Raw genomic sequence first — 119,956 nt, 5'->3', positions numbered from 1 at the left:
CATCGAGGAGGTATTCGCTGAAATTGAAAAATTTGAAATTTTCAAAAAGTATCAGGGGAGCATGAAAATCGAGGAGATATTCGCTGAAATTGAAAAATTCGAAATTTTTCAAAAAGTATGAGAATGTATCAGGGGAGGGGAAAATAATATTCACCACGTCGACTGGTCCCAGTGACAGTGGGACTACTACTGAGGCAGTTACCGAGTCGGCTGACGAGCAAACACCCCCGCGTCGCGTCTGGCGCCCCTTGCCACTTGGAGTGATTTCTCTGAAATGTGAAAATTCGAAATTTTTGAAAAATTATCAGGGGAACATGAAAATTGAGGAGGTATTCACTGAAATTTGAAAATGCTCAATTTTCAAAAAAGTAGCAGGGGAGCATGAAAATTGAGGAGGTATTCGCTGAAATTCAAAAATTCAAAAATTTTCAAAAAGTATAAGGGGAGCATGAAAATCGAGGTAGGGTTCACTGAAATTCGAAAAGTCGAAATTTTTGAAAAAGTATAAGAGGAACATGAAAATCGAAGAGGTATTCACTGAAAGTTGAAAATTCAAAATTTTTATAAACGTATCAGGGGAGCATGAAAATCGAGAAGGTATTCACTAAAATCGAAAAATTGAAAATTCTCAAAAAAGTATCAGGGGAGCATGAAAAACGAGGAGGTATTCACGGAAATTGAAAAATTTTAAATTTTCAGAAAATAAAATTCAGCCCGTCGATAGGTCCCTCCGAGAGCGGGACTGCTACTGAGGCAGTTACCGAGTCGGCTGACGGACAGACACCCCACCATTGAGTGCGGCCCCCTCTTTCTTTTGGGGTGGGGGTTTGGGTACTCCCCCAGAACTGAGCTGCTCAGTGGGGGTTTGAGTGACCCCACCGGCATTGTAGTACCTCACAAGGGTTAAGAGTTAATTGAACTTGGTTAAAGGTTACATGGCGGCAAAAAATTTTCCAGTGACTCCATAAAATTTTGAATTTCAGTGAATACCAATTTCGTAACGCAGAAAATAATACTCACCCTGTCGATTAGTCCCTGTGACAGCGGGACTGCTATACTTAATATTACCAAAGAAGTAACTTCGGTTTTGTTCGGCTCGACTGGTGGGGAACACGGCCACAAGTGGGGATTTCGGAGAGTGGGGGTTGCGGCCGAGGTTACTCCTCTGAGAATATTCAGTATACTGAGGCAGTTACCGAGTCCGCTGACGGGCAGACACCCCCATTGCGTATGGCGCCCTCTCTCTCTTGGGGTGCACTACGACGATGCCGCTGGGGTCACTCCAACCTCCAGAACTGAGCCTCTACTTTAGTCAACCCTCTTCCGCAGTAACTATAATCCTTGTGATACGAGAGAGCTTGCGAGGTGGCGCCATCATGGCCGAACAAACCCGCAAAAATTCACATGACATAGACAGCGTACTCGCGAATATCGTGTGTCATACGCAATGGGTGATGTTATTTTTGCTCTGTAAAAATCACCGGCGACATTAAACAATCGAGACACGTAAAATTAGCGACAAAGTTGGCATGATTCAGTCGGTTATCATCTGCCTCTAGCCAGAAAATTCCAAGTTCGTACCAGTGCCTGTAAGTCATCATATTCAGACGTGACATTTTACTAGAATAATTGGCGAAATAATCTAGACCTCCAGCTGCTAGCCGGTGAAATAGTGCCGGCTGAATTGCAACACGTGTAATAGTTACATTGAGTTAAACGTTCTCCTCCTCGTGGCAGCCATATTTTATCGCTATAGATATTTCAACCTGTTGTTTTGTGATCGCAGAGACAGCATCATGGGGGAAAATTAGATAATATCTCCATGTGTTAATGACGTCTATTTATCGGTTGAGAGGATTCTATGTTGAGTAAAAAATACTGTGTACCAAGTTGACAGTTGACAGGTCCATCAGTTCGCAGAATGAAAGGGTGAGATTCTACCCGACGAGTAATTTATCAACACTTTGTTATGAAAAATCAAGCCCTATGAGGGTACTGTTACGAATAATTAAAATGAAATGTCATTTTCAATAACAGCAGCCAAAATGTCAAGTGCAACTCGATCATTCATGTGAGTTTTGCATAACAGTACGATTGAGTAATTTTGTTAGTTGAAAAGAAGAGAAAATCATGGGTACTGTAATAATTGAGTAATTGTAGCATTGCATATCGTCACTCGGAGAGAGTTTGGTAATTGCAGATTGTCTGCAGTATTATTATTGGCAGGATGTGTTGGAAAATAAATCAATAGGTTGCCCAGTGGATAACACATCATCCCGTTTTCCAGAACTCGATGTTTGTTATCGGCATGTGATTACTCACACATTACACCCATTTGTTGGCATTGACCGAGGTGAACGCATAGATCCGTCATTGGTAGAAATATATATGAATAAATGAATAGGAAGTGCACTTAGGTGTGGTGCAAATGAAAATGGAAGAAAAAAATAAAATGGTGAAAATAAAAGGTGGGAAAAGGGGAAAAAGTTTTGAGTGAAAACAGAATAAGGGAGAGTTGTAATTGACATTCTCGCTTTTTCATGTAAATCCTCTGGGCCCGGATATGGTAGTCATTTGGCAATGCAACTCAATGGAGAAATTCACGTTGTACTTTCAATTGTTGGAGTACTTTTTTTCAATAACTAGGTGAAAGCTTTTTACTCAGGGTGTTCTCGATCAGCGACACTTTCCCAACATTTTCATCTCTATTGTGGGTGAATTAACGATTGCAATTGTCATTAGTAATCATTGCGAACGGAGGGACTAGTTGTCAACGCTTAATTTGCGAAAAATAAAGTCATAATAGAGGAATAGAGGAGGAAATAAAACGAGAGAGGAGAATTGGGGGTTCATCGTGAAACTGGTGCCGGCCCCTACGGCAGCAATTATACCCGGCATTCATGCATTGCGGACACGATGTCGTTCTATTCACTGTTTTCTCCCTCTCTTTTCACTCTTCCCATTTTACAGACAAACGTTCAAAAATCATAATTGCGTCGCCACGTGCCCCCAGCACACCATAAAGAAATATTCCATTATTATAGCTTGTTTTTCAGCACTATAAAACACAACAAAATACCGTAATATCGTAACAAATTTCACTTTTTTTACGTCTTATCTCCCCCCAAGTTTCCTTCTCCATTCGGAGTAAATTGATTCAATTACCAAGTGCGACAATTTCAAGATTGAAACTGTAGTTTCAACGTATAATTGACAACAACTTTTTCAACATCACTATGAAGAATGAGAAAAATAATATTAGAAAAGAAAAAAGAAATAAAACGTGAAACAAAGTTGAAGAGGAGGAAAGCGTATAAAAGTCTGAGAGAATAACGAGATCGTTTAGCTGTACTGTAATAAAAATCGCATTTCCATTTGTCCGTGCGCTCAGTATTTCCGTATCTTGTCGTCAGTTTTTTTTCTTCTCCATCCTCATTTTTTTTTTTTTGCAAGAGCTCATACAGAAAATTTGCCTCAGGTTCTTTCTGTGAGTCCTTGAATTCATGATGATAATATACAAAACGAGACTGAAAGAGAAGCTGATGCTGTACAGACGACGGGAGAAAAATATCTAAAAACTAAGGACCCAGTTTCCACATGCCGTTTCGGCATTCGACCACCGGCGAATGTATTTTCAAAGACGTGAATTATTACGGAACAATGTTGTCATTTCATTTGCGGTGATGAATTAAAAGTTATGGCGGTTTTCTGGGAAGCGAAAGAGAGACAGAGGGTGCAGTAGGGAGAAAAGAAAACTGTAATCCAACGAATGAGAAATTCCCTGGAAAATTGCACCCCTGAGCATTGAAATACTCTTTATATCACTTTTATCGTAATGTCACGTTGATGATTCATTCGCTTCACCTACAATTATTGAGAAATCAACCCGTGTTATTTCCTTTTGCACTGCAACCGGACTAGGTGTCGGAATCCAGAATCAGATTTTTTGGGTGTTAAAAAAAAAACACATGCAGGGTTTTGCGGTTTCACAAACCGAGGAGATAGCTAATACCACTGCTTTCAGTACAGACCATTCCCTCTTCACCTCTTTCTCCACCTGATGAATCCGCCGTTCGTTCAACAGAGCGGCTTAAGCGCTCGAGTTTACCTCAAATGTTTTCACCTAGTCTCTTTTTAACCGATGCTCCTACAACTCCCAATCGATTCTATAACTATTATCGATCGACATAATTCCACACCGACTCGTTGATCCTCACTGTACCATTAATTTCACGCAAGCCCGTATACCCAACGCACCAGAGCTTCCTGCGGTTTTTTTTTCATCCCCCAATTCTCTTTTTGCCTTCATTCATTCACATTTTCTGAGCTTTCCAAGATTTTAAGTAACACGAGCATATATATTTCTATCGTTGTTTTTCCATCACTTATTCGCAATCCTCCTGGACAGAAAAACAACTCCCACGTGTATTTTCCAACGAGGAAAGACCGGACGGGGGAAATCGAACGAAAAAAAAAATGGGGCATTAGCATTTTTATCGATAGTTCTCGTATCGCCTGAGTGAGTGTCTTAATTTGCACTGGGTACTAACACTCTCGTGTATTTAAGTATACAGCTTCAGTCTGGAAGTGTCCAGCACGTAATCCCGATGTCGTTTCCGGTTGGATAGGGCACCCTCTATATTATACGATAATCCGATTTTGCTCCTGCCAGTTTCTCGATTCCCATAATATAATAACTTGGCAATTCAATCGTCCTCCCTATATTTTCAGCAGTCGGCCATTCCTCATCTCAACCCTATGAAATGAAAGGGAGTATGTATACTATCGCCACTAATTATTGAAAGAGTACAACAACATACCCCATTTCTACACTGAGAATTGTTGAATGCAGTATCAAGGGCCATTTGCCGTCACGCACCACTCGCACACGACAACTTTATCTCGAGGTTCTCTCAATTTCCTTAATAAATACCTGTACACATTTCATAACTCATATGGAATTATTCAAACCACTGCATAATAAACTACGAGTCTTATTCGTATTTTTCATCTAAAGAATTGAATAACGGAGGGCTAAAGAGTTACAAGTCAACTTTTTCCATAATTGAGTTCTAGAGGGATATGCCTGAATCCACAGGAGATAGCGATATTTTTATAAGAACATCTTTTGTAGAGTGCATTGAGATCTACAAATGAAACTTTAACCAAAATTTCGTTATCGCTTTCAGATTCAGAGATATTCGACTTGTTACCTTTTACCGCTTCACTGCTGAATTGTGGCACTTCACTCTACTCCAATTCGCGGGGAAAAAATCCACGGACTTTTATTTTTTTTTCAATATTCAATGAAAATTCTGCTTGTTAGCAGTTTCACTGCCAATTCCCGTTGTTGATTCTCCGGAAAATCTGGAAAAATCGTATGAGTATTTAAAATTAATCAAACAGGTAAATAATTTTTATTGCGCACGCTGTAACTTGGGAAGTTGCGATGAAGTTGCCCCTGGTGGTAAATCGATGGTCGAGGTGCATCGGAAATCTCCCGCATATATCCGCCAAAACCGGAAAATCAAATATTTAACTGCAATTCAGTAATGTGGCTGCGGAAGCTAGATGTGCGCGATAAAGCAGGGATATTGGAGAGTAGAGAATGAGCAGAAAGGCAAACACATGATATGACGCCCGGGAACCCATCGGATTTTTATTTTTCATCCACAAGTCAAATCCATCCACTTGTTTCGTACGAAAAATGAAAACTTCAAACATGGGACATTTAAAAATGAATTCGCAGTGCCGAGTGGATGAACGTTGAAATGAGTGAAGGGGAGCGAGAGAGCACCATATCACGAGCATCGTTAGTAGAATGAATTCTGAAGAATCTATGTAGATAGAAAATATAGGTAAATCCGAAACATCCGCAGCGAATGCCTCGGGCTAGTCTGCATCTGACGTTCTTACGGCATACACTTGCGTGTATTTCCAGTGATGTACCTCTTCGCCTCCAGCATCGTTCTCATCCTTCACCAGGATTCCACCAGCACTGTTCACTTTTACTTGACTAAATTAAACAATGTTGATTCGATACGATATTTTTTTCCCCGGTATTATCCTCCCAATCCTTCAAATATCCCCGTATACGTGATCTTTGTTGGAAATTAATTGCAACTCATCCGGAACCCCTCATCCGAATTACTTCACCTGCCCAAATCCATTTTAATTGAGGGAAAAACTCACTCCACTGGTCATAGGATATGTTGCCTCTAACAAGAGCGCCGACAACTATTTTTCCGAACTCTATCCGTTCATTAAAGATCCATCATATTGGAGTTTTGGAATAATTGAAGACCACATGTTCGATTTTTCTCTTGATTTTCATTTATTTTACATTGAAGCCCCTTCATTTTATCCGGCAAACTTGTTTTTTACCCGCCATATCGAAAATACCAGTCTGCCAATAGTTGCGAATCGTCAGGGAATTTAATTTACATGGTGGAGTAGGAAAGTTGGCGCCCGACTTATTAACGAGATAACCCCCCTAGCTGGTAGTGAATGCACCCGATGCAATGGGTCTCGATTTAATTTCAAAACTCGAGTATATATTGACAGATTGAATTGTAGCCGGTGAAAAGTTGTAAGCAGTTCTTTATTATAGGTATTAATTTCACTGGATCTCAGTTCAGCTCATGAACTCATGAGCTGCTGAAAGCAACTAGCTTGGTAACAACTTTGGTGGTGAACATGTACTAAATATCGTGTTATTGGTTACAACTCTCTGTACCGTCTGCCGTCTGCCGCCATATTCCAATACCTATTGGTGTTTATTTTGTATGAGTTACGAGGGGTAAAATGAGAATAATTGGTAATGTCCGGTAGACAACACAGATTTACAAGTCATCCCACTGTACTAAACCTAACTTCGATGATAATCCCGTATTCATCATATCAAATCAGGAGCTTTGAGATGTCAGTGGCTCCATTAGAATTAGTTATTGTTATTGATTAATAGCCTAGTGGGTCGTGTCATTTTCTAATGACAATTTAATGCCTCCATTATACCTCGCAGTTGTATCAAACACTTTGATGCGGTCACTGCCACATATCTACATTGAAATGGAATGACGTGAGATCAATATTGAATGGTACCTCAATTCAATTGATTTGTTCTCAGTGACAGTAAAATTACTGTGTATAATACCCAATGTTTTTTTCTTCAATCCTGAAGAAACAACAAAAACTTAAAAAACTGCGAATTATTCTAGGGGAGTGGAGGTTGATTAATTTCTTCTGCGTTTGAACACCATTTTCTGCAAATCAGTTTGTTTCACACCCGACGAAAGACCCGAAGAAAAACCAATGAATCCTTTCAGCTCCCGGGGGGTTCTCTAAATGCGCCACAACGAAACGAATTTGCTGATTCCGTTTTCATTCGCATTTCCATGAGGGTGGAACGGGAATAGGTTCCATGGACAAAGAGAAAACTTCTCTAATAAATGATGGTGTGCGATTGAAATTGACGGATTTTATACGAGTATTTTGACCCGCGGATTAAAGAACTTTCGCGCAATTTTTATTGAATTTTTCTCCCCGGCTGCACAAGTTTCTGAATTCTCGGTGTCTTTAATGCGGACGGGTGTTCGTATCGGTGTGCCGCTGGGAAATATCGAGGGGATATTAATATTCACGATAAAATGCGCGGATGAACATGTCTCATGCGATTCCACACTAGAACTATCCTTGCAGCATCGAAAACAACACGCTTCGATACACCTCCCACCTTTTTTCCCATTGACCTTTTTATCCTCCTGTCCTCTCCGATTCTATTTATTCCCGTCTGTCTTCATTCGCGAAATGTATTCCGTCATTAGATCGCTATCAAAAATCTCTGGCTATTTTCTCGTGAACTCAGTTTATTTTTGGGAAATTTAATTGACTACTCTAACTGATCACTTCCCTTCTCCTGTCGCTCTCGGTTAATAAAAACGAGTAACGACTGTCTGTTAGTTTTCTACAATTATCCCATTGTATGCCCGACATTTTGGTTAATTTTTCTGTTTTTATACTTCACTTTGATCAGCTGCAGTTCCGCTTCCCTTTTGAAATTTATGTTGAGTTTTTCGTGTAACTTGCCATCCATTTTTTATGTGGAATAATTAAAAAGAGAACTCGAATATCCCGGGGACACAATTGGAGGGCTAAAATAAAATAAGCTCTTTCAGCTTTGATGAACAATTTGCGAATATTATTGTCATGGTATTGGGTATGGTATTGAATAATAACAATTGGTCCGTTGATCCGCTATAAAACAAGTAATGCTCGCTCCGATCATTACAGTGCCACCAGTGCAGTAACATCGCTTTCATGAGCAAGTAAAGTTTTGCGGGTTTTGCAGGTTTTGAAGCGAATTTTTGTTGCTCAGTGTTTAATTCAGGAAACACTGGCATATTACATGCACTCAACTAATTTCATCAGGAACGGGTAGGATACTAAAATAATTGTTGATGTGTTCCCCTTGTCTTTGTGTAATAACCCAGACGGTGAGAGTTTTATTATTATTTACAGCATGGAAAAATTAGATTTTGGAAAAAAATCATTTTCCATCCCTTCCATCCTCAAATTATTAGATCAGCCACTGGAACTTCAGTGAAGTATTGCGGATAGTTTCATCTCCTTTTTATTAATAATTAATTTAATCAAAACTTCGTGAGGGACAAGAATGAAGCGACATTGGTCTCGATTTTTCCCTCGGAGAACATTCGAGAAGTTCCGCGTTTAATACAGAAGAAATTGATATTGTGTTTTGTGACGCAAAAAAACAATCATTTTCCGAATTCTTTCCGTATTTGAAGGTTTTATCAGCTTTCAGGAGTGTAATGCATTTGAAAACAGCCTTTTTTTCGAGGAAAAAATTAAATTTTAGGAAAAAGGAACTTTCTTCCCCCAAAAGATGGTTGATCTCCTGCAGGCCTTATACTGACCAACTACTTATAAGTAATGGTGACTTAATGTTGTGGATAGCTAACCTTCAACCATCAATGGTTAGGTTGGTAATCCCAAGCGTTTTTCGAAACATCAAGACCGCCGGATATCCGGATATCCGCTTGCGGGCGTCGGGATAAGTTAGAATCTGAAATTCAAATGACGTACCGTCTGCGTCGTGGCATTTTATATACAACGAAGGTGCACTCGCAGAGGGTGTGTTGGTAGGTTAGCCAGTGCAGTGGCTAGCCAGAGGGTGTATAGATATAGCGAAATATAGGGAGTAAAGGTGCTTTAAATATGCAGAGTAAAATACTCAAAGGGGCGCACACGAGAAAAGCTATGGAGCGACGGTACACGAGCGCGAGAAGTCGGTGAACATTTCGAGGCTCCTAGATAATCCGTCGAGCTTGATCCCTTCACGCTTTGCACAAGGAATATCAGAACAAACGCTGGTCCAGCCTTCAGAAATGGACATGACTGGCCATGGCTTTATCCAAAGCCTTGTGACCGATTTTTATTCCGTTGGGCTAGAAAATTACTTTGACGATTACTTGATCTAGGTCAATAGTTTGGAGAGATTGTTACGTTGTGGTTACCAGTACCGAGTAAATTCCATCCACTCTTCAATGATCATGAAATGATGCTCGGCAGAGCCTTAGAGCTTACCAGGAACTAGCAAGGTGCCTAGACCGAGTGATACACCTAGATCAGTGAATCGACGACTGGACGTCAGACTATTTGGGTCAGGCTCTTGTTGGTTCCCGGATGAGGTCAGCACTAGGGGATAATCCCCAATAGACAACAATAGTCATTAGTGTATCGAACACATACGTGTGGCCGTATGATGATCGGTTCATCAGACAAACTCGGTGCTTATCCCGTCTGGTTTCCATTCTCGAACCTGTCATAAAGGTGAATGGATTATTCAAGTTATATGCACCTCAGTGCACCCAGTCAAGCTTTTACCATAGCTGAAGAACTGCTGAAGTAATTATGGTGTTATGAGTTTTAGGTGAAGGGAATGCCATATCTCAAATCTTCAGATAGGGCCTCTCTTAAGCAACCCAAGCGAGAACCAAGACTCTCAAGTACAAACAATCTCGTCGCAAAATTACCCTCATCTCACGGAATAGTGCTCACTCATCCTGCCATACGTATTTCTACTGACATCGCATAGCGGATGCCGCGAAAAGTCTTGTGGTTCTTCCACCAGGTGTACGAAAACCCAAGATCAGACTTGTGCGACACGAAGATGGGGCTTCACTCTTGCAGAAAATGAATGCCTCGGGTGAAATAATAAGGGAGAAGGCAGCCAGCAACGATGAAGCTTTAATAAGCTGCGAGGCTCAATTTTGTTAACCTTTAACTACGAATTAAATAGCTGTCCTGTTTTTTTTCGCCCTCTTTTTTATTTTTTCATTAAAACAGGAACAATGGAGACACCACCAAAAAGGTGGTGTCACGGTACGCCAATATTGGAATTCCTAGCAGAATATCATAGATTGCACGTTTGTATATGTGATGCTCATACTCCACATGACTAAATCACCACGAGAATAATCAAGCCACTTTGACGCACAGAATAACACAGAATTCCATGGACTCTGGTGCACCTTTACCAGCTCTATACATTTCCAAATATCTCTATGTGAAAATTGTCAACGTGGACTGGATACCAATGATGAGTTAGGAAAAGGGCCCCAGTGTATGGTTATTCTGCAATGTTATTCATACGGAATAGGTTACTTACTTGGCTTTGATGTACACTTGGGCAACGCGTCATTATTCAAAACTGCTGCATTAACTTGTGCGGACATATGAGAGCTGCTACAGCACCACATCACTATGAGCTGCAGAATGAAAAATTAAAGTGGATAACAGGGATGCGCTCGTGCGAAAAAATAACACTTGAATCCACGTGTTTTCCGCAATTAAATTCTGACGAACCAACGAGTATCATTACAAACAAATATGCCCACGCATATCTCGTGTGACAGTCATAATCGGAGATAAACGATCGAGTGGAAAGTCATGCATAGAACAAAGCGAATTTGATGAACGGGCAATCAGGTAGGAGAGGATTGACTGACCGCATCATCTCCCTATGAATTCAAGCGAGGCAAATCAAAGTGCGACTCTGTACCAAACAAAGGGATTCCCCCGTAAGTACATTACCAATCATCCGCGTCTCTTTGACCATTGTACCACGATAAAGTATAAATTGTATAACTTAATCAGTGGAGAATGCACCCTTTGAAATTCCCTTATGCAAGATCCTAATGCATTTGAATGTTTTATGTGCTGTCGCATAGTTTTTGTCCGAATCCACACCGAAAAAAAACTAAGCAGCCTAGAAGTACCTCGAAAACAAAGCCCGAACATACGAATGTCAAAGTCACCGTGCGGTTTTGCGGATATGCGGTTTCTCAGCGTACTCACCAACATTCTGGACTTGAACAGAGTGCCTTGGTCATTGTGGTCAGCATCCCTGTCGATCTAACTCTCACCAAAATAAAACTTCATTAATTAAGAAAAGTCTTCTGACGGACATGCACACAAAGAAAAACACTTTTTACTCCTGGAACAAATCCCTTAATTCCACGAACTCTCCTATCATTTTCTGCGAGGGTCAAATTTCACGGAAATTTTTTAGTAAAAATATCTTGGAGCTGAAGGGAGACAGAGAAATTTTCAGAGATCCATCAGCTCTCCCCCTTCTCTTTGATAAATGTTATATTAAAATATCACTGTCTTTCCACGATTAGATTAAAATTATCAGAATTAATCATAATTAGAATTTCTCTCTCGATGGAAGTGAAAAATATCACTTTCCTGTGCGCATTATGGATAACGTAGGAAAATGTGAAATGTGTGTAACAAAACCGTAGGAAAAATTTGATAATGCATTGGTCAGGAAGATAAATCCGCATAAACTGGTATTTGTCGGGCAGGAGATGAGGCTTTAGTTCTATAATTCAGTGCGTTCAAGTCCATGGAGAAAACCCAGGGCTGTTAGCAACACGGTAGCCGCGAGGGTTTCTATGATATTGTTGACGTACACCTATCCAAATGCGATGTAACCTCGTCACACTGGCCCTTCCGCATCCCCTGTTAAAACTGGCGTACGTCAAAACGCGGAAATACGCTCTATTTCTAACAAAGTTGCGAGCAAGCTTCAACGTCTCGCGGCTATCATTTCAGTTGGCACTGATGCATTACCCGTTCTTAAGCTTCAAACATTTTACTACTCACCATATGTTAAATCATTACCACAGTTAAACTACGCAGCCTCGAAAATTCATTTGGAAAATCGATAGATAGTGGCCGCCATGAAATATAAAGCAAAGGTCTATGTCCAATACACGACCGCAGGATATTAGGTCAAGTAGAGGGGAAAAATACCAACGGGGGAGCGACAATTAACCTCCCTTCCGCATCGAATATACCCGTGAACTCACTGATGCATGAAATATACATCATGTGTGTATTGCGATATTATGCAGGAATGACGCGCTACTTTTTTTCAGATAAAATCCGTGAGTTGCTGACGAATAAAAATTACTGCTGTCTCGAGTGAAAATAATGGAGATAACTGAAATGCCTAAGAAATTAATTTGACGTAAATAAATTTGATTGTCAGAACTAATTGATTAATCCACTGTACACCGCGGATAATTACACCTCAAGTGGAAAAACTTGAAATTTTTTAAATTCTCCATTGATGAATCATTTAATTTTATTTAATTCCTGGAATATTGTGGTGATTATCAATTTTCAGGTGAACGCGGCACTGGAAAACCGTGAAAATGTTGAAAATCCAAGTAATACTATCCCGGAATTTTGAATCCCTTATTAAAAAATCACTAATTATTCAATAAAATAAAAATATAAAATAAAAAATGAAAAATAAAAAATTTGAACATTGTACCATGAGACATGCACTTGCTGGTGGCACCGCAGCTCCATGTAAATATGAAAACTGGTGATTTCTCACGTCCTTGGAAGATTATCAAGATCATCCAACAGAAAAGAGGAGTAAATTGTGGGGTGGTGTGCATGTGAACGAATTCTCGTCTAACGTTAGTGCTCTAGTGGCATGAGACAGGCATAACGAGAGGCAATTTTTGCTGCGGCGAACAATATGTCGCATTAGTGCATTGTGTGAGACTCCGGTAGCTGCTATCATGCGAAGCTCGTGGGCTTGTATCGCCTGCCGTAATCGATGCTTGATTTGCATCGACAGAGGCCAGAGGACGATAAATTCGTCGTGCACAACGTTCAAGTCGATTCAATGCGTATCTTCATTTGAATATTTAGCTCGGTATTTAAAAGCACAGATAATTGATATGATGAAAAATAAAAATATTGGTAAAAAGTGTGCTGTGATCCCCTCGGGTTAGCTCCATCGCCGGGGAAAAACAATTATTGAATTACAAGGTAAACATAGTCTCGGCCATCATCAAAATTATTTACCTATGCAAATCGTCAATCAATGGGCACAACCTCGTGTACATCGTCCAATGTAGAACAGGACACGCGAGAAATGTACGCATGAACGCCAACGGTTGACCTCCCTGGGGCCATTTAACGGGCATTCGTCCTTTCCGTACGACCGTATCCATTTTTTTCCACCCCACCTCTTCCCTTTGTACTCTCTGGCATTTTTTTTAAAACCCCCCGTCGTTCAGTTCTGAACTACTAGCCTCGGGTCGTAGCAATTCTATTGGTCTTTTTTGCACAACCCATACCTGCAAATTGCCTGGTCATTTTCGGGGCGAACTCAAATAGGGATGGCACATGCCTAGACCAGAGCTTCGATCGGTGTTGCCATCATTCGTCAATCAGTATTCAGTCTATAGGTAGTGAATTGAACTTTTTCCACCTGTTTTGTGTTCTTGTTTTTTTCTATTTCTTTTTGTTCCTTTTGAAAACAGACTATGGACTAAGTAAATAAAAGTCGGTGTGCCATTCATGCATAAATTCCACCTGATTCGAGCTGCAGTACTCGGTAAAATTGCCTAGACCACTCGTATATTTTTCCCACTCGGTACAGTGACGCAGTAAAGTCCGTGGTAACTGTAAAGTTTTTAATGCGATTACAAAGCGCGGTTATTAGTTTGAGTTTTGCCGAGTTTTGGTTGAAACGTTGGCTTCAACGGGGCTCTGTCATGTGCGTTAAAATGAATGCGCATTTATTCTGCTTTTGTAGGAGTGGGGAATTTTCAATTTCACATTTTTCAAATGGATTTGTATGTCGATCATGGCAATATCCTTTATTGCGAATTCTTCTAGTCAATAAATAATTCCATTCTATCTGTCTCTTAAATTATCACTATGTGAGAACAATTTTTTATGAAAAAGGAAGAGGATCTAGAAGAGGAGGCAAATAGCGTATAGGAGTATGATATACTGGAAAGAAATGCATTCGGAGTGTCCGGAAATTGCATTGGTGGAGTCCTCCTTGGTGACATCCTCAGCAGTATCGTCCTCGTACAGCTCAAAGAATAGTTGTTCCCTCGGCACGGAAACGTTGCCCATGAGACGATACCAGAAGTCCATTCTGATCGGCAGGAAGTAGCTTTCCATCGAAATATCCGGCGATCTCTCCATTCCTAGTCTCATGAATCGGAAATCCTCTTGATATGGCCTCCAATCCGGTGTTAGCTGTGCGGATGGTACTCTGTAAATAAATGAAGTACATCACCGGATAGCATTCGACAGATTGCCGGGAGGCTAACGAAATTAATCATTTTTTTCATAATTCCGAAAAATTCGATGAAACTGCAAGTCAAAGGACTCACCCCGTTTTTACAAATGTGCCTATCATCTCAGTCATTATGTGAATCATGGTGTCGTCTTCTATTGTATTAAACAGTTGCAGATCAGCCAACTGAGAGTTTAAAAAGGGAAACAAGTAGTTTATATCGTCCCCATGAGATACCCCTGAAAAATGTAGATATCAATGTTTCGGTTCCAAAAACGTAAAAATACGTTATTTCAAATGTTACCTAATTTTCGTGGACCGCCATTTTGCAAAGTCGCGGAGAAAGTGCCCTCGTAGGCAAACACATAGGAATAGATATTCGACTCCATTTCTTCGGCCTGAGTCTGCAAGGCTTCATGCGACCAATAGTAGATTAGCCCATCACCGACCAGCTTCAACAGAAGTTAGAGAATCCATCAAAGTACTCGATTGAAAGTTGGGAAAAAATAAAATATTCACCGCTGTTAAATTTTCAAAAAACTCGCTCGTGTCCGCATCGAATCCGTCAGGAAAGTAGAAATTCAGTAGCTCTTCGATAAATAGAGAAGTATTTGCCACGACTTCCTCCACTTCGAGAACTACTAGGATTGCATCATCGAAATTTTCGAGTAGAGACTCCCGCAAGGATTCATTGGAATGCAACACTTTTACAAGGAGAAATAAAAAGTTTGAATGAGTCAGGGAATAAAAGCTGGGGAATATCAATGGATCATACTTAATGTTTTGGATAGACCTTCTTCGGTGACAACCCCAGTCATCCAAGGAATGTCTCGAAATTCCTGATTTTCTATAATCGATTTCGGATTTCTAGTTATCAAAGCTTCATTACTTTCCGGTTCGAGTGTGGGACCAAAGGTTCCGTAGGGACTGCCGAACCATTCGTCCTAGACAATTCGTTTCATTCAATAAAAAAAAAGATAAAATAAAATTCAAATCCGAACGATAAAATGAAAATAAAGAAAAAACTTACGAAAAGACTCAGTTGCTTAGTGAGTTCATGCGTATTGGAATACCTCAAGCACTCGAGGATTTGAATATCGTCTTGAATTTCCTGAATCTCGTCAAACAACGTGTGCGTCATAGGGACGTAGGCTATATCCAGAATTTTTTCTCTGGTGGTGCAGTTCATCCCAACAGCAACCGCCAAGTACCTGATTCTTGCAATTCGAGCTGGATGCATAGCCCAGGGTGCGAGTGCTGATCCTGAATGAGTTATGAGCCGATGGAAGAGATCCTTAGTACGATTTGATAAAGCTAAATGATGAGCCAACGCTGCTCCAGCACTCGCCCCACTCAGAGTTACCGAATTCTTATCTCCACCAAAATCCTGAATATTCGCTTGGACCCATTTGAGTGCCTGGACAACATCCTTGACACCGTAATTGCCCGGTCCAGCCTCATTACCAGTACTCAAAAATCCTAGAAATATTCAACTAGTGATGGACAAATTTCATTGTTTTTCAAGACATCAGTTCTTGAATCTTGAAAAACGTATGAACTATTCTACTCTTAAGCTCAAAAGACTATTGGATTTAGTGCTTGAAAATTGTCAAGTAGAAAATTTAAAGAATTGAGAAAATACATTATTTAAAAAATGTAAAAAGTCAACAGTCACAAATAGACTCAGGAGCGCCGATTACTGCCTTAAATCACAAACGAACGTCCTTAAACCGAATCAGAAAAATGGAAAAAATCACCCAAAATTCCAAGTCGATAATTGACTGTTACGACTATGATGTCCTGATCCATGAGATAATCTGGCGCCAATTCAGTACTATTGTTGCTGCCAGTGATAAAACCCTCACCATGAATGAACACCAAAACGGAGAGTTTGGATTCATACGGAATCTGTGAATATCGCTAGTTGAATAAAACTTATTAAATTCACCCGACGTCGCCTACCATCTGCCTTTCTCAGGCTATTCCAAAATAGCCGTGTGTGAATGAATATCACGTTCACAACACAGACTTTATTTCACTACAGATTAATCCAACAAATTGTCCGACACATGATCATGACATTTTTGCATCAATTGCTCGATGACCTCGCTACATCGTTTAAGAGATCTAATTATTTTTTCCCCTTTTTATGTGTTAATTATTATTTTCAAGGCTTGAAATTTCTCGTGGACCTAAACTCTGATAGAATAAAATACGTACGGCAGGAACAAAAATATTTAAATAAAGACAATCCTCTTTTCCAATAATGTGGCCATCATCCGTCGGCTGAACACAAGGAGGTCCATCATCAACGGCATTGTGAATTTGCTTCCAATGGCCATTCCACTCTCGAGGATTCTTCATGAAATCGAGGCTTGCAATTAATTATGCAAATTACTTGATTAATCAATGGATCTGTACCTCAAAACGTAGCGATCCAATCGGTGGCTCTGCGTAGGGCACCCCCAGGTAGGCAGCAACAGCAACATTCCTAGCACTCCTCAACCATTTACCACGAATTGTACCGAATTGCGTATGAACGATTGGTTCAGTCACTGCTGCCTCTAGAGAAGATATCGCGAATAAAATAGACAGCAAATAAATACTCCACATACTTGGATAAATTAGAGTGCATTCAGAGCTACACTACTTCAATCACTCGCGACTGCTGATGGGCAACTGTTGCCTGGTCTAGTTATTCAGCTATTCCATACTCTAATTGACGTGGACGAATGAGATAATACTGCACTAAAAAATACTGACAACACGCCATTGAATACCCCGCATAATTATCCAATAGATATATGCACCGCATTTTATTTGGCTTTGGGAACCAAGTGGCAAATGCATATTTTTTTCAATTGAAACCATAATTTCCTAGCAGAATCATTGGTAATTACCCAGAAAATAAATGTAGGTCATGGTATGAAGTATTTATAGCACCATGTAATGCCGTTCTCCCCTGGTTCGTCTTACTCAGATTCCAGTTAGTAGTAGTCAACGATTAATGGTCAGCCAGATATGAACGCATTGGTTAAGTCGAACTCATCGGTCGTATCAGAAAAAGAAATCGGTATCGATCATCACTTGATTACAATCTTTGTCAATGTCAATGATAAATAATCGAAACTTTACTCATTTCCATTGAGATACGCACATTAATTCGGTATTGAGTAATTTGTCAATTGTAAATATTCTCAGCAATGGAAACCTTCTCCGTCGATTAATCATTGAAAATACAATATTTACAGTCGTCCAAAATTTTACTGATTGCAACCTCGTTAAAATAATTGGGAGACCGGTTGGTTACTCTGAGAATGGATTAATCTACTCGTAATTGAATATTCCTATTTTACAGAGAATCGGTCAGAATAATTAATCCCACGGAAATATAAGGATCAATGAATGATTTATGGGATTCCTGTTAAATGGATGATTGACTGTCCTCCGTCGACCAGGGAATATCGGATATCATGATTCTTATTGCAACTCAACTCCTTAAACTTTTGGAGATGTTCACTGTCTAGTCGGAAGCCTTTATTCCTTCAAGCATTTGTAACTCGACTGCTCCATTGAATTCTCGAGTTTCCACCGAGATATTTGAACATGTCGGTAAATTCTCCCCAGTTATTGGACTTGCACGATTTTCTGGAAACATTAGCTTCTGGAATTTTCTCCATTTTACTTATGAAATTCTCCGAGTTATGAATGTGTTATTCGGATTTATTCATATGAGACGGGACAGTTGAGGATATTCCAGGAATATTTTTCATTGATGAAATAAATTACCGTCGGGTAATTTCGGGTCCTCGGCTGCTCCGCCAAATATCCAGATGAGTTTTCCACCGATGTCATTGGTTGATCAAAGAATGAAGACATATAAATGTATATGTATACTAAGACGGGAAAAAAGGTCAACGAGGTAGCAAAATATCAATCAATGTAATTTTCAATTGCAATTTCAGGAGCAATTACCGGAAAGAGCTTAACCGAGTTTGTTGACTCGACTCGTCATCGGGTATCGTAACTATTCGGGGATTTAATTTACTTCCAGAGAGTCGAGGTGAATGATGCCTCTCGTGAACGATTGGATCGTGTGCACTGCAAACGGCACAAATTAATTCCATTTTCAGCAGCCACGTGTCCAGAGACTGTGGATTTACAACTCAATGGCAAAAGACTTGGCCGCTCGGTTTTATTTGGTATCAGTTTGCAAATTAATGCCGAGAGAGACTAGCCCTGAGTTCCAGATAACTCCCTGGGAGTAATATAATAATTAATTCGTTAATTCTGTTCTTTCGCAATTGGAGACCGGTTGAATGCGATAATGCATTATCATACAGATCGTAGATGGGGAAAAGAGGAATAAAATGGCTTGCAGCGGCTGCGATTTAATGAAAAATTCCATGCATCCGCGAGCGTTAACCGTACGTTCATCTCCAGAAGACCCGAGGGGGTAGTTGCGATGCCCCTACGCGCACATGCAACGTGATGCTACGAGCGTTAGACCGAAATTAAAATGGATGAGACGTGCAGTTCTCCCTGTAAATTAATGACCCCGGGCCTCCTCCGAGTTTTGTTTACTATTCCCTAAAGAATCAAAATGCTTTTGTACGCCCCTTCCGATCCAATTAGCTTTTTTTTTTCCACCCCACTTATCGATGAATCGGAAAATTCTCTCTCCCATCAACATTCAAAGGCCTTCATCTTTGTGTAACGCCTGCACCAGTGCCTTCGCACGTGCCGAGCATTGACCCGGTGCCATCCTCTATTTTCCATATTGAATGCAAATTTTCCGATGCAACATTCGATCAACCGAAAATCCCTATTCGGAATCACCCAACGTTCGTATCAACTTATCATGCAGAGTTGAAACGTCAAACTCTTGTGTTTTAGAGAATGATTTTTTTTTATCAATTTCTATTCATCACAGTGATATAGCACGGTATTCTACCGAGGAATTATGCAAACAGCAGTCACCAGGATAATCGCTTTCCTCAACAGTGCTTTCATTATTTGATGGATCGTCGTGCATACGGGAAATAATGCCGGTTTGAGGTTAAACATCAGGCCGAAGTAGGACAATCGATTCCGGTTACAGACGATGACGACCACATAATAATTATTTTACGTCTCTCGTGGATAAAAAAAATAGACATGGTAATTGTCAACCTCGAATCGCATAAACAACGCCGCAGATTGATAAGTTCTAATTTTCACTACTTGACAATTCCATTAAAATTGAAAACTTTTTAAATAATTTTCAGAGCATATTGCATTTGGCTTTTAATCATCATTATTGTATTACGATATATAATTGTATTATGAAAGCTAAAGGAAGCGGATTGTCAATATTATATTTTAATTAGTTAAACACGTTATGTCCCAATTTTTCCAAGTAATGGAAATCAGTAATTAGGGATTAATTCTTGGGAATTGAAATTTTTTTCTGTAAAGGGATAGTTCCAGTTTAATACGCATGCATAACTGTACGTGACGACGTGAAGGCGCCGCCCCTATAATTCCATATTGTGGAAGGTGAAATAATCTTCCCACACGAGAGAGAAATAACAAACCGGTAATAACAGAGACAGAGAGAGAATCGCGGAAAGGGAGTGGAAGTCAGTGCGCAGAAAATCACTTTTCACAGTCATAAACGCGTAGTGTTTATCTTTCATTCGTCGAGATAGATGCCAACGTTGGTGGTTATCCGATATCTCTGTCTCCCGTCCAATCGATTCAAAATGTGAGCCTGCGAGTTGAAAGAGCTTCTTGAGTTATCGCTAGACACCTGCCGATAACATCTTCGAATACAGGAGCTGGTGGTGGTGGGCAATAGCAAATGTACAAGTCTATAGTTCCACCAGGCAGGAAGTTGAGAGGAAATGCACTAGAATCTCGAGCGGAATAACTGGAAGATGTTGCGATTATTTTTCTAAACAGATAAAGGGAGTGAAATACCAGTAGATCCATATCTACTGTTACACTTCATACCGATAATTATGCCAAGTCATTGAATAATGATGTCCGTAATTAGTTGGGGCATTTGTAATGAACCCGGCGCACTTACCACAAATCCAGAAAATGGGGGGAAAAGACGGAGAATAAAACCTGGAGGGAGAAACTCAAGTCGTATGTGTGAGTCTCTCATGAACATGCCTTTTCTTTTACGTCTCTCCACCCTTGTACAGCAACAGCCATTGCTGAACAACAATATGACGCATGAGAACTCTCCCTCCTGTTGCTCCCACAGGGATCCTCACGCTTCTTTCTCCTATTATTATGCCTGTGGGTTCTCAACTCATTTCCTTTCCACCGCACATTAACGCCAAATTTGATTTGTGTAAAATACGTGCTTTCATCAATATCCTGAGATGGCAATTCTTCCAAATAATTTATTTTCAATATCGAATTAAAAATTCCCCTCAATTTATTTCATACGATCTAAAGATATATCGCCCCACTACTTGTCATATCTTCCATTTTTTTTTCGGGCAAACTTCAAATTTTATCCCCCTGTCATTGAATAATGATTTTGATAATTTTTCCGATTCGATATGCGATATGCTAAATAGAAGGACCCTCTGTTCATTTTATATATGAAATGATTGTTCATATTTATTCGCTTTTATAGCCGTTATTTAACACGATTTAACAAATTTGCCTCAATAACCGAAACCTCTAAATCACCAATATCCAGCTCAAATATTTGACAAACCTGCTAAACCGTTAAATCACACTTATCTCCTTCTCCCACTCTACCATTGAATTTAATTACCACGGTGCCACAGTATCGAATACGCAACAAAGAGAAAAGTGGCTAGCAAACCGCGTAAAAACTTCCGAATCCCCTGAATTCTTATCCTCTCACGATCGTAAAATTCTCCATTTGAATTTCGCCACAGAGCACACCCCACGTCGTGGCAATTTCGTTTCTAGTATTTCATTTCTGCAGTGACGATCATTATCGCAAAATACTCAGCCCCATTGCAAGTGATTATTCACACGATATCCAGCGAATTGCAAGTTGGAGGAGGAGCACGTGTATGTGGGTATGACGGGAGACAGAGAGGAGAAGAGGATAAAAGACTTGAACGGCGGGAATCATACCGATGGAACGTGGGAAAACGAGTCATCCCGAGGATAACCGACGCTTACGCTCGAGGATTCACGAGAAGGGACGAGGAGCGACGAGGAGCAACGAGGAGCGACGAGGAGTAACGAGTAAGAACGAGTCAGTAGTATTCAGCCGTTGCCCGCCGTTGCCGTGTAACCCTCCCTTCCCTTTTAATCGAGTGAGACAGTACCGCAGTGTTTAGTATTTTCATCTCCCTCTTGTTCATCAGTGTATTCCCTCGGCACAAAACCCAACGGCTCTTCCGCCATTTCCCTGCCCTCCCCTTCTGAACCCCGCCAACCACCAACCGACAGCCTGCCGCTCTTTTCTACTCCCCACCATAAAATCGTGCTCCTCTGTTCGTCTCCCCCACCTGCCACGACTCGTGGCAAACTTTTAGCGTCGTTCTACTCGTGGCGTGCCTACAACTTAGCCGCATCTATTACGCGCACTTTTCATCGTCACGACAATATTCTTTTTAACAATTTTTTCCTCCAACTCTCCCTCACTCATTATTACTCTCTGTGCTGCGTTACATCCGATTGCCAAGTGAATATCATCACTGTATTTTTGTTAAAACAACGGAATATCAGTCAAGTTATATTTTTGAAATTACTACGTGATTGCATTGTTCGTTCAATTCGCCGGAAGGAGAACGGGTGAAGTACGTGTGAATTGTATGAATACCAGATTTTTTTTTTTGCAATTGTCTTGATAAAGGAGTGAATAAACGGTTTATGCAGGCGTGTCATAACCTCGAAAAGTTGAGTTGAGTGTAAGTTGACAGACGCGAATCGCGCTTTCCGCCCTGACGTCTCACTTTCTTGATTGTGTGGCTGTGTGAGTTATTCCATCGTGTCGTCATCAGCTCGTGTCTTTCTGTTCAGTCAGTTGAGGCGTCGCTCCGACGAGTCTCGCACGCTTACCAGTATACACGTTCCTCCCCCCCAGTGTACATCATCGAGTACTCTTTGTTTTGTTTGAAATAACATTTTGTGGAGAAATTTTAACACGAGTTGAGCGAATAGACGTCCCCTTGGCGTACGTATTTAGTTGTGCTGTGGAACAATAAAGTTTGAATATTTTTGGTTCGGTGATAGTTGAGTGACTTGTGGAAGAGGACGAGTGGAATTCTAGCATTTGGTGGAATATCTTGCTGTGTTTTGGTACGTATCATTTACTTTGAGATTCTTAATGGTTTGACATTTGATATACTTGAAAGTAAAATTGAAAACCGAAAAAGCCGGTACGCATTATATCCAGCATGGCCACAAAGGCGCATGTCTAGTTTACCAAGCCGATTCTACACGATGTTACGTTTATACATGCGCAACCGCACACATGCTTGGACGCGACTCAAAACGGCTACAACAATGAACGTAATTTTTTTCTTCAACCACTGAGCACGTTCACCTCACAGACAATATTTTTCACCTCCAACAATCTCTCGTTACATTCGATCATCATTCCTTTATTTAGAGGCTTATCTACTGATGAAAACGACTCGAGCATGATAAAAGGTGGAAATTTGGAGTGGCAAGGTCATGATCTAGTGTAAATGTTTGTCGTGTGTCTGTCAATGAATATCTCTCAATGCCGTGAAGAATATTTTCTCATCGCGATTATACTCCGATTGTTCCCCGTGGTTTTTCCCTGTTCGCTTGTTGTATCGGAATTTTTTTTCTCCCAGTTTTTTTCGGCTGAGAGCTATTTTGATGAGGCCACCAGACGTTGAGACCCTCTTATAATGTCGTTGCTCTTGTGCGGGGGCGACTAGGTGTGACTCCACGTAAATTTGCACAGCAGAAGCAACATACACATAATGTCGATAACAAACACGCTAGAAAAGGCGATTTCCAGCCTAGATTGACCGGTCGCGAGTTCCATAGAATCGATATTTCCACTCACACGCAAGCCTGTCAATTGTTCAGAATAGCCATGAACATCCGACTAAAGTTGACGTGTCATGACACGCAACTGATTCTCAGCAATTCCACAACTCCAAAATATCGACCAAAATTATGAAGTGGCGTGACGTATATTATTGTCACGCCACTGCTCAAACCACTTGCATTATTCTTCACGAAATTCTCCCCGTTGTATACTAGAATTTTCTACACCTGGACACGAAAAATTGTCGCCAGAGCCGTGATCCTTTGTGACAAGATTACCTAAGGCTGCGAAGAACAAGCCCTCGCAATTCTACCTTCAACCGGTTTTACCATTCTTTATTTCATCTTTGCTATACCCCAATCCCAACTCATTCCCCTAACCCTTTGTTCTTCCACGTACGTAGTTTGTTTTTATCCCTTCTAGATTTTTCTTTGCGTTACTGCGTAGTTCTTTCTTTATCCTCGAGCCAGAATGTTCCCCTGGAATACTTTCAAATAGGCCTCATCGATGTGTTTGTCTCGTCTCGCTCTCAATTTCTTTCGATTTTTTTTCCTTTATGAGAGAACCCACCGTCGAAGATGAGCTTAGGATCTAAAAATAATCCCTAATTTCACCACCCCCAGACGTGATTAAGGTGATTCAGATCGTTTATAGTCTCCCCAGCTAAATATCTCATCATCGTGTACCGGGAAAGAACACAAATTGGATGTGAAATTTATTGATTGCATTGGAATAACATTCAATTATATCTCCCACGTGGCGTCGATATCGGGAATTGTCACAGAGACCTTGCACAGAGTGCATTCTTCCCAGTATAGAATATCCAACTCGAGTTGTACACGAGATGAAGACGAAAGTACGCGAAATGAAAAGGTGAGAGGAGCAAAAAGTATACGAAGGTGAGGAGGAACGAAGGTTAGACATTAGGTTAGCCTTCGTTCGATAGCCGTCTGGTGTATGTGCGGGATATACCTGGTATCCCCACTATCCTCCTGAAACCTGCTCAAAGATGGGTTGTTAGGTCTTGGAAACCTTCCTTCGTAAAGTTGCCTGCAATTTCTCCCCTCCCAGCTCGTCTGCCCCTGGTTCCCTTCCCTTTCTGTTCGTTTCCCCTTGCCGCCCATCTGGCTGCCAATACAAGGCGAAAGTACGTGCCAACCACGTGGAGAGTCACTAGTTGCGCATTCTCAAGGTTAAACGTTTTGTACGTGTTGCTTTTTTGTGAAAACTTTTATTGATCCCTCACATCCGATAACATTTTTCAATGATACTTGCGCTAAGAGGATTGTCGATTTTTAGCACAAAGCATTACCACTGGTCAAGCAATTTCATCATTGTCACTATCAATTGTTAGGCAATTGAATAACTATTCTCCTCGAAAATACGTGCACGTTGTGGGATTACGATCTTCTGTCAGTAAAAATGAGGAATTCTCATTAGATTTTCCGGGGTGATGAAAATTCCCTGAAATTTTCCCCTGAAATGGAATTAAAGGTGTTGTTTGAATAAGGGCAGAGTGAGGATCAGGTGATTTGCCAAAATACAAACAATCGCATTTATGGGTCTTTAGAAAGTTGGCTGAATTTTTTTTCTTACGCGGTCATGGTCTGTCGACAGTGTCCCTCGTGTAGCCTTGAACGACTGAAACTTGTTTTCGTGAAGAACTCCACGGAACAGTCTATGTCGGAGGTTTGCCATCCGTGAATTTTTATTCTCCCGTGAATACAGAGGTTCGGATTATTCCCCTGTTAAGATCCACGTGCTATCCAGGCAATTTGAAGTGAATTTTCAACGGAAATGTCAGTCTCTGTTTACAGAGGATATAAAACTTAATTGTGACTCTTTATAACTGAAATAAATGATACTACTGAGAATAGGGGAAAATATATAACATGCAAGTATGACCGTTTGACGAGAAACATATTTCGCATTGGAGTGTTCAAAGAAAATGGTATTGCCTTTTCTTGGCTTCACTCTGGAGAACAAGGTCCCCTTTGTCATGGGATTTGCAGATACCTCAGGATTTTCTGAGACAAGCGCATCATCAATCCTCCGCAGGTGCTCTGGTCTCGGACAGCTGTCGGCACATCGAAGGTTCTCATCGACTATGTACACAGTAAAAGTTGAATTTTTCATTCTGAAAGATATTTTTCATTTCATTGGGAGGTCTGATTACTTGCCTCGACGCCATGTGCCTCCAGAACTACGAGAGATGAGATTTTCATTGCTTCCATTCTCTTCAAGTCTCTCAGATGTCATAAAAATGCGCGTATGCAAACAGAAGCAACCGGAAACGAGGAGGAACTCAAATAAACTCAGCAGTCACATCCATGCACCAATTTTTTTTCAAAACCGCTCGAATGCTTTGACTAAAAATTGCAAATTCCTCATCGATATCCCGATAAATGGGGTCTCATCGATTGATGGAATGAGAAAAGTATTTGGTAACCAGAAGGGAGTGTCACTTTATGGGGACCTCATGATGTCGCTTAATGGCTCTCACGTGAGGTTGATCGATCGATAATAATTATAGCCATGGGGAGGACAACTCTTTCATCCGCACCACTCACTCTCTCCCTCTCTTCCTCCGATGTTTTTTATATCCACGATATTTACGGAATTTTTGGGCTCGGACTACGATAATTTTTTATTCTATTTTTTTTGTTTTCATCGCCAATCGCACTCCACCCTTCTCCATAATATTACAAACTGTTTTATTTTTGGCAGCATGGTCGCAGTGTTCCTCAATCGGATCGAAGGTATATTTATATGGCCCCGGGACACACTAACACTCCTGGTCATAGAGTTCGGTTCGTTTTACGTCACACGCTCGAATATTTGTCGGAAATTTCATTCGAGTGATTGAATTTCAATCTTTCGCTCTCGTTTCTGTATCTACGCTTCACAAAGGCGTTTTTTTTTTATTTCCATTCTTCACTCATTCTCTTTTTTTCGCTTTTACATTCATGCACTCAAACGAATTGTTGAGAATACTTAGGGAGGCTACAGCGCATGCGTAGTGCAGAACAAAGAAGTTAGAGTAGGGGCGAAACACAAAACGAGAATAAGGGCCGGATTTGCACATTCCCACCTGCTCGAGAACAATGTGAGCTAAATTTTAGGACACCGTTTGAGAAAAAAAAAGTGAGAGTTGAGGAAGATGGAAAATTCGTACGAGAGTCAATCGGCAATGGAGTGTAATTGATCAGGAATCTCTCACTTTTTCCCCAGTGACCGAAGGCTAGCCGATTCAAGTTTCTGTCCTTCTTCGGGCAGACCTTGAAGCGTACAGTGACATGGTGGGAGATATGTCCATGTGTATGTTTACGTGTGTGTTTATGTGTTGGATAGCGCATGCGTGTCTCTGGAATCGCGTTTGCCTTTAATTTTCTTATTCAACTGCTTTAGAATGCTCCAACCAAATGGTATCTAAAAATTTACAGAATACAGCAACTGATCAACATTCATTGCTTGCCGGAAATTCTCATCAACAAACGGGTGAGGATTATTCACTCGACTACAGATAGTTTCGTCTTCATCAATAAATTCATGTTGTAAAACTAGTTGAGTCATTCGATTGATTCATTCACATATTTTGAAAAAGTTCTATACGACCATTTTCGACACTCACGATTGATGGAACTATTTTTACTATTGAATTTCACTATTCGGTGCGACAAGTAGGTCTACATTGTCTGTAGACTCTGCGTTTAATTACTCGTATCCGTCTTTTTTCATTGAGTTTAACAGCGGGAAAGTCAATCACTACTGGGGACTTGAGAATCACAGTGGTCAAGACATATGCCGAAGTAGATTTGAATTTGTTTATGATGATTTATTGTGTTCGGTGGCCGTTTGAATTGTCAGTGGGCTGATAACACAATTTTCCTGTTGTGCTGTGTTATCCTCAAAGAACGTGAATCATTCGATTGCGAATCAACCGGGAATGGCTCCACTGGGGGGTACTCCTGTTCAGTTTTGCGATTCCTTGCGCTTCAACGAATTCCTTATCCCTCGGACTTGCTCGGTACATAGTACGTATTTCATCCGTTGGGAATTCGGATGAGTACGAGGGCAAATGACTCCCATGGGTTTCATTCGGCCCGAGCCGTCGATATATTCGCGATCTCGCGAGAAGCCGAGATACGTTTTTACCATCACGTACATGTTTATTATACTGATTGACGTAAATACCAAACAATACATTCTCGGGAAAAAAAGACTTGAGGAAATGACATTGTCCGGGTTTTATTCAGTGATGAGCTCATATCTCTGTCTTTGATGGCTGACGTCTAGAGTAGAATGTATTCACTAAAATCAAATTACATAAATACACAGACGTCGTCATTAAGGACATACGAGTCTTTTGAATTTTTTAGTGTTGATGACATTTAAATTTTGTAAAAATAATGTTTTTCATTGAGATATTTGATGATTCAATGTTGGGTGATGCGAGTTGGATTATATTGGCCTCTGAGATATTTGGACTCTTTTAGGGGAGGCAAGATGAGGGGAAAATGGGAAGAAGGGCTTTGGTACTGGGTACGTCCTTTGTACCTAATACATATTACGTCCCAGCAGTATGCCAGTTGACATGGCAACATCGCTCGTCAATTGACAATTAGGTGATCATTCCCGACGGGGGCAATTGGACCCACGCTCTACTACTCAGGCGATTTCGTAGTTTCCTCACGTTTTCTACGAAATTACCCCGGTCACAGTGACACGCACGAAAATGACGAAGCAATTATCACCTGTGAATTCGTGAAACATGTTGTGTATTTGCTATTACTGTCGAAATTCACAATGAGCGGAAGAATTACTCTGATATTCATTGGTATCGATTTTTCTGTCTGAAGCTCCAGTGATGTCCTCCAAATCCTAAAAATTCGAAAATTCTAAAAAGAATTCTAGAATTCGTGGACTTTCGTGGAATTATTGAATTGAATTAGAAGTCGCTTTGCGGAAAAATTCACGGAGAATCCCGTAATAGTGCCGCAGTTTTTTACAATGTCACGTTAAAATTACACGAAACTCTCATAAAACTTCCAGTTAGTAATTTTTCTCCGCGCACAATTCGTTGGCAACATATTTTTCAGGTTCTTAAATATTGGTATTACTTTACTTTTCCTTCAGCTAACGACTTGTTTACTGAAGTTCTGAAACAACCTGCACTTGCTTCTTCTGTATTTTCCTTTCGAACTTTACTCCAAGTGATTTGGAACTTGAGAATGACACGGGGATAAATTTTTGTCGTGGGCTGTACTGAGATACGGATGTTGGGTGAGCCGCGTGTATAGTCTATAGTGGCAAAGCAACACGCACAGGCTCCAAACCCGCAATGGGTATACACGTTTCGCTCTTCAACAAGTGGTGGTTGGTTGGCGACTAAAGAGTAGAGAAAATGTATGAGAAGCGTGTAGAGAAAATGTATGAGTAGAATTTTCAAAACGTTCGGAGGAATCTAATGATCTCCTAATTACCGACCCGTAAGAACTCAGATTTCAAACCCGCGAAATAACCGCGAAATCACGGTGATTTCTCGTCTCACATCCAAGGTCAGGGTTTGGCTGACACGTGTATTATTATCGTTTGGTGATATTCACGCTTGCCTCGTGGCCATAACACGAGAACGAGATCCATTATCAATTGATCTTTTTACGATCGCTGAACACGAAACGTTACTCTCAATGGCAGATTCAATTTTCCTAATAAATCAATTGACTCGCTTGATTGTGTGAATTCGCTCGGTTAGCGGTGGTTGAGTAGATCAATGTTGATTAATTATTCTGGGGAGCGTCGCTGGGAAACTGGGGTATAAAATTCCTCTTTGGGGAATGGTGTTAGTGAAGAAGTGAAAAAAAAATATCGTTGCAACTCGGGGGAACCGGGGCTAGAACAAAGTTACCTGAGAATGGCGAATGGTTAACGAGACGCGAACTCATCGGACGGGACGCCAGGATGCGCCGATTGTAATTCAAATCGCGGCTCGGTATGTGGCCGCCGCCATGTACAGTCACTCTCGAGAATATTGTCTGCTTTTTTCATCCCAGTGGATCTCAAATGCGCTAGTCACTTCGACTCAATGTCATTCAAATTTCACCAGCTCTGAGTTTGCTATCAAATTTTTATTCATTTTTTTCGAAAAAAAAAGTTGTCTTCTCTAATAAATTTTGACGTCTGCCCTTTCTCGATTTTTCAAGCCGCTCGGACCTGATCGCATCCGATCATTGGAAAAAAATCTCACAATTTTGTCGGCAATCGCTTGACAGAATCCAGAATTCCTCTCGATCTATTTGAGGCTCACTTTACGTTTTCATTCGACAGCTATAAACTCCATGATGACGTCTGAGTTTTGAGAAATATCGTTGGACGTAAGGGAGATATTGAAATTTTAGTACTAATCTTTTTTGCATACCTTGATCAGCTGTTAAAAAAAGGTGGAGATAAGAATTTCGATATCGGCCCTCAATTGCAAGATAATTACTAAAGACTTGCGACCTGTGATAATCTACTTTTGTCTTGACGATTCGTTGCTGAATTTGATTTTCTAAATGCGTTTCAAAACTACGAGGTTCCCCGGAATGATATCAAATGTCCGAACGACACAAATATATACTCGCTGTGGATTATTTAATGGTGCAAATAACTTGAGGAACATGTATGATGCACCTAGAAAACTACAAAGTGGTTATCGTTCATGCTCTCTGTGATTCTCGTCTTCCGACAAACGTCGACATTACTATTTTTAGTATACCAGGGACACATTAAGTGCTGACAAAGTTATACAGCTGCCCCATTGATGTGAATTGATTTTATATTCGAGACACTCTTTTTTATATCAATTGCTCCTCTTTTTTATATGAGCTCTCTTCATTTTCTCCTGTACAGTGTACAATAAAAACGCCCTGGTGAGGTAATTTTTACTCAATTGAATCTAAAGACAAGCAGCTCTTTCAGACAAGCATCTCGTAAATTTATCGAGTGATAGAGTCACACCGACCAAGTGTCGAAGGTGTCGACGGGTCTCCAAATCCTAAATAACTGATCGTACCCACGGGAATGTCCCGTCTATAATGCAACTCACCTAAACTCTGTCTCTGTATTTTGTTCATCGCGCAGTCCCCGTTGTCTTCTGGGAAAACCATGAGAAATCTAGTTGGGATATATTCATGTATATACCACATATATATCTATATATATTATATATATGTATATATATATATAGGTAAGCCGTCCATGGCATTACGCATTTACAAAATGAAATTGAGTTCCTCAATCTGCAGCCCACGCCTTGCCAATGTTTTCTTTATAAGGTACCGCGTTTTACCCTCTCAAGTAATTCTTGGCCAGAAGTAATAAAAAAATCAGGCCTTGATGAATGTAGCCTCGTACATATTTAAACTTAACGTATCTCGGGCCATCAAGGGGTTGATAAGAACGAGAAATCATTATCTTTGTCTTTCTAAATGATTGATATCCTTGCTGGATTCCTGGAGAAATAAAAGGTTATGCTTTATAAGTAGTGAATCCTTACAAATGAGTCTGTCTGGAATGGGGCACTCCATTGACCTTGCTATGGGTTTTTTTCCAGTGGATGGGTGAAGCATCACCTCAGCATTGAAACACGAGGTTTTAATTAGACGAGCGCGTCTCTTTATCATCCAGACTCAGCTGCAAACCGTCGCAGCAGGGGTTGCAATATAACCCACCGTGGTTAGGGGGACACCCGTGGTATCATACATCCCCCTTCTATCTTTACCAAACATTGTTCATCCCCTGGGCGAGGTTAAATCCTCTATTCCCATGGTTTTCTTCATTCTCTACCAATTTCACCATTGCTCCCAACGCTTTTCGATATTTATACCCATCAATATTTTTTCAAATATCCGCCGATTCCCTGCGGTGAGTTTTTCGAAAGCTTTTGCAAAAAATTTTCAATCCAGCGTAATCTGCGTCTGCTATTTGATTATTTATAATTGTTAACGGTTTTTTTTCAGTTGGGATTTAGGTGAAAATTCATGCCGTGTAGAAAAGCGTAATCAGAGAAAATCGTAGTAGCAGAAACCGTAAAGACACTCAAGTTCCTATTTGAAAGTTGAATCTTAGGGTATTCGATCTAAGTGTTATAAAATTTGAGATTTCCCCGGAAAGTCGAAACTCTTCTTCAGGAAAATGTTTCTCAAAAGCTTCTCCAAAGCTTGTTTTACAAGCAACCCGTCTGTGATCCATTTATCCATTCTCTCTCACTCTTCCTTTTCCCACTCGCTACTCACAATTATTTCAATCACAATTTGCCACCGAGTGATGGAGAAATTTGACGCTCAGCGACAAGTTTGGGGCACTAAGTGATTGCAACCCCAGGCGATATTATTATCCGTTGATTTTAACGAACATCGTGCAAGCTCCCACTCAATTACTTTTAATTAAAATTCCAAATAGATTTTTCCCAGTGGTAAAAAAAACCACGAGAAAAAAAAACTGGAAGGGAGTTATGTACATATGTATGTGTTTCTTTTCGATTAGTGTAAAGAGCTGTACTCAGCGCTGTGGTTATGGGTCGTTAACGCTTTCTTGGTTGTACCAGGTGGAAATTCAACCTCGATTTTTGCCACTTTCAGACAGAGAATACAGTTGAGACGGTTTTTCCTTTTCTCGCCTTGTCCTAACGATTCACAAGTACCCACTGGTCCTTGTTCAATGACTTGTTGGTACCCCCAAAGTGTCGATCGTATTTTCTCGTAATGCCCAGACCAATTCACTCTACTGCCTCTGAATTATTTCCTTCAGCTCGCGAAATAACTGATTTATAAAATTTATTGGATGGAGAAAAACTTGACTGTTGACATTGCTGGCTCTTTCCACCAACATTTGCCTATTAAAAAGTGACGTTGCACACTTCGGGGCACAAAGAAAAACCACAAAGTTGTTTAACTTGCTCCAGGTTATTGCAACAGCTAATTAGATCGAAATCAAAGCAGAAACTCTTTTCCGGAGAGAATAGCCACGTTAACACACAGCGGCTACATCTCTACCCCTACTTGGAAAAAACAGGAAAAAAAAACATTTTTAGTGAAAACTTTTTTTCTTCCTTTTTCTCAGCTCGTACAATTTTCCCCACTTTTGCAACGTGCTCAGATTTTCAGAGCTCGTGAATTCATGGATAAACTTTTTTTTTTCCCTACTTCTCCCTCCTTTAACCCAGTAATTTTGTATCTTCGGTCCTCGAGTAATTGTGCATGCGAGGCACAGTGCCAGCTAGAAGGGCTAGTATAAACGGAGGAGGGCTCTTGAACCAATGCAGGTGCTCTCGAAAATACCGGAAAGTAATCCAAGTAATGGCACTCAATCGCCAATGGACCTTGAATTAAGAGCACTTCGGAGTTATCGACTTGTAATATTATCGTTTTGAGGCTCCAGTGTCATACAAATATTTTCCCCAAGCCTTTCCTACTTGTTTTCCCTAGTGATCATTGTGCAACCAAATCCCTATCAAATGCATTTCAACCCCATCCCCTATTTTTCCCCATAATCCAGTGGATTTACCCAATAATGGCCGACCAACCCGACTTACTCTTCACTTAAAAGCCCCAGTGATCCGTGTGAAAACTACTTCAAATTCAATACCAATATCCCAAAAATCTGGATGTCAAAGTTTTCCAAAACTTCCAAAGTTTTCCAAAACCGTAACAGGAAAAGAGAGAAAGCAGTAATTTAGCCAAAAGATTTTTTTTTTCTCCTTGTGCAGAGCCTCCTTGAAAAAGGAAGAATAATTTGCCACACAGTCGACAATGGAAATCCACATACGTGAGTTGTATCGACAGTTGGCTCGAGAACGGTTGACGTAATGGCTAATTGTTCGATTAACACCGGACCTAGCTCTCTTCCCCTCGATCGGTAATTATTCAACAAGCTTGCCAGTATGGTACTTCCCTCATCTCCCCTCTCCATTCCTGTACACCAAACCACCTGCTAATTCACACAGCGTCGTCCACACTGTTTTCAAAGGGAATTAACGATGAGTCGACACGCAAAGGGTAAACGCGAACGCAGCTCTGACATACAAGCCGCTTGATCAATGCAAGCTTCTGATGGTACTCTCACTGATCCCCTCACCACCCATCCACCCCCTACCTGCCCTTTTCGCCCCTTGCCAACCCTATTCACGCCCTTTCGCACCCCCCCATCTCCCCCTCCTCGCCCTCCTCGCCCTCCTCGCCCTCCTCTTTCCATTTCGCTGAAACGTCAACTGTAATTTGATACGCAACTGAATTCAATATTGAATCCATCCATTGCTTGGTATCCCAGTGAATTTTCACAGGAATATGCTGTCTCAGATTAAAAATTCAATTGAGCAAACAAATAATTGATGGAAAATTCGTTTGATCTCAGTGGCACTGAGTCAAACAAATACACAATAAAATTGGAGCATGAGGTGCACAATAAATGGTTGACCCTGTTTTTCATGTATGGCAACGTAACGTTTTTGTTTTTGTTTTTCGACTTTTTTTTTATCTTTGTTTTGTTTTGTTTCCTTTTCTTTTTCCTCCTATTTCACTTCACTTTGGTAGTGAAAGAGGAAAAGAGGAAGAGGGAAAACATAGCTGGCAGTCTGAATGAGAACGGTGGATGAAGTGATTCAAAGATAGGTAACTGAGAGAGTGAGGGATAGTGAAATGAGAGGGAGCGAGTGGGTGAAGTGAGGGGGAGTCCTCACAGGCGTTTTCCATTCCCAAACCCTGAGAGCGTTGAATACGCGGCAGAGGAAACAATGGCTGTCGTGGCCCGACTTTTGTAACGCTATCGTCGTTGGCCCGACGATTGAAAAGATGGCGGAGATAACGAGCGAGCCTCTCGTACAGGGGGGACTGGGGGGGAGGGAAACCCGCACAGAGAGGCACTATATCAATGTGAAAAACTTTTTCATTCCCTTTGCCCGCTTCCCTTATTCCACCGCTCGGTTATTATGATTATCATCATTAGAGTACCCGTATAAATAGAATGATTCTCACTGACAAGATACTCATTTTTCTTCTTTCTTTTTTCTTTCTTGTGTCCAACGTAAACGCCAGTCTTGGAAATTCCGCTTTACCTCCGACATCTCCGAGGGGAGTTCTCTATCGTCCGTCTGTGTTGGCAGGAAACAAGAATATTGTCAGCAGCAGGGATTTTTATTTTATTTTCTTCCTTTTTGTTTTCATTATTTTTTCTCTCACAGTTTTTCGTTGGTATCAATCACTGCGAACTCCTCGCTGAGGAAATGCAACCAGTTGATATATTTCCTACTTGACTCACAACGAACGAGATTTTTCCTTTTTCATCGTGCGTATTTTTCCTGTTTTCCTCGTTCTTTTTGCCCCCTTCACCTGGGATATAAATTGCGAGGGGAAAAAAATCTTCTCTCGAGTCATTGAAACGAATGAATGCGGTCTAGAGTATAATTTCCACAAGAATGAAGAAGAATTTCCGATGAAAGGGTCTCTCTTGTAGTGCCCCTGCGGTGGCAATAAGGTATTGCACACTCGGGTGTATTTCTGCCCTTTAAAGCAATCCCCCGTAAATGATATCATCTATATGGTTGCTGATACTAGCATCAGGTCAAAATCCATGATGTCCCCATGTATGTGCATGACACACGGATGAGACACTTGAGGATAGTTTTTTTTTTGTTGATTTTCTTTTATCAGCCCCGATGAGGCTCAATGGGCTCAGTTTTCATTCAATAGTGGTTACTCTCAAAGCGGAGGAACGATAAAAGCTTGGCGAGAATTGAAGTCGCGCTCGGAATTTTAAATGCGAATCCATATAATGGGCGGGGTGAATTGAAGAAAAAGAGGTGATCGAATTGCACTGGGGAAAATTGATGGATTTTAATCAATGACCGATCGGACGCATGAGTGCAATGAAGCTCCATGCCATGAATTTAATCCATTTCCATTTAATCTTGGCTCACGTTTTCTCAGACAAAACAATGAAGAAGGCTCACCACACTTTAAAGTATAAGATGATAATAAAGTTGAAAAATAGGAGAGGGATTGAAAAACGCCGTGTACAGTGTGAGACTTGAAAAATCGTTAATTTAATAATAACTCAGGGGGTGGGGATTAATCTTGAGTCGTCTTTCTCCTGTTATTCCACTTTAGCCTTATGCCGATACCTTTTCTTTACTATTGTCGCCTTCCCCCAGCCCTTTATAAACAATACCACCTCATAAAGAGTCAAGCTCTTTGCCTTATCGAAATTCTTAATTAGGAAAATTTTAATTATGTTTTGAGGCTGGTCGGAGCGGTGGGGTATTATGCGTGGTATTGCTGATTGTTCTCGGTGAGACGGGCATTTTACCTGAATGTACTGAGCGAGATAGAATGTGCATAGAAAAGCTGCACACCTTGGAAACACTTGGGTAGTATAAAGAGGGGGATAAAAAAAATGACAGGAGGGGGTATACTTTGTTCCTTGAGGTACAGTGGGGAATCAAACTACCACTTGACTTATCTCCGTAAGTGTCAATAGATGATATTCCTCGATATTTGAGATCAGTGAAGGAGCAGGCGTGGAAGGGTTGGTAATTCCATCGGTGGCTTTGCCACTGGGACCCCATAAACTAACTCCATTAGCTGTTTAGCCAAGCGCTATTTATTAGGTTATAAAGTCAAGCCCTTCATAAAAGAAAATTGACCGGTCTGTTGTCTGATGCGAGAGGACGTATCCTCTTCGGTATTTAAACAGTTTTTCATGGTGAATTGGCTTTCTAATTGTTCACACAGTCAGTGGTACTCAATTTTGATATTGATGATGTGTATTTATGGGGTGTAGAGACGTAAAATAACGATAAGTGACGGAGTTGGGAATCGGGGCAACAGGTCTCCATGGTCTAGCATCGCTGTCGCGTCACACCAGAATGGGATGCGAGTGGAATCGCAACGTTGTGGTAACGGAAAAGCTTCTTGAAAGTATTCGAAGCACGCGCGGAATTACCTTGGGGATGCCAGGACTCACGGTGCGTGACAGAGGCCATCCCCATCGGTACGGAGAATAATGCCTCGTTGACGATTAGCGAAATGACGGGATCCTCTTCTAACGTCAATGCCTTGCTAATTGTCATCGTCTTTATTCCATAAATTCCTCGACTTCCTGTACGTGAAGTTCCACCTATTGATTTGACCAACAGCAACAGGTTAGTCATCGGTGAGCAACGATGATGAAATTTGATGTTGGCGTCACACGCTCGGTGAACTCTCTATGTCTCTCAATATTGGTTAAAAATGTAAATTGCCCGGACACATACTCTATACTTTGAACCATCATCTCTCGTTTTCGTTTTTCATTGGTGCTCGGGGCATCGCTTTGAGCAACGGCTGTGAAGTATAGGTAATTGAAAACACGCGTTATTCTCCTTCAGTATTCGCTTTAATCCAATATTTCTCGGTCCTCTGTACACAAATCCCGTCACGGCTCTGTCCAACTTTATACAAGCGAAATTTTTGGTAGTTTATCTCATTCAAAAGTTATTTCTGTCATTCACTCGTGTAGTCGTTTATTTATTTGTTTTGGCAAAATTGGGGAGACGGTTCCCAAGAATTGTCGGCACTGCTAAGAGTTCTGAATTTTCCGGAAAAACAGCTTTAATAGAAATATTTATTGAGAATTTTCAACGGTGAAGAGATAAACTAATTCAACATTGATTTAATAGCTGACCATGGAGGAAGGGCTCGTATAAAAGTCGTATAAATTTCTATGTATTCAGGTCATACGTAATTCAGTACTTCTGGCATTGTGTAATTTAATTGACAAAATGGAATTTCAAATGGGGAAATAAAAATTCATACAATCAGCGGTGTGTAATAGTTGAAATGATACCCGTACAGTTGCATTGGGGATTAGGTAGACGTCTCTCGACGCGTGATGACTGCTATGTGGTGGGTCGTGAGCGCGAGTTCGAAACTTAGATTGCCGTCACGTGGAAAACGAGGAATGAAAGGAAGAGAGTGAGAGGTGTTCTCATCTTGCTCCTCTCTCAGCCAATCTCGTTGGATTTCTGCGTGCAAGTGTTGACGATGCCTGGCACCACATACACCAGAGGTAGCTGTCGAGGTGGGGACGAGGGCAAGACATGACCGGCTTTTCCCTCCCTCTCCTGCAGCAAATCCGACGTAAGACCGCCGTGAAATCTCTATATTTCCCTCTCATGTCGTCAGGTCCTCTCGTCCTACCAGCACAAGGGCTCAAGTGCACCGTATCTTCCACTTACACTCGTGTAAATCGAGTAATGGATTAATTCTATAATTGGCTGCTTTGTAATCGGGAAAGCGGTGGGTAAGCACACCAGAAAAGGATATTGTGGGTAACCTATATAGTATTATGTGACGGTATGAGTATGAGAGTTAGGTAAAGGGGTGCACGAGTCCCTAGACGCGGCTCAACTGAGATTCTTCCTACTATGGTACATAGCCCCGGGGTAGTTAGCGGTGCAGCCTGGGCAAATAGACCTCTAGATCCGTTGAGAATAAGTTCTAGATTATAATGCTTCTATAAACGTATACCTTACGAGCCCAACGTGGGTAGCCAGTGTAATTTGAAAAATTCTTTCCAATGGCTGTTTCAACTTTTTTACATGCCTCCATAACCTTTCATTAATCCCTCCCACTTTTTTCATTGTTAGACAATTTTTTGAGCGATTTTTTTATATCTCTGACATGATTATAGCAATTGAATTATTCTCTTTTCAGGGTGGTGTTGTACAGCGCTAATTATTAACAGTGGCTTGGCAATACTGTACCAGAGTTACTGACAGAATGATGATGGCTAATCTACCCCCCGTTATGCTGCCGGCCCTCCATGAATATGGCATGCTGGCACCAACCCTCGGAATAAAGGTATGTTTCAATTCAATTTCAATTTAATTCTTTATTTTTGGAAATATCTCAAAGCTTTATTGGCGTTTGCAAAATCGAAATTTTACTTTTCGGGAAAAGATCGCTGAACCGGCATTTCATCTCTAATTTAATTCCCTCTCGTCCACGTTTATTTCGGGAGCGCCACATCACTTTTTAAGAGGTTTTAAATACTCTATAACCGCTATATATTCAGAGAGGAATTTAAATAAGGAAATTCAAACATTATCAACCTTCCGCACATTGTGCTCTCTGTTTCATATTTTTCCGTCAATTACAAGTAATCGAGTCATAAGCCCCGAACGGGAAGGATTAATTCTTTACCCGAATAAACTGTTTAACTTCAATCATAATTTTATGATAAATTGCACGAAAGGGCACAATCAACGCCGCATGCGATACTTCGTTGCTACTCTGCAAATATCAAAAAATTAATTATAATAATGGTATTATGGGAATACTTGATTAATCGGTGAGGAATTTTGGTGACGAAATTTTTTCCCAATGGTGCAGTAACCGATTGGGTTATTTTTCTTCTCGACAAAGGGGATTATCTTGAGTGTTAATTGAAAACACTGTGGCGTTGTATTTTCGTTGAATTAATGAAAACGAAGTGGTGAAATTTTACCCTGTACTCATCACCGTGGAGGGCATTTCCTAGTGGCACGTTTTACGGTATAACAAAACCATCGTATGTTGGCGGTTTGTACGTGCGTCGTCGATCTCCCAGTGGAATGGTACGCGTGTGTGTTGCCACCATCCCCTCAGGTCTGTGCGGTCCTCCTCGGACCCTCGTTTGCATAGACAAACAGAGGAGGTTTGAGAGAACACACGACGTGCCCGCAACACCGTTGTGGGACCTGTGCTCTGGTACTGGCACTGCCACTGCCACTGGCAGTGTGCCCACCACTGGCAACGTTTATTGTCGTTGGTATACATGTAAATTCACATCCCCATCGGTGTTAATTGTTTTCATTCATTGGTCATTTCGTCGATCGTTAATCATTACCCAATACCATTGGAATTTCAATCATTACCTCCTGTCTCTTCTATTTTACGCTCCATATCACTCTAACTATATCCCAATCATTAATCATCACCAATTAATATATATATATATAATAATATATATATATAAATCATACCATAATAAGGATCTAATAAGATTCCATTACTTCGAGAATGCATGAACTTTCAACTACAACAGTTCGCAAAATTCTCGGGCAATTACCAACATAAATTAATTGTTTTTCAAGTGAAAAGAGTATTGAAAGTGCGGGACAAGAAATTTTATTATGGATTATTCGTTGCGTTTTGTACGAAAAGATTGAAAGACGAAAACATTGGAGAAGCTTCTAGGTTCTTTATATATCGAATCTTTAGAAAAGTGCTGACCACTGAGATGGGTTATTATGGGATGGAGGGCCAGTGGGCAACGGGAAAATACAAGCAGTCCCAAAGAGAGAAAAAAAATAAATGAAAATGGGTTGAGATTCATCGATGAACGATCCATCCAAGTCACAGCGTCAAGAGAGCTTCGCAGACGTACTACCCGTTGGGGCTCAGTGAAAAATTATCTGCACCATCTGAATTTGTGCACATTATGTACCCTTTTTAAAAAAAAAAAGGAGAGCGTGATACGAAAGAGCTGATCATTACCCATTGGAGGCTATTTCAACCTAGAAATTCAGCCTTTTTTTTTATCATGACGCAGAATAAGACACGGAATGGGTCCAGCCATTGTCCGAAATTCCTAGAACTTTTTACAACGCCAGAGTATTTTCAGTGAGAGTTGCCCAAGCGCGTTCACGTCGTTCAATTGGCAGTTAACCTCCCCCCCATGAACGTGAAAACGCATTTGCTCGGTTGTTCAGAGTATAGGCCAAATGGAAAATTGAGTCCTCGTCCAATTTTATTATGGCACGTGCCGGGATCTGTAGGGCGGATATTGTATTGTTGTTTGAAAATAGGGCGGCTGAAAAACAACCAGTGTCCTCCTAATGTGCATTTGAATTCACATTACGATAAAATGGAATATTTTTAATACATCAACATATTCTACCGCAGTATCCACTAATGTCACATTATTGAATTTTAATGACCAAATGATTATAATGAAATAGTCGACGTAAATTGATATGGAGCTGCCAACAATGGCCCCATAGAATAGTGTTTAATTGTATTAGATGAAATTCAAGAGCCGTTTGAACTGTCGAAGCGCAAAATTATCTGAGCTTTAGTAGTCTCTTTGTGAATGTATACCTATCTGGTGTATTTGTATGTACCAGTGCTAGGACACGCACGATTGGTATACGCACAGGCCTTGCTACGCCTGACTGAGTCCACTTCTACTCCTCTAATTCTGTTAGCATCAAACAAACAATTCGGTTACAGCCGTATAATTGTTGGTAATCTCATCCACTAACGCAGTTTAACGGAAAAACTAACGTACCTCTGTAACTCGGCGCATATCCCACCGTCGAGTCACTAAACTCTATTTCTCTGTGTACACCCGCTCGGATGTACACTTGATTGTCTGCTAATTAAGAGTGCGATTGAAAAGCTCCCTCTCTCGTACGTGTATTAAATTCAATATTCCGCTGAATCCCGTATCAACTTTAATCTCACTATTTATTTACTCTTTCTCTCGTTTTTCTTCTCTTTTTTTATTATCATTGAAGGTCTTTTGGAGTGCACTAATCGATAGAGGACACATGGTTTCGTCTTTTCTCCCTCCATCGATAACTCCCACGGCTTTTCATATATCTTTTTCACTTCATAAATTTAATCGGCTTCGGCTTTATTGGATTTCGGGGTATATGGTCTTGTACAGGCAAGTTCACGTTCGAATAACGTCTCCATGTGGGCTCAAGGAACATCCTATGTATACATGGCTCTTTTTTCCTACATCAGTGGAGTGTCTTAAATTTCACTCGGGTCATCTTGTAGTTGCGAATAAAAAACAACCGATGATTAGGGATCACGTGGCAATTCATTTTTTGGATTCTGCGGAATTTGAATTTTTCGATATCGAATTTTCTGACTGCATCAATTTTTCACGATTAGTTTCCATAAATTTTGGAGAAAACTAATCGATGAGAAATTCTGTGCGAATAGTGGATTGTAACTGGTAGGTTGGTGCGATATTCTCGAACAAACCCTAGAACGGAATTCTCTGTGCATTGACCAAAGGGCGAGCGAAACCGTAACTTACCACTTGGTGGATGTAAGTGGTATACATCTGTATACGTATACGAGGAGTGTAGTAAAAGCGATCTCGGATCCAAGAGGGACACAGGGTGATTGTTAGCTTGCAATCTCTGACCCTCTCTCATTGTGTATTCGAATACTCCCATCACAATCCCTTTGGCAGTCCCAATGCCTCTTGTAGAACCCTCGGAGTTAGCCTCCACCCAACCACTCAAGATCTTTCATAAATAACCATTCTTATAGTCTCACGACACGCGTAAAAAATACAGGAGAATTGATGTGCTCCAACTATTGCTCATGGATCAACTTCTGTGCTATACAATATCTAGCCTGCAATGAATTTCAACCTGCTCCTCCGTAATTTATGACAATATTATGTTCAACTTTCTTACCGGGGGCGTTTTTTTTTTCCAACGCTTTTCACTTGATAATTGGATTTTGGTGATGGTTTAATTGAATGTCACGGGAATGCACCGCTCGTGTGCTTTAGGAGGGCAAACTTAATCCTCCGGAATAGTGTAATTTCATGATCTGCATAGTGCATACGCCGGGTAATTTGCCGAAGATGTATGTAATTTGCCCCGAGGTAGAACTCACTCATATCAGATGATATAATTTCAGATATTCGTACTGAATGATGGTAAATATGATTAGCGCGTTTAACCGCTTTATTTTTCATTCGAATGATTAGAGTTGTCGAGTTGTGATACGATGATTTACCAAGTTCTAATTCGGTCCAGTGATTCACAATTGCCGTTAGACTCCTCTCCACATGACGAAATGCCTCCAACAAACCATACCTTTACCCTTTCTGTAACGGGTAAATTAACGAGCTCAAAAGTTTGAAGACACGCATGGTTTGCTCGTGCAAGAAAATTTTACCAAGACAAGTTTCACGGAGGGAGAATGGCAGAGAAGTAAGAAGAAAGCAGAGAGGGAGATGAACGGAGGCTCGAGGGTGAAACTACTGTGAGATATCTACTTTCCCACATCGGCATCCCCAGGGAGCATCTTTAGGCTCTCGTAAGCCATGGCATGGATTAACCACGTTACTTGCGGTATGAACTTGCTGTGGTATACATATAGGTATTGTGACTACGGCAAATCAAGTCTTCGATTCAAATCAGCGGTGAAACCATAAAATTCTTCAAGTAAAGCCTTCCATCTACACTATTGGTCAGTTTCCACCAAATATCCAACATTTTCGTCATGACCATTTTTATATAACTAATCGAGAGCTACAAAGAAGGTTTTTAACAAAATTACGCTATCGTCCTTCAATCCGTAGATATTTCTTTAAATAAGAGAGATGGCGAAATTATTGTAGATATCGTGATTGTAGAACTAATTAGATTTGAGAAAAGAGTTGATTACAAAAATTTGACTATCTCCTTTAGTTTCAGAGATATTTCCGAAAAACTAAGCGAAGCGTTAATTCCTTCTCGTTTTATTCCTTCACTGGAAATTTTCTTTCCGCTGTGCGCTGGGTCAATATAGAAAATATCAAGTACAAGGAAAAATGAGAAAATTGAACATTTTTCCGGTCTGTGATATCTACTCTCTCCTCTGAATGTAAAAAGATGGTTGAAAATAATAGTCTCTGGTCGCGTGTGATCTTGACTAGTACCACTGTACAGTAGATCAGACGGACTCAGTAGTCACAGACTGGCCATAGTTCAACAGAGGAGTGCAATCTCGCCTTCTATTCTGCCTATTTCGTCATTCCTGTTTTCTCCTCCCCTTTTCCATCTCTTCTCTGCGTTGTAGTTGGAAAGATGAAAGGAACGTCTATCCAGTGATAACCTCATCATTTTTTTGTTCCTCTGCGAGAAAAAAGAACTGAAACGCAGGCCAACCTGAAAGGAGTAACGAAAGAAATAAAAAGGGGATAATAAAACTAATGAAAAATGAAAGAATGGAAAAAGAATAAGAATGAGAGTTCGAAGGTCGCAAAGGCACCCAAGCCTTTCGTCCGTTTCCTGCCTGCCCCAGAACGCAGAATCCAAGTGATTACGTCCGAACACTCTTCATTCTTTTTTTTTTTCTCATCATTCTTCTCTTCACCGTGTTCCACTCGTCTTCTCTGGTATCTTGTACCCACTCTTCCCTCGTCATGGCAAGAGTAATCTCCGTTCCGAACAAACACTTGGATCCTTTTTTCCGGAAAATCCCGCGGTCGAAACACCGGAGAGAAAAAAGGAACTGAATAAACATGCGGAGGTGAAAGTGTCTTTGCTGAGTGTTCCGATTGTAACAGAAGCGGAATGAAAAGATTCAGAAAAAAAAACCAAATATTAATACAAAAACACACCCCGAGCTCCACTAATTTTCTACGTGACACGGGGGAGCAGGAACTTTTCACAGGTCAAGTCCACCTACTGGAGCAACTGTGATACAAAAAAAGACGTGGAAAAAAAAGGGAAAAAGGGGGTTAAAAAAGAAATACGGGTGGAAAAAAGAGAAATGTTAGCCCAAAGGCAACACACACCGGGCGCTAGACGAAGCGGTGAATAAAAAGTATGAGGAATTATTAATTTCTTGAGAGAGGGCGAGAGAGGATGAGAGGAGAGTGGAGGGTTGAGGATGGACGGGCTCGAGATTGTAAGCTCTTCTATATATGTGGCCAGGTGACGTCGGTTGAACAGGGTGAAAAGAGACAACACCCGATGGGAGGAGGACAAGAGGGAGATAGTCGGAGATGAGAGTATGCGCGATGATGAGGGAGCGAGAAAGTGACGGACGTGTAGAGAGGAGGAGAGGGCATATGAAGTAGGACAGGGATTGCATGGAGTACTGGTGAGCGAAGCACCAACTGAGTGAGAAGGTGGAGAGGTCGGGGGGTAGTGAGGGAGTAAGAGGTGGAAGGGGAGGAAGAAGAGGAAGAGGGAGAAGGAGAGGGAGAGAAGGGTGATGAGGGAGAGGAGGGAGAGGGTTTCATTGGCGACACGGGGGTGGCGGTGGAGGGGACGGAAGAGGGAGGGTGTGGGAGGTCGAGAGGGAGGGAGGAAAGAGGGGATATATCGGGTGTAAGTACAAGTATATATAGATTTTGGTTGGAAATCGTGTGGTATAGAGTTGGAGGAAGAACGCAGACTCGCTTGTACTCGGGCAACTCCGTTGGCCGATTGGCTGACGGTTAGTCATGAGGGTGGGAGGACGAGGCGGTTTGAAACCCGATGTACATGGCCCAAGCGATCCTCGGCTCAGCTTGCGCGGGTCACCCGGCAGTTGTGTCAAGCTAGGCGATCGAGTAGGACGCTCTTTTAATCGTTCCACCTCCAAATTTCTTATTATCCCAATAACTCAAAATAAAGCCCGCCTATTTGCTTATACATATTGTAACAACGGAACAATAGAGAGAATTATAATAAACTTTAAACACTCATTAATAACGTTATCAACAATCGTGTGCACAATCAAAACAAACAGTAGCGTACAATATAGTTAGTCATTCATAAATCACCTGTCGATAATTAGTATTAATAATCATCTGTATTTTGAAAGAAGGACATATCCCATGTATTGGCGTATTGTATTCGTCATTTAACAGCTGGAAATTGAAACGAGAGCTGCAATTAGTGGGTGCTAGGCGAGGAAAGGGAGGGCGGGAGGTTGAGAGAGATTGATAAATTATTGAGAGAAGAAAAACAAGGAAAGAAGGTACAAAAGGGCCAGCCAAAGATTAATACTTGGGTATGAGAATTGTGGTAAAGTCATACTTATAAATGTACAAATGAATCGTGCGTGTACATGTGAAGATTGTGTGTGACGTGCCTGTAGTCTCAATCACGCCAATAATCCAGTCAACATTGTACGTTGTAATATCCAAGGAATCGGTCTATACGACCTCTCGACAACTGAACAGTGAGTGTCACGAGGAAGATAACACGAACGATTATACCGACTGAGAGGTACGTCACCAACCACCTACCCTCTTCAGATTATATACACACGATTCAGGAGGGAGGAGACGATATTCAATTCATTTCAATTTAACAAGTACACGAATTTTTTTCATTCCATGAATGAGGAAAGGGAATACTTGCTATTTGTCTCCCGATCCGGCCAGAAACTTGTCAATATTCTTCGAGTATTACCAGCTCATCAACAATAATAATAATAAAATCAATTAGATTGATTAATTAGATCATCCTGAAGAGAGGGAATAATTGCACGACAACCAAGACTGTTACTGGAGAAGAGGCTATTAAGAAAATTACAAAATACAGAGAAAGAGAGAATACATTTTTTTTCCTCAATTTTCAATGATAAACGGAAGAGTCGGAGCTTATTGAACATGTGATATGATCAACAATTATACATAATCTTGTACGTATAATATATAAACATATCCACGTAATTTAGTGGGAAAGTTAGTGATATGACAGAAGCTTTATCACATTCTGGATCAATTTTCCTCGTTTCAATCTAATACTAACATCTTCAATGCCGGGGTAAAGCATTTCATATATGTGCTTTTGATTAGAGGAAGAAATTGAAGGAAAATAAAGCAACTGAACGGGAAAAGTGCAGCGAATGCAGTGACAATCATTCTCTGAATATCATCCGTGAATACCTCATCACTTCTACTGCTTGACAATCCCGCTCAATCGCGCGTACAAACACGGATTTTACCCATATTAAAACTTATACTTAAACCCAAATAATATCACTAATATTAATACTAATGATAAATACATAAATAAATTCGATGTGTCAACGTACAACGTAGACGGAATCCTGCATTTTTTCATCGTACCTACGTCGTTTCAATTATTGCGTGCGTCAAATCAATCAATAGGACTAATCTGTCCATAAACTTGAAATAAAATAAAAAAAGGAAAAAAGCAATAAAGCAATATAGTCTAGTCGATAAATATTGTCAATGATATTTCACTGTTACAAATCGATCTCATCGGATAGTTGGATAGTTTCTGAAAATTGAAAGACATCAACAGGAGAGTATTACTCGTGAGTAAAAGAAAAAATATCAAGAGACAAACAATCGAGAAAGATAAAAGTTTGAGGAATAACGAGAGTGGTGGAGGCAAGGACTGCAAAAGAGAAAGGAAGAAAGCTTGTCAAGAGGGGGAAGGGGAAGTTTCATGCGAGAGTTTCATACCGAAGGTGAAAAAGGAGAATAGTAGGACAAGGCAAGCAGCTTGACAAGGAGACAGAGCTGAAAGGATAAAGAGGGAAAATCAAAGGGGGCAAGCTGTGGTGGCCAGCGAGAAGTGGATCTCCTGAATCTGACGTAACGAATAACATTGTGGGTAATCGTTGGTTTGATTCATTGAGACACTGTCCATTACACAATACAATATCAACGCACTTGGGACTAGGGTCCCTCCTGAAATCACGTGGATTGATAGTTGCCTTGAATCGTCAGCATAATAAAATAAATAGTCTCACTTCAGTGTCAAGTGTCAAAAAAGACGAGGAGTTGAGCACTGTTAAAGTAGGGCCCCACACAATCACCACGTATTTTCATTCGTATTCGTTTGTGCCGGGAGGTGCGGTACCCCTGCCACCGGCACTGCACGCGACAAATCCCGGTTTCACAAGCCACCATTTGTTTGGCCAGCAGGGCTGTAGTTTAGCCTGCACCTGCACGTGTACCTGCACAGCAAGCATCGTATCAGCGGCTGCGGCTGCTGCAGCCCATCATCCCCCAACTCATCATCATACACGTACCCTTGGTTCAGCATCAGCAACAACTGTGTTACTTCAACCGGTCGAGCAGATTAAGGACGCTATGGTGAGCCAACACTTAATATCTCTCAATTATATATCACCCGGCGGTTTATTTAACTCCGGCATTTGCATTTAACTCGGTAAAATGCTCTTTTCATTGTCAACTACGCACTCCAACCCCCGGGGATTGGTCAAATTGCCGATGAATTTAGTCGTAACGCGCATACCGATAAATTACTTTCAACGTTTACCGTGTAAACAGACAAGTTCGGCCACACCGGAGTCAATCTACGTCCACAATATTTACCCCTATCTCCCAGCATTTACCCGTAAATTCTCGCACCTATCACTCCAATCGCGTATTGCTGCACATTTCACTCTATACGAGAAGTAATACGCATTGATGCTCTCCTAACTCTACTTGATCTTCCTATAAAAATGTACTTTGCTTTTTTTCTTACCACCCTCCTCCTTTTTCATCTCAATTTTTCATCTCTCGCTCTTCTCAATCTATGAGGCAACTCCTTACTGAATTGCAATCTTCTCGAACCTTGCGTCACTTGATGCCTCCGCTGCCCTCCGCTGTCCACAATGAGTGTCTTGCAATTAGCAACCTCTCCCAAGTTACCTGCGTACTTTCCATTCTGAGCTCTCTTCAACTAACTAAATTCTTCAGCCGATGTCATTTGAATTCACAAGAAGTTGTAGCCACTAGCAAGCACAGGCAAGTGTTCAACTTAAACGATGTAAATGGTTGTTAGTAAGACAAATTGTCACAAGAATCCTGATTTTGGAAGAACTCAAATTTTTCGAGATATAAATATTTCAATTCTTCCCGGCAATTCTTCTCATTCATCATTCCGAGAATCAAGCAGGTTACAAGTTTTTCAGAGAGATTTTATGGTGTCAATGAATACATTATCATCATTTATTCATCAATAAATCTCCACCTGTCACTGTCCAAGTTGGTCTCATCGTACTTCTTTTCCCCCTCGGTATTCAAGTTGAAAAAAGCTTTGGAGTATCAGAAGCATTCCTCTTCTTCCTTTCGCGCGTGGCGTTCGAAGATTAATTCCCTCGAGTGCTTCTCCTGTTTCCAACACCGAGTACTCCAGTAAAGAGCGACTTTGAATACCTGTGAATGGGTCATTAGGTGCCTACGAATCGAAGCGAAAATGCCTCCAACCGCAACGCAAGGCGACACAAACCTTCCACCCATCACAGTGTGATATTATACTCGTATTGAGTAAATTTTTTTCCCTGTTTTCCATCTCCCGGTGGATCCATCTACCGTCTTCATCGATATATACTCCCAGGTGTCTCACTATTTTATTTTTCAACGAATATCCATTTTCTCCACCATTATTTCCGATTTACCAGTGAAACTTGCCTCTGAAATGCGCACTCAGCCAAAAATGGAGTGTCACTGAAGGAGTCTCGATTCTTGTCAGAATGTTGGAACCATTTTCGTGATATCTTCACTACTACGTGTGTATAACCACATTTTGGAATATGTAGAAAACCGTTAACCATGCGGACGATTAGAGATTTTGCTCTTCCATGAGAATTAGTTGGCACTGAAGCTCAGCTGGTTTTGAAGCCCGGGTCAAGGAAACCACATAGAAGCTCATTATACCCTCCGCATATACATTAATACAGTGCAGAGAGGTATGCTGAAACGCGAATTATGGTGGCACGGCGCTTTGGCTGAACGTAGAGAAGAGGGTCCGTTGTGGTAAGTTAAATTAGCCTGAAACAGAGCATCTCCTATCCGTTTGTCTTGGAGTATAAACCCTCTCTGGAAGGGATAGAGCCATCCAAGTAACTAGGGTCTTTCTCATTGTCCCTCTCTCTTCAAATCCAATGAATAATTTCACATTACACGGCAATTTGTCTCATTGAAGATTAATTCGTCATCGAATTTATCATTTAATCTGTCTTCTCGTTTCTCTTTTGACCTGAGTCTTAAACTATTTGAGAGTGCTGGTGTAGTTGTGCACAAGGGGATAGGCAAGAGGGTCAGGTTTTGGTACATTATCCAAAGCCCTTTCTTTCCTGGGGCACTCGCCTCGCTTATTTCCTCGTTCACCCTGGAAACTCTTGAGCATGCGGCTCGGCACGTATCTAATTACCTAATGACGTTAGTTAGAGTCGGATAGCCGAGGATTCACCTTGGGCCTCGGTACTCACTCCATGAGACCGAGAGAGCACAGTTGATGTACGTTTGTCCCTCTCTTCCCACTCGCTCCAGACTCTTTATCTTTTTATTCTGTACTCTCATTCATAGACTTCTCTCTCTCTCTCTGTCTTCTATATTTTTTTCGCCAGGGAGTACTCAAGCTTGGTCTCGTTACTCGGTCATCCCTCGTTGCCCACTCTGGTGGACGAAATGGAACGCGCGCTACTTCATACTCATTTTAATTAGGAGCCGTGTATGAACATGTAATCCAAATATGATTACAATTTTATGACATTGTCGGACTTGAATCTTAGCAAATGGCTAATCCTTTGAGTAAACTAATGTCGCATTATCACTGGAGAATAAAAACTTCTGCTTGACTGGTCGTTCCTTTTCTCAGTGCATATATAATTTTTTTCCAGGGGGTTGAGTTTTTAATCAGTGAATTGCCAGCAAAGTTATTTTAATTTAATCAAAAATAGCCGAGAAATGACGGCATCATTCTCGTGGGCATCCGCGGTCAATCGTTACGCCACTGTTGCACGGTATTACGGTGTGCGGTACCGAGCCGTCAAGTTCATATTGCCGGTTTCCTGTCATTAACGTGCCGCAACCGAGCGCTACCGTATGCACATGCTAGGCTTTCCGTGTGTATATCGTAACCGTGTTCCACAAGCTCCCACCACACATTTCACCCGTCGTATATATTGGAGGAATATCTGGCCTATGGCTCTACATCGGTGCTATCGTACAGTATGTACTATACTTGGACGCGTGGTTTGAAATGGGTATGTGCCAGTCCATCCGTCTACTTGTCAACGTGAACGTCATTCGGATCAGAGGCTTTCAGCTTGTAGGCTCGACCCCGCTACATTCCCCAGAAACTAATCGCCTTTTCCATACACATATATCTACACGCATATACCAAAATCCTATGATCGGAGCCTGGAAAATGTCTCCCCCATTCTGCCTCTATAGCCTCAATACCCTCTATAGCCTATACTCGAGCCAATCGAGACTCGAGTTTTTTTACAGCTTGTCCGGGTCTCTCCTCTTTTTTTAATTTTTTTTTTTCTCTTCTTTCTCTCAATTACCAATAATGGCAGCGGGAAGAGATTGAGCATCAAGTGTAGCAACAAGTGAGGACGCGTTTGAGAAGTTGGGGATAAAAAGAGCAGATCCTGCATTCTTCCTGCTTGATCCAGTGCTTTTTTTTTTCACTGGTTTTACTTCAGCTTTTGACTGTTTCGATGCGGTACCTCTGTCGACTGAAGAATTTCCATTCTAGGGAATGAAGTTGCTTGTTGGGGGGAGTCTAGGTCGTTTGCGTTACTCCAGTTTCTTTGTAAGCTTTGGGTTTTGGCGGGATAGTGAAAAAACGTTGGTAATCCGGGAAACGAGATTGACTAATATACCAACGAGATATTCAGGGAGAGATGAAAGGAGAAGAAGCTCTTCTTATCGTCTGGCCGTGATTCTCGGTGGTTTATTTTTCACTGAGAGATTGTTGGCTATTGATAATACTCGATTCACTGGTTTTCATTGATTTTCAGAGGTGGAATTCGTGTTCTGGTGATTCGCTAGCTGTAGCTTAATCTGTACGGAATGTTGATTATGGTAATGGACATTACCAAGCAAAGTTGACTCTGGGAATATTTTACTTGGGTGTAGTTTAGAGTCTTAAAATTACATGGATAGGAGAAAATAAAGCAAACGGTCGTAGCATCTGTGGTAGTCGTCTTGGGAACGCGAAAGCCCGAGACCGACGTGTTTCTTGGCTGTCACATTAGAGGGCGACGGTGCGCGATAGTAACCGTCCTATTTCCTTCGTTTCATTTTTCTTTTCCTTCGTCTTTCTCTCACACCTCTGAAATGCAATATACAATCCCATCCGGAAAAGCCCGCATACACACAAATGAACATCACCAGAGTCGAAATATCCGGTTGCATTCCGCGCCGGAAAAACATTACTTTTCTTCCCTCAAAGTTCTAGATGATTTTTTTTTCAACGCACCTCAAATGCTGATCTACCATTTTTGGGGGAGGAAAGTAACTTGTTTCCAAAATTTAAGTTTTCCATCAATTATTGATTTCACATACCTTCAAACTCGTGACCTTTTCTTTTTTTAAATAAATTATCTCATCAATTAACGGTACAAAATCTTCGACCACAGTAAAAATACGAAAATAAAAATGTTTCCTCTCAAACAATCAGGTTGTTCTCACACGAATAATCCAAACCGCATATGATAAGTGAAAGTGCTGTCTCCATATATAGCGAAAGCACGTAATAAAATCTGATTGTCAGTCTTATATGATCGATCCACAGCTACAGCGGACGTGTAGCCGCAGGGAACCATACAAATTTGTATATTGTCACGTGCGGAAACAAGGTGACACCGACATTGTAGTATTTATTGTGGATATATATTCGCATCTGTTGATGGGAGAAAAAAAAGGGAATTTATACAGCTATAAGTGTGGGACATGAGCGTGTGCGTTCTACTGGGTTATGGGAGGTCGTGCGTTCTGTCCATAAAAACATGCCTCGGAAATAGCCAGGCCGTAAAAATAGTTAAAGCCCAGTGCTTTATCCAGTCTAGGGATGGGGATGGGGATGGGGATGGGGATGGGGATGGGGATGGGGATGGGTTTGAAGGGGCTAGCTTCAGGTCATAGTGACGGGAGTTACATCAGCCTTGGACCGAAGTAAAACCATGTTGGCCAACAGTGTACTATCGTTATCCCGTTACGATGTTTCGGTTTGACGAGAATCAATGCCGAGTTTATGGTTGCGCTTCTGGACATTGGAATAGTCGTTGGTAGATTCTGCGAGGGAGTTAACCAGCCGAACCATTAGCCATTGAAAGGTCATCAAGTACATTCATTATTAAGGGCAATATGACGCGTGGTGAAGAGTGCAGTGGACTCACTGATACATGGATATCTCAATCGTGGTTAAATCAACGATGAACGGCTAGTGTTATTGATAGTTTTTAGTTGAGTGGATTCGGTCAAGTTGACTGCATATGGCACCATGATGTATTGTGGGTTTATTGTTCTATCGGAAGAATAAAATTTTCCAACTTCCCTATTGCAGTGAAACCATAACAGTATAAGTGAGTTGATAGGAGTTTCTAGTTAGTTCCTATAAGACTAGCCCCGAGCAATCCTCACGATAGTTGCAGTTACCGAAGCGGTAAAGCTTTTGTTGAATGACTACGTAAATCGGGCCAGAGTGGAAGCCCAGAGGAGGTGAACGCACATCCACAAGCCTGCAACATTGACGCACGTTCATGCCATCAATTCAACCATCTCATATTACGCTAGCCGCTTCACTATATGCTCTATACCAAAACTGGGAGTTTATGATTGAGAACAGACATTTCCAATAACCCACCTGCTCGTGAGAAAGATCTTGATACACGTGATTGATCAATATCACCATTTAAAAATTTCAACGGCACTTCATTCAATTTACTATCCACCACTGACACCCTTAATTACTGTTTATAATCACTTGCATTGAATTTAGGGTTGTCAGACTCTTCCACGATTGAATGACTAATTGATATTCTACCAGCAAGTTTTACCTCCCTTGCGCACCCTCACCACTTTGAAGCACTAGCAAATTTGCCAGCTGAATCATCGGCTTAATAATTCACCGAGGACTTTGACGATTTCGGTGATTAGATGTGCTCAATGGGATTTCACTGATTCGCCAATGGGTTAATTAATGAAATGTTCGTTTTGCTCCAGCTGTTGGAACAGTGGAGGCAGTGATAAAACTTGGTCAAGATTTGAACGCTCGTTTATTTATAATGAACTGCAGATAGTTATCAACACTTGGTATACCGTTGGTATACATTATGTCGCATCTCCCTCTTCTGGTACCTTCCTGTCGTGGCATTAATTGGACAAGGAAATTTACTTAGAATTCCGACGTGCTGTGCCACGTCACCAGGTGCATGAGAAAGCGTCCGCGCGGAATATTGTAATGGAGGGTTAAAATTCATTCGGGCATGGTATATATTACAAACGAAAGGTTGTATATACGTGAAATGTGGGGTTGAAGCGCCCGGTGAGGTGCGACTTTAGCCAAACAGGGAGATAGAAACGAGCTAAAATCTCTGCCTTATCCCCTTGGCATTGCTACCAAACTAACTCGCACTCTCAACGGGACGCGCAATAGTCAACTGCCTGGGGAGGCTTTCACCACCTCTTACCGTATCTTCCCTTACTGGATCGACGCAAGTTTGTCTCCCGATTAGACATTTATGACCCGAATGCCAACTACCCGTTAAAGACGCTAATTAGCGTCGTAGTTAGAGTTTGTTCGCCTGCGCAAAACCATTTCCACTGCTGTACTGTCAAGTTTTGCTGTGTGTCATGGAAATATCAATGATTTGAACAATTAATGTTCACTAACTTTTCTCCGCAGGTTTATCACACTCTACTAAAGTGTCTATTCCCACGTGATTCTGATTATAAATTCTCGGAAATATTTCAACATCGTTATTTCTCCCCACTTTTTTTATTCACGTTAGACGTATTTTATCAGCAGCTCCACGGACTCCAAACTAGGTGAATCCAACGATTTCCATATCTCTTTGGAGTCTTCCCAAGTTGACTTGCTCCTATCACATCATTATGCAACGACGTGTATACTTGTTGCTACTAAATCGGATGATGCGACTTCTATATCAATATTATTCCCCTTATGAACACGCCAAATTCATTTATTCCGCGATGTCAGTCGACTCTCAAGCCATTTGAAGTTCCAAGTGTCATCCTATCTGTTCATCTACTACTCTATTTTCCGCTTTTAGTATCTTCCGCTCGAGCTCATAATCACCTCGAAGAGTTCCCCCAAGGATCTCCAGGAAAATTGAAAAGAAAAAAAAAAATAAATGGCGTGGTTAAGGCAACCAGTCAGAAAGAAGTACTTATCCGACAAGTAATTATTGTAAGATCTCCTTGCAACCACCCCTTTCCCTCTTTCTCCATTGGTCTCCTACTCATTTCTTATTGCATCTCACTGAGTAATGGCTGGCATTGCATTTCGAGAGGGAAATAAAAAGAATTGAGGAAGCCCACCGTTTCTTCTCCATGTCCGACCATATCCAACTAACTCTCCTTTGTCTGAACAAAGTGCCTGGATTTTCGCGAAACGCACACAGATTGTACCTTGTTGGCTTCAGATATTTCGGCCCCTTGTCCACCAAGGGCTCTACCTACTTTCACTATAATAATAGTATTATACACTCGTAATTCTGTCATAGAGCAAGTTGCGAGGCATCTCAAGCCGATTATCAGGGCATCCGATAGTCATGACTCCCGCATGTTTCGAAAACACCAGCCACTACAAATAAATTCTCATAGTCCAATACCGGCCTCTACTCAGGCCTTTGTTTATTCCCGTAAAAGTCCACAAAAAAAAAATTAAAACACCCCATTTTTTTATGGCAAATTTATTCCAACCTTTTTCTCATTAAACGTACATTCCCGTATTTCTTCATTACGCATTACCTTCGCCTTTGTACGCGTCATTTCGCATCAGTTTCATCCCTTTCATATTTTCCACATTTTCATATTATTTCGAAGTAGATGGGAGGGGGGGGGGGGGGGGGGATAATAGTTAAAAATGATATTAAAGGCAGTAATTGATGTCACGTTTACCCGCGACAACCGTGGATTTGAATAAAGTGTCATTATAAAAACTAATAATAACAGCTGTATGATACACGAGATGGTTTGGGGGTTGGATACATGCCCACTCAGCACTTGCTTAAATTTCGGGCCTATCTACGTCTGCAATCGGCAATGCCATCTTGCCTAATAGCTGCTACGTGTCTGCGAATATATCTACCAATGGGCCAGAAATTTTACTACACTGAGATGTTAATTCACATTGTTATTTGAACAGTTATTTAAATCTGCATTCCCTGTCTCGTTGTGCTCCAATCCATTGGCTATGTGGGGTCTATTGAAGAGCTGAATTTCGATCGGTTAATAATAACAGATATTAATGAAGGGATGGATTATTATAGGAGAGTAACGCAAGTGTCGAAAAATGCCATCAAGTGTCACATGAAGTTTTAGGTTTCCCTGCGGTTTTCCTTCGGTTTTATCGATTCTTCTTGCTCTTACGCTGTTATTAAGCCATCGACTTGTCTATAGGTGAATCCTCATGAAGGAACACATGGTGGTAGTTGGAGTATTCGTTACGAGCCTATTAGACGATCGGTATGCATTCTGAAGTGCACCCTTGGGAGTCGTACAGGGAGGAGGATCGGTTGGGGTGGCGGGCTCCCATGAATTTCCAACTAATCGAGCGAAATTTCCGTATGGCTTTGAGTCCTCGCTAAATTAACTGTGGATGATTGAGGAGACCCTGTAAACTTGAATTCCAACTTTTTCCACCGGATGTGAATGAAATAATACGTCAATTGATTGGTCTATCGAACTGATTGAAAGGTAAAAGGAGTATTTCCAACTTTTTATGATCCATCCGGATGTCACACCAGGAGAAAAATTCTTCAAGGAAGACATCAGGAATGAGATTAATATGTAAAGGCAGAGGTGTTGGAATCCGGGGGGAGAAAAAAGTACTCGGATGACTCCATTTCGACCGCAATTCTATTACATCAGTCGGTGACGTATTTCCGGGGTACAAAACTCTTTGAATCCATCTCGCTTCTTACCATTTTTATTTTCAATTTTCCCTCTTATTTCATCATTCCTCCACCTTTCACTCCACTCCCTCATCGGCGGGAGAGGCTCGAGTGTCGCTTCTCGTTGAGCCAAGAGGCGCGTAATAAATTCGTTTTACCCGATAAACTCCAAGTCCCGTGCCATGGATTTCGAGTGATTCCCCGTGAACGAGAGCGAGTTTAGAAAGAGGGTGGAGTTATCCGTGACGAGATCGATTTGAGCATGAACCGATATCACGATTGTAAAATAAAAAGCTCCTTCGAGGTTGAGTTTTGAAATAATCTAATCGACAAGCGTCAGATGCGTCATTTTTTTTTCTCTCCCTATATTCATATCCCGCTTTATTTATTCATTTTTTATTGTCATTCTCTCTGTTTGTTTTGCTCGTGCAAAGTTTATATATAAACCTGTAGACGTTGCGATCGCACTAGATAACAGAAATAGTGGGGGTTGATCGTGTGCGGCCCAGAAACCCAGGGAACACACACGTTACAGGCGCGTGTTATCTATTAGTCGGGGCGTGATAAACGATTCGCTTCCTTCCTCGGCAACTTGCCGAGTAAATCCAATACTCAGACTCGGGTTCGTGTTTCTACCTTCAGAGTTGGGGCTTTAGGAGAATGAATATTGAGCATAAAGGGTTGTGCAACAATGAGTCAGAACTGTTCCTTTTTTTTCTCTATTTTCTTTTTTCTGTCTAATTCTTGAAAAACATCAACACCGAGTTTAAATGGTGAGGGAGAGGAACGGGGGAAATAGGAATTAGCGACGCAATTTGATATCTCAATCGATGGACATGGCTGAGCGTTAAACCGAAGTATGGAGTAACACGAAGCCCTGAGTAGTCAACTGCATTTAACGTGGCAAAGGGGCATACCAGGTGCTCCAAAAAGATAAGCCACATCGGCCTTCGACGAGGAGTATATATTCGCTTGTGTGTACATACGTACGAGAAAGCCAAGTATAGAGAAACGTCTCTTGCGTCCGGCCGCCGGTACCTAGTCTCCACCTCCAGCGTGTAAACACAATGCACCCGACTTGAGAATGGGGCCACGTCATTTTGTATTCGATCTAGCATCGTTTCACACGCACGTATTGACAAAGAGCTTCATCTCAATGGAAAACCAGCTTTTTTTGCTTTTTTTTTCATCCACTGTCGTCATGATTGTCGTTATATATTAGTCTTTTTCACCGGGAGAATATTTTTCAATCCTTGAATCATCAGCTAGAGACGCAGGTGTCGTCGTTAAACTGTCATATATAAATCTCAAATCCTGGAGGGACTGGGATTATTACACGTTCTTTTCATCTACCAACCGTTTTGCCATTACTCACTCCACTTTTCCGTCGTCTTATCTTCTTTTTAAAACCACGCGACTAATCGCGAAATTGCTGGGGTTAATTGCTGACTGAGAGGTCTTACCACAATTTGGTGGGAAATGAGTCGTAAGAGAGGATCCACCAAACGCTCGTGGATGGATTCTGATGAGAATGGGGTGGTTTCGTCCTTGTTAATATTACAGTCATCAATCACTGCCATAATCGCCTTCACCAGGGGGTGAAGTGAGATTACGACGATTCGAGTGTTGATTTTTACACTTCAGTATTGATTTAGGATAGTGGGATAGTAAAATCAATTGCAAAATACAGTGTCAGAGTGTGAGTTACTGTTTAATAACCTCTGCCGTTTCTATCGGAAAAAACATCTTGTCGGAACTGGTAATTTTACCCTTCTTACCTCATCGTGAACTCCCGTGGCCCGTAATAGATTTTTCTCCGGCATTTTTTTTTTATTCCTGTAAAAATTTATCTCCGGCACAGCACTGGAGTATCCAAAAGATCGAATGGGACTCTGGTAGGAGATAAAATATTAATACGAATGCGCTTGTATTGAGGCGAAAATGCGATACCACCCTTTCATTTCGCTCCCTTTCCTCTCCGTTTACATTCTACCTTTCGCTTATTTCGTACTCGCTCTTGCTCTTTACTCGCATCGGCGCATTCAAGCGACGAGTATTACTGGTGTACTTGGAATGTACTGCTAGGGAATATTCAATGACCTGAGCCAAGTAAATATTGAATGAGTCGGCACCGACGCGCAGGGCGAGAAACGCGAGGTCGCGGATACAGGATACCGTGAAATTTCACACTATCCAACAGTCTCTATACCCGACATACGTCCCTTCAGTTTATTATACGATACCTCTTCACTCGTCACTCGTCTCTCTTCTCCCTATGTGTGAAAAAAATGTCGGAGTTATTCAATCTAAAATTAAAATTTTTATCCCTTTAGCAAGAAATTCAGGGAATTTAGTCAATGAAAATTCAGTCTTCGCGGAAAAACTTCATGGAAATTGTTCCACGGATATCTTCTTCCTAAATTGAATTTCGTGTAATTTTCCCGGAATTTCCAGGAGATAATTTTTTTATGAATACCAAAATCACGGGAGGCTGTGCATAAAAGGAGCGAAATATAATAGGGAATATTCAGTGGGGAAAAAACGACTGAAAAAATGGCCATCGGTTGTCTAAATTTGACACTTAAATAGAGGAGATCGATGAGTGGTTAGATTGATGAAGACGAAGCGGGAGGATATCTTCCATATAAATATGGATATTCTATAAATTACAACAACTTTTGGGAGTCACTCTACCATCTGTCCACGGTTGCTCCGATGGAACCTAAAATCGCCACAATCTGTCGAAATTTATCGGAAAAAGAAAATGGGTGAAGTTGTTGCCACAAGTCAATGGTAATGGTACATAATACGTATGTATTCTATATATAAATTGGTTTGCCATATACGCGAATGTTGGGCTTTCGGACGGTTGGCTGGCGCCGTTGGGATTTTTAAATTTGATTTACTTCTCTCGCGGTACTCGTAGATTCTCCAAGTCCCCAGTTCTTCCACTCTGTGGCTCAACGAATATATCATATATATCCACATCTCCCTCTCCCTTCCCCTTTTGCCCTTTCCCACCAATTCCTCTTTCCACTTCGATAATGTACCGTTTCCCTGATCGTAAATCTTTATGCAAGCTGTCTCACTCTTTCGTACATATGTCTCCATATCCATGCGAATTTCCACCATTCAGAATCAATAGACATTATGTTTTTCATGTTTTTCTGTTTATGCCAGCACTGGGGTTTTCTCCCCGTAACATGTGTCAATCGCGTGTTTCAAATTATATGGAAAATGGCGAGGGCAAGGGCGGTAAATAAAGAGATATGTGGGATTTGGCTCGGTTTGTTTTGATGGAATGGAAAAGGGCGGCTCTGGTGCGGATTCACTCACGCAATCTTCATTTATTATTTGCCCGCCCTGTAATCAGGATAACTGATAGGTCAATGATACATAACACGGCAAATACCTATTTAAGTAACTCTTCTGCTGGACAGGCGAGAGGGTGGCGCGTCCAACATCGAATCAATTTTTGTTCTTTCGCTGGATGGAGAGAATTTTATATTGAAAATTACCCCTCAATTCTCCTGACCCTCGTCGCATTGGCCTGTTTTTTTTTTTATTCAGCCAATTGGGAGTTTTTCTCCCCCTAAAATCCTAGATTTGCCCCCAGCCCGAGTCTCCAGAGAGCCAGAGCTCAAATTTTTATTTTCCACTTTCTCGTCTCTGGCTCTTTCACTCGCGTCTCAAAAATGAATGAGATGAAATTGCCGGTTTTATGAAAATCTAGATATTCATTAGATGATGAAGTTTTTCCACCAATCGACCGAAACTTGTCAACTCCATGAAAATAATTACAGCAACTTGACGTGCTGTTCTAGGACAGGCAACTCCTCGTAAATTCTGGGAGGCGATGGGGAATGAGTAGCAAAAGAGGTCAAAAAACTTTTTGAAGATAGTCACAAATTGCTTTTAGAAAATGGAATACAGATTCAATTTTGTACGTCAAGTGCCGAGCCGCACGAGGTCAGTTGACGTAAAGTTTTCCCAGAAGCAAAAGAGCGTTATATCCTGTCACTACCCTTTGATGATAGAATTTTCCTGGAGTATCCGTTTTTTCCCCTCTTTTTTTTATATCCCTCTAACTGAGCTCTTTGTGAATTTCATGTTGTTATCATAATAATGCACTTACAACAATTTCAACGACGTTTAACTGGATTAAATCCAATCCAATTATTCAAGACCTGAAATACGTAAATTGAAAATTTGCTGTCTGTATAATTTCTGATTCTGAAGTATATTCATAATACTAAAGAAAACGAGAAAACGGGAAAGAGAGAAAAGAGAAGAATTTCGTAATGCGAGACACACGATAATTGAATAATTGCACAATCTGTATATATTATGGCTATTAAGGCTTTATTTTCAACAATGCATAAACTATCTTCCTAATGTCAGATTTAATTGTCAGATGTTAAATTATATATAGACTCTCTCCAGTCCATCCAACAACATATACATTGACACGACATCTGGTAGTTCATAGTTTTTTTCTCCTGCCATTTCAATTCTTTCTATTTCGTTTGACTGCGACTTTTGCGCGCACTTGTGCGAGATGTTTAGAAGAATTTGAAATTCATGAAGTACGCGGGGTGTTGACTTCGCGACGACAAAATTGCCAGGGGAATACCCAGTGGCAGGTGATATGGCCCTGAAAAAGATCTTCCAATGGATCCGTAGCACGAGCAGATATACGTGCAGCAGCTCACTTGTATCCGATGAATTTTTTTTTACGATGTAAAACACCGACTCCCGCATGCCAATCACACGAGCCATAACAATCCAATTTATTTTCCCCGCGTACAATATTCATCATTAATTGTTTCTCATGAAAATCAATCACTTAAAAGTTGGCAGTATTGTAAATAACGCTGAGTTGACAGGGATGGGGTGGTTGGGGTGGATGAGGGTGATGGGGTGGGAGAGGGGCTGTTACTTAATTTCAGATAGTAGTGAAGAAACTGGAGCTGTGTAATTCCCGTGGTCTGGCCGTCATCATTATCTCTGGAAGTGAGCATGTATAATCCTTTGCCCTGCATGTAATACAGAGGATAGGCACCACCACCCTCAGTTCTCGGTGTGTAACGAGCAGTGCACACCTATAACGAAGAACCTTGCCATTAGATACTCGCTTGTCATAATTATTTCGTGGAGATATGCCGCTTAGCGTTACAATCCCCATCCGAATCGTCTGCACTTCATGACCCTCATTACTATGCGGTGTTGGCCTCGAGATTATCGTTTCCCTACCTGATGATGGTTAATATTATGGTCATGTTGGGGGATAATGAGAGTGGTCAATCAATGAAAATTCCGTAATTACAACATATCGCTCCATCGATTTTCGCCTGGTCCACTGTCCACTCAATTATTTTCCCCTTTTTCTCCAGTCAATCTGCAATCCCTCCCTTCGATTCATCCAACTTATACTTGTGTATTCAGGGTTTACCAATATATTTTCCTCTTATATTTCTTCGTAGCAGTTCTCATGTCCTCTTCATCCAAGTCTTTGCAACCTCTGCGAATGGAAAACCTCTAACCGTGGGGCCTTTGATCTGCCATTCCGTCTCCTTGGTAGAGCAAGAGGATAATGTTCTCAAAAACCATTTTTAAATCTTTTATTTTCACCCATGTGTTTGCATCAATCTTTACAAAATATTTTCTTTCACGTTAAATATTGATGATCTCTCATGGTTCGTGACTTCATTAGCAGACAAAATAAAGCATCTTCAGAGAACTGTGGATTTTTCAACGTCAGTAAATATAGTTGGCTTTTAAGAATTCACTTAGTCGTTGTGGTTCCACTCGAAGAGCCTCTCTTCAACTACCCGTTTCGTTGCCTATGCTCTGTTATTTATTTCATCATTCGTTACATCCATGAACCTTGGCAATTTAGTGGCGGCATTGTATATTTAACGCTCAGCAGTGGCGACACCGACGAGCTTCAGTATTATCCTCTCCACCGGTTCTCTTCACCCCCAGGTGACTCCTTTTTTTTAATAAAATATCGCCCCATATTGTCCCGCTTTGTTGATGCTGTGCGTTCTTTTATACGGGAATTAATATTAATATGTATATAATACACTCGCAATGAGCATATTTCTTTGAAATTTCAAAGCTCTCCCACTGACTCAGCTTTAATTTCGAAAGAGAATTCATATTTTTATCGTTTTTTTTTTATTGTTTCAGCGAGGAAGCGATGAACTCTTGTCGCAGAGCGGTGCAGTAAACAATGGTGCCTCCATGAGTCCCCAGCCGCATCACGCCGCTGACAACAACAATGACGCAAAAAAGGTACAGTTTTCCTTCATTTTTCACATTTTTACCTTTACCGGATGCACTCTTCAGATTTTTCAAAGAATTTTTCACTTTTTGTCAATGAATTTTCGCATTTTTACGGTAGTTTGAAGTTTCATAGCTTTTTTCCTCTTCGATGGAATTCAATGGATTTTTTTGGAAAGTTGAAGATGTTACGGTTGTAGGTTTTAAATCCATTTTCTAGCTCTTGACATTGAAAATCCATAATTTCCGACAAAAAAGTCCAGAGAAACTGAGTTACAATTTAATTATGCCATAAAAATTGATAGTTATCAGGAAAATTAAAAATATTCTTTAATTTTCAATGACAATGGGTTTTTAGGGAAGTTGAAAGTTTCGTAGGTATTTTTCTCTTGGGTAGATTTATTCGGAATTATTTTTTGGAAAATTTCGTGAATGAATTTTCCATGTTTTTTCGTTGAAAATCTACAATTTTCACGAAAAAAGTCCACAGAAACTGAATCACAGTTGAATAATGCCATAAAAACCAATAAAAATTAGGCAAATTCAAAATATCCATAAATTCCCGAGGGAAATGAGTTTTCGGAGAAATGGGAAGTTTCATAGATTTTTCCTCCGTGGAATTCAATGCAATTTTCCGGAAAATTCAGCAATTAGTTTGCGACTGCGAAAGAGGAAATAATTTAATATCACGTATCTCCTGAATGGCGTGAAATATTTTATCTAACACGATTTATCCATATCGATTTCTGGCAATTATCGGATGCTCGTATAGCGCTGGAAAATTTACCCTGGCAGGTTCAGGAATTTTTGATTGTAAACGTGAAAACAAAGGATACAACCGAGCCCACACAAACAGAAAAGAAGAGAGAAAAATAGTTTTCTCATGCGGGAAAATGCAGTATACCGTACCAAATAACTGGAATACCTACCAACCGGGATGAAATGCGTCTTGGAACTTTTACGGAAAAGGTTTTTGAAGGGTAAGACTCGTGATATACCTCAGTCACAGCCATTCAACCTACAATTCTCGAATGTGACGTGAGCCCCAACAACCATTAATTTTTACCCACTACATGTGCAGCTTGAATAACCATCTCTTCCATTTGCCTCCGATTTTTTCTTTTTCATTACTTGATTTTGGAAAAATGATGAAGCTGTCATGGCCCAAGGAAAATATCAATCGTCTTTTCAAATCCGTTGAATTGACGTAGCAATTTTATTCGCTATATCCCGACATTGTGCCTTTGTCGTTTTTAAAAAATTCACTCGGTTTAATTCTACAAGAACACTGATCCATCCATCCCAGAATTCTCTTTCAACAAGAATTATTATTAGCCCGGAATCGATTTCATGGCTGGGATTAGCGGAATAAATAGATACAATGAGGAATGAATGAAAAAAGAGAACAACTTTTCCTTCAGTCTTGGACTTTTTGAGGATATTGGGAAGATTGAATGAGCCCTTAAAATTGTCTCTCAATAATACTACTGCGGTACTAAAGTTATCCAGCTATCATGTTTAACAACAATTTTCCTGTATTTCCATGATAATCCAGAAATTTGATGTATCCCAAGCCATAACGTTTCAGTGTTTGCATACTTTTATTTCCAATACCACCACTGAATTTAAAATCTCATGGGTCAAATAATTGATTAGAAAAAAATTGAATAATCGAAGGAATAGATTATGAATATTGTTGATAGCCTGGAACGATGTGTTGTGTGAATTCATCATGGCGATATAAATTTTTCACGGAAAAAGAAGAAAATCCGGTGATGTATATACAATATAAAAAGACTGAGCATTATTGATGGAGCGTTGAAGGAGAAAGAGTTGGGACACTTGAGTTTGTTCGTCCAGGTGGTGGATAGTCTACGGTTGAAGACAGCTGACGAGGGGCGAAAGGGGGGATGGAAAGGGATGAAAGGGGGTAAAGAGAGGAAAGGGTGATGTATACAGCTATGTACGTTACAAACTGGCACAATATGTACTTTTGATTAATTGCGCGGTCTTATCTGTCCCAGGACACCAGAGGATGATGCTGACGTGCGTCTCTCAGTGAAAATGTACAAAGTATATATTCATCTCATTTGCAATGGTTTTAGCTACAATATAACACTGGGGTTTTGTTGCTCTATTTTGAGAGGTGAAAATCGCGTTATCTATCTCACGAACATCAAGCCTTCTCTCGGGGGTTAGCTTTCAGGGTGATTGCACAGCAAGCCGTTAAGAGTTTTATAGTTACCCTTCCGTGTAACGACGCGATCTCAAGTAAGGGCCCATGGGGTAACAGCAGCGGTTTAGTCTTTTACTTTGTGTGTACAAGACCTCTCATCAAAGGGTTATGCACACTTACTCGTTTGTACGCCGCGTATGGGAATTTCTACCGACTGAATATGTGTTGGATTAATTGCCTCGTACTATCTTCTACAATCACAAACTCAAAATGAACGACTCACTCGGCTTCTCTCTACCAATTTTCTTTTACGAAGAAAATGGGATACGTCTTTATTATGGAAGTCATTTTGGAAAAACTTTGGCGTTAAAATTCACTGTTCTGCATTCAATTCAATTAAATAAAACGCAATGAAAGATATTATTTAATATGCTATGGAACACTCTCAGCAGTAGTGCTCCAAATCATGACGAATGAATTAAAGAATTTATTAGAAAAATTTAATTCATCATTTTTACGCTTGGAATTTCTGCAGATTACGGTAATTCTCAATATTCCACTCCATAGGGCACTTAAAAGCCATAAAAGTATTAAAAATTCAGACGATAAATCCCTGAAGCTGAAGTTTTCATTAAAAATTTATTCAATCTTCAAGATAAATGAGAAGTCTAATGACGATTCTCAATAGAAATAGCATAAAAATAATTGCACTCACATAATTGAAAATTCAGGTGAGCTAGTGGTTAAAAATTCCTTAAATTTCCCATGGTATAGGGTAATTTTCTGACAAGATTAAACTCAAGAAAAATGACACAGTGCTTTAATGATTATCTCATGGCTGTGCGCTGTCCCAGGCGAATCAATCAATTGAATAAATGGAGTACGATGGTAAAAGGATGGTGGAATGAGCGATTGGGTTGAGAGAAAGAGGGTTGGATGGAAAATTTGAGAGAGAGATTCGAAAGCATAGTAGTTGGGAGGCTAAGCGTAGAGCCAAAGTGGACTTCGGCCGTGCAACCAGGAGCTTGACTGGAACGACGAGCTCAGTAATGCATATTGACGTTTTGCCGATAATTCAAGCGGCGCCCTAGTGGGTGAGAGAGAACCAACTATAGGTTTACTCTATATATACTGATCGAGGGTGGTAGAGCTTGGTATATAGTGGTTACCAACGATGCCTAGCCAGCCAACCGAAGATAAAGAGAAAACGTGACAACTAAACCGGCCTCTGCTAAATTTAAGAAAAACATACATGTATCCTATTTCGCTGATACTTGAGACACGTTTTATTGACTTCCCCTTTTCATCCCCTTTTTCTCTTCCCCTTTTACATTTGTCGCCCTTTATTCGTCTTTACCTATAGAACAAGTGTCAGTATATACGATCTCCTAAATCCATGGATATCAATGTCAAATTTTATTCTAGCTCGTTGTACAGACAATAACGAATTAAGGGATTGTGGGGATTAGTGGAAGACACGATGATGAAGTGTCAATCGCAACCAGTCAGGGATTGGACGTTTTTTCATTGCTTGTTCGTTGAGATAAAAAATGTCTTTTTCTCAGGAAATATCTCTCGATTCTGGGAAAGTAAGAAAACGACTTAGCGCTCGGAAAATTTACGCGATTTGACGTTGAAATTAATTTTTAGGAAAAATTACAGCTGAAGATACATGAAATCTTCGTTATTAGCATCTGAATTTTTCCTGAAAACTTCCATCCGTGTTAGAACTCTCGATCCTATCTTTGCCCTTAAAATAAGTGAGTTTTTCACTTGATTCAAGTAAAAACTGCTCTTAAAATTCAGGTATAAGTTACATCGAGTGAAAGTTACTTATTTTAAGGGAAAAGAGGAAAGTTGCTAGATGAAGGGATTTTTCTGGCAAGCAAAAAATCTTTTTCATCTGTGTTGTTTGCTTTTCATCTGCGGATTACTCCGCCGCGTGACTGTACCCATTAAAAAAAAACTGAAAACGTTCTCTTAGTCAAATATCTCCATATATATTTTCAGTGGATCAAAAAATGAATTGTGTGTTCCACTCCTTGTTTCATTTTTTTACCACTGGTTTTGAGTTTTATTTGTGTCCAGCACGACGGATGCTGGGGGCCGGTACACATGGTGACCAATTAACCGAATGTTTCTCGTTACGTTACTGGCCCGTTCTTTTGATTGTTTACGGTCTGAAAATTGAATCATCGTTTGCTCGTTCAGAGTCGAGTTCACGGTACTTCCCACATTTACAATATTCCAGAGTAAAAAAAAAAAGTACAACTAGGACATATGTGTGAATAACGTATTCATTTTTACAATTGAGAAAAAAAAAATCATAACGAAAAATCCCACCACCGGATGACCACTTTTGTTTCGTTGAGAGTTTTTTTCCAGCTCTTTGAAAATAGAGAAAAAAAAAGTGCCAGTCAATTATTCGTTGTGCATAAGAATCGCGGAGACCAATGAGAAAAATGGGAGAGGGCACTGAATGAGTGTTGGGACGAGGGACGATATATACTCGGCCATTTCCTATAATCGATTTTCCACGAATTGCCTCCATTATGACCAATTATCGACAGGGACGGAGAGAGAGAGAGAGAGAGAGAGTGCGAGTGAGAGACAGAGTGAGAGTGAGAGGTGAGATGCGTGAAAGATAGAGATGGAAGAGGCGCTTATCAGGGAGAAAGGGGAAACTGAAGAGGAAGTGAGGGCTGTGATTGCCACAGCGACTTGACTATCTGTATGGTCATTCAGGCTGACTTCTGTCAAATGCAATCATAAAAAATATTGAAAAACAGAGAATTAGAAAAAAAAATCAACTAAACAATGAAAAAGTTAAATCTGGAAGAGAAATTGTTACAGAGAACCTGTTGAATTTTCCACCTAAGAGTATTCATTGAGCTTGCACGACTAGTGAAGCCTTGTTTCACAGATTTTATATTGCGCATATATACATGAATGAATGTATCCGTGAGAAATGGTGCGAGAAACACTCTATACCACTAGTCGGTAGTCGATACCACACCGATACGGCACGTCAGCCCGCTAATCCGATTTTATTGTTAACGTGGTTTTACACCCTCGAGATTAAACGACCCCATATATAACCGCTGACCCATCTAATAGACCACAAAGAAATTAGTTGCCATTAAATTGGCAAAATTACATAGTATATTTTGATGGTAAATAAACAGAGGCAGGAAATAATCAATCAGTATCGAGGGAAAGGGGTGAAGGCGGAGTATTTGACTGGGGTGATTCGAGCAGATTGAGTTGCGATTGAAAACTTCGCCCCGGGCCAAAAAGAAGTTGAATTTAACATGCTTGTTAATCGTAGTGCTTGTGGAAAAAGAGAACGAATGAATTCAGCCGCAGACGCTACTCCATTTACTTCTTTACCCTCAATTTTGATATTCAACTTTTTTAGCATTGTATAATTTAAAAAGCGAAAATCGTATTTTATTCACTCTCGCGGTACATCGTATATACACGAACCTCTTAGATTCTGGGGAATTCTGGGGTCTCAGGCTGTCAATGCATGGAATGATGGCATCCGTCGGTTCTATCAGTACTTGAATTTTCTTATCAACTCTAGTCCTCCAGCCATTTTCCAACTCATCTGGGGAATGGAATTTTCCATTAGGTTTTGAGAGATCAAAAATTCGGAGAAAAGACTGTTTTTATTCCTGAATCTTTGCGATGAGATCATAATTCAACCGAGAAAAACTATTCAAATAAATTTGTCTAGAAGTCTTTGATGGTAATTAATGAAATTGAATTTATTTCCACAGGCGAAGCTGGACAAGAGTCACAATGGCAAACCATCGAAGGTGATCCACATAAGGAACATCTCCAGTGATGTAGTGGAGTCGGAGATCATTCATTTAGGCATGCCTTTTGGCAGAGTAACGAATGTCCTCGTTCTGAAGGGAAAAAATCAGGTAAGCTTTCCATTAATGATATTTTAAAAATCCTCTTTTACATCATTTTGTCCGGGAGTATTTGAAAATTTGAAATATTCATTCATACATCAACCCATCTATAAACATCAGGCGCTCTTTCTCTCTGCAAATGAGTAATCTACATTTGCTGTTCCCGTTATATCGGGTAGACTATTATCGAAAAGTTTATTCGTAATCCATGGGCTTAATATATCCGGTGCACGTCACCCAAATGCGTATGGGAAAAATATAAAAATTTCAACTCCATGATCCTGAAGGATTTTAAAATTCATTATTTGATGGTATTTATGAATTTGTACACTATTTGCAAGTATAATAACTACGGTCAGATTGGAATGAAAGAAGTGAAAAAGTATATATTTTCGCAGATTCTCCCTGCAATGAATAATAAACAGAGGATTAAATTTCCAAATTCGTATAAATTCACCCGACTTAACTCGATGTTTTGTTTTTCTAATGAATAATTATTTTATTTTGCACGCAAAATTCCGTATATCGAATAGCAATAGGTTTTTGCGTTTGATTATACAACTACACTATTCACATGGAAAACATTTGTTAATTGATCTCGACGAAGCGTGATTTGGTCGAGAATTAAACGAATGAATATATACCACCAGCGTAATTTAATTCAGGCCGTTTTTCTCCCCCTTGGCAACCAGTTTCCCTCGCTATTTCTGTCTACCAGCATTGTTTCCAGTTTTGGCATTGTTTACTTTATTTGTTTTTCCTCTCTTTTTGGTGTAATTTTGCTTTTTTTCCCAACCAACCGTGGAAACTACCCCTCCACCATTGAAATGTCTGCTCTTGTTATCACATATCACAACGTAATTACATGTTAATGAATAACTGGCCAACTGGGGGCATACTTTCCTCATTTTCCACAAATGTTTCACATACCTCCACGCCGCATTATTTAGGAAATATCATAATAACTGGATTGGATTAATCTGTTACTAGAAATACGGCAGAGATTAATGAATGTACTCGAGAGTTTCTATTTAGAAAATCATCATAAACGACCGGACAATATATCGCGAATCGGTTTTGGTGAGAATGTTGGGAGTGCGCTATAATACGAGGAGCAATTCACAGTATAAGCTTGTGCTTTGTTTATGCCAGTATGGATTAAAATAATGAACTCGATGGGCCGCGGTTCACAGGCAAATATTCTAGAGCCAGATGAAGAGATTTACCTCGCGGAAATTACGCGCGCATTAGCGTTTGCGAGGCACCACGTGAAACACAAATGTCGGGCTTGTGAGGGGTGCCCAGGGGGTGAGGAAAATGCTTCATAGAGGGGTCACAGAGTGTGCGCTCAGCGGCAATATTCGGGTCGTCGCAAACCATCGATATACATAAATGTTGACCGACCGAACTGTGTGCCCGAGAATATGGCCGTACACTCAACCGAAATTTTACGATCCACAGCACCTACAACCTACAGCCTACAACCTACAACTATTTCATTCCCTCTCATTTCAGCCTTAGTTCAGTTGCATAGCTTCTTAAAATTAAGGACGAGTGGGACGGCCAATCAGGTACTTGATGATCAATTAATCAAGTTTACCATTATTCGGCAGATTTTGAAGGAAAGATTGCCATAATATGAGAATACTAGACAAAAAAGAGAAAAGTCCTCTGGTATCATCTTTATCAGAAGAATGTATAAAATCCAGAAAGTCACTAGAAGAGGATTCATTTAAACGAGGACTCAAGTATTTCAGACAGACCGGATTTTACATATTTAAAATAGTATTATATACTTTTATAAAATATGCATTTATCCGAGTGTTGTCCATAGATTTTTCTTCTCTGAAATGAAATTGAATGTTTATGGAATCACATCAATCTTCCTCGTCTTTCACCGTTAACTGTCGATGCAGTTATAATAGAGTAGATGTAACGATTCTCCACCGCGATGAATAATGAAATTACCATATAATTTGAAGACAACATATATAGCCTCCCTGGAATAGAGTTGGAGGGTGTGGTGAAACATTGGCGAGCTGTATAGACCGAGTGATATCGTTGATAGGGTGCAAATGAGAGATACCATGACCTCTCCGACGGGCACTTTCAGTATATTTGCTTTGATTCGCCCCAAGTTTCACGCAAGTTAGTTTACCACGATGTTACCATTCAACTCCACCTCCCCACCAGCATCAATCCACTAGCATTCTTGGTGTCGACAGATACGAGATATCATCTTGAATTGAACCTCAATGGCACGGTACCATCACCTGTATTAGCAAGTATTTAGTGAATCCGTTGACGTTTCAGTTAATCTGCCACCATTAATCAAACACTACCTAGTGACATGCAACGGGCTTCCATTTAATTAATTAAATTCCTTTCCGTCTTCTTTATCTAATTATCCTCTTCGTTTCTCATCGCGTCTGAGGTTCATGTATCTGAGGAGGAGAAAAAAAATTACAGTTATTTATTTCCAGAGGCTATGGACTTGATATCACCCTGGAAGATACCCAGAAAGCTGAATTTATAAGAATTAAAAAATGCGAGTAATTAGTTAATTAATTAAGCATCAAAGGACAAAGGCTGTGCATCGAGTTGGGTGGGCCGTCAGTTATCACTAGGTAGCTACCTCGGAAAATGGTGGTAATGGAACGTGACTCGTTTACCTTGTGTTATACACCTCTATTATGACTGCAACTTTTCAAATTAATATTACAAATTCAATTAAACTTCTGACCCATATATTTCTCTTCGTGAAAATAATACCTGCAAAAAAGAAGTGGTTAAAATTCAATGAAAATTGTTTCAACGGTGCACACGTATTTTTGACAAAAAAATAATAATAACAATAATAAAGCAGCAGATGAGGCATTAAATTGATCCCAGTGAGTAATATCACGTTTGGGACGTACCAAATTTGTGACCCAGAACGATAAAACTCAAGCGTATGTCTCCTTTGGTAGTATTACACGCGCGTTGGTACTCGGTGCATCGGCACCACCTGGAGTTTACGATGTGTCACGCCGACCTGGCCATCCAGGATGCCCTCACTTTCCGGTACGTTTCCCACGCATTCAAGAACACGTCGCGCCGAGAGACAACGCCAAAAGAATAAACAAAAATTCCATTCTCTTTTGGGTTTTATTCGTTTTGTTTGTGGACATGTCCGTGAGCACTTGACATATAACCCGGACAGATCGTATCCATCCCATTGCGATTAATTATATCATAATTGCAGTGATGGAAAATACGATAGTATATACACCAGTTGCAATCACTGATTTATCGCAGCGTCACCAATTTTTTATGATACAATGGCACTGGTGCAATACCGTCTGAATGCATTTCCGGTGGTGTTTCAACTGGCGAAGTCTCGCTTCAGTTTCTTTGAATATAGATTGGATGGGGTTTCTGCAGAGAGAAGAACTCACAGAAATACCAGTGTGTGTTGGTAAAGTTGGAGTGCGATTCTCCGCGGTTTTGGCAATCGTCAGGTTGACAAGTGGCCAAAACGCCACGCGTATTCTGGCACTGGCCATTTGAAAACCTTCGTACCTCGTACTTCAATGGGAAACGTGGTCGAAGTGCTGAGTTGGTTGAAAGAGGTTGAAAAAGTGAGGAGTACCTAGCCCCGACACCATTTCTATACAAACTTGTTCCACTGTGAACAGCTATCCAGTACATGTATTCTGATTGTTGAGCATAGTAGATACATACAGAAAATACAGTATATACAGTATATACAGTATATGCAGTATTTATTCCAACAATTTTGAAAATTCGATTGTTGAAGACTTCAATTCGACTGGTGCTCTCAAGTATGAATAAAAAATGTACACTCTAATAAGGGACTCAGTGAGTTGCAGATTATAAAATTGACCGACTTTTTTTTTATTCATTTCTCGGATTAAGAAAATCCCCAAGTCCCGCAGCAAGAGAGTTTCGTAAAGCTCCCGAAACTGCGATAAGCCCCAGGGCTTATTGGGTTGTAGCATAAATTAATTAAACCGAGGCCGCCATTCTGCGTGTACCGTCATTGAAGAGCATAATGTACGCATCTACAGGCAAATCGAACATTTATACCATCGGCTCCAGCAAATATTATTCATTCAGTCTCATGTACTGGTAATCGATAAATTCATCACTATTGAATATATCGATCCCCGGTATTTCGTTAATATTGGAAACACTACGCTTCGGTAATACTCGGACAAAGAATCACAAATTAAATAAACTACGCGGAATAACCGAGAAATATAGTAAATAGAATGAAGGACGCAATTGTAGGAGGACTCTCCACTGCACCATTCAAAAGGATTCTGGATACATACATATAAGCTTGTATATGTTGGTGATGTAGAGGCTGTATCAACAGGAAGCAACGACGTAGCAATGGGAATCGAAGCCGCAAAAAGCTCGTCGTAAATTCCAGGTGACTCTCCACCCTCTCGGATAGTGTAAAAGAGAGTCTGTGAAAAGCCGTGGAACGGCCCTGGATGCACTCACAGCCCCCAACTGGATTGCATAACACGTTGAAAATTTTGCAGAATGTTACCCCCACACTTTGCAAAAGCTCGCTCAAGTATCAAAAAGTTGATTGAAAATCCAATTCATCATTCAAGTCACTCTGACCATTTTTTTCTTCCATATCATTTTTTTTTATTCAAAATATTCCATTCACAGATTGAGAGATATGTAATGATGGGGTTCATGTATATCAAATGACAAGAATAAAGAATTCCCAGGAGAGAGGGATTGGCGCAGTGTTTTCCAAACGAATCCACTGTGCGGTGGCTAATCCGCTTTCCCTCCGGTTCGTATTAATTTTGGAACAAAGCTGAAAACCGGGTAGAAACGGCAAGAGCTTTTGATCGACAACAACGCCTACGTGTTATTACCCGTACACATTTGTAGACGTACAAATGCATTCGTCCTTGAATAATGCCAGATTATAAGATATCTGACAATTGCCTCAATATTTATTTCAACAGCTTCGGACTAATCCAGATATAATTCAATTACTTCATTACTACTCAATATACATATAACAATACGTATATTTAGTATAATAGAAATAGAAATGAAAACCCTAGGTTTGAGAATAGTCAATTGTTCTTTTGATGTAATTAAGTTATTTTGATTGCAGCGGGTTTATTCGTTCGGATTAACTGTTTGTTTTAAGTGGGGAAAGAAATGTGAAATAAAGATTTCCATTTGATTGAAATCCTCCATTTTTGTGGGTGCAGTGTAAAAAGCGCAATTCCCGAGGAATCGATCCCTTCGGGAGCGAATGGGGATGAGGAAATGGGTCATTCCTTGTGGAAGTAAAAAATATTAACTGCAAGATGGTAATAACCGGTCGGGGTTACTAATGATATTATATTTCTTTGATTCAGTCGGGGGGGAATATTATCCCCCAGTTGTATTTCCTTTCTTTCTCAAAAGTCTTGCTCCATCGGTCTAGCTCGCGGCGACATGCGCCCACTCTGCAGCTTAACCAGCAGACGAGTTCAAAGGTATAGTTCGAGACCGTGGATCCCTTAGGTACGAGGAATAAATTACATTTATACCATTCTGGTTTTGCTTCCTCTCGAAGAGGACTTCCTAACCACTGTACACTCCAGATGGGCTCTCTGTACTATCACACGGCTGTGGCAACCCAACGCAGTACTTGAAAACCTCTGAGGCACAAACCAGTCACTCTTGCACTATTTGAATAAAAAATTTACTCTCGCAGTTGACTCGCTTCTTGGAAAATATTTCACATAGTATTTCTCAAAGTGCTTCAACTTAATGATGAGAGTCATTTTCCTTTCGACGAGTTTTTATAATTTTTAGCATAGCAAATAGAACTGCGAAAAATGCTGTCGAAGTAACGACAGTACATCCAGTTTGCTATTACTTGTTAAAAGTTTTATTGGAGCAGTCCGGAAAAATAACGACCCAAATATCATTACATTTCAATTCAATTAAATTCGGTAGGCGAATTCTCCGCATATCAGCGATCGTTGAATTTGTCGAGAACATCAGAACAATGCAGATTGGAAAATCCATGAGTATTTCTGGATTTTCATGAGTGAATTCGTGCTAGTGTGGGGAGGCATGCATGGCCCATGAAATTTTTAACTTTTTTTTTTTTAAATTCGTTCAGAGGAAAAAGGCAAGATGGCGAGCGTGCGTTCCGTTATGGTGTGGTTAACACAAAACCCAGAAAATTGTAAAACCGTAGTTGAAAAAAAGGATAAAAGTTGAAGGGGTTGAGCATGTGGATCGTAGCAGTGAGGAAAGCTGGATATTAAAAATTCCTGACGAACGTTGCTGGAATAAGTGTCTTCTCAAAGTGGTCCAGTACATGACCACCGGCCATGATTCTCGCATGTTTGAAAATTCTGTTGTGGATCGGATAGCTTGAGTGTAATAGATATGCCCGGTTATACATATATATATTCATCATAGCTTGCAGCGGAATTCGCACACCGTTGAGAATTTGGTTTTGGTTTCATGGCAATACACACCAAACCCGATGCATAACAGGTACCAGCCTATCGTGGGGTTACTTGTTGTCAGAGGCCTACAGCACTCTCATCTCCTCTATAATACACACCGTGAACCATGTAAGAGTGTGCAATATCATCATAGAAGCTTGGGCTTTTGAGCCGAACTAGTTTGATGTACCGACGACATCGGGAGAGTCCAGAATCCCCGGCGGCTGGTTTACGCAAACGCAATTCCATAGAGCGGTTCTATGCTTCATTATGAAGAGACCTAGTGGAAACACGTTAACTGCGTTAGCTATACTAAGTTCGTCCATCCGCGACATTATATTCCGGTATATCCCAGCTAAAATACAACTGACTCTCTAAAGCTGTTTGAGCTACATGTGCATAACACCAATCTTTCCTACCTTCTCCCCTACGTGTGCATGATTTTGTCACCCATAACCCAATTTTCCATTGGCAAAACAATACTGCCCTTTTCCTTCCCCTTTCCCCTTTCACTTTTCCTTTCCCTTTCCCTTCCTCAACAATTACCCTTATATCACCTACCCCCCACACCATTGCAATAAATTCTCCATTAATTCTTTCTATCTGATATTGCTATTTAACTTATACATTCAATTTCACTCGACAACTCAAATTTTTAATCTCCTCTTTACTCTCCCGTGCTCTTAAAGTGCACACGGTTCAGTATAGATGTATAGAGCTGAGTATATCTTCGAGTTCCTTCGTCCATTGAATTCTTGTCCTCAGGGGAAAGCCCGGGCGAGCCGCAGCTCAACCCCGTGTATCGATTTCATTCAATAAAATAAATGATAAAGTAAATGGATGTTCATGTCAACGAAAAATTCCAGTATAATTGATTAATGTTTTTTGTATCTTTCAGGCATTTCTCGAGATGGCTGATGAGAATGCTGCCACGACGATGGTTGGGTACTATGCAGCTAGTGGAGCATCGCTCAGAGGTCGTGCTGTTTATGTACAATACAGCAATCATCGGGAGCTCAAGACTGATCAGGCCCACAGCAACGCGGTCAGTAGTCCTACCACAAACATCATCGCCAATGTCAACGTCAGTATCCATCATTCATTTATTTTTATTTATTTTTCTTTTTATTCTTTCGTTTATTTCCGTTTATTTCCATTTATTTCCATTTATTTCCATTTTCTTCGATTGATCCCTTTCAATATAATTTCCATCTTCACTAAAGCTCTCCATCAGAATGATTTAATATCCACCTAGCATTTATTATTACCGTTATTAATAATTTGTATTTTTTGGTTTTTATTTTCCCACGGGGGTTAGGGCTTCATTCTCTAATAATTAACGAATCTCGTTAGGCTTGAATGAATCGTTCCATTAGTGTGGTGTTTCTCCTCTCACTTTGTTCCCCAATTTTTTTTTTTGCCTCTGCTTAATGAAACCACTCTAACAAGTGGTTCACGTATTCAAAGTGCCTCGTCTTATCCCGTTTGTTGCTCGGTTAGTTAATTAAACGTTTGCGATACACCCCCCCGGCTACCACGAGATATTCACCACGTGTCTATGCATATATCTACGTCCAATCTATACCCAGTTTTAGTTTGTTGGATAATGGTTACCACATATGGAGGAGGAGATGGGGTTGCATTTTCCCTGGGTACACAACCACTTGGAAAGCATCTCCACCTCCCACTCCAAGTCGATCTCAAACACCCTCGACAAGCTGGCCCTGAGTTCCATGTAATTAACGGGGATATAATTTATGAACGAGGCCCCCGTGGTCCCTGGGATTATTTATCCAAAATATAACATAAACATGGACGGACGAGAAACTTTCTCTTCACATCAGGCAACTCAAGCCCATGATGCTAATTTATAGAATTATTATGTTGTATGCAGTGAGTGTTAATGCGTCACCAGGTGGTGTAATAAATTGGTGGGCTCGTGTATCCTTTTAGAGGTAGAAAAAGCCACTTTAATAGAGATCCTCTTTTGAGAAAAAAAAAGAGGTGAGAAAGGTGACGAGCGTTTAAACCATCTAGTACTCTCCAATACCTCCCACCACTGCGAAATTAATCATTCTTTATGCACCTCGGAGCTGTTATCATTGTGATTATCAAATTTTTTCACTCACTTTTATTATTTATTCTCAGCCATCTGTTCAGCTTTCTTTCTGCGCATTTTTTTTTTGCTGACTAGCCTGTTTGGTAATTAATTTAGCATCCCTCCGGCGTCGCCGGATACCAGTTTATACGCCCTGTCGTTTTCCTTTGTGTCGAGTCAAAAAGAGGAAAAATTAAAAGAACTTTTGAAAAATACAAAGTGAATTCTCCCATGATTCTCGTGTGCAGCATTGCCGCACACGATGAGAGGAAAATAATAATAATTGTGGAGTACGGGTCCGGAGATTTTCAAACGTTTTTCCGATTTTTCACCAGTGTGTCGCAAGATTTTGCAGATTGAGTATAAAGTAGAATAAAAAGGAAACGAGTGCTTTAGTCGAAGGGCTGGCAGACAGCCGAGGCCAGTCTTCACGATCCTCCTTATCCCACTCCGCTCCAATTTTCCCGCTTTTTCAATTCTTCTCGCTCTATAACCCCCAGCGTGCGCATCCACTCTTCAACACATGCTCATTTTCCCCTGCAATCGTGATCTGTGTGTAAAATTGTGGTCGTGCCTATGTGATCCCAGCAAATACATATCCGGCATGCAATTCACCTATTGTTTTCGCTCGCCCACGCGTGTGCCTCGTATCCCGCAGGGATACCTTTGAAACTTCTGCTTTTATACTCCTTCTCCATTAATCACTAATACATTATAATCCGTATTGATACAGACAGTGCATCGTAGTACATGAAGTGTCTTCATTTAGCTTAGACATGATTAAATTTGAGGGAAATCCACTCAGCGGTTTGTCAGCGCTTTGTACCAGCCATTTCCACTGATTGTCATTAAGGCGAAATGCACGAATTGAACCCAGTCTACATCTCAGTATTAAATAAACATTTTATTATTTTCCATTTGCGGGTGAGCAGCCGTGAGCTTGTCGAGGATTGACAAACGTGAAAATCTAGGACGTGGCAACTTCCGCAATTGTCATCCAGTGATGATGGTTGATAGAAAATGATTTAGTCGAGTCTGAATCTAGTTGGGCTAGCAGTGGTAGACGATTCTTCTTACGAATGCATCCCCAACAATGGGGCATCGTTGGCTTTGGCCTCCTTTTCCCTTCTGTCTCTGCGAGTGCAGCCCAGTTTTGTGGAAAGAGAAAGAGAGAGAGCGAGTGAGTGAAAGGGCTTGAGACGACGGAAACCTCGTTGCTTCTCTGGGTCTTAACGGCTTGCATATTTCACACCCTCCCAATGTTGGATGTACAGCCTCCCAACAATGGCACATTGTTATTCGGCCTGCTCGCCAAGAGAAGGGTGGCGCGGGTTTGTGAAGGGCTTGTGAAAGTGTACAAGGGAGCAAAGAGAGTAAGCGGCTACACAGTGAATGAATGAGTCGGAAAAGGAAAGGTGAAGGAGCCTGAGCCAAGAGGGTGGTTACACGGCCAAGATGGCGTAATATTTTTAATGGAGGGTGTCCTGGGTGATCTACGACGGCGCATTGTTTCTCCGAGACGCCTCATATATTATTTTACCTCCCTGCTCTTCACTTGCCCTTTTTCCTTCATATCTTCTTATATCATATACACATATATATATATATGTATATATATGTATATATATGCAGCTCATAAAGTAATTGTGGAGTAACAATTGTCCCTTCATTTGGCGGGTTTTCCTCACCTTCACTTTGAATGCATTCAATGGATTCAATAAATTGTCAACCGTTATTGTATGTAATGCCCCTGGACAGTTTCTTCACTGCTATTGGGACAGCCCTTTTGCCTCTAATCCGATAACGAATCTCTGCCGCACTCAAAGCCATCAACAATTTCACTCAAAGCGGGCCAGACTATACTCATTACTAGGGTAAATTTATGCGATTGCTCACTGTGTCGTTGCTCGTCCATTTTCGTCTTCAATATTCAAATTTGTTTTAACTTGACGACCTCCTCCTCTCACTCTCTCACCAAAGTTATACTTTGGAAAATACAACACACCGTGATGAAACCCAGAAGCACTATAAATATTAGACATATCAATTTGGCGGTAACAACTGTATTGGTGTTCAACCGTGAAAAGAGCCTATGTATATTAAAATGAACGAGGGGAGTTATAAACTCAGAGATATTTCAACTACCGTGGCTCGTCATGAAGGGGGGAAATAAGGGTACGTACTTGAGGAAAAGATGCAACTCTCGTAAACGTTCATTGTCGAATGAAGCCATTAAAGTTACTTTTTATTCGAGATGTATCATTCCGAAAGTATAACCTTAAAATTTTATATAATTGTTTGGCATTCAAGAAAATGGAATTAAAGTTCTTTGTAAATGAAATGTGTGTCGTAAAAAAAAGTGGGATAAAGGGGGCCTTTTCTCTCAGTGAATGTGTTACAATGTTGGTTCAGCAGTACTGAGTACAGAGTACATAGTATATAGCTATATAAGCTCTTTTTGAAGCATGCTGAGGACGTACGTACACTTCGGGAGCCGTTAAAAGCTCACGCGCTGCTTGCAAGGAAATCGTCTGGTATAATGGCTCACGCTGGCGTGTAACAATCGTCTGGGCCACACCAAACTGAGCCATCAAAAGCATCACAGAATGTAGGATGACTCAAACGAGAATAATACGATATGGCTCCAGTGGAGTGCAGTTATATGACAAAACTAACATTTTCCCTTTTAGACTTTCTTCCCTCAGCTTCACAAAAGGAATGAATTGATCATTTCTTACCTGTCGCACTGCTATAATTCCCTTTCATCTGCAGTTTCTTCCCTCTCCCAGAATTTTATCTGCCGCTCCAGCACATTCTCTCTACACAGACTCGAAAATTCATTAGAAAAATAAAAAAAGAAGCAGCCCGGAGTAAATTCGCAGTCGTAAAAGACTCACGAGCCTCAAACAAGGGAGAAATTGGCCCTTTCCTCAATCTTATTCTCGCCGCTCTTGGATAGAACAAAAAAAAACAGATGGGAAAATTAAAGGGTACATGGAGAGCGCTAGATTGAAAATCATTCTGTATTAAACATTTGAAATTCCCTTTTCTCGTTAATCCTTTGAAACGAGGTTGATGTATTAAACGTTTACTCACTCTGTGTTCAGCGCATCCGATGCATAAACTTGCTTCGGGCTCATATCTTAGTGAAACTGGTATTATTTGCATTTTGTCTTAGTAAACTAAAACAAGGATGTCATCTGATTTATGTCAACAGAACACCAACACGCAAGTGGCATTGCAAGTTGCCCAGGGACAGGCGGTGCAGAGTCAAGGAGATACACAGGGTGGGCCCAATACTGTCCTCAGGGTCATCGTGGAACACATGATCTATCCAATATCCCTGGACATCCTGTACCAGGTAAGTGAAATTACCCAAGATCATGATGTGTGTATTAAAAAAAATATCGCTGAGACTATTATCAATTTCGAAATAGGATAAAAATGAGTGTAACAAAAGGGAAAATGCCTAGTCATTGGAATAATGAGTGAAGAGTTTAGTTAGTGGATTGATAACTACCATGTAGTTTCATAAAAAGTGGTAGAAAAATAAACTAAAAAGGGAAAAAAGGAAACAACAATTTGTCGAGCAAGTGTGTAGGAAAACAAGGGAGGGATAAGTAGGTGTACCACGTGGGTGCGTCATTAGGGACGTCGAACGAAAGCCTCGAGATCCCCTTTGGGGAATGATGCAGGGCCTCCACGATATGGGAGAAGGGATAACGGGAGTGCTTCCGGTTCGAGTTGAGTGGTCCATGCATTTTTAAACGCTTCAAAACCTACTATTTCTCTTTTTCTTCCCCCCTCCCACAATTCCAACGTTTTCTCTCGTTGGTAACATGCCACCGAGAGCTTATCTCCAACCCCAAACTCCAAAAACACGTTAAATTATATTAATGATATTTAATAACGAATGAACCCAATGCATTTCCAAAGCGTTGCGTTAGTTTTTCTCCCTTGATAATCGTAGAACGTTAAAAGCGTGCTTTCCCGGAACATCTTTAATCTCAGCCAAGGGCTAAGCAGGGCTTAACCAAAGACGTAGAAACGCTTCTATGTAGAAAGCGACCTAGTTGTATTTTCAGTCACTCGTCATCCCTGCGTCTCCTTTATTCTAGTACATTACAATAAAATAGTGTTTGTACTACTGCTTCCGAATTCAAGCATTGCGATTATTCAATTTCAAGTGCGCTATTTTTCATGGCTCGATTATTAACTTTGGGCTTGGCCTTATTGATCTTTCCATTGAAAATTCCACATTTTTAGAAGCAGAACCACCAATTTTCTGTTATAGGAAATTTCAAATAACTTTTCTCGAAAAATATATGCATAAATCGAAAGTTTTTTAACGATGACTCAAAATGAAATTATTCTCGCTCATTCAACGAAGGATTAATAGGTTCGGTTCAGTGATCTTTTGACCGAGTTCGAAGGCAACCATTACGTTATTCGTTTTCTAAAAATTCGCGGCCTTTATGTGGATCCAATGTTGGCCCAAAATTCGCTCAAAATTCTACTCCAGATTCAACTGAATACCTCAAATAATAAATAATATTCACTTGAATATCCTAAAAAGAAGAATTCAACTAAATAGAAAACCCCTTTCTCTTGAAATCTGAAAATTGTGAGACTGAGATATTTCTCAGTAAGAAATATTCTTAAAAATTAAGTCAATCCACTTGTCCCTAATCGAGTTGTATGTTTCGCTCTTAAAATTACTTTTTTAACAGTATATGAAAGGCATAACGATTCGGAAGCATATTGCTAATTTATCAGCAGAAATAACTCTATCCTATGAAGTCATGAGAAATATTCCACTTGTTTTATTCTTGTTGTTCAGTGGTATCACAATGACTCGTGTAATAACACTTCTACAATTGGCTGACCACTCCCGTGTAATACTACTTGAACCAAAACCAACTATTGCAAGTATCATATGTTACACTAATATCGACGGCAATGTCTAATCCCACTTAAATTACTCCTGCATTCTAGACTCAATTTGCAGCCCAGCAAATGGGGCAGCTTGGGTTTGGTAAGCACACTTGCCGCTGGGTATCTAGCCTTCAGAGACTCGGAAATAACTTTCTCCTCGCGCTTGAGTTAAATAACCAAGGAGCTTTACTTGACGCTCTCAGAGCAACCCTTGAGAAAACAACAATTCATTTGAACAGCGATGAAAAGCTTTTACACAATTTTCTAACCGATCTTTTTATCTCACCATCATCCATCCAATCTTTTTTTTTTCACCCCTCCATTATTTTGCTTGTCCTCCGTACGTGAAAGCTCCAGCTGTGGTTTTTCCCTACTGGATTTGTCCCGGGCTTAATTTATATCGACGTTTTCCGGATTTTTATCCCTCTTTTTTTTTTTCATTTCTCTATTACTTGTTTTTCGAATGCACCGATATCCAACTTTACGATCAACCCTCGCTCCAATGCCATTCGAAAGCTCCCTGAAACAGAAAAAGATGGTGGAAAAGAGGGATGAAGAGGTGGTTTCCTTTTCGGAACAGTCAACCGAGCGACACGAGACCCAGTGCCAGAGCAACGCCGTCATCCAAATATTCAATTTTCCACTCTCGAGAGAAACTTTGAAATAACCAATACGCATCACCGAATGGACAAGAACAAAATAAAAGGGAACGAAGAGTAGTCATAATGCTGAAAGAAGTGAGAGAAAAAAAAATACTCCAGATGGAAAAATAAAGTTGAATTGTTTGTCTTTAAAATGTAGAAAAATTTGTTGTCTCTGCACTTCACTCGAGAAACTTTCGTTTGAATGAAAACTTTGACTTTTCAACGCTCAGACTGAAGTTTCGAGTGGCGTCAAGTTTTTGGTTCATATACAGTTGGACGGGTATATAAATGCTCCTTAGGGTAGATGTATCTATGGTAAACCACCTGGGATTCAACACAATCTCGTATTCAGGGAGAAAGTACTTGTCTCTTTGCGCATTGAAGTGCAGCCGAAGTTTTCTTTATTCATTTCCATATTTTCCCCTGACTAATCAACGACAATGGATTTCACATTTGTAACTAGATAATATTAACGAGTACATGATATTGCGATTCCATTGGTGTATCGGCACCACTCTATCCTGTGTCAACAATATGGTACTTGCGATTACAGTTAAAGTGCTGTGGCGTCATGTAGTATTTTCATAACATTAGAAGGGCTGAGTGACGGGGGCTCATATATCTATATAATTAAACAGCATCGCGAATTAATGACTGTTGCGGTGGCAATCAATAACGAAACGACATTGACGTGTAACAAGCCGCGCGCACGTATACTAGACGTGCAAACCATATACCATATACCATATCCCGGTGATACGTAATCCCAAGCGTCGATTTTCCAACTGCCCCTGTTCTGCTCACACATCTCCAGATACTAGACGAATCGTCGTTCGCCCATGTAAGCCGACCGATACACATATAGAATTCAATTTCCAATACAAGCTCCAGAGAAGCATTTCTTATCCCTCCCCCCAAGCTCTCATCCTTGTACCATGTATCGAGGAGACGAACACAAATGTTCAACCTCTGGCCTCCATAATCCGCTTTCTTGATCCAAAAAAAAAGCCCAAGATAGAAAAAAAGCTCTGCAGCTACATGGAGATAAGCTGGCCAACTTAATGGTGAAACATTTTTCTTCGCGGCCATAAAAACACATTTTTTCTTATGGTTTAACAGCACGCGCTAAAAAGCTGCTTCGCATTTATATATAAATGAATAGGGCAATTAATATCCGTTTGGATGAAATGAATGGATGAGGAAAGGGTCGTATAAAGGGGCTTGATATAGGATCGATGAAAAAATATCAAGGGGGGTATTGATACGATGGAGAATATTATAGTGCGGCCTCCAAGCTCGAGCGGAAGCTATCGGGTCGAGGAAGATTGCTCGCGTGCCGTTGGCTTTTCTTTCGATTTGAGAGACCAGTGGCAAAAAAATGGGCAAAAGACGGTGGAGAGTTGGGGTCTCAAGTGAAAAATTCTTAAGCCCACATCTCGGCCTTCTAGTCAATGGGGTTTTGTAGCCCACCTTGCCCATTTCCTTTTCTACCGTCGATTGAAGAAGGAGGGAATACCGATGGGACATGAGCCAAGTCGAAACAATGACACGATAAAGCCGAGGGAGATGGAAAAATAAAGTATTTGATGTAGCTTATGGCTCTGGACCACGGATGGCGGCCCTACCAAGGCAAGTAGAGGCTGGCCGACGAAAACTAGCCATTTTCGTCGGCCAACCTCTACTTCTCTCTTCTTTACAGTTGCACTCGAAACCTACATTTTCATTTTTTAGTTGTTACTGTCAAAGAACTATTTTACCCTCTCATTCTATTCACAACAGGCCACTAGCACGCGATAGTCTCAGTCCTGGAAAACCATTTGTGTGCGTTTTTCCGCGGCAAGTTGATTTCCCACGGGATTTCTATCCACGGTATAGGTGGCCTGACGAGAAAAAAAGTGGGAAAAAGGAAAAACTCAAATACCGCTGAGAAAACAGTGCGGTTACTCCATTTTCACAGACCAACCAATTTTATCCTCATTCCAAAGATCTTGTGAGAATTTTCCAAGTGCATTACGAGTGCAATTGTGACCCTTGAAAATTTAACTAATTTTTATATTTGGGGATAATCTATCTTTGAAGTTTAAACCCTATGAGTTCAACTTGGCGAATTATTTAGGACGTGTTGGGAACAATATTCGCCAAATTAAAATTCCCAATTAATTCAATACCGTTTTTTTTTTTATTCTCCATTGAGTGGACTGTTTCACCGATAATTATGATGTTGATTAATTTGTTTCCAATGCTGTTATCGCGAAACAGCAAAAATTATTATTCTGATTTTGCCCGCGGCACAATCTTCCCTCGCCTCCAAACGTCCATCGAATTGTCACTGGGGCGCATGCATTGATTTACCCGCATTCAATTTTCAACGTCAGTTTCAATTGCTATCAATGTGACTCGGCAAACTCAAACCCAATTTCGGCTCCACCTATTTTCAATCCTATCAAGACGAGGGATAGGAATAACCGGAAAAAGATTATGACATAAAGTATCTTTCCAAATTTGTATGTGGCAAGAAGAGATATCAAGTATAATTAATGGTTTTAATAGGAAATGGCAAAATTTTTCCATCTCCATTCAGCTCGGCCGTAGATTAAAGACAAATAATCGACGACTATTGGCCGAACTGCCAAAAAATAACGTTTAACTCCTGAAAAACGACAATAACAATGATTAATTACTTTAATGGATTCAATTTGTCAGACTGGGCTGTGGATTGAATAATATTTGATAAAGAGATTGAATGCCGATTACGGTAAACATTTATGCATTGACTCTCGTGTCGAAGCTACACAGGTATATACTACTCGAATGAGTGCATCGTCTGTCGCTTCTCATACCAAATACGACAATTATGTAGGTAGGCCATTCGTGATAAGCGATACGTTTATTAATTTTGTACGGTACGTAGCGCAAAGGGTTGATATACGCACAGCAATATCTACCTCTCTCTCATCACGGCATTTCATCTCCCTCATATTGAGCCCACACATGCTGGTAGCTATCTCCGATGATGTAGAGAGAATGCCACGATTATTTGTATGCACCTGTACATTTCCCCTTCCAGCCCCACCCAATCTATCCACCCAGTTACAAGCTCTCATTATACATAATCCAATGCATTCAGTATTTGCCTGACCGCAGGCTATTTTTCCATCTGTGAGTATCATAACTTATTCCAACAATTCCCAATAAATATGAAACTTTTCATTCTCTCACCGCCATTTGGCGTATTTGTTTATTCCATTGATTTTCATTATTGTATATTTTACTTTTCAGATATTCACTCGTTTTGGAAAAGTCCTGAAGATTGTAACATTCACTAAAAATAGTAAGTAGTAATAGTATTGTTTAAGTACTCCATTGTTTATTTGAAAATAGGTGGTTTATAGGTATACGTTGTGTGAGAGATATGCTGGGTTGAGCTTTCGCACCCGTTAAAGTACTTTCGATATTGCGTCCCAAGTATGGCGAAAGCCCCTCAAGGGCTGTCTCCATATACCATCATATACTGCTAGAGTAATACATAGGTGGCCTTTTTCCCTAGCCTGCATCTCTTTTGCTACGTTCCCTAGTAGTGGCCCCGTCGTCGCCTTTCGAAAATTCAATTTTCCATCGTGCAAACGAAAGCCGTACTCTTTGGATGTGTATGCACTCATAGCTTTTTTCTCTCTCTCTCCCCCACCTTTCTCTATACCTCTTTGGTTTTTTTTTCCTCTTGCTTCTTCGCTCCTTCAACTCCAGCATCGTATGACTAACGTTTACCTTTCTTACTATTACAATAAAAATCTTATAAATTATGGAGACAGTCACTGGTGCTATTCGTCGACTTTATTCCATTTCTGTCTTCCCTTTTTCCCCTCCCGAGTGTGCAAAAAAAAACTTTGATGTATCTCATGTATTTCAAAGTATGCATAAGGTGCAATCCTCCTCCATGAATTCAAAGTTTTCACAAATAATTTATCTCGTATGAACTTTTCACTCATTCAAAACCCCTTTTTTCAGGTACATTTCAAGCACTCATACAGTATTCGGACACGATGTCTGCGCAGACTGCTAAATTGGTACGTATAGCAATTTATTTTTCCTCGCAGACATACATCCCCCTTAAATTTCCGGCATGCACATATCCACCTGGCAAATCCTTTGGCTGAAAGAACCACCTGAGAGTATTCTTCTGGATACATCATACTCTATTCTCAATGTTTTTACCCTCTCAACCAAACGAACCGATAAATTTGCAGTCGAGTACGTTAATGTTAATGTTAATGTTAATGCATCAGCGATTAACGGGTCATTGATTTTTAATGTTTGGGGTGTAAAAATAAAGGAACATGGGGTCAAGTGAGAGTCAAAATCCATAATATTGTAGTGGTAGGCGAGTATTATAGCGAAACTGCATGGGCTGTTGTAAAATTTATCAGTAACGCGCGTAATTATGTACGAAATTCATTAGTACGTACAAATATGCACACTGGGATTGTATATGGACTCGTCTATTTCCAACCACCATACAACACTGTTAGTGGGGGTATACCGGGTGTGGAACGTTATAACACATATGCTCAGCATTCAGAGTATATAGAAACGCCGAGTAACCCAAGTCAAACAAAGGCAGTCCATGTTTAAAGCAAGTACCTAGAGCTCAGCGAGTGCACAGTTTCCAGTATTGTGCGGTGAGCATGTTACTGGGTTATTAATGAAAATCAAATATCATTGTATACGCGCATTCCAGTGATTAGTCACGATGCACGAATTTTCCTTAGATGTCCGTCATTCCGGTGATAGTGAGGTTTCAGGGTGTCAATGTTTTCAAATGCAACATCCAATTAATTTCATTTACTTAATTCATCTAATTTTGGAATTCAATCGACAATTGCAGTCTCTCGATGGCCAGAACATTTACAATTCCTGCTGTACACTTCGCATTGACTTTAGTAAAATGCAGAGTCTCAATGTCAAATATAACAATGACAAATCACGTGATTACACAAATCCAACGCTTCCAACTGGTGATCCGAATTTGGATGCAGCATCTTTGGCACTAGGTGGTGAGCTACTTCCACAGTTGTTGCTTGGTGCAGCAGGCTCGCAGCCAAGAGCACGTTTACCTGGTAAGTATCGAATTGTTAAGGATTAATTGGTGAAAATGTCACTTCGAATTGTCGACACTAAGTTGGAGAACTTGTGTGATTAATGTAATCTCATGAATTGCCTGAAGTAGAGTCAATTACAGGAGCACCAAGCGTACTTGCATCGCCATTTGCTGCGATGCATGGATTACCATCGCCCCTCGCTGGTCCTTATGGGAATGGTGTGGCACCAGGTGGTGGAATTGCTGGACTCGGTGGATTTAGTCTAGGTGCTGGAACACTTGGGGTCAGAGTACCTGGTAGCCCTCAAATTTCATCGGTTCTGTTAGTCACCAATTTGAATGAAGAGGTAAGTCAATGCTAATCCATTTTCAAATCTCTCCGCCGGTCTCAAAATCTGTCAATTCCTGTTTTCCTTATTTTTCTTTCACTCTGCAATTCTCCTCGAATTCATTGGATCCAATTTGATAAATCCCAGTCAAATGTGCCGCCGGTCGGAAACGAGAAGTTCTTTGCACGAACACTTGAAAGAAACTGCTGGACAACTTTTTTTTTGCTGTATATATAAATTTTTTTTTATTTCAATATTAAATCAACAAAAATACGAAACTCCCTGATTTTCCTACTCTTCTCCTTGCCCTGCAAACTCCATCTCTTAATTTGCCTATTTCATGCATTAATTAATACACACATAATTTCAATGCTGGATAGTTGAGGATAATTCGCGCAGGTCGCGTCTACCACGGGCTCAGCAAATTTAAAAAAATCTGGAGCTTTCATTTTTGCCCTTTACTTGTAATCAATTCAATTTATGCCGGCCCCAGGGTTTTTATGCAAGTTTGCGTATAATATTGCAGTTCTTGATTAACGAGAAAATATCAATTTAATACAAGAAAATGTCAATAATTGTTCTCGATTTTAATTATTTCCTGGCTCCTTTCCGTTCGTCGATATTATACATGTAATACGATTTTTAAATTATTTTTTATTTTGATTTCTTTTTATGTTACACTCTGTTATACATTTGTTTACTGGCGTATACTCCTCTCCTCTCCCCTCTTTGTTACCACGATACTCTCAACGTGTCCTGGTGCCCGGTGAAAACCGCTATTAAACATTCAAGTGTGATATAACATTTTCAGTCAACCGAAAAAAATGGAAATAATATTTGCAAATAAATATACGATTTAACGCTCATAAATGTGAAATAAATGATTAAAATAATGGGTGATCACCGGGTACAAAGGCAAATCCAGCCAATTGTTATTGAAAAAAAATTTCGCAGCTGCAACTTGTCACTACTATTACTGTAACTGTGTGTTTACTTACTATTCATTCGTTTGTATCGTGCGCACAAGCTTCACGATAGTTTCAATTATGTTGCTTCATCATTTTATTTCTCAGTTATTTATTTTTTATTAATCATCAATTAATTTCCTATTCTTCTGTCACTCTATCTCCGACACCATTAATTCATCGTCCGAAAGGTCAATAACAATATTTTATTGGTTCTCCTTCTTAAAATTTGAAATTCACTCGAGAAACTTGTGCGCTCCCGTTTACACTATTTTTACACTATTTACATTACTGACTGGACTCTGTCTGTTCTCTGTGTAGATGGTCACGCCTGACGCTCTCTTTACCCTGTTTGGTACGTCTCCACATTTATATTATTAATTATATTACATTATTAATTATTATATTTAAAACAATTATACAAATTCACTTTTCACTTACAACTTATTCTTCAATAATATTCCAATTACAATCGATGAGATTATGAGCTTGTCATTAATCACATGTAATTGTAATATTTTAAAAGGTCAATGAGTTTCCTTTTTTTTCACGTTTTTTTTTAATAATATTGACCAATTTCTTTCCTCATGTAATAATTCGTAATCAAATGAGCCGCAGAGAGGAGTCTCGAGGCTTTGAAGATTATCAAATCCATAACTGGTTCTCGTATCCTACCAGAGGCGCATAATACATCCAGTTATGTTGTGTTCTCGTTTATCTCTTTAATTTTTATTTTTTTTGTTGTTATTTTCTCTCGTCTGCTCTTCAATCATTTTTGTTTCAAATCCGCATTGTTCCTATCCGTTGTCTAATAATCATTTCAATGGTTCAATTTGCTTAATCATCAAATTAATTTTAAGCTCCTACTATTGACCACTGCCTTCTACAACTGTTTGTCGTGTCGAAAAATTGAGAAGATCAATTCCATAGCTACCTATGGTCATCAGTTATAAGTATTGAAGAGACTCCAGTCAAGTTTTTCCACCTCTCAAAAGTCATTGTCTCCCTGTACAATTTTATTTCACTTCATCAATGATTTATCGATTAATATCAATTATAGTTACCTTCATATTGACATAAGCTTTTGCTTTAGTAATAATTCATGTGATTCTGTAGGAACTCGATTACATTAATTTTATTCGGTTTAATTCATGCCTGCTAGTTTTTCGTTAATTATACAAAACGATAGATTATGATGAATAGTCATGCATGATCTAAACCTCGCTCCGATCGTACCCAATAGACTGTTTTGTTTTTTCTCAACGAACTTATCGTCCCAATTGTTATCAATTTTATTTCGTCAACCAAGAAGCAACCGGTCAGTGATAAAAACATTTGCATGTTACGAATCTAGGCGTTTATGGGGATGTACAACGCGTGAAGATTCTATACAACAAAAAAGACTCTGCCCTTATCCAAATGGCCGAACCTCAGCAGGGTCACCTAGGTAAGTGATCAAGCATCATCCCTCAACAAAATTCCTCTACATCTTCTTAATTACTAATCTTTATATATATTACATTGCACTTTGAAATCAGCTATGACTCACATGGACAAGCTTCGAGTGTTTGGAAAACAAATCAGAGTAATGGTCAGCAAGCATCAAACAGTTCAGCTGCCAAAGGAAGGTCAACCCGATGCAGGTCTCACCAAAGACTACACCAACAGTCCTCTCCATCGATTTAAGAAGCCCGGCTCTAAGAACTATCAAAATATCTATCCACCAAGTGCTACCCTGCATTTATCAAACATTCCGTGAGTATCTGTTACTTTAACAATACCAATTACAAATGACAAGATTGATAATTGTGATATATTGATGACAGAGCAACGGTGACTGAAGAGGAAATAAAAGATGCGTTTACCCAGAATGGATTCACAGTGAAGGCATTCAAATTCTTCCCAAAAGACAGGAAAATGGCTCTGATCCAGATGCCAAGTATGGACGAGGCTGTTGCAGCGCTAATTGTGAGTTACTTTGCAGTTGCATTATGCTGTCTCGATTAAAGTATTACAATGCAGTATTAATGCGGTATTATGTATTTCAGAAAATGCACAATTATCAACTGAGTGAGTCAAATCATCTGCGAGTGTCATTCTCAAAGAGCAACATCTAACAACACAAGTTACATCATCAACACGTAGAGTCGCAGTGTTTCCAGCCGTTCGCCCTTGTCCGCTACTGGTACTCCAGTGCCCTATATGACTGATTGTCCAACGGACTAAGCATATGACTATGTATTGATGCATCAATATTTTTGACATTGTTACTGAAGTCTCGCAGACGTCGAACGTCAAAAATACGAAGCATGGTTCAATGAAACATCATTTTTGGTTTACCGTCGCAGCTTGTCACATTCCGAAGTTGAAAAGTATTTCTGAATTCATCAACTTTAGTAATTCGCTTTATTTGGCTTTCGACATTTGAAAGCTTCTGTGACAGGAGAAGAGGTGAATATTCAGATGAAGAGATGAAAATTCTGGTGAGATATTGAGCGCGATTTGTTATGGAGCAAACTTATGTGGAAAACAATGAATTTTCGAAACGGAGAGTGGAAGATCGATTGATTCTCTATCGAAGAATTGACGTTTCAATGAATAAGCTGACTACATGTATTCTAGGATTTATCGGACGGTCGCAATAGCGGCCAAAATACAGTTGCTGGTGATTATTAATAATAACTATTATTATTGTAATGATAATGATTAAGGGTTTTTACCATTAAGTGATACAGAGGAGGCAGAGTATCATTGGAAAATGATTGAATGAAAATCTAATCGCATTTCAATATTATGAAACTACATCATTTTCACTTTGCTATAGTTTAGATGTAACAGTAAAGTGAAGATGATAAACAATAAGAATAATTCAATGCCAATTCTCAAACGGGACCCTTTGCAGTTTTTTGGAGGTGTTGAGGAACATTTCACCTGTGGAAATCGATTTATTCATTTCTATATCACCCCTTTAAACTGCTATTTGGTAATACCCATCGTATTCCGTTTATCAGGGATTGATTGAAATTGGTGGATAATCCCATGTTTTCCTAGTCAATCGTTGATAATCTAACCGTTGACGGAAGACCGCGGATTGGGAGAAAAAAATTAATAACAAAAATGCAAGACAATCGTGCTGATATTTTTTTTAATACAAAATCGGCACATGTGGTACAAATGAGTCCCTAAAATTGTATTCTTCATTTTATGCCGTTTTTTACATTTTCTTTATCACTTTGCTGTCAATATTGCCGTGGACCATCGTGAATTCTTTTTTTTTTCTCCTCTCATTTAGTTGTAGTAGATATTTAAAAAATATTTTTTCGTGAGTATTCTTTATACAAGTACGTACACGGTTTTGCACGTTAAGATTATTGCTTTTTTTCTCATTATCATTTACATAGTTGTCTTCATATCTCTGTGTATTGTCACTTTTTAAGAGTTTTATATTTACACTTTCCTTTTTTATCATGGCATTTTTAAAGAGTGACCGTCAAACATATCGTCGCTTTTGAATTTTCAAATTCGTCGGATAAATGGATAACAGAATTCTAATTTATATTTATCACAAAAAAAAAACGTAAAGGAATAGTTGTGGGTTGAAGAATACACTATTCAAATATACCAAACATGGCCGTGAGGATATATAATGGAAAAATTGTCTTCCACCAACAGCTGAACACACAATCATTATCCTTTAACTCGAAATGATATATTGTTAGCGGTGAAGAATCATTCGAAATACACCTCCCAATTTTATAATTAGTTGGATATGTAATATTGATCAGGGACTATGCACTTTCAAGCAGTGAAAAAGCGAACGTAAATGTAATTAGTTTGAATACTTATATTTTAATCATTAAATTTTCAACACCAATTCGATGGATAAAAGTTATTGTATGATGAAACGACATGATAGAAGGAAGAACTCATGATAAAATAACGCTTCGAATTTAGATACTTATGATTTAGTCTCACAAACTGGCCTAGTTTTACATTCTTTAATGCTACATAATACCATTTCATCGAAACTATCAAGATAAAGAAATAAAAAAAATGCAGAAAGGTGCGATAAATATCGTTGTAAAATAAAAACAAGTTCATTCAAAGTTATTCAGCAAAGGCTTAGGTGTGGAATCGATAGCCACGAGTGAAACCATTAATTTAGAAAATGAAAAATATGAAAAAAAAAATATTAAAAGCAAAGAAAATACAACAAAAAAAAAAGGTAGAAGGAGAGAGAGAACATGCAAGTCTTTTTTGCGACAATCGAAGAGAGTTCGGGTCAACTCAGTGAAGAGAGAGAAAAAGAAAACAAACACAAATAAGAGAAACTATATATACAAATCTAAATGCTAAGTAAGCTAGCTACGTTTCGTCTATTAGACATGACGTTCTGTTGGAGTCAATTAACATTTCAATGGTACTGTAATTACGGGATACAACCGCGTGCATCCAGTGTAAATGATGTGTGAGCGCGAATATTTTGCATGAATGATTTTGAAGAGACGTAAATCTTAAAAAAATTATTGAGAAAACAAAAAACAGAATAATATTATAAGCGAGTGCCGGCCCAGGTAGTGGTGTATGTGCCAAACTAAGCTTATTATTCAATCAAGATATAACAGGAGATAACATGGGAATGCCTTGGTAATGAGTCTCCCAATGTACTGAAGTAACGATGAATTTGAATATTATATATTTGTGTAACGACCAAAAATTGCAATAGCTGAATGAATAGAGGGAGATAAATACATCTTACAGCAGCCGGCATGAGCGAAGGGGCCAGTCTTTGAATCTATTATTTGTGTCTTTAGAATCTCCAATTAATTGAATGAAGAAAGAAAAATGTAGTTATCAAGTAGTACTCATTAATCAACACTTGTAGATCTATCAAAAGTATAGCATTAAAAGAGAAGGACGTGACCGGACTATCATGCACTCACATGAACACAAAAGATAAATGAAAACATTAATTTGGAGTTGAACTAGTAATGAGGAAAAAGTGAGTATTCATACACGCACACCCACGAGAAAGAATCCATTTGTTCTAGTATTATTTCTTCCAGCGGTATATTATGAATAGTTAAGTTGAATTGCCTCTTTTTTAACGTTATATTTGTACGTTGTATTTTTTCTTCTCTTAATTATTACTATTAAGTTGCTCCTGTAGGTCTTCTGAAATCGATTTACGTGTCCCGACATCGGTGATAATTTTTTTAAGCCTGCATTTTATTATTACATTATTCATTATTTTATCATTATTGCCGTCATTGAAATTTTCGGTGCTTCCTTATATAAAAACAACAACATTTGAACGAGAAAAATAATAATTCTGATTTTTTTACATGTTTTTTCTATTTATTCTTTCCTACGTTATCCTTCGTTAACAATTTATTCATTTTATTGATTTTCTTTCATCAATTTTTTTTAATTTTTCAGTTTAACTACACCTTGAATCAAATTATGAAATAGGATATAGATAAAAAATGAATGCTAAAGACTTGGAAAGAGGTGAATATAATTTGATTCTTGGTACTGATAGTTTGGGTGAATTTAGTTTTAGTGTCATTTAAAAAGGGAGAACTGAAGTAGCTGGATCGACGGGGGGCCGAGGTGAGAGTTGGGCCAGTCAGCAGGGTCTTTTAAAGCCAAACTGAAAAAGGAGAGCTAAACGATTTTCCTTTTAATAGGAGAATACGCATGAAAGAGGCGACAGCCTTGAGGCCTGACTAATAATGACACGCGATTGATGAAGTTCGTTGAAGCTGAACAGACAAAATCAGAGTAAAATCACTGTCAAATCGACAAATCTCCTTTCCCCTACGATTGCGTCATAGCGAATCACGTGTAAAATCCGTCTCAGGTGCGGAATGGCCATCACATGGCCACATGTATATTCAGTAATACGAATATGCATATATATTTTATTAACAGTCGCTAAGGACAGCATGAATTATCACATTAAATGAGTAGATAAAACCAAAGGAGCAAGCATTATATTGTATAGAATGTAATTGCTCGGATTATCGTGTTACTATTCATAAACGCATGTTATTTGACTGACAGCAACCAATGAAAGGAATTAGTAAAATCAATTTGCCTCAACAGGTTGGTTCCCAGTTCCAAGTCAGGGTACCATAATATAAATAGCAACAGAAAAATAAGTTTAGAGACAAAGGTAAATTAATGAAAATGAAAATATTGTATAACATCAGTATATCAAGTAAATTTAACATTCGATTGGACACTGTATTTGAGAAGCTTCAAGTACCCAGGGTTTAAATTGTGGCGTCATTTAAACTATTTGGAAATTCTTATTACTTGAAAATTATATTGAAACGTTTTGTTTATTTCAATTGTCAATGTTTGATAAATCAAATAGGATAATTTCAGGTTTTACTGGTGGAAATTCTTTTTGAGTGAACGTTGATCGTTGATCACTTTCAGGAAGATGAATCTGGGAGAAAAGTTAATGAATGATTAATTTTGAAGTTTAGTTGATTTTAGCAATATATAAGAGGCTAATTATATTAGTGAATTGAGCACGGGGCACTGTGATTCGTGGAGTTTTGGGTGTCGGCTTCGGTTTAGCGACAAAAGAAGAGAATATATTATTATATATTAAGAAGACAATTCCGTAACAAATATCGTCTATATTGCCAATTCTATACTTATAAATCAATCAATGTCTCTGTATCGGTGTTGGAATTAATGAAAAAGAAAGTGATATAAAGAGAGATAGTTAATCTAGAATTTTTTTCCAGAAAAATCATGCGATATAACTAGATAAATGTACAATTTGAGCAATTCCACCGGGTTTTCATAAGACTTTTCCCGGAGCCTCACTTTTTTCGATAATGTTAAGAAGTAAGAGGAGAAAAGAAGGACGCATAAATTGTAGAGTTTTAGGATTTAACTAGTGAAGAATGCGATATAATAAAGTAATGGAATGGATTTATTATTTCCAAACTCTGGAAATACAAATGTGTATAATTAAAGACAATCACTCTCTATCAACCAATTGACTAGAGAAAAACCCTAAAAGAATGTTCAAGCTGCCACGCACCACTCACTCATTCAATTCTTGCCTTTGACTCTGACAAATCTCTTGAATTTTTCGAACAATTCTCTCATTCGACACTTTTTAAGAATACGTATATGTACAAGTATCACCAACGTGTCTCCGGTCCTTACCGTTTTTTTTCACTCTCCCTGTTGCCCTTCCGTTCTAACGTGCCCCGATAGGCTGATCAATCCCCTTGACCCATCGCTGATTATTTCTAATGAACTTTCCCCTCAAATTAGTTTTAAAAAAACGAAATATTTGAGACAGGAATGTTTTTCCGCAAGAGAAATGTATCAGCGATGCCCCTGGGGATTTTGGCCATCAACATTGTCTATTGGATAATGAACAAAAAATAAAATAAAAAACTAAAAAAATACATATGTTGAAATTAAAAGAAGAAACCAATTATTGGGCCAGGAATTGCGTTGCAAATCACAATCAGCTCAGCTCCGGCAAGACAAATCATTTTTTAACAAAAAGAGAAATAATTGTCCGAGCGGGCGTTTTACGGTTAAGCTCTTAGTATGTTTATTAGGGTTAGTCATAAAAGAAAAAAAGTGAAATTCAAAAAACATTCTGAGAAACAAAAGCGTGTACTTTATTATAAATGAGAGACAGAGAGGGAGAAGAGTAAAACATATAAAGATTTTAAAATAAAAGAATACATATGTACCTCTCGCAACGAAAGTGTTAACGCGCAGCACGCGAAATGTGGGTATTGCACATGCTCATTGAGGACGTTTAATTATTATAAAATTGTACATTTTTAAATTGGGGGGGAGATTGAGAAATCTCACTAAGGCATGTGATTGGGGGGACCACTGACGTATTGGGAAATTCGTGGAAGTTTTTTTTATATTTTTTTTTTTCACTTGAAAGACGACAAAAAGATTCTGAACATTTGAGAAAGGCACATAACAGTACAGTTTTATGATAATAAAGAGACTACGTTATCTCGATTCTGATTTTCTATGAAGCCCACAGTAACACGAGGCGTACGCGTAAAATACACGACCGATTCACTCATTTTTCATCTCCATTATCCTTCCTCTGATGATATTGCACTCGTGATCTACTTTTTTTTCATAATCTTTCCATTTTAGTCTACACTTATAATGAATGTAATGGGAGAGCTCAAACTTTCTTTTTTAATTGTCGTTAGATCTATCTGGAAACAATTCTTCCTCCATTGATACGAATTGTCAATCATTTCAATTGCGAACCGTCAATTATCACACAATTCTTTTCCCCATCTATTTTTCATATCTTCCGTCGATTTTCACTATTACTATTATAAATCCTCATTTACTTTACATTATTGTTGGGAGAGAATTTGTAAAGACAAAAATAATTACAGAATTCTCCCGTGTTCATTGTTTTCCCTTATTTCATAATTCCTCTAAATCTATCTCTGGGTTTCAAGAGACAAGAGTCATTGCTAAATTTCTCTAAGATACATCTCACAAATTCAGATGTAAACACTGATTGATAAAAATCCGTGAGAGTTGTATAAATTTCCCTCGGGTGAACGCACGAGGAAATGAAATGAGTCTACAACAAAATTATATCTCAATGAAGACGCAAAAAAAAGTGAAAAAAAGAAACCATTACTGAATGCAATCGTTAGGAATTGTGCCTAGATGTTCAAATACATATTATATGGGATCAACGTCATCAACTTGTATTAACAAAAAAATTACTAAAGAATACGTTAGACCGAGCTAATTAAAAAGAAAGAAGGGATCGAACCGGTCTATACAAGTTATTGAATCTATACATATTATTGTACTCTCAAGAGGCTTTATACTTAAGCTTATGATTGTTATTAAATTATAATCATCACTCAACTCTATGTACATGCAATACTACGGATAACGCGCAGAACTTGAGTTATTATAATGAATTTGATTAAAATGATAATAAGAGATGATAAAAGCCAAAATGTGACAATCGAGCTTTGCGAGTCGCTAGCTGAGTACAAGTTGCATAATTTCTCAGATATCGTAATCATAATGGACGCAACACGATTCAATCCTTTGAGTTTGATCTAATACGTTATCCCTAGTTGATCAATCATGTCTCTATACTCTCTATATTTATTTCATAAATGTTATGTAATAACTCTATCATATGTACCTAATATAGTCTCTGCCTAAAACTTTCTGTGAGACATTATATCTCTATCTCTATGTTTGATGTTTTTCTGTAACCTACTTCTATTTTCATGTTTTTTTTTTCCACTCCATCTCTCGACTTGCATTATTTTTCCTTTACACCTCAAATTTTTACTGGTGGACTGTCTGGTTTGTAAGAACCAGCTGCCAACGGGCTCTACTCCTACGGCTCTAGTATTTTACCTTGAAATTTACTATCAAATTATCTACTTGCCATGACACGCACATAACACGTGTACGCGTGCGCCTTAGAGCCATACACAAATTAAAATCTCATATGTTCGTTAATATAATAATATCACATGATATATGATACAAAAAGTGAATGAAAATACAAGTGAATAATTGAAGAAATGGAGCCCACGTGGCAGGTTGCCGGGAAATTTAGAGAAAAATTATAAATTAATTGACAGCGAGTATAGTTTATACGGATATTGAGTGGGAATTTTGAATTATTGATAGCTAATTAGTAATGGCTAGGGCGAAAAATCAGATGCATACGGTAATACGGGGGTGTGCACTTGAATTTATTGAATAATCAAACGCACGAGATAAATCGTGAATGGTATCCGAATTCACCAAGTCTTAACGTTCCAACAGTCAATTTTTAATGTGAAAAAAAAAATAATTAAGGTAGATGATGAAGGCTTAGAACATTTTCAATAATGCAGACAGAATTTAAGATGTGTAACACTGGGAAGATAATTATTTTTATAATGTGGAAAATAGAGGAAAATTATGAACGCATTGAATAATGGCAATGTACTACGGATATACCGGTTTTCCTGTCTCACGTAATTGTTTTATTTATTTCATAATATTTCGTTTTCGTCTCACTGGGTTTCTCAGTTTATTATTTATTAGTCGAATAAAAACAATGCGAGGCGTTGTAGAGCTGTTTCGATTTTTCTGTTTCCATCAGTTCATTACACTTTTTATCGATGTAAGAGTAAAAAGATAATTGAAAATGTGCAGAAAACACAGACACACACCCACTCAACAAGATTATTCATTCTGAGGGAGTCATATTAACAAAGAGGAAATAATAATTAATGGATGATTAGTAGAGGTTAATTGAAAATCAATCAGGTGAATTGTAAATTCGAAATCAGTGTTGCTTCCGTTGCAACAAATAAAAAATATCCACTGACAGACCGATATATTAAATTAACTGACAAATATAAAGGATTGTGAATGAATGATGTGTGAATGAATCATTAAGTTTATCACCTAGTGGAAAAATAAGGACAAAACAATTAACGGTATAATTATTGAATTTGAAGAGCAGAGGTCAATTTGAGAATTAAGATAAATCTAATATTCATATTACTAATTAGGGACATAGCGTCAATTTTCAATAGACGTCAAATGCTGAATCTACAGATATCAACAAAGCATTAATCACTGAATTGATAAAAGCATAGGAACAATTACTATTAACGGCTTAGCAGATAGGTTGAAACGTTGAAAAGTTTTTATGCCTACATCTTGGCGGTTCACACGATATAACATTATTTACCTGTATATATTTTAAGAATGGAAAATACTTGGTTTGGACATGTTGAAAAGGTGATTACAGGGAGGGACGACGACGGAAAATCAGATGAAAAAGTCTTTCTTTTTTTTTCAATTTGATGATAATGTATTTATGTATTGTTTCACCTCCTTAGAGAAATTGAACAGAATGTCATTCATGTCTGAAACTGAGAAAATAGGAGGAAATGACAAATGAAAACAAAATAATACCGCCCAATACAGATTATGAAATCATAAGTTGACTTAATGTTATGTGCATATAATATAAAAAAAAATAAATAAATTACGGGTTCGTCTTGCAGATTAGTTTAAATTAGGATTAATAACGGGAGAGCAATTCGTTCTGTCGGGTAATTATTTTTTATTATTTTTCAGCGCCTCAATGAACGACTAGAGCTGATGGATTAATGAGAAAAAAAAGAACTTGAACTCAATGATTGTAAAAAAAATAACAAGAGCGTGAAAAATCAAGAATTGTTCACGCTAAATGTTATGACTGTGTTAGAATTAATATTACACATTATGCAAAAATATTAATATTACCAAATGCATACGATAATTAAATTTATGAATAATACTCAGAAAGAAAAATGGAAAAGTTGCTTAAGGAAGAACAGAGTGATTAGAAGAATAATCTCGTGGTCTTTAAATCCACGTTCATCTGATAGAAAATTAAACAGAAGCGAAAAGACCTATCATTATTAGCAAAGTGATCGTTCATGATTTAGTCAAGTTATTCCAATTGTTAGACAAAAACGTGGAACTACTATTTCGGACATTTAGCATTAGAATAGTAAAAAACGTGAACTCAAATAACAGAAAAGAAAGATAATTCACTTACCTAATTATAAAAAATCGTCAATATCCCATTCTGAGTTAATGAGCCATTGGTATTTCACATATAATTGATTTTATTTAATAAAAATGATACTTTATCAATCGAAATCTCCACGAGAGACCAAATCCCATGTAGACACTATTATAATCGATTAGAGAAACCCAAAGAACTCAATCATTTCAATTGTTCATCTTGCTTTCATTTTTGTAAAAGGAAATAAAAAGAAAAGTATCACCAAGTCTACAGAGATGATCAACGAAAAACAGCAATGGTGATGAATCCAGTTTATTACGTCGAATTAATTGAAACGATCAAATACAATTGCATTGATAAAGGCTTAAAAGATTTTAGTGACGATGGGAACAAAATGATAATGAGGCTGAAGAGCGGCTGCATAAGGTGAGGCCAAAATAGCTGAATATGGTGAATATCTGATGAAATCTACACCAACAACAGCAGACGAAGCTCCTCTCACGTTTTCCCTTCTAGCCGAGGTTTCATCTGTAATACAACAAATTATTATTCTCGTATACCCGATTGGATCGATGTATACTCCCATTGCAAACCTCCCATAAACCTCTCATAAACTTCTCATAAACCTCTCATAAACCTCTCACAAACGTTTCATAAACCCCTTATAAATAATAATAGGACAGGGTCAACGTCCCAAGCAGCAATGAAAAAGGCCTATGCCTGCGCCCTTGTATTGCCCGTTAAAGAGACCGATCGGAAACGATTGATACCATCGAGAGTAATACTTGCACTGACCTTGTGGCAATGTGGTAAAGGGTGTAATAGACGTGAGCCTCATTGGTTCAAGTTTAATCCGGCTCTGAAGGTTTATATTACTTGTTGGTACAACAAAGGAGGTCTTTACGACTGCCAAACTGCCCGCTCCCACAGCCTCCTAACAATATAATTCATTGTTTTTGTTTTAATTAATCTTCATTAGATATCATCATCATTGTTTTTCAAAGAGCATTACCTGAGAACTCTCTGATCCCTTGCCTTTCTCCTCCTCCGGCGATTTGGTCAGCTCTTCCTTATTCTCGTTCTTCATTAGTTTTCGTTTTTGATCGGCTGGTTCTGACTTCTCTTCATCATGAGTTTCAACCGGTACAATAACTTCCATGGGGTCATTCTTCGGAATTGCCATTTTCGGTTCAGTATTTATCAGTTCGGCTTCTGACACCTGAATTCTCGCCATTTCCTCGGCTTCGGCGATTGCCTTGAAGTGTTCTTCACGTGCAGCAATGACTTCCGGTGTATCTTGGACGGGTTTTGGAGCTACCGGTAAGTACGTTGCCTCAATACGGAAACCACTCTCGCTGTCTGCTGTGTATTTCGCTGTTTGAATGATTCCGGAGTCATCTACGAAGCTAAATGCACCCCTTGTTTTCCCATCTGCCGATCTCATTTCTGATCTTGCGGATTCTGGGGTACTGTAACCGAAACTGTATTGACCGAGACTGTCTTGATATTCTGATAGGATTCCCCCTGGCAGTCCGGAAATCCCTGATGCTAGGTACAAGATCAATAAAATCAGTCCCTGAAACATTCCAAGGGATTATTTTATTTTAACAGAAAATCGGATTTTAGTTTTTTAGATTTTATGATCCGGGAAGGTAATACTTGCCAACATTCTCAGGCTTTCTGTCGATACAACCACTCAGTGAGATCTCTTGAAAAGCAGGATGCCCTCGAACTTGATCCATGGAGTTTATATACTACCTCCAGCACCAAGAAAAATCATCACTTGGAACTGGTTTTTCCAGCGAGGCCGCCTTTGTCATAGCGTTAGCCTGTTTAATATTTTCAAATTCTCCCAATACTGTCGGCCGTTGCCACCAAACAAATTGACGAAAAAAATAACAATAAAAACTGGAGTAATAATAATAAAAAGATCAAGGGAGAAACACTCACTGCTTTACTCTAAATTATCTTTGCTGCATTTGACTCCTGAAAATCTAGATTAGTCAAACCATTTCTAGCATCAATTATGTCGAAGTGCGAATAAATGAACAAGCAAATAAATTAACCAACAGGATAAATGATTATCTCAAGTTCATGGCGGCAAGTAGCAATGACAATAACCAGAATTTATTTGACTGATTTGCGTTTGAAAAATACATTGTAGATAAAAACAATTTGACATAAAACATGACAGATAGAAGAGAACAGGTCGTGATAGATAATCGATAAAGAAAAATCAAGACTCTCAGGGGCAGATTCAGCAAGGAGTTGTGCACAGAAAATCCAATGAAATTTAGTACAGAATTCCATCCAATGCGATGAGGGGAGTGCTCTGGGCTGAAGCAACAGCGATCAATGAAGACCCTGGATTTACAGCTGCGACGTGATGGACCTTCTCAGCAAGTTGGGCGTTGGCGTGTTGAACCTTGGCAAGGGCGACTTCAGCTGTGTCAATGACTCTACCGTCTGAACCAATTGGAGCTTCATCTGAATTATCAGTAGCTCCAGCACCTGCAGCTGCAAGTAGCTCCCGTTGATTATTCTGGGCAGCTTCATGCTCCACTTTGGCAATCGCCACCTCGGTGGTGTCCACTACTCGTCCATCAGGACCCAGGGGTGCACCAAGGACTGGGGGATTGAGTCTTGCTAACACTATCGGAGTTGCAATCAAAGTTGGTGATGCCGAGGCAACAGCCAGCAATACTGCAAGCACAATCAATGTTTTCATTGTTCTCGACACAGGAAAACTATCAACTATGCTATCACAGGATTCACTTTTATAGCCATCCGTTGCTTGTCTGGTCTGTCTCGAAATATAATATGAATATCGGATTCACTTACGGTAATCCGGTGTTCGATTTCCAAGCGCTAAGTCAAGGTAAGGTTGACCGCATAATGTTATTATAATTTTTATTAATTAACATTCAAAATTATTATTGAAATCAGTTTCCCAGAAGATGATCCCTTTCAATAAAGAAAAAAACGATTGCGACGACTTGCGAAGAACTGTAATTCTTCATTAATAGAATTCATTAATTCGACAATAAATTCCTCATGATTTTTACGGAAAGCGCTAGTGTTTTTCTACAGAACTTTTTCATACATCTCTTAATGATTTCGTGCTTGATCCAAGGACGCTCAGTATACGTGTATATTTTGATGAATTAAGGGAGAGAGAATGTGGCAATTTAACGACCCAGACTATTTCAATTGGGATTGAACCAAGGGCACAGCGATATTCCTATACATCGCCTGAGGCACAGAATTTTCAATGTCGGGCAGAGTGGAATTCAGTGTCTTGGATGTATATAAAGCTGAGGTTTTGTCAGAATTGTAACAGTTTCTCAGCGAGTACTGATTATCAACAGCAGCGCTTGAGTAGCTAATCCAAATCATCACCATGAAGACTATCGTAAGTCTGAAAAATCTCATTACTCTTCAACTATTCATCCCTGATTTCAAATCCACAGGCTGTTATTCTCTGCATTTTCGGCGTCGCCCGAGCATCAGCACCACTGGCCTACGGTCTACCGTTGGTTTACGCCAAATTGGAGGCTGGAGCTCCCATTGGTCTCGACGGAAGAGTCGTTGACACTCCAGCTGTGGCTTACGCTAAAGCTGAACATGCAGCAGCTCACATTAACGAACGATTGAATCACGCAGCCGCAGCCTCAGAAGCAGTTGTGATTCAACCAGCAATCGCCAGGTTGGGGGTGACTGCAGGTGCTCCTCTGGGGGTCGATGGACGCGTCGTTGACACTCCTGAGGTCTCTTTGGCTAAGGCTGAACATGCAGCTGCTCATCTCAACGAACAACTCCGAAGCACTTCCCCAATTGCTACTTACACCAGCCCAATCATTGCCCCAGCTATTGTCTCTCCGCTGCCAGTTATCACCAAAGCCCAATCTGGTGCTCCAATCGGTCTTGATGGAAGAGTTGTAGACACCCCCGAAGTTGCTCTTGCCAAAGCCGAACACGCAGCTGCTCACATCAATGCTAAACTCGAGAATAACGATAATTACCTCTACCTCTCATCCCCATCAGTCCAGTACTATTATTAAATAGTTCATATACCTCACATCATTTATTGAGAAAAAATTGTTCATCTGATGAATGATTAAATGGTGGAAATCACAGAAAAAAATCAATAAAACTTTTGATAAATTTTATGGCAATGTTTGTTTCTTTGATTACATGAGTTTATTGTATCGTATTATCCCCACCAGTTGAACCCACGAAAAAGTTTAGAAAGTGTTGGCCCACACTCTCCATCTCTCCCGTGAAACTACTGTAGTAGCAAATAGAAACACGAGAGGAAATTATCAATCAAGGACCACGGATCTGCTAACAATCGCGACCCAATTGACACGGGTGTGCACCTATGTCTAGGATGTGGTAATGCAGCACTCGGGTCGGTAGCCACTGCTTTCCAGTGTCATTATCTATTTGTCATGGCGTCACTGAACTAACTCAGTGTCTTGATTATTGTTCAAGTCCGAAAAGTGTAATTGTAATACACTATTAATTATGCATTGACACTCTCACATTATCGCCATTTGTCACTGATTCGTAATGAGCGCAAAATACATTTCTCCTAAATCATTTGACATCGAGAGACTAATTATTATGGCATTCTAAAAAGGAATTTCTTTAGGTAGAATTCTAAAGGATGAAATTGAAAAATCCCACCTACCGGAAGGAAAAGTTATACATCAAACGGAAATTTCATGACGAAGGGATCGATTGAACACTTGAAAAATGAAAGGAATGACAAATAGAATGTTTTCTCCGTGGCTGAAATTCAAGATCCAATCAATCATTTCACTGTGATATATGTGATATATTATTGAGATGTATATAATATACGGAATAAGCGGAAAATGTTTTGATCTAGATATGCGATAGATAAGGAGTTAATGGAAGTATGAAATGAACTTGATACGAATGGGCATTGGCCGATTCAGGGTTCTCTCATGAGATGAAAATGTCAAGGCCATGCATAGGGATACAGTAAAAAGGGAGGTACGGGTGAAAAAGAGAGCGGGCGTGGCACACCAAGGCGAACTATACAAGTCCTACAATAAACTCCCATGAAATTTTCAAACCGATCCCAAGCCGATGTCTGCTAGTGCACATAACACACAGGCCCTGATGAAAAGCGGGTGTTTGAGAGTCTCGAGGGGGGAAAACATAAAGGTAAAGAGCGGGGAGGCAGTCCTATATAAATGTAGAACCATTCACCAGGAAGACAAACGCTATTGAGGCTTCGTAGGATTTGGATTACGGAAAACCCGGCGAGTACTGGTTATTATCCAGCAGCGCATTGTCTTCATTAAAATTCACAAAATGAATCGTCTGGTGAGTTGTTCAGTCTCAACGTATGAAAAAAATCTTCTCAAATGTTTAATAGAAAGTATTCACAATAAAAATGCAATAGAATTCTATTTTTCCTAACAACTGATTCCATCCAAACATTTTTTCAACAATTCCATCTCTTCGTCTTTTTCAAATTATCTTCATTTCCGTTACTGCAATTTGTTATTTAAAAAAAATAGAGTTCTATAATTGGATTGAAAATTTCGATTTCTGGTCTATTCTCGATTTTCCTTTGAAATATTTTTTATTGAATTTCGCGCGTGTGGCCCTCTCCGCCGAAATGCTTCCTGCACACGCATCAATGTCTCTGAATTATCGTTGTAATTTTTATTTTATTAATAGATAATTGTCGTGGCGATGGCGGTGGCTTGCCAGGCTCAGTACCCGGGTTATGGTGCGGAATATCATCAGGCGAAATTCGAGCCCCCAGCGCCAGTTGGACCGGACGGAAATGTCATTGACACCCCGGAAGTCCAACACGCAAAAGCCGCGCACTTCGCCGAATTCAGCAGAGCAGCACAACGTGCAGCCCAGCAGAAGGATCACTACCCCGAATCATCCCCATCAGGGCCATCCTATCCAATCCACCAAGCCTATTCTCACCCTGCCCCCGCTCCTGTTCCCGTTTCACAATACCGACCTGCACCCCAGCATTTCTCACCAGCACCGCCAGCAGCTAATTATCTCCGTCAGCAGCATTCTCATTACTCTGTACCAAGCAAACAGCCATTCCAACCTGCCCCACTCGCTGAAGATGGAACTGTCATTGATACTCCTGAGGTAGCTGCCCTCAAGGCCTCCAGACTCGCTGAATTGGCTGAGGCGGAAGCCAGGGCTTACAAAAATGCAGGACCCCAAGGCGAACCTGGTACTATAGTCTTAAAAAAATTAAAAATTATAATTATTAAATCGTTAAATCTGTTAAATTATCGGTTTTCAACGTTCAAGACTTTTTGCGCAACTTATTAAATTGCTGGGAAGGCATTTTCGTCAGAGAATCGATAGCTTCTGAGATTGATAGGTGATAGGGCTAGGCTAATTTTTAAAATATATAATTATACTTTACAGCTTATGGTGCTCCCCAACACTACAATCCAGGTTATACGGCACCCCAGGCGTATTCGGGATTCGGAAAAGCCGCATATCAGCCTGGCCCGAATTATCAATCGCAACACCTCCTAGGATCGTATTAAACAAGAACGCAAACAGAATGATTATTTCCTGTTTTTGTTTGTATTTTTTATCCTATCCATCTTGTTTTCTCCCAATCAATCCGAATTGTAAATAATTTAGGCCAATAATAAATTTCATTTTCTACGAATCTTGCGTTTTATCCATCAATTTGTTTCCTCCCCTGTGAAAGAAATTCCATCTGTTAATTTCAGATTGAAGATAATTTATAATTTATGATGAAATAGAAAAGGTGAATATCCACGAAAAATATATTGCGGGTGGTAAAAGCCGCGGTTTCAAAATGGTGAACAAAATATTTAATCTGTCATAAACCACGGACAATAATCGCGCAACTTGTTGGAGGCAATGGAGAAGAAAAATAATAGTTATGATTCAGTCATACGTTGGATTACGTTATAACGTTGAACGAAAGCGGAAGAATATTTTGATATGCACATTGTGTGGGGGGGGGGGGGGGGCAATTGTATCGAGATGTAAGACACTTTGTGCATTGCGAAATAGGTCACGAGAAACGGTTTATGGCAGCATCTCGGGCATCAGGATTAGCTCTCAACTGAAAAGGTCACCGTATTATTCCAGAACTATGACGTTAACAAAAGTATTTCGCCGCTGCAACCGCTGATTAACGATTTTCATATTCATTTTTTATTGAAATAAATTCGACATTGATGGACTGATGATGTCAAATGATACGTCGCGAGGAGAAGATCGCCTTGAAGTGATCCTAATCCGCAAATACCTAAGACTTATCAATTTTCATTTAGTATTGAAACCACGCATAAAAACAATTACTTGATCTAACTGTAATGTCGCTACCGTTCGATTGCTCTTTAGGTAATGATCTCTCTGAGGCTGAAATAAAGAGGGAGACGATAGCGGAGAAGTAATGACTAAAGATAATCCAGTAATAAGAGTATTTTTTTACTCTGCGGTATTGATGATCAGGTGGCAATACATGATGATATAAAAGGTCCCAAGACCCTGGGGCAGAGGCACTCTTCAGTCAAACTGTCATTCGTTAACTGTCAGCGAAAATCAACATGACAATATTTCTCGCAAGTATCTAATGATTTAATAATTAATTAATTATCTCATTCTTCTATATGTGTCACACAATTTTTCTGTACATTTCTTCGGTTTTAATTTTCAATTCTCCACAAATTTATTTTTCCTCCTGCATAAATAAAATGAAAAAAATATTTAACCGAAGGAAATCAATAGAAAAATCGAATATTGTGGATTTTTGGATGTGAAAATTTTTGTTGATTTGGACAATCTGGATCTAGGTGATTTTTTCTCTGCTGATTGCACTGACATCCGGTTCCTTCGGGCACATTGGGTTTTACGGATATCATGGACCATTTGCTCCACTATCGAGTGATGGTAGAGTGATAGAAACACCGGAAGTCGCCCACGCAAGAGCAGCGCACTTATCTGCGTACGCATCAGCATTATCATCGTATCACTCTAAGGAAGAAATGAGAAATGACGAGTCAGTGGAAAATGACAATTCATCTGAGTCCAAGGAAGAGCAGACAGGTGCCCACGATCCAGCGCCCTTGGGCGAAGATGGTCGTGTCGTTGACACAATAGAGGTGAGGAGTTATCACTCTTTTCCAGGTGAATAAAAATAAATAAAAAAGTGGTCAATCCCATTTCCATTGAAAAGGTTGCACGGGCCAAGGCCGCTCATCTGGCCACTCATGCTGAGGCGGTGAAAAAAATTGCTGCAGCGTACCCCGAGGCTGCAATTGTTTGGGAGGATGACACTGATGCTAATCACTTACTCCTGGTACCTTCTCACGTCACCCACACAATTCCCCATAAAACATCGGCGTATCGTGGCCCATCGGCACCACTTGCATCTGATGGTACTGTCATCGATACCAAGGAAGTTGCCGAGGCCAAAGCCGCGCATTTTCGCGTTCATGCTGCTGCACTCGCTGAGGTACAGCGCATCAATGACAATTGCCACTGTTGAGATGGAGAACGACTTTTCAAAAAATAATGATCATGCGATAATTATTTATGTATATAAATTTTTGTTACATGCATAGAAAGAGCGTTATAAGCTTCTGAGTCCGGGATGATAAAACAAATTTGTTTTCCCATTTTCTCTGCGCTCGAAGGATTTATTATCTAGTAAAAAAATAAATCCGCAAATAAGCGAAATCAGTATTTGGTGGGTGAAATGATTCGATTCTTCCAGTAGTTTCGTCCTACTGAATATTTCTCGACGTTTATTTAGAGATATGAAAACGCTATATGCAGAATACGAGAAAGTCTTTATGGCAGGGACGGGGTAGAGCAGAAGCAGCTGGAAACATTCCATCTTAGGCCGAGGTACGTGCGACCTTGTAAAATGCAATAACTGCCGTGCTCCCCTGATCGATAAGTGCCAGTGTGCCATGGAAGCATAAAATTCCAACTTCCACAATGTCAAGTGACCGTGGTGACCTGTGAACTGACCATGACGTGTAACTCACCGCGCCTTCTCAATAAATTATGCACAAACTTACAATCAGATAAATGCATTCGTTTTATTTACGTTTCATTGATCACAATAAGAATAGTAATATCCTGGCATAATCCACGTTTCATATGGAAAATCGAGAAGTTCGCTGTGATTCAGCTACTGATTTTCACGATTCACAGAGGAAATAATAATTCTGCTCGTAATATTTCTGGGATTTTGAAAATAGAGATCATACTGATTGGAAATACCAGTCGGGTTTTCATTTGAGGTAGAGTCTAGTTCCAGCAGTCATTGGACCAGAACCCAGATATATTTCGAAATATATATATCGAAATATCCCAAATTGATCCAATTATTTACAAAATATTTCGCATATGTTCTCCATTTATACTTTGCATAAGCATATATGAAGTATCTCATGAGAATATAAACAATTGTTCTGTTATTGTCATTTCTTTATATATTTTTCGAAAGGTTTATAGCGCAGGGGACGTTTTAATAGTTATGACCATTCCACGAGCCATCGTATGACGGGCTGTCCCAGGCTGGGTTGTATGCCCCAGAGTCATAATGACCAGGAGAAGTAGCAGGAGCAACTGGTCCAGCAGGAGCGTGCTGTGCGACAGCATTGTACAGCGAGAAGTGATGAGCCTTAGCTGCAGCAACTTCAGGGGTGTCAACTACCCTTCCATCTGGACCAAGAGGAGCTGGGGGACCGCTGAAAAAATAATTCATGGGAGACGATCCAATTAAAATCAAATGTTCTCCACACTGAGAAAGTCAATTATTTTCACCACTCAAATACACCTAGAATCCATTAGATCAGCCGTAAAACTCCCTCCAACAAATTTCTTTGACACTATTGAATTCAATTGATAAAAATAATTGATTTTCCTCAGGGCACTGTAAGACGAGGCGCGTAATGAATATGGGAATGGCACATGATAATTTAAGCATCAGAATGAATATGTCATATCAGCGTACTGATAACGTGTTGCATACTGTGCGCCGTGGGCATAGGGAGCTGGTGCTCCATTCCATCCGGGATTCCAAGCGCCAGCTGGTGCTCCATAGGCACCTGGAGCATGAGGGGCACCAACCCTCGCAGATGCATCAGCAAGAGCTGCCAAATGCGAGGCCTTGGCAGCCTGAACCTCAGGGGTGTCCACTACCCTGCCATCAGCTCCAAGAGGTGCAGCACCATGATGACCGGCGTAGGGTGCACCATATCCCCATTGGGGTTCACCAAGGGCAACCGCAATCAGGCAACCAAGAGGTAGAATCTTGGAATAGAATTTTGGAGTAGAATCTTGGAATAACAGTACATTATTACTCGAGGGATACTTACGAAGCGGAACATTTTCGTTGAGTTCTCTGAATCGATGATAACCATAGCTGCAACCACAACGTCCGCATGACTTCTCTCAACAACGGATCGTTCAATTTATAGAGATTCCCAATGAATTGCCCCACCCTGTTGAAAGATATTGGCGACACACCCAACAGACTATGTGATCTCCTTCCTACTACCCTACCCCCGTAACATTTAACCGTTGTCATGTAGATAACCTCGGGCATTTTTATTTCTATCAGTCACATGTATTCTCTATTATTTTGCATTCCCTCTCCCCTACCACAACCAGAACGTTCTAGTCATTAACATTGACATTTAAAATACTAATGATCTGATATGATGTCTGAGTATTTTTGCATTGTCGAACTAATCACGACAGGAAATTGCATTGACAAACGCTGATGAATTAACTTGATAACTTCCCGAAGAAATATCTCTGAAACCAATAGAGATAGCAAAATTTTCATTAAAGCCTTTCTTGCAGCTCTCATTTCCCTCCATAAAAAAGGTTTTTATAAAAATTTTCATATGTCTCATAGATTGTGGGATATTTCTCGGAAATTCATCAGTCAGAATGGATTTATTGCCCTTATCCTTTTCGGTATTGAATTCTCGTCATTTGTTCTATTTTCTTTCTTTGTGTTAATAAAAGGAGGGAATTAACGCTGAGGTTATCGCCTGGATGGGAGAAAAGAGAAAATGAAATATAAAATACTGGCAATTGTCTGCAAGTGTCGCAAGTTATGTGTTCTGGTTCACTGGCCAAGAGAACACGCACGCGACGAATCCTGTTAGCAGGAACGCATGCGAGGATTGAGACCCAGGGAAAACATGACCATCACCTGCTTGATGATGATCCTTATTGTTATGCTAATAGATTTCTCCATGATTGGCAGATCGAGACAACAATCCTGACCTATAATTCGACAGATTACGCAGGATTCAGCCCAATCATTTAGTGTGGCAGGTGTCGTAAGACAATGATTGGAATTCAGATATTGCAAAACAATGTACGTGAGCATTATCGCTACTTGGTGTTAAAATGATGTTGTATAATAGTGCTGATCTCTAAAAAATGATATCTATCAATTGTCCTTTCGAAATGCCAGTGCGTTAATTTTATGGTTCAATTAATTCTTTTTTTAGTCGTTGAATAACTGGACTGATCCATTTTTAACGAGATAGACCGCTCATTCCTCACCCAATTTTTCAACATTTGTCACAGACGATGTAATAATTTCGTAATATGTGATTGAATGAATGATTGAATGATAACAAGTAGATGAAATATTGAGAAATATCCTAGCGCAATATGAAGGAATAAATATTCACACGATTAAAATTCAAATCTTGGGATTTAATTTTCTGTTCAGTTTTACTAGTACACTGAAATTACAGAGATTGTCAATGAATAACTTTTTATAATGAATATTAATTCCTACACTACCCCGTAGAATAATTCTAAACCCATAGCAGACAAGTTATTACAGAATAAAAAATAAAGAATGACAAATGTTTATCAATATATTTCGAAGTGACAATACGTAACGGACAGTGGGTAACCGCAAACGGCTGTTAAGAAACTTTAAGACTGAGGTTTTCGATTAAAAATTTGAGAGACCACTCGAAATATGACTAGCGACAGTTACAAAGAATTCCACAACAGGATGAATTGTAAATGCATAAAGAAATAAATGATGACGAAAAAAATGGAATTCAAATTATAGGGAATCGGCCAGAGAGTGGATGAATGGAGAAGGCGAAAAGAATGGAGGAAGTGATAAAATGTAAAGAAAAAAAAAAATCATATGAAAAGTCAAAGGCTCGACAGGATCGATACTTCATGGATTTTATACACATATCCTGCAATCTATGCGACAACTGATACAATAGAAATTCCAGAGTGATATCCGCCTCTGTACCCTGACATAGCTGGGGCACACCTTGGCTTGCAGCCATCTTATTGCATTTATGAATGAAAATTTGAGTGATCCGCCTCGCTATTGTACTCTTTCAATTTTCTCATTTTTTCATTAATCCATCAAATGATTGAAAATTATCCGTTGCTTCCCAAGTAAATTGAGGGTAGCGTCCCGGGTGTGCCGGGTGTGTAATCCCCCGTAGAGACGATAAAATAATAATTGTTCGAGAGTCTGGTTGACCGATATTGAGAACAATCTATCATTACAAACACTTGGACTTGGGATTTTCGAGCCGCAGCTTGAGCCCAGATGGACACGCCCTGATGATCGCTGGATGGTGCAACCATAGCCAGCGAAAAATAATAGCAATAAACAATGATAAAAAGAGGTAGAAACAAACATCGAGGATGAGATGCCCCATATTTTGAGTGTAAACAGAGTGCAGGCGAGATTCACCTCGTAATTGTACTGCACACCATTAAAAACAAGTTTGCGTGCAGGTATTACGGTTAATCCATAGTTTTCACATTACAATTTCGTAACGTCAGAAGTTAGTACCGATAATCGGTATGAATAATTGAATACACACAACATAAGGAAGGGTATTCGATGGAAAAATAAAATGGAGATGATGAAAAAGGAAAAACTCAAATTCCTTGTTACGATGTAAAATTGTTACGACGGGTAGGTCGCGTGATTACCTCATCGCGAAATAAAAACTAGTGGTTCCATTATAACGCCCACAAGACTCGCCCAGAAGGAAAGGCATACGCTGAGTCCTCAATCCTACGCGTTCGTTGCATGACGCTTCAGTTCAGCTTGTGTGTGAGATTAAATGAGAGTTGAAAAATTGTTATAATAATGAGGTAACCGGTGAATGAGTTGAGCTTTTCAAGTTTAGGTGACATGCAGCGTGCGCTCTTTCCATAATGAGGACGTGCGTACTCTAGTCTACAGATCGAATAACTGGAGTTATCTGGAATTAAGACTATTTTGCACCCTTTCCACACAAATTCACGTTTTTTTGCCAATCATGGCAAACTTATCATGGAATTGACCTGAAAAAATCTAACGTTTCGGCGTTTTGCTATTTATGATATGACTCACGAAGTTTCAAGGTGGCGAACATTTTCCTGCATTTTTTCTAAACTTTGAAAAAAATCGTAGAATTTTAGAATAAAAGGGACAATTATCGCACCATCACGGGACTTCGTGGGCCGTTAGATAATGACATAACGCAAAAACGTTATATTTTTTCGAAAATGAGAAAGACGTGAATTTTGGATCGAAATGTGTTAAACATCATTGAGAATGCTCTGTCTTCTTTTATCCAAAATTACCGGCTTTTTGGTTTTTCCCACAAATTGCTGAACCAATCGACACAAAAAAATATATATTATGAATCCTATAATTGTTTAATAACTTTCAAAATGCCATGATCGCGCAAAACTACAGGAAAAGGATTGAATGAAATAATGATGAAATGTAGAAACCTTAAAAAACCGGTAATTTCCCTTAAAAAAAGGCAGAGCATTCTTAAGGGAGAATTTCACTCACCACTGATGAAAAGAAATTCATAAATCTATGAGGCATTACGATATTTTCGTTAACGTATATGTAACATGTCACTCTGGATAGACATTTCCCCTGTCCCCACAAGTTTCATAAACTATCTCTCACTATTCAAGCCACTATTTCTATCTTGAAATGATTTGCAGAATACCCCATCATACCCTGATATCTATTACTCGTGATATTTACATCATCATCATCATCTTCATTATAATTGAATAGTAATTGAATAACTGTTGATTATTCAACAAAACTAAAACTCTTCTCGTCATCTAGGTCTGATTGAATTATGAAACTATAAATAAAATATCAAACCAGAACAGACGAAATAAAAATGTTAAATGAAATGAACAAACTCTTCACCATTATAATCCAATATTAATGAACCCCAAAGTTTGAATGATGCAAACACCTTAATGCATCATATAGAGGAACGAAACCGAGTTTGAATTGTACGTGTCTCATTTCAATGCTGAAATGGGTTAGCATTTCGAAATGTGAAAAGCGATGGAAGTCTCGAGAAAAAGTGAGAGCCCTTTCCCACTGCGTTATCCTGACCTCGTCAGTCAACAGCCCCGAGAGCTGTACCAGAACTAGGTACCACAAGAAGAAGGTTCGAGAGAAGTGCGATATCTACACGAGTACATGAACACCACTGTCCCTTCCCGACGGTCTAATGTCAATGTCAATATACCTTTCGGTCTTAATCACTCTTCTTGGGGTCCACCTATTATCCCCACCGCATTTTTCCCCCCATGGTTGTAAACTCTCTTGTGTTTTTCAACAACTCCCTACCCGATTGCCATATATAAAGGGGCTACTACCTTGGTACAGCACAACAGTCAGCACTGTCAGCAAGTACTGGAAAAACCCAGCGGCACAGACATTAAATTTCATAAATCCATTTTTCAAAACTTTCGGTTAATAATAATAAACAATGAAGGCATTTGTAAGTAGTATAGTTTCACTCTCCAAAGTTATTAAAAAATGATAAATCTTCCGTAATCGTGGAAAAACAGATTTACTTTTGCACGGTGAAAACGTTGATGACTCGTAAATTAAAAACACAATCATGAGGCGGGAAAAAGGGAAAATGTGTGTCACTTTCAACTGCACGTGCACCGCAATACCGAGTTTTCCCCACATCAGTGCAAGTGATGTGTTTTTGCAGTCAAATAGGATAAATGAGTGAAAAAGAGACCATTAAGGGAGAACTAATGATTTTTAATTAATTAATTTATTTATCTTTGTTTTCCTTGATTGCAGATCATCCTGTTGGCTACTGTCGCCACTTCCTTGGCTTCACCCGGATATCTGTACGGTTATGCACCACTTGGACACGATGGAAGAGTGGTTGATACTCCTGAAGTAGCTCATGCTAAAGCAGAGCACTTGGCAGCTCATGCCAAGGAAGCATCCAAACACGCCCTGAGCTATGGCTATGGTCCAGGATATGCTCCAGAGGTATCATACGGTGGACACCACGACAACATCAAGTACCACGGACCCCCAGCTCCTCTTGGTCACGATGGAAGAGTCGTTGAGACACCAGAGGTTGCTCACCTCAGAGCTGCCCATCTTCAAGCTCATGCGCAGGTTTGTTAAATGAATCATTATTACCTGACACATTTCTCCTTTTACTTTCTCAAATACATCTAATAAAAATTCCTATAATTCTTTTAAATTCACAAGTTTCTTCTTCCTCTTTTGCCTTGTTTCATCTCCTTCCAATTGAAGGAAGGACTGAAGGCAAGGGTTATAAAATTTTGAATTTTAAAAAGGAAAGACTTAATGAATAATTGGGATTCTCTTATTTTTCAGGAGGCAGCCAAAGCTTCCTACGGCCATGGCTATGACGCCGTGGAATACCACTATTCTCCTGCATATTCCTATGGACACTACAAGCCTGCCCCGCTTGGACACGATGGACGTGTCGTAGATACTCCTGAAGTAGCTCACGCCAAAGCTGCACACTACGCTGCTTACCACGCAGCGGCTGCCCCAGTCCATCACTACTAAACTCCCCCGTGCACATTTTTTACTACTGTCTAAAGATACGAAATGTTTGATTTGTTTTTTGAAATAAAATGTATTATTTTTTTTTGAAAAATATTGATTTATTTGCTTGAAGCAATCAGACAGGTGACAATTGTTTAAAATTCATCTACTCGCTGGATTGACATTTTCCTATTTGTAGAGCTTTCCTTGCCATTGCCAGAGCCCCTGCTCTGGTCTTGTTCGCTCCGATAAATCGCACCGAGTGGACAAAAACACAATCCTCAATTCCTGATACTTTACTTAATTCATCGTCCCTCAGACCTGCCCAGGCTTCAGGCAAAAAAAGTCTGCAAAACAGTTTATCGACATTAAAATTTCAATTATCAACGAATTCACAATTAATCGCCATTATTGCTCATACCGACAGATGAAGCTTCCGAGACCGACAGGTATAGCCTGCACTCGCCAACTGTTGTCTTGAAAAATAACATATTTGGGGAGTGGGTCAATGGGTGAAGTTTTCTCCAGCTCGAAATAAATGTCTTTCCATGGCACAGCTTTAGGAAGCTCTAGGATTTCTCCACTGGGATCAACCTAAATACAATAATCAATGATTGAAGGTAAAAAACAGATAAGCCCAGAGGTAATTAGTCAATTTGCCAATGTTAACGAATTAGTTTGTCAGAACTGGTATAAAAAAAAACCAACAGAGATATTATTAGTCTTTCTCACCTGAAATCTATTTTCGACAGTTTGTTTGACAATCGCTCTCGCTGGAAGCCACACACTGGCAGCATAATTAACATGATACTTGAATTCCTCTCCACAGAGTTCCATGGCCTTGGAAAATTGCACATCGGGTTCCAGACCAACTGAATTCCAACTGGGATTGAGCCTAGACACTCTTGCCCCCAGGTTCGTGGTGATATAGTACTTGGGTTCACCATCGAACATGGGCACTCCATTATCAATAGCATCGACTTCTTTTATCAAAGAATTGTAAACATGCTTGAATATATTATGAATATCATCGTCATCAAGAATTTCAGGGACCATCTGTCGAATGACTTGGTGACCAAAATGACAGTAAATCAGGCCGGCACTGCTCAATTTAATATCCCAATTACAATCATCCCTCTTCATGACTGATTGAACAGTATCTGTGAATTCCCTCATGTGATGGTCATACCGGTGTTTATTCGGATCATATTCACCTCCCACATCCACGACAATATCACAACCATCCAAAATTTCTTTCTCCCTGGATCTAAATTCAGTTGTTTTAATTAAAAAGTCACATGTTGTGTTGACAACAATCTGTACACTTCAAATTATTTTCCAATATTCAATCGTGTACGAAAAATTGCTCTCGTTTTCTATTTTTTACAATCATCTGAAGATCAGACAGTTGTCCTACTTATTTTTGAGTTATGAATATTTTTTACATAGCGTGAAGTCTTTAGGTTGTTACAAAAATTTCAGATTCACAGTGAATGACTGAGAATATTTACCTAACAATGCTGGCATCACTATAAGCTGGCAGCTGCTTTAACATAAAACAGGCTAAAGCCTCATCACAATGGAAACATCCACTGTGCGTTCCTATTTTAATATTCGGCATTTTGGATACCCAACGAGAAGTTACTGTTAATGAAAAAAATTTTGAAAATAACTGAGTGGAATAACTCCGAAACATTAAACAGGTTATAGAGTAGATCGGCAATGCTTGTGGTAAAGGTTCAACCAAAGAGGATTGACTGAAGTAGAGGTTCAGTTCTGGGCGTTTGAGTGACCCCAGCGGCGTAGTACTGCACCCCAAGGGAGGGAGGACGCCACACGCAATCGAAAATTGAACAAGTATCCAATGAAATGGAAAAATTGGAAATTTTTGAAAAAGTATCAGGGTAACATGAACATCGAGGAGGTATTCGCTGAAATTGAGAAATTTGAAATTTTTGAAAAAGTATCAGGGTAACATAAACATCGAGGAGATATTCACTGAAATTGAAAAATTTGAAATTTTTGAAAAAGTGTCAGGGTATCATAAACATCGAGGAGATATTCACATCGGAGGTATTGAGCATCGAGGAGGTATTCACTGAAATTGAAAAATTCGAAATTTTTGAGAAAGTATCAGGGTAACATGAGCATCGAGGAGATATTCACGGATGCGAAAAATTCGAAGTCCTACTCTAAAGAGGACAAACATCGAGACTATCTCGAAACTCTGTCACGCTTATTCCTCATTGGTTCAGTCATCTGAGACGGCTAATTTGAATTTGGAACTCTTTTAAATTAACAATTTTTAATCACGAGTTTTATAATTATAGCGCGCTGTAGCGCGCGTTCGTTCTCGTGTCACCAAAAGTCTCAATAAATTTCTTCGATGCCTCACGAGACGACACCATGTCCTCAAACAAAGGCTGAAGGTCACAACAAAGCCCTCAAAGTTTATCACGACAAATGAAAATCGTCCCATACTTCCAATAATTCAAATGCCCCCAACATCCTTTGTCTTATCACAAACTCACTGCAAGATGCACTAAATACGTTCTTACCCTCGGTTTTCTACACGTTTGTCGTCAACACCGGCGGTTTTGTTAGACGATCCGCGTATTATAATGTCTGTGCTCTTATACCCGGCAATTTCCGTGGAATTTCACGCACTGAAAGTAGCCGGGCACCTCGCTCACCGAAAAGCGAGGGAATAATGGACTACGTCAGAAGATGGTGAGACGTCGGAGAGCCCACGCATGCGCACAAGAGGCTACGGGCATTGCTATGCGCAGACACTCCAAGCGAATGCGCCTGCGTCTGTACAGAACGACGCGGGACCGTGAGCAAAGAATTTCATAGGCGTTTGCTAAACCGCCAAAATTTCCGGATCCCGCCATTTTATTAGCCGGCAATTCATTAGAAAAATCAGACTTTTTCCCGGTTTTTTGTGGGGGAGTGGATACAACGTGGCATTAATAACATTCTCGATTGATAAGGACATTGTTTTTCGTGCAATATTGCTTCGTGGAAACCGAAAATCATCAGTGGATTGTGTTGATATCCGAGGAAAAACAATCGTGAGTGTGGGTCGGTGTCGTGTTGTGGGCATTTCAGGGTTTTCAGCAAGAGATCAGTGTGGTCGTGGTGGATATTTTTTGGGTTCGACTTTGTCAGTGGAGAGTGTTAATTTCGTCGAAAATAAAATGGTGACGATGGGTTTGTGGCGTGCTGTGGAAA

The 119,956-nt window shown here is 39.7% G+C and overlaps 9 protein-coding genes and 1 long non-coding RNA gene across 16 annotated transcripts; 5 read left to right on the top strand and 5 right to left on the bottom strand.

Moving 5' to 3' along the window:
- Positions 1-14,183: 14,183 nt before the first annotated feature.
- Positions 14,184-17,315, bottom strand: LOC105270921 (esterase E4). Its single transcript, XM_011312160.1, has 9 exons — positions 17,063-17,315; positions 16,862-16,999; positions 16,399-16,549; positions 15,672-16,120; positions 15,417-15,585; positions 15,161-15,345; positions 14,946-15,093; positions 14,739-14,880; positions 14,184-14,617 (listed from the first exon to the last, which is right to left on the bottom strand). Exons 1-9 carry the CDS (start codon positions 17,252-17,254, stop codon positions 14,308-14,310), a joined length of 1,884 nt encoding a protein of 627 aa, XP_011310462.1. The 5' UTR covers positions 17,255-17,315; the 3' UTR covers positions 14,184-14,307.
- A 4,623-nt stretch (positions 17,316-21,938) lies between these two features.
- On the top strand, positions 21,939-94,589 carry heph (polypyrimidine tract-binding protein 1 heph). Of its 6 annotated transcripts, none has more exons than XM_011312157.1 (15): positions 21,939-22,924; positions 38,381-38,527; positions 62,495-62,599; positions 68,546-68,695; positions 76,076-76,222; positions 80,493-80,636; positions 86,134-86,185; positions 86,860-86,918; positions 87,737-87,968; positions 88,076-88,296; positions 89,565-89,598; positions 90,598-90,690; positions 90,782-90,998; positions 91,070-91,211; positions 91,292-94,589. In XM_011312157.1, exons 2-15 carry the CDS (start codon positions 38,447-38,449, stop codon positions 91,358-91,360), a joined length of 1,746 nt encoding a protein of 581 aa, XP_011310459.1. In that variant the 5' UTR covers positions 21,939-22,924; positions 38,381-38,446; the 3' UTR covers positions 91,361-94,589. The 6 variants fall into 6 exon arrangements, with proteins under 6 accessions (XP_011310459.1, XP_011310457.1, XP_011310456.1 ...); XM_011312155.1 differs by having other exon boundaries at positions 76,076-76,261; positions 88,079-88,296; XM_011312154.1 differs by having other exon boundaries at positions 76,076-76,261.
- Positions 24,897-27,398, bottom strand: LOC105270919 (uncharacterized). Of its 2 annotated transcripts, XR_892608.1 has the most exons (4): positions 25,832-27,398; positions 25,610-25,756; positions 25,248-25,458; positions 24,897-25,128 (listed from the first exon to the last, which is right to left on the bottom strand). It is a non-coding gene; the product is annotated as an uncharacterized lncRNA (long non-coding RNA). The 2 variants fall into 2 exon arrangements; XR_892607.1 differs by having other exon boundaries at positions 25,248-25,756.
- A 6,509-nt stretch (positions 94,590-101,098) lies between the features above and the next one.
- Positions 101,099-102,568, bottom strand: LOC105270918 (uncharacterized). The gene is made up of 4 exons (XM_011312152.1): positions 102,494-102,568; positions 101,843-102,406; positions 101,626-101,764; positions 101,099-101,358 (listed from the first exon to the last, which is right to left on the bottom strand). Exons 1-4 carry the CDS (start codon positions 102,497-102,499, stop codon positions 101,195-101,197), a joined length of 873 nt encoding a protein of 290 aa, XP_011310454.1. The 5' UTR covers positions 102,500-102,568; the 3' UTR covers positions 101,099-101,194.
- Positions 102,569-102,941: 373 nt separating this feature from the next.
- Positions 102,942-111,284, bottom strand: LOC105270946 (uncharacterized). Its single transcript, XM_011312190.1, has 4 exons — positions 111,225-111,284; positions 110,861-111,159; positions 110,375-110,594; positions 102,942-103,633 (listed from the first exon to the last, which is right to left on the bottom strand). The coding sequence occupies exons 1-4, from the start codon at positions 111,267-111,269 to the stop codon at positions 103,124-103,126; spliced, it is 1,074 nt and encodes a 357-aa protein (XP_011310492.1). The 5' UTR covers positions 111,270-111,284; the 3' UTR covers positions 102,942-103,123.
- Positions 104,169-105,005, top strand: LOC105270914 (cuticle protein 18.7). Its single transcript, XM_011312149.1, has 2 exons — positions 104,169-104,242; positions 104,301-105,005. Exons 1-2 carry the CDS (start codon positions 104,231-104,233, stop codon positions 104,889-104,891), a joined length of 603 nt encoding a protein of 200 aa, XP_011310451.1. The 5' UTR covers positions 104,169-104,230; the 3' UTR covers positions 104,892-105,005.
- Positions 106,084-107,527, top strand: LOC105270916 (pupal cuticle protein). The gene is made up of 3 exons (XM_011312150.1): positions 106,084-106,188; positions 106,549-107,074; positions 107,275-107,527. Exons 1-3 carry the CDS (start codon positions 106,177-106,179, stop codon positions 107,397-107,399), a joined length of 663 nt encoding a protein of 220 aa, XP_011310452.1. The 5' UTR covers positions 106,084-106,176; the 3' UTR covers positions 107,400-107,527.
- On the top strand, positions 108,382-110,094 carry LOC105270917 (pupal cuticle protein-like). Its single transcript, XM_011312151.1, has 3 exons — positions 108,382-108,455; positions 108,687-108,995; positions 109,070-110,094. The coding sequence occupies exons 1-3, from the start codon at positions 108,441-108,443 to the stop codon at positions 109,379-109,381; spliced, it is 636 nt and encodes a 211-aa protein (XP_011310453.1). The 5' UTR covers positions 108,382-108,440; the 3' UTR covers positions 109,382-110,094.
- A 4,291-nt stretch (positions 111,285-115,575) lies between the features above and the next one.
- LOC105270912 (cuticle protein 2) lies at positions 115,576-116,834 on the top strand. The gene is made up of 3 exons (XM_011312147.1): positions 115,576-115,673; positions 115,991-116,320; positions 116,546-116,834. The coding sequence occupies exons 1-3, from the start codon at positions 115,662-115,664 to the stop codon at positions 116,741-116,743; spliced, it is 540 nt and encodes a 179-aa protein (XP_011310449.1). The 5' UTR covers positions 115,576-115,661; the 3' UTR covers positions 116,744-116,834.
- LOC105270913 (UPF0160 protein C27H6.8) lies at positions 116,820-118,460 on the bottom strand. The gene is made up of 4 exons (XM_011312148.1): positions 118,234-118,460; positions 117,455-117,989; positions 117,144-117,316; positions 116,820-117,069 (listed from the first exon to the last, which is right to left on the bottom strand). The coding sequence occupies exons 1-4, from the start codon at positions 118,416-118,418 to the stop codon at positions 116,889-116,891; spliced, it is 1,074 nt and encodes a 357-aa protein (XP_011310450.1). The 5' UTR covers positions 118,419-118,460; the 3' UTR covers positions 116,820-116,888.
- Positions 118,461-119,956: the final 1,496 nt, after the last annotated feature.

Source organism: Fopius arisanus, unplaced genomic scaffold (genome assembly GCF_000806365.1).
Source record: "Fopius arisanus strain USDA-PBARC FA_bdor unplaced genomic scaffold, ASM80636v1 scaffold00097, whole genome shotgun sequence".
NCBI lineage: Eukaryota > Metazoa > Arthropoda > Insecta > Hymenoptera > Braconidae > Fopius > Fopius arisanus.
This window is presented reverse-complemented; position numbering and strand designations above follow the sequence as displayed.

What these genes read in the sequence shown, in the direction of transcription:
- heph (XM_011312154.1), top strand. Translation starts at nt 38,447, where the DNA reads ATGATGATGGCTAATCTACCCCCCGTTATGCTGCCGGCCCTCCATGAA. An exon ending in TCACCAATTTGAATGAAGAG is followed by an intron (nt 88,297 to 89,564) that starts GTAAGTCAATGC and finishes TTCTCTGTGTAG; the next exon opens with ATGGTCACGCCTGACGCTCT. An exon ending in CTGCATTTATCAAACATTCC is followed by an intron (nt 90,999 to 91,069) that starts GTGAGTATCTGT and finishes TATTGATGACAG; the next exon opens with AGCAACGGTGACTGAAGAGG.
- LOC105270946 (XM_011312190.1), bottom strand. Translation starts at nt 111,269, where the DNA reads ATGGTTATCATCGATTCAGAGAACTCAACGAAAATGTTCCGCTTC. An exon ending in CAACGAAAATGTTCCGCTTC is followed by an intron (nt 111,160 to 111,224) that starts GTAAGTATCCCT and finishes TTCTATTCCAAG; the next exon opens with ATTCTACCTCTTGGTTGCCT. An exon ending in CGTGGAATGGTCATAACTAT is followed by an intron (nt 103,634 to 110,374) that starts TAAAACGTCCCC and finishes ATTTCGAGACAG; the next exon opens with ACCAGACAAGCAACGGATGG.
- LOC105270912 (XM_011312147.1), top strand. An exon ending in ATCTTCAAGCTCATGCGCAG is followed by an intron (nt 116,321 to 116,545) that starts GTTTGTTAAATG and finishes CTTATTTTTCAG; the next exon opens with GAGGCAGCCAAAGCTTCCTA.
- LOC105270917 (XM_011312151.1), top strand. An exon ending in GTGTCGTTGACACAATAGAG is followed by an intron (nt 108,996 to 109,069) that starts GTGAGGAGTTAT and finishes TCCATTGAAAAG; the next exon opens with GTTGCACGGGCCAAGGCCGC.
- LOC105270918 (XM_011312152.1), bottom strand. An exon ending in AGGGATCAGAGAGTTCTCAG is followed by an intron (nt 101,765 to 101,842) that starts GTAATGCTCTTT and finishes TTATATTGTTAG; the next exon opens with GAGGCTGTGGGAGCGGGCAG. An exon ending in CTTTACCACATTGCCACAAG is followed by an intron (nt 101,359 to 101,625) that starts GTCAGTGCAAGT and finishes GTTGTATTACAG; the next exon opens with ATGAAACCTCGGCTAGAAGG.
- LOC105270913 (XM_011312148.1), bottom strand. Translation starts at nt 118,418, where the DNA reads ATGTTTCGGAGTTATTCCACTCAGTTATTTTCAAAATTTTTTTCATTA. An exon ending in CTGTCGAAAATAGATTTCAG is followed by an intron (nt 117,317 to 117,454) that starts GTGAGAAAGACT and finishes TATTGTATTTAG; the next exon opens with GTTGATCCCAGTGGAGAAAT. An exon ending in CTCGGAAGCTTCATCTGTCG is followed by an intron (nt 117,070 to 117,143) that starts GTATGAGCAATA and finishes ACTGTTTTGCAG; the next exon opens with ACTTTTTTTGCCTGAAGCCT.
- LOC105270916 (XM_011312150.1), top strand. An exon ending in AGGACCCCAAGGCGAACCTG is followed by an intron (nt 107,075 to 107,274) that starts GTACTATAGTCT and finishes TATACTTTACAG; the next exon opens with CTTATGGTGCTCCCCAACAC.
- LOC105270921 (XM_011312160.1), bottom strand. Translation starts at nt 17,254, where the DNA reads ATGTGGAGTATTTATTTGCTGTCTATTTTATTCGCGATATCTTCTCTA. An exon ending in TTATCGACTTGGAATTTTGG is followed by an intron (nt 16,121 to 16,398) that starts GTGATTTTTTCC and finishes GAATATTTCTAG; the next exon opens with GATTTTTGAGTACTGGTAAT. An exon ending in GGCACATTTGTAAAAACGGG is followed by an intron (nt 14,618 to 14,738) that starts GTGAGTCCTTTG and finishes ATTTATTTACAG; the next exon opens with AGTACCATCCGCACAGCTAA.